The sequence below is a fragment of the Pongo pygmaeus genome, chromosome 19 (assembly GCF_028885625.2).
Source record: "Pongo pygmaeus isolate AG05252 chromosome 19, NHGRI_mPonPyg2-v2.0_pri, whole genome shotgun sequence".
In the NCBI taxonomy this organism is placed as follows: domain Eukaryota; kingdom Metazoa; phylum Chordata; class Mammalia; order Primates; family Hominidae; genus Pongo; species Pongo pygmaeus.
The window spans coordinates 19,774,964-19,918,836 of record NC_072392.2 but is presented as its reverse complement, the minus strand read 5'-3'; the positions used below and the strand labels follow the sequence as shown (position 1 = coordinate 19,918,836).

At 45.6% G+C, this 143,873-nt stretch overlaps 3 protein-coding genes and 3 pseudogenes across 5 annotated transcripts; 1 reads left to right on the top strand and 5 right to left on the bottom strand.

Moving 5' to 3' along the window:
* Positions 1-7,090, bottom strand: part of LOC129016788 (zinc finger SWIM domain-containing protein 5-like) — a 12,310-nt pseudogene extending 5,220 nt beyond the window's left edge.
* Positions 7,091-22,928: 15,838 nt separating this feature from the next.
* On the bottom strand, positions 22,929-30,653 carry LOC129017731 (envoplakin-like protein; annotated as a pseudogene).
* A 13,727-nt stretch (positions 30,654-44,380) lies between these two features.
* Positions 44,381-49,629, bottom strand: LOC129016787 (signal recognition particle subunit SRP68-like). Its single transcript, XM_063656030.1, has 5 exons — positions 49,624-49,629; positions 49,364-49,458; positions 47,896-48,025; positions 44,900-44,975; positions 44,381-44,661 (listed from the first exon to the last, which is right to left on the bottom strand). Exons 1-5 carry the CDS (start codon positions 49,627-49,629, stop codon positions 44,636-44,638), a joined length of 333 nt encoding a protein of 110 aa, XP_063512100.1. The 3' UTR covers positions 44,381-44,635.
* Positions 49,630-50,943: 1,314 nt separating this feature from the next.
* On the top strand, positions 50,944-51,545 carry LOC129016786 (protein FAM106C-like). Its single transcript, XM_063656029.1, has 2 exons — positions 50,944-50,950; positions 51,025-51,545. The coding sequence occupies exons 1-2, from the start codon at positions 50,944-50,946 to the stop codon at positions 51,543-51,545; spliced, it is 528 nt and encodes a 175-aa protein (XP_063512099.1).
* A 3,334-nt stretch (positions 51,546-54,879) lies between these two features.
* Positions 54,880-103,881, bottom strand: LOC129017730 (ubiquitin carboxyl-terminal hydrolase 6). Of its 3 annotated transcripts, XM_063656028.1 has the most exons (32): positions 103,729-103,881; positions 102,561-102,714; positions 102,211-102,283; positions 101,966-102,048; positions 100,208-100,247; positions 99,654-99,734; positions 99,094-99,201; positions 98,657-98,766; positions 97,362-97,410; positions 96,716-96,836; positions 95,931-96,025; positions 95,479-95,544; positions 94,916-95,015; positions 94,393-94,545; positions 92,993-93,414; positions 91,722-91,803; positions 90,162-90,236; positions 89,521-89,659; positions 89,158-89,263; positions 87,549-87,722; positions 86,833-87,007; positions 86,235-86,386; positions 85,205-85,316; positions 83,633-83,844; positions 76,504-76,688; positions 70,593-70,670; positions 68,303-68,423; positions 63,170-63,361; positions 60,895-61,183; positions 59,029-59,465; positions 58,268-58,360; positions 54,880-57,119 (listed from the first exon to the last, which is right to left on the bottom strand). In XM_063656028.1, exons 3-32 carry the CDS (start codon positions 102,280-102,282, stop codon positions 56,946-56,948), a joined length of 4,296 nt encoding a protein of 1,431 aa, XP_063512098.1. In that variant the 5' UTR covers position 102,283; positions 102,561-102,714; positions 103,729-103,881; the 3' UTR covers positions 54,880-56,945. The 3 variants fall into 3 exon arrangements, with proteins under 3 accessions (XP_063512098.1, XP_054314383.1, XP_054314384.1); XM_054458408.2 differs by lacking the exon at positions 90,162-90,236 and having other exon boundaries at positions 54,891-57,119; XM_054458409.2 differs by lacking the exons at positions 90,162-90,236; positions 99,094-99,201 and having other exon boundaries at positions 54,891-57,119.
* Positions 103,882-108,327: 4,446 nt separating this feature from the next.
* On the bottom strand, positions 108,328-143,487 carry LOC129017513 (HEAT repeat-containing protein 6-like; annotated as a pseudogene).
* Positions 143,488-143,873: the final 386 nt, after the last annotated feature.

The window sequence follows — 143,873 nt, the reverse complement described above, 5'->3', positions numbered from 1 at the left end:
GGCTGTACTGGAGATCATTTGCTTTCCAAATTACCATCTGATGGCAAAGAAGTACCACTGGTGGTGCCAAAGTTTAAGTTATTTTATATTCAACCCAGGACACAAAGGAACTCCTTCACCTCTGGAAGAACTTTAAGGCAAACAAAAAAAAGCATTTAAAAATCAATATGTAGCATTTAAATGCTGTTACTTTCTCTTTTATATCTTTTTTTTTTTTTTTTTTGAGACAGAGTCTTGTTCTGTCACCAGGCTGGAGTGCAGTGGGGCAAACTCGGCTCACTGCAACCTCCGCCTCCCAGGTTCAAGTGATTATCCTGCCTCAACCTCCCAAGTAGCTGGGACTACAGGCATGCACCACCAGGCCTAGCTAATTTTTATAGTTTCAGTAGAGATGGGGTTTCACCATGTTGGTCAGAATGGTCTCGATCTCTTGACCTCATGATCTGCCTGCCTTGGCCTTCCAAAGTGCTGGGATTACAGGTGTGAGCCACTGCACCCGGCCAATTTGGACTTTTTTAAAGAAATAATATATAATTGGCCATCCATATCCATGGGTTCCACATCTGTAGATTTAACCAACTGCAGATCAAAAATATTCAGAAAAAAATGATGGTTGTACTGTACATGTACAGCCTTTTTTCTTTGCATTTTTTCCTGAATGATACAATACAACAACTATCTCAATACGATTTACATTGTATTAGGTATTATAAGTAATCAAGAGATGATTTAAAGCATATGGGAGGATGTGTGTAGGTTATATGCAAATATTACACCATTTATATAAGGGACTTGAGTATTTATGGATTTTGGTATCCAAGGAGGGTCCTGGAACCAATCCCCCACATATACTGAGGGATAACTGTAATAATAATACCTCAGTTATCTTTCACATATCTAGAATGAAAGAGAAAGGAATTATTTTGTATTTCATTAGTAAACATAGAAAACATGTCTCTTATCTATTATTTTCTAATATTTGGTGCAATGAAAAATAGGGAAACAATCAAGTAGTCCTTTTCCTTCCCTGCTTTCTCCACCAGTCTATACTTCCCAGTCTAAATAGTTACTTGAATAAGGTAGATCCATTGGCTGAATTTGGCTGATGAAGCCAAAGGATTAATAGAGAGAAGATGAAACAACATGTAGTTCTTGTTTTTTAAAGAACAATTTGTCTTAGCCCATTGAAACACCATAAGCCACAATGGCTTTTTTCCCCTCAAAATTTTATTAGAAAAATTTCAGGTCAGGTGCGGTGGCTTACACCTGTAATCCCAACACTTTGGGAGGCTGAGGCAGGTGGATTATGAGGTCAGGGGTTTGAGACCAGCCTGACCAACATGGGGAAACCCCATCTCTACTAAAAATACAAAAATTAGCTGGGCGTGGTGGTGGGTGCCTATAATCCCAGCTACTCAGAAGGCTGAGGCAGGAGAATTGCATGAACCCAGGAGGTGGAGGTTGCAGTGAGCTGAGATCACGCCACTGCACTCCAGCCTGGGTGACAGAGTGAGAATGCGTCTCAAAAAAAAAAAAAAAAAAAAGGAAAAGAAATATTTCAAACATCCAGGAAAGTAAAACACTTAATAGCAAATACCCGTATGTCTTCCACATGGATTCTGCCATTAACATTACTTACTACACTTGCTTTATCAAATATCCATCCTCCAATGCATTCTTCTATCCATTATTAATCCTCCTTTTGGGGGGAATGAATTTCAGAGTAAATTGAAGACACCAATAAATATTTCCTTCTAAATACTTAAACATATACATCATTTACTGGACTTCAACAATCTCTTTACAGTTTTCTTCTGACATCAATTTTATGCACAATGAGCTCTGCAAGTGAATGTTTGTTGAATTTTGTGTATATTTGTGAATTTTAAGTGTATATTTATTAAATATTGACAAACGTATGGTGGTATAATACAAATCTCTATGAAGATCTACAGTATTTGTCCAAATATGTTTTGTCTTATCCCCTCTCTTTTCTTCTTCTGGGATTCCAATCAGGGAAATAGGTATATGTTGGACCTTTTGATATGGTTCTGTGGGTCTCTGAGACTGTTTTTTTCTAGTATCTTTTTTCTCTCTTCTTTAGAGTCAATAATATTGATCTTTTTTCAAGTTCACTGTCTCTTCTTCTGTTATCTTCATTCTGCAGTTAAGCCTATCGATGAATTTTTTATTTAGACATTGCATTTTTTTAGTTCTAGAGTTTACAGTTCGTTGTTATAGTTTTCCTCTACTGCAATTTCTGATTTTTACATTATTGTAAACCGATTTTCTTTCATGTATGTGAGCTTTAAAATCTTTTTCTGCTAATTTCAGCATCTGGGATCTGGGTTTGAATTCTGTGGATTGTCTTTCTTCTTGAAAAGGGATCACATTTTCTTGTTTCTTTGGAGTAATTTGGGGTTGGATTCTTGGTATCAGTATAAAAAATATTGAATGTTACGCTGTGGAGACTCTAGGTTCAGTTACATTCCTCTGAGAAGGTTCCTTCCTCCCTCCCTCTCTTCTTTCCTCCCTCCCTTCCTCCTTCCCTTTCTCCTTTCCTTCCTGATATGGTTTGGATGTTTGTCCCCTCTATATCTCATGTGATTCCCAATGTTGGAGGTGGGGCCTGATGGGAGGTGATTGGATCACGGGGCAGATCCCTCATGAATGGCTTAGCACCATCATCTTGATTCAAAGTGAGTTTCTCGCTCTGAGTTCCTGTGAGATCTGCTTGTTTAAAAGAGCATGGCACCTCTGCTGTGCATCTCTTGCTCCTGCTGTGACCAGGTGATGTGCCTGCTCCCCCTTTGACTCTGGCCATGAGTGTAAGCTTCCTGAGGCCCTTACGAGAAGCAGATGCTGGCACTATGCTTCCTGTGCACTCTGCAAAACTGTGAGCAAATGAAACCACATTTTTTTATAAATTACCCAGCTTCAAGTATTCATTTATAATAAGATGCAAACAGCCTAACACAACTCTCTCCCTTTCTTTCCTTTCTTTCTTCCTCCCTTCTGCCAGACAAGTAAGTTGGTTGGACTTAAACTACAAATTTTGTCTTGGGTGGTAGTTCAGAGATCAGCCAGATATTTGAACAGGCTTTATTTACAGAATTTGGGAATCTCTCCTTTCCAGGAATCCCCACCTTACTTTTCTGCAGCTCTGATTTCCCTGAACTCTACCCTGTGGTTCTTCAGGCCAGAAAGACTGAGTTTTCTATTGGAGCTTTACATAACCTGTGTGGTGCCAACTTTGATGTGTACTCAGGCTAAAAGTCATTAAAAACAGATAACTCACTTTGTGCCATTACCTTTTTCCCAAGAGTCAACTGCTGGCCGGATCTGTATTACTTTTCTTTACTCTTCCTTGCTTAAAGGATTTTTATTTGCTTGTTTTGTTTTAGTTTTGGTCTAGAGTTTATTGTTACCTGCAAGAGAGTTGGGTCTGGCAGGAGTGATTATTTTTTTAATTTTAATTTTAATTTTAATTTTTTTGTTTTGAGACAGAGTTTCACTTTGTCACTCAGGCTGGAGTGCAGTGGCGTGGTCTGGGCCCCCTGCAATTTCCACCTCCTGGGTTCAAAGAATTCTTGTGCCTCAGCCTCCAGAGTAGCTGGGACAACAGGCACACACCACCACGCCCAGCTAATTTTTGTAATTTTTAAGTGTAGAGATGGGGTTTCACCACGTTGGCCCGGCTAGTCTCCAATTTCTGTCCTCAAGCAGTTCACTCACCTTGGCTTCCCAAAGTGCTGGGATTACAGACGTGAACCACTGTTCCCCGCCAAATTTTCATTACTTAAAGAAAGAAGAAAATATGGACCCAGTGTCCTGCCTACCATCTTATTTTGTACATATCAATAGTACTTCTCAAAAAACAGTTTTTGAAAGTTCTGGCTCACAGATTGCCCAATCAATTGATCTCTGTCTTTTTTTCATACTTGTTAACAATGTTGGGATCAAGCCATGCAGCCTTGTAATCTGTTTTATCCACATAATATATTGTGACCATTTCATGTTTGTTGCTTTTTGATGACTTCATAGTATTTCTTCATATGGATTTACCATAATTCGTCCAAAAAATTTTCTATTTTTAGGTAATTTTGAGTTTTTAATGTATTATTGTTATCAGAAAAAAGGTAAGAAATATCTTCCTGGCAATATGTGATAGCTTTTCTTATGTTCTTCACGTCACACTCATCAAAAAGCATTGCCTTTTAAGTTGAATGAGGGAGAAATTGGTTAACTCTTAAATTATAGGCTATGTATTAGAGAGAAAATTACTTTTATTAGAGTCAAGAAAGTAAGGTGGTACCTCATTATAAAGAAGCTAAATATGTGTATATATGTATGCATACATATGTGAATAATGGGTTGAGATAGAGAAGATTTTGAGAGGATAGGGCAGACTGCTATCAATGACTAATATTGTCTTTCAAGAATAGTCATGAATCATTTAACAATGGGGATATGTTCTGAGAAATGTGTTGCTAAGCTATTCCATCATTGCATGGACAGTATAGAGGCACTTAACACAAACCTAGATGGTTTAGCCTACTAAACACTTAGGCTATATGGATATAGCCTAAGCTGTCACATATTGTAGCTCCTAGACTACAGACCTATATAGTATGTTACTATACTGAATACTGTAGGCAGTTATAACACAATGGAAAGTGTTAGTGTATCTAAATATATCTCAGCATAGAAAAGGTACAGTAAAAATATGGTATAAAAGATGATACACCTTCTATTAGTCCATTTTCACACTGCTGATAAAGACATGCCTGAGACTGGGTAATTTATGATGAAAAGAGGTTTAATGGGTTCACAATTCCATGTGGCTGGAGAGGTCTCACAACAATGGTGGAAGGCGAAAGGCACATCTTACATGGCAGCAGGTGAGAGAGAATGAGAGGGAAGCCAAAGGGGAAGCCTCTTATAAAACCATCAGATCTTGTGAGACTTATTCACTACTACAAGAACAGTATGGGGAAAACTGGCCCCATGACTCCATTATCTCCTACCACGTCCCTCCCACAACATGTGGGAATTCTGGGAGCAACAACTCAAGATGAGATTTGGGTGGGACACAGCCAAACCATATCATTCTTCCCCAGTCCCTCCCAAATCTCATGTCCTCACATTTGAAAACCAATCATACCTTCCCAACAGTCCCCCAAAGTCTTAACTCATTTCATCATTAACTTAAATGTCCACAGTCCAGTCTCATCTGAGACAAGGCAAGTCCCTTCCACCTATGAGCCTGCAAAATCAAAAGTGAGTTAGTTACTTCCTAGATACAGAGGGGGTAAAGGCATTGGATAAATACACCATTCCAAATGGGAGAAATTGGTCAAAATGAAGGCGCTAAAGGCCCCATGCAAGTCCGAAGTCCAGGGGGGGAGTAAAATCTTTTTTTTTTTTTTTTTTTTTTGTGAGATGGAGTCTCACTCTGTCACCCAGGCTGGAGTTCAGTGGTGCGATCTCGGCTCACTGCAAGCTCCATCTCCCAGGTTCATGCCATTCTCCTGCCTCAGCCTCCTGAGTAGCTGGGACTACAGGTGCCCACCACCACACCTGGCTAATTTTTTGTATTTTTAGTAGAGATGGGGTTTCACTGTGTTAGCCAGGATGGTCTCAATCTCCTGACCTCGTGATCCACCTGCCTCAGCCTCCCAAAGTCCTGGAATTACAGGTGTGAGCCACTGCACCCGGCCAGGGCAGTCAAATCTTAAAGCACCAAATCCATCTCCTTTGACTCCATGTCTTGCATCCAGGTCACACTGATGCAAGAGGTGCGTTCTCATGGTCTTGGGCAGCTCCACCCATGTAGCTTTGCTCCTGGCTGCTTTCATGGGCTGGTGTTGAGTCTCTGTGGCTTTTCTAGATGCACAGTGCAAGCTGTTGGTGAATCTACCATTCTGGAGTCTGGAAGATGGTGGCTCTCACAGCTCCACTAAGGCAGTGCCCCAGTGGGGACTCTGTGTTTGGTCTTCAACTTCACCTTTCCCTTCTGCACTGCCCTAGCAGAGGTTCTCTATGAGGCCCCTACCCCTACAGCAAACATCTGCCTGGACATCCAGGCATTTCTGCACATTCTCTGAAATCTAAGCAGAGGTTCCCAAACCTCAATTTTTGACTTCTGTGTACCCACAGGCTCAACACCACATGGAAGCTGCCAAGGCTTGGGGCTTGCACCCTCTGAAGCCATGGCCCAAGTCATACCTTGGTCTCTTTTGTCCATGGCTAGAGTGGCTGAGATGTCCCTAGGCCGCACACAGCAGGGGGGCCCTAGGCCCAGCCCACAGACCCATTTTTTCCTCCTAGGCCTCTGGGCCCATGATGGGAGGGGCTGCTGCAAAGGTCTTTGACATGCCCTGGAGACATTTTCCCCATTGTCTTGGTGATTAACATTTGGCTGCTTGTCATTTATGCAAATTTCTGCAGCTGGCTTGAATTTCTCCTCAGAAAATGGGTTTTTTTATTTTCTATTGCATTGTCAGGCTGCAAATTTTTTGGACTTCTGTCCCCTGTTTCTGTTTCAAAACTGAGTGCTTTTAACAGCACCCAAATTACCTCTTGAATGCTTTGTTGCTTAGAAATTTCTTCTGCCAGACACCCTCAATTATCTCCCTCAACTTCAAGGTTCCACAAATTTCTAGGGCAGGGACAAAATGCCACCAATCTCTTTGCTAAAACATAGCAAGAGTTGCTTTTACTTCATTTCCCAACAAATTCCTTATCTCCATCTAAGATCATCTCAGCCTGGATTTTATTGTCCACATGATTATCAGCATTTTGGTGAAAGCCATTCAGCCAGTCTCTAGGAAGTTCCAAACTTTCCCACATCTTCCTGTCTTCTTCTGAGCCCTACAAACAGTTCCAGACTCAGGCTGTTATCCAAGTCCAAAATCACTTTCACATTTTTGGGTATCTTTATAGCAGCACCCCACTCCTGGCACCAATTTACTGTATTACTCCTTTTTCATGATGCTGATAAAGACATACCCGGGACTGGGTAATTTATGATGCAAAAGATGTTTTATGGACTCACTGTTCCACTTGGCTGGTGAGGCCTCACAATCATGGTGGAAGGTGAAAGGCACATATTACATGGTGACAGGCAAGACAGAATGAGTGCCAAGTGAAAGGGGATACCCCTTATAAAACCATCAGATCATGTGAGACTTATTCATTACCACAAGAACAGTGTGGGGGAAACTGCCTCCCTGATTCAATTATCTCCCACTGGCTCCTCCCACAACACTTGGGAATTATGGCAGCCACAGTTGAAGATGAGATTTGGATAGAAACACAGTCAACCCATATCACACTTGTTTTGGGCATTTACCATGAATGGAGCTTGCAGGGCTGTAAGTTGTTTTGGGTGAGTCAGTGAGTAAGTAATGAATGAATGGGAAGCCTAGGACATTACTGTATGTATACTATTGTGGACTTTATAAACACTCTACACTTAGGACACACTAAATTTATTGAATATATTTTTGTTCCTTCAATAATAAATCTTAGCTTACTATAACTTTCTTACTTTATAATCCTTTAAATATTCTTAAACTTTTTGACTCTTTTGTAATAACACTTGGCTTAAAACACCAAACAACAGTGTGCAGCTATCCAAAAATACTTTCTGTATGTCCTGACTGTACAAGCTTTTTTTCTATTAAAAATTTCTTTTTTTTACTTTTTAAACATTTTTGTTAAAAACTAAGACCCAAACATACACATTAGCCTAGGCCTACATATCTTGATGACAACCATTGTGATGTCACTAGGCGATAGGAACTTTTCAGCTTCATTATATTCTTATGGCACCACTGTCGTATATGTGGTCCATAGTTAACCACAACATTGTTATATGGAGAATTATGATATTTAAACCTTTGAAGAATTTAGTTTTATGTCTATACTAGTCCCAATGTGATCACTAACCTTGAAAGGAATTTGAGCTATGTTTTATCCTTTTTAAATTATGAGATACAATACACATAGAAAAATCCACAAAACAGAAATATACAGCTCAGTGATTTATTACAAAGTGGAACACCTGTGTAGGTATCACCCAGGTAAAGAAAGAGTATTACTAGTAACCCAATAGCCTCTCTCTTTTTCTTTGCCTTTCAGTCATTCTAGAATAATCAGTATCACAATTATTATAATCATAACTCTTGCTTTTCTTCAACCACCAACTTGACTTCTGTTTCCATAAATGACTTTTGCCTGTTGTTGTTTTGTTTTGTTTTGTTTTTCTTTTTTTTTGAGGCAGAGTCTCGCTCTGTTGCCCAGGCTGGAGTGCAGAGGCACAATCTTGACTCACTACAAGCTCCGCCTCCTGGGTTCATGACATTCTCCCGCCTCAGCCTCCCGAGTAGCTGGGACTACTGGCACCTGCCATTGCACCCGGCTAATTTTTTGTATTTTTAGTAGAGGTGGGGTTTCACCATTCACAGGATGGTCTCGATCTCCTGACCTTAGGTGATACCACCTGCCTCGGCCTCCCAAAGTGCTGGGATTATAGGCAGAGCCACCACGCCCGCCCTGTTTCAGCCTATTTTTTATGTGTCTTTTTATTGAGGAATAATCAATATAAAATAAACCCCTGATATTTAAAGTGCCCAATATTGTGTATTTTAAGATGTTTATACACCCTTGGATAATCACCACAATGAATCAGTGATTCCATCAGAAGAAATCGGTGACTGGTTCTGGCAGAATCCAGGGAACTCTCTCTAATATCTCGTGAAATTCTACTTGGACTCAAGTAAGAAACTGGGCTCTGGGGCTCCCAGCCACATCTTGGGATCTAAAGATGCATCAGCCTTTGCAAGGATTTTGCACATCGCGGTGCTGCAGCCTGAGAATGGGTCTATCTCGGGGTCTGCACAGGGGCAGTGGATTTCACAGTGGCTCTGAGGCTTATGCAGTGCCCCAGGCCCATGGGAAAGTGAGATACAAATCTTCCCTCTGCTCTCTAGGCCTGGTGCAGTGATCCCGGTTGGTGGCTCTGACAAATCTAGCTCAGAATGTAACTTCTGTTGTGAACACCTGATTTTCCTTGGACAAATAGTTCTGACAATATCTTATTTCAGTTCAACTAGTATATTGATCCATTGCTCATAGTTCTCATTCCATTCTTGCTTTCACAATTGGTGGACCCTGTCTTGTGCCCACAGTTCTCTGCCTCTCTCCCTGCTAGTCCAGCCTCCTGCAAAGGTTCAGCTCCCAGAAGAGACTCCTACATCCACTGCCCTGGAAGAAGCAACACTATGAGTAGAATGGCAAGATTTTATCACATCAGCACTGGGGATATCTCATCACTACTCTGGGCCCATTGAAGCAATCACATACTCTCTGAACCTGAGTTTTCATTTTTGGCTCCATGTAACCCTACCTCAGCAGCTCTTGCTTTCAACATGGGGATGAGCTGAAGAAGAGGTTTGTAAATGACAAGTATCGGTCACTCTTCACCATGCAGGGGTGGCTGTGTCCTTCTGTGTCAGGCTTTGTGCCAGCAGGGCTGTGCCCCACAAGCTCTTCCAAGGTCCTCCATGTGGTCCATGTTCCCTCAGCTGGCCACATTGTCTGGAAGTTAAGGTCACCTCCTCATGCACTGGAAGAAGCAGCAGAGTCAAGTGGACAATGTGGCTTGGCACCACCAGCTCCTATGGGAGCCCTACATGGTAATGCCCGCTGGTCTCCAGCTTGCAGGTTTCTGATTTCGGGCTCTTGCTCTAGGGCTGGCCACTTGGGCTCCTGCAATACTCTGGGATCCTGTCTGAGGATACAGGTGATGATCACAGTCAGGATGTGGAAAGAGCTCAGTGTTAACCCAGGACACTGTCTTATGGGGACACGAGGCAAAAGCCTCCCATCTGATCCCACAGCCTGGCCTATAGACTCACTTTCATTTTGCATGACTGTCACCTGACTCAGGACATTCCTGCAGTCATTTTTTCCTCCAGGACTGATGGACTAAGGCCTTTCCATTTGTCTGTCACCTCATATCCAGTCAAACTATATACTGGGCTTTTAGGATAAAACATTCCCAGCCTGGGCATTGCCACACAGGCGGGTAGCTCAGAAGGAAAATACTCTTGGTGATTCCAGATCTCTGGGTACATGGACTTGGCATGTGTTTGTGTCCGTGACTAAGGTCAGGTTTGGGGTTAGGAGTGAGAGTGGTCACTACATGGTCCAGGAAAAATGTGCTGAGGTTTCTGTTGTCAAAGATAAAATTTATACACCTTCCTGCCCTTCCCTGTACCTGAGGCAGCCTCCTGAAGCCGGCAGGTTTCTGAGATTCTCCATAAATGGAGAGGAAACATCCCATAGAATGGATGACTGGGACAAAAAGACAAGACAGGATGAGGGTACAGATGTCAGCAAGGGCTAAACAGCAGGTGTGCACTTGATCATGCCAAAGAATACTGAAATAGCTTTGAGGGTAATTCAGTGTCCTTGAGGATTAAAAACAAATTGGAGATTGAGGGCTTCAAACCCCCATTAGGTCCTTGTGCAAACAGATGCTGAATTCCAACCCACATTAAGAAAGAGGCGAAAAAGATGAGGCAAAATCTCTGAAAGACAGGAGGAGGGGATTTCTGCAGTTTCTTGATGCTTAAGAGACAGGGACCTACCAGGCACTCACCTAAAAAATCCTGCAGGGTCACAGCACAGGGAAGGAAATGTGTTGGATACATAAGGTGACTTTGATGTTGAAAATACCACCTCCACCACCGATAATGGATTTCATCATTCATACTTAGGTGCATATACAACCTCTAGCAACCATAATTACCACAAAGAACAGGCATTGTGTAAACTTTTATGAGGTTCTGTGTTATAAAATAATTACACAAAATGTATAAATAATGTGGGCACTAATAAGGTGAGGTTATATGTTGCAATATCTAGGGTTCCTATTGAATTTATAGAATGTAAAACTAAATAGGTACCAATGTAAAATGATACAGTTAGTAACACTTGATTCCTGAAAAATAAAAAGTGAATGAAAAGAAATAAAGCAAAAAGCCCAAATAAGATAGAGAGAAAGGTGAACTCACACACAATATCAGCAATTATATTCAATGTAAATGTACTGATGAACCAGATAAAAATACATTTCCTTAAAATAAAGTTACTTGTATGTTAAATTTTAAAGGATGCTAAAAATACACTATGCAAACATTTACCTGCAGAAAGCTCTTGTGGTTGTCCTGTTATCAGACCAAATAATTTTAATGAACATTATTTACATCAGGAAATGTGGGACATTTTATGTGTATAAAATGAAATATTCAACAAGAACACATAACAATTATAAAATACACATGAGTCCATGTGTGGTGGCTCACGCCTGTAATCCCAGCACTTTGGGAGGCCAAGGCAGGTGGATTGCTTGAGCTCAGGAGCTCTAGACCAGCCTGGGTAGCATGGCAAAATTTCATCTCTAAAATGTACAGAGAAAAAAAATTAGCCAGGCACAGTGGCATATGTGTCTGTAGTCCGAGATACTTGGGAGCCTGAGGTAGGAGGATCCCTTGAGCCTGAGAGGTGGAGGTTGCAGTGAGCCAAGATAGTGCCACTGCACTCCTACCAGGGTGACAGAGTGAGATCCCATCTCAAAGAACAACAACAAACAAACAAACAAACAAACAAAACAAAAACACACACACACAAAAAAAACCAAAAAACATGTCCCTAATAATACAATCTATACAAAATATAAATTAGCAGGACTAGGGAAAAGAATCAATTCACAATTATAGTTATAAATAATGGCACACACTTTTATTAACTGAGTGAATCAGCAGAAAAAAATTGCACATAACAATATGTGAACAACCTGATAAACCAAATTCACCCACTGACACCAGGAGCCCAAACCTGAGGAGTAGTTGGCTAGTGACTATGTATTACTGAAACAATTGAATAAGTGCAAGAAGAAATAAATGAGGCATTCATTATTTCTGCCCGATTTGATGCTTCTCCTCTCTGTCCTGTGAGCAGGGGGCACTCCTGTGTCTATTCCTAATCCCGTTCTTATCCCCTCCTCTCTCTCCCCAAGACTGAGCTGCATTCTGCAGGGTGGCTCCCACACCCCGGAGTAAATGACTGACGTGAGGAGCCCTGTCTTCCACTGCTGCTGTTTTCATCCTGCTCTGGTTTGAATGTCTCCCTTCCAAAAGGATTTATACTTAATTGCCAGTGTGATAGTACTAAGAGGTGTGGGCCTTCAAAAGGTGATAATAGTCTTGAACATGGAGACCTCATGGTTGGGATCAGGGCTCTTATACAAAGGCTGGAGGTAGCAGTGTGCTCTGTCTCTCTTCTTTCCACCATCTGCCATGTGAGGACACAGAAAGAAGACTCTTATCAGATGACAGTGCCTTGATCCTGAACTTCCCAGCCTCAAAAACTGTGAGAAGGCCAGGCGCAGTGCCTCATGCCTGTAATCCTAGTATTTGGGGAGGCTGAGGCAGAGGAATCATGAGATCAGGAGTTTGAGACCAGCCTGACCAACATGATGAAACTCTGTCTCTACTAAAAATACAAAAAATTAGCCGGGCATGGTGGTGCACACCTGTAGTCCCAGCTACTCAGGAGGCTGAGGCAGGAGAATTGCTAGAACCTGGGAGTTGGAGGTTGCAGTGAGCCGAGATCATGCCACTGCACTCCAGCCTGGTGACAGAGCGAGACTCTGTAAAAAAAAAAAAAAAAAAAAGTAAACAAAACAAAACAAAAAAACCTGTGAGAAAATGAATATCTGTTCTCTATTAACTACCCAGTCTGTGGGATTTTGTTGTAGCAGCACAAAGTGGACTAAAACGTGTCTGTGTCCTACAGACCTGGATTTTACAAAAAGAATATAAAACAAATTTGCTTCTCTTCATATTGCACGTGCGCTCTCTCTCTCATCCTGCAATAACAGCAAATGAAGACAAAAACCAATCAACCCAACTGCAGCCATCAGCCTCATCCCCACTCCTCCCTCACTTTGTGTCAAGGGCCACAGTCACCCATGGGTTCTTCCTCCTGAGCCTCCTCCAGCTCCCAGGGACCAGCCCTCAGCCTCCTGACACATCCTCACCTGCTCTGCTGCTCTTTGTTGAAAATGACACCAATGATGTATTTCTAAAGTGTCTGTTTCATCCATCCTGTCTCCTGTCTACAACCCCAGAGAATGAACCAATCCATTCCCTGTGGAAGGAGCTGCTGAGGCCTCTGCTCCCAGAGCCCTCTGCATTCTCCCCACTGCAGCCTCCTCACATTGGACGGTCCTTGTATTACTTACATGCCGTTCTTCTAGTAACTAAGAAATCCTTATGGAAAAGCTCTTTGTTAATATCAGTAACTCAGGACAGAGCGAGTGTGTGACCCATGGATGCTGTGGACCGACGGGGACCAGGCTCTCAGGTGACTCCACTCACATGATTCCCACTGAGAGACTGCGATCTAACCAGTGAGCAGCAGGGGGCACTGTGAGTCTGCCTCAGGGTCTGCACAGACGGAACCCACAGCTGGGCCACCCCCCGACTCCCCAGGGCAGAGTCTCCTGCCCACAGAACCGTGGAAGGTCCCAGCAGCTTCTTCCTCCCTGGTCCTTCCCATGGGGCCAATTCTGAGTCTCACACATTAGTCGTCTCCGTACCAAGAACAAAGCTCAGACTGCAGCTGCTTCTCAGGGTGGGGCCGCGGTCACCAGGAAGAGAAACAAATGTGTAGGAACAGCCCCTCCTCTGTCAGGCCAGTGAAGAAGATAAAAGCAGCCTCAGGTGACAGAGCTGAGACTGGTGTGTCAGCTGTGCCCACCATGGCCTGGACATCTCTTCTCCTTGTGCTTCTCTCCCACTGCAGAGAGGCCAGTTTTCTGGGACCTGGGGCAGCCCCCAGCCTGTGTCAGCATCTCTGGCTTTGAGCCCCAAGGAGTTTAACACTTAACAGCTCCATCACCAAAGTGTGTCTGTGTTTGCAGGTTCCATCTCCCAGCCTGTGCTGACTCAGCCACCCTCCCTCTCCACATCCCCGGGAGCATCTGCCAGACTCACCTGCACCCTGAGCTGTGACCTCAATGTCAGTGGGAAAAAATTGTATACTGGTACCAGCAGAAGTCAGGGAGCAACCCCCAGTATCTCCTGAGCTCCTACTCAGACTCAGTTAAGCACCAGGGCTCTGGAGTCTCCAGATGCTTCTGTGGATCCAAAGATGCCTCAACTAATGACCAATGTCTCCATCTCTAGATTCTCATGTCTGAGGAGAGGTGAGAATCTATAGATGGAGACATTAGTCATTCCAGTCAATGAGAAAAGTGACTTTGGCCTGAACCTAAGGTCATCGGATCAGGGAAGGGGCCAGGAGGAGCTCCTTGAAGGGAGGCTGCAGAGCTTGAGAGGTAGGTTGAGGCAGATCAGCATGATGGCCCCCCAAGAAGGGCTCACAGAGTCACTGAAGGACTGTGACATGGCAGGGACAAGCTCACATGGGCCTTCGGTTAGTGACCCTCCAGTTGCAATGAGAATAAAATGGAGAAGATCTGGGACAGGGAGAGAGGCTGGGGGTGCTGATGCCATCCTGGCGAGATGGTGGTGGGTGGTTCTAGGTTGGTTAGAGTGGGGATGAAGAGCATAAAGCAGCTTTGTGATGTCTTTATGTTACAGGAAGACATAAGAGGACTTGGACTTTGTGCATGAACAATATAGATGCTTCCAGGCTGACTCCCATGTTTCTGGCTGAGAATTTGGATAGTGACTATAGTCCAAAGAAACAAAGAACATTGAAATCATACTTTATTTTATTTTTAACTCACCAATTAGGAAGGTAGATATTTGTATGTTTTTTCTTTATTTGCTCAATAATTTTTTTAATAGTTAAAAAAATTACTTAGAAACTACTAGGTGTCTATATTCTCTAGGGTTTTGTCTCCTGTCCTGATGATATCTTTTTTTCCTCTGGGTTCAGGAGTCACTTCCCAGGTTGTGGTTACACAGGAACTTCCACTGTCCACACCTCCTAGAGGGACAGTGACATTCACCTATGGCTCCAAAATTGGGGCTGTCATCAGGGCATCTCATGACAGCTGGGTCCAACAGAACATCTGTGAATGTCTTAGGGGTCAATGGTGGATACAAGCAATCAGGTCCTGGGACCCCTGCACAATCTACTGGTTCTCTGCATAAAGAAAAAACCACCCTGATTATAAAGGGGGACAGAACAAAAATGAAGCCCAGTATTACATGATCAGTGGCATCTGCAACATCAGCACAGGGACAAATACAGGTGGGAAGCTAGACTCTAACACCTTGGATCAAGCCTCAGTCCTGTGCTTCTGAAGCACATTTTTTGCTTTTGAAGGCTAGTTTCCAACTACTGCAGACTCAGGTTGTTAGTTCCTCAGGCCCCCAGTGGATCACCACAATCACTTTTTCTATCAATCATGGCAGTCATTTCAGATTAAAGGTACGCTTCCTCCTACTTAAGTTATAGGTAACACTGTGACATATTTGGTGACTTCGATTTAAAAGACTAAGGTAGAGGATGGGAGAGATATGAGGCTTCAGAAACATTTCAGCAGATGGAAAGCAGGCTACAGAGTGATTCATTTCCAATATGATTTGATTGATTAAAAAATCTGAAATTAAATACATACAAAGGGGAATGTATCTCATTTCTCCTGATGCTGACAAAGTTAAAAAATAAGGAAAAAACAAGAAAACAAAAGCAAGTACTATTTCAGATCTATTGACAAAACTCTAGAAAGTCTTATAATATCCAGAATATCTAGGATACAGTAAAAAATTAACTTTCCATATGAAGAACCAGAGGAACACAACTTAAATAAGAAAAGACAATCAACAGACACCAATACTGAAATAATTTAGGTGCTGACATTATGTAACTGAGATTATTTAAGCAGCAATTATACAATCCCTTCAGTGAGCAATTTTAGACATTATTTTTTGAAGTTTTATTTTAGGCTCAGGGGTACATGTGCAGGTATGTTACATAGGTAAACATGGGTCACAAGGAACATTCTTGAAACAAGTGGAAAAGAAGTAAATCCCAGAAAAGAAAAAGAGGTCACAAAAACAAACCAAATTAAAATTAGAGAACTGAAAAATACAATAAATTAAATTAAAAACAATAGTCTGGAGAGACTCTGGAACAGGTAACAGCAAAATTAAAAATCAAGCATTAGAGGAATTATTTACCATAGAGAAGTACAAACAATAGTCATCTAATCCCAGCAGGGGGCGCTGTGGATCTTCTCAGAGGTGAGTAAGGCCTGAAATTAACTCCCAGGGCTCTCATTTATGGCTCCCGGGCCCATACTCACTGGCTTGAGTTGGGGGTCAGGGCAGGTGCTTTCTACCAAAGGGCAAATTCAGAGCTCCCAGCAGCCCAGCCTCCTGACAGAGCGGCTGCTCCCTGGCTGAGCACTCAGAACCCATGGAGCTGGTGGTTTTGGTAAAGAACCCATAGTTGCGTAATGCTCCACCCAAACGCACATCTTCACCCAGGGAGCTGATGAAGAGCTAGAGGAACTGTCCAAGAGTCCAGCAGTGGCTGAGGGTCCTGGGGATCTTTGGAAAGTCCACACCATGGCCTGGATGCTTCTCCTCCACCTCTGCTTTCTCCTCACTCTATGTCTGGGTTCATGGAGATTTCAGAGACAGGCCTTTGGAGGTATCCCTCTGCTTCTCTTCCTCATTCCTAACATGTATCTGTGTTTGTTTCTTGGTTCAGTTCTCAGGCTGTGGTGACTCAGGAGCCCTCACTGACTGTGTCCCAAAGAGAGACACTCATTCTCATGTGTGGCTCTGGTCAGCCAGGAGGAAGGAGGAGGGAGCAGCTCCAGGTGCCCTGGAAGGAGGTGCTGCACTGTCCTTGCTGGGTTTTTTGCTCTGCTGCCCCCAGTGGAGGCTCCTCAGGGAGGAAGAGCTCCAGGACTGCCCTGTAAACCACACAGTGAGCTGGGCAGGTGAGTCCAGGGGGAGGAGGGCTGTGTGGAAACCTGAGACTCAGGTACTTAGTGGCATGGACACTGCCCAGCTCTGTCCTTTTTGGGGAGGACAAAATGGGCACTGGAAGGGACAGCATACATGGGTGCATCTGGGCCTTGGGCAGCAGGGGACACTGAGGCCTGTGCTGTGGATCTCAGCTGGGAGACCCGCCCCTGGCCCTGTGCTGGAGTTCACTGCCCCCACCCACTGGGGCCAGCAGCTGTGTCCTCACAGGTCCCTGTGGAGCCACAGAACAGCCCCACCTAAGTCCACACCCCCAGGGTCAGCTTTCCAGGCAGAGGTAAGAGTCAGGTCCCATGGTGGGGCTTAGACAGCCCAGAGGAGGAGACTTGTTTGCATGAAGTGTCCCCCCTTGCCCTGGGCTGCTGGAGGTAGTAGGAGGGACTTGGGCAGCTCAGGCCCAGCTGAGGATCCTCAGGATGCAGAGCTGTGTGGGGGTACCCACCACGGCCTGGGATTCTCCCCTTCTCCCTCTTCTTATTTACTACGCAGGTGGCTGGGGCCAGGCATCAGGGCTGTAGATAAAAGGACCAAGGATTGTGCATGTGTCTGTACCCACCGTCCTGCCTCTGTCACCCTGTGTTCGTCCTAATGTCCGGGACCCAGGGCCCAATCCGTGCTGACTTAGCCATCTGCAGCACCCGAGTCTGTGGGGAGACGAACACCAGCACCTGCACTGGAAGCAGCAGCAACGCTGGGCAAGGGCATGGTCCTGATACCAGAAGTTCCCAGTGGGGTCTCCAAACTCCTCATCTATGACAGCCGTCGTCGGCCCACAGCAGTGAACACTGCCTTCCTGAGCATTTCTGGGCTCCTCATCCCAAGGATGAAGCTGATTATCCCTGCTCAGCTTGGGACCGGGACATCAAGCTCATGCAGTGCTGCAGGCACTGTGAGACTAAAACATGTGGCACACGCAGTGAGATGTTCTCCCTGTGCAGCCCCCAGCCCTCGGCCAAGTCAGCGGCTTAGCCCCGGTGGGTTCTTTCTTTCTCTTTTTTGTTTTTTTGTTCAAAGTTTAGAGATTTAGACCCACCGCAGTGAATATGGTCTAGAAACTGTGTCTCCTTCCTCTCAATTCTACCCACACATCCAGCCCTGACAGGAACACATTGTCATATTGTCTCATATTAAGAAATATTTCTCAATACCAGGGTCAGGCTGCCCTGAGAATCTGATGGCTCAGGACAGAACCAAAGACAGAGTCCACTGTCCACAGAGTGACCCAGGATAGTTTATTCCCAGAGGTCTGAACACCTACTGTGTGCCAGCTTCAAGTCAAGGGGCTCAGGACACAAGATGAACAAAACAGGAAGGCTCATTGTTCTTCTTGGCCAAGCGTTAGCCAAGAAGCTTACATCATCTGGTAGAATAGATAAGACTAACAAGCATATATGTCAATGCAATTAGAGAAAATTACCTGTGAGGAGAGAAGCGCTCGGTGGGCAGGGGGTAGGGGAGAGGAGCCATTAGAGGGTTAGACTGGGATGACACAAGATCTGACTTCAGTTTGTGCAGAAAAGTTTAGATTTCTCAGAGAAGATGGACAAGGAATTGAGAAGTGTGAAGGCTGTGGGACCAGCTTGGGTCACTGGAGAGAATGGTGGGATTCAGCATGTGTTTGGGGGAGGAAGGAGGGACTGAAGCCTGGGTGAGGAGAGAGGGCTCAAGGCTGGCTGCCTTAGGACCAGGATGGGGCATACTGAGCCTCCTGCTGGGAAGCCTTCATGGGCAAGGGGAGTTGGGGAGGCCCTGAGCTCATCGCCACAATGGAAACATTGAAAACTGCCTCCTAGCATCATTCAAAGGTGTCACAGGAACTTTTCCTTTTAGATGGCAAAAGCAGAATCTCCCTCTGAGACTTAATCTGAGATGTCCCTTCTCCATGTCCTTTCCTGTCCCCTGGCTGAATTCCCATGGGAACAAAATACCTCTGCTGTCCTGGGAATCACATTTGGATACAAACCCTCCAGAATGATTAAGACCTGGAGTCCCTGACCTACTGATCAGGAATCCTGGCCTTCAGGACAACTTGTCTAGATCACTCACACCGTCTCCCCTGACACCATCATAGTGACTGGGAGTGGACAGTCAGATTGGTTGGATAGTGCATGGCCTGTCCCTGGAGCTGCAGCTGGCGTTAGTCATATGCTAACCATGTGGCTGGGTGATTTGTGGTCCTGACAGGAGAGGAAAACAACAGGTTTGCCTAAGTGGCCCAGTATGTGTATCACTGTGGCCCACACCTGCCCCCTTAGCTCATGATGAGTGTTGTCCTGTGGATGCTGGGACATGGGAAGGGACACAGGCCAGGCTGTTTCTATCACAGAAAGTTACAGTTCTGGCTTCACGACCTTTCCAATAGTCCTTCAACAGCAACCAGGTCAAGACACAGCCGCTCCCATGTATAAAACATCAATCTGAAATTCAGGCAGTCTTGTGAAACAAGGGAAAAAATACCCTTGTGATGGCCTTCTCATCCCAGAGGGGAAAGAAAGGAAAAGAAGTTCAAGGAGTTATGAGAGTGGCCACTGTCCACCATCGTCTGGGTACCTGTCCTCCACTTGCCCGTCCCTCAGGTGAAGACCAGGTTCACAGGCCAGCACCTGCACCTCTTCTTGTGTCCACGTGCTCCACATGGGGGCTCTTCCTCCTCCCATTCCAAGACGACTGCTCCCCCAGGTCACCTCTGTGTCGTTGCTGAGAGTCCCGGTCACAGGGATCTGGGTCAGTGTCAGCCTGACTCTGATTCAGCTGGGTGACCGCCCCTTCAGGACACAAAACCAATTACTGGAGCCCTGAGTGAACTCCCCTGGATTTCCCACACCCTGAACTCCCATTCTGTGTTCTCCTAGAATGTTCTGCCTCTACCCAATAATGTCATGTTACGTTCTCAGACCTGCAGCCATTTATGTCCCCAGTTTCTACACTGTCTCATGTTCTCACCCCATTTCACGGCTCATTTTCTAGTAATCATCCGATGACTCCAAACGTTCCTCTACAGCTCACTGTCCCATGAGCTGGGCAACATGGCAAAACCCCATCTCCACCAAAAAAATTAGCTGGGCTCAGTGTTGCACCTGTGGTCCCAACTACTTGGGAGGCTGAGGTGGGAGGATCACTCAAGCCTGGGAGGTGGAGGTTGCAGTGAGCTGAGATTATACCACTGCACACCACTGCACTCCAGCCTGGGTGACAAAGTGAGACCCCATCTCAAGAAACAGACCAGGCGCGTGGGTCACGCCTGTAATCCCAGCACTCAGGGAGGCCAAGATGGGTGGATCACTTGAGGTCAGGAGTTCGACATCAGCCTGGCCAACATGGTGAAACCCCGTCTCTACTAAAAATACAAAAATTAGTTGGGCATGGTGGTGTGCACCTGTAATCCCAGCTACTCCGGAGGTTAAGGCAGGAGAATTGCTTGAACCTGGGGGGCAGAAGTTGCAGTGAGCCGAGATCGCGCCACTGCACTCCAGCCTGGGTGATGCAGAGAGACTTTGTCTCAAGAAAATAAAACAAACTAGTTTGGAAAGATAACCCAGACTGTGGCCTGATGTGGGTTTCACTTTGAGCACTTTTGGGAGTGTTGAGTCCTCGTGGCAGAGAGCTTGCTGTTCTTGGGTAAGGAGTTTACACAATGCTGCAACCTCCCCAAGAAGGCTCCCCCTTGCAGCCAGGGGACATCTCTTCCTCAGATTCTCCAGGCTTCCTTGCTATTTCAGGAGCTTTGCCAGAATACCTCCTGGGGGTGTTGACATTGGGCCCTACTGGAACCTTCCTGAATGATCAGGTGAGCTGGGCATTATTACGTCTGCTTCAAGGATGAGGAAACCAAAGCCCAGAAAGTTATCTAGTCTAAGATCACAGAGCTGGTCAGTGGAGGAGCCAGGAGGGGAATAAGCTTGTCTGAGCCCGGGTCTGTCCACACCCTTCTCCACCTCTGTCCCAGCCACTGCTCCTGCACTTGCCTCACCTCCCTCAAGTGTGAGCACCAGGGCCGGGCCGCTTCTCATCCCAGCCGCCCCTTTCCGCTGCTTACCCACCTCGTGGCTGTGGATGTGGCCCCCCAGGTCCTCCTGGGGTGTGGTGCGGCTCAGCTGGGCCGGCGCCCAGGCCAGCACCTGCCTCTCTATCTGTCCCAGGTCTCCATCCAGCCGGGTCATCTGTGTCAGGAGCTTCTGGGCCTGTGGGTTGGCCAGGGCCGAGCCAGATGGAGCTGGGGGCAGAGGTGTTGGTGGAGGGCCCAGGGCCTATCTCCAGACTGCCAGATGCCCCCACCAGATGCCCACAGAGGGTCCTGTTGGGGTAGGGTGGAGGGGATGGGCAGGGCCACCCCAGAGATGAAATCCCCAGAGTGATGGTCCCTAACCCAAGGCGACCTCTGCCCATCACAGACCAGTCGGAAGTCAGAATCTACTCCTTCTAGCCCCACAGCCACCCCTCCCCGGGCCACCCTGGGTACCCTGCTGGCTGGGCCGAACAGACTCCGCAGCGCTGGCCTTCAGGCGGCTCTGGACTGTGGCCTGTTTCTGCTTCAGGGCCTGCAGCTCCGAGGCCAGCTTAGAACGAAGAGGGGATTGGAGAAAGAGGTCCTCACTCTGCCTCTCTCCCTCCCCAGCCCCAGTAGATGCAGCTTCAGGTGGAGGCCGGCCTTTCAGCAGGGGTCTGCCGGGCCATAGGCTTGGACAGCGCAGGGCCGGCCTGCTCTGCCCACAGCCTGCCCCTGAGTATCCCTCCACAGACCTACCGGGAGGCACTGGCCACGGCATCAGGGTCTGGTGCTGGGATGCAGAAGCAGGCGGTGGGAGCATACTTGTTCTCCCCACCAGGGCCTCGCATGACCCAGGTGTGCGGGTCAGTGTTATCTATCAGCTTATACCACTCACCCCGCAGCAGTGCACCTGGGGGCACAGAAAGGGAGCGGCTCCTGCAGGCTCAGGGGCAGGGGTCCAAGGCCAGGGCAGAGTAGGGGCTGCGGACAGAGACAGATGGGGACAGCAGCTGGAACAGGGACAAGAGTAGGGTGGGAGGTGCTGGGGTAGAAAAGAGGCAGGACAGGACTTGGAGAGAGGAGGGTCTGGGTCAAGGGAAGGAGTAGGGCAAAAGTGGGTGCAGGAGACAGCTGGGGATGGAGTAGGGATGGGCTTGGGCAGGGGCAGGGGATGGGCTGGGTGGGGCTGGATGGTGGCAGGGGTGAGGTGGGGGAGTTCGCACTTCTCCTGAGTCCCAGTCACAGATGCTGTCCACGTGCAGGGGCTGCTGAGGCAGGCTTCTTTGCTGTGGCAGAGGGACCACATCCTGGCTTCGCCGCTGCAGGTCCCCAGTGGCCCTCTCAGTGACGGCCAGCTGTTTCTCCTCTGCCTGCCGGGGGCCCAGGCAGAGGGGACTCAGGCCAGGCTGCATTGGAGGCTGGCCACACCATACCTGTCCTTCAAAAGGACTAGAGGCTGGCCTTCATGAAGGCAGGGGTCTCTAAATCAGCAAAGTAAAAGGAGCCCCTCTCTGGGGGCCTAGGATCCTGGGATCTGCTAGTTGCAGGGAGGGGGATGGCACAGCATCACCCAGGCCTCTGAGCAGAAGCTAGACAGGCCTCAGAGCTCTCCCAGGCTGCCCTTGTCCCACTGCAAATGAGGAAACTGATGTCCAGAGGTGGGAGGAGCTTGCTGGTACCTGGCCAGCCTCCTGCTAAAGCAGACCCCTCGCCAGCACCCAGGCCAGGGCTTGGGACAGGACTAGGTACCGAGGCAGAAGGGCTGAGGCCCAGAAAGATGGACAGGACCAATTCGCAGAAGTCGGGTGCAGATGGCCTGGTGGGGCTGTCTCACCTCCAGCTGTTGCAGCAGCTCTGTGGGGGTGCCAGGGGGGCCCCCAGGTGCAGGGCTGGACTTGGCATCCAAGTTGGAGTTGAGCTTCTCCAGGGTCTGGCTGACTCAGTCGGCCTCTTCCTGGAACTGATTTCACTGGGTGGTCGAGGGCAGAGCCTGGGGCAACCTGCTGCCCATTGACTCTACAAACCAGCTGAACTTAAGCCAGCTAAACCTAAGCCAGCTAAACACAAAGCAGCTAAACCTAAACCAGGTAAACCTAAACCAGCTAAACTTAAACCAGCTAAATCTAAACCTGCTAAACACAAACCACCTAAACCGAAACCAGCTAAACCTAAACCAGCCAAACACAAACCAGATAAACCGAAACCAGCTAAACCTAAACCAGCTAAACACAAAGCAGCTAAACCTAAACCAGAAAAACCTAAACCAGGTAAACCTAAACCAGCTAAACTTAAACCAGCTAAATCTAAACCTGCTAAACACAAACCACCTAAACCGAAACCAGCTAAACCTAAACCAGCCAAACACAAACCAGATAAACCTAAACCAGCTAAACACAAACCAGATAAACCTAAACCAGCTAAACTTAAACCAGCTAAACCTAAACTGTCACTCTCTGCTACTCTGGTCGGTCTTTCTTTTTCCTACACAGGCGGCAGGGCCTTTTATCACTGGTGTGCTCTTGCAAATGGGCTCTTATTCGTGCACTGAACTTAATTTTTTTAAGTGGGTCATAAAACACTTGGTCTTTGTCCTTCCTGCACAAATGAAGGGCACCGTCACCTGCCTCCCTCCAGCACCTGAAGTCTTTCTTGCTGGGACAGAGGGTATTGGAGCTGCACTTGTCCCAGCCCGGGAGAAGAAGCTGTGCTTTAAAGAAGCATTCCAGGTGCTTTTACGGAATTTTTGTCAGTGTGTGATCACAGTCTTGTGGTTCTATAGGAAAATGTATGAAACATTATCTGCCCCCAAATCCCAGTTGTATATTATATCAGGGTTTCTCAACCATTTTTTTCATTATTATTCTCCTAAAGAGCCTTTTAAGAAATCTTTTCTTTTTTCCCCCCACCTCATCCCCATAAAATTTTATTTATTTATTTATTTTGATAGAGATTTATCTGTTTGTATAGAGACAAGATCTTGCTATGTTGCCCAGGCTGGTCTGGAACTACTGGGGTCAAGCAATTCTCCTGGCTTGGCCTCCCAAAGTGCTGGAATTACAGGTGTGAGCCACCACACCTGGCCCCCATGAAATTTTTATACCACAGATATGCTGTATACAGCTTAGGTGCTGTATGTGGATCTGTACTTCATGCATAAAAAGAGTTATTTTTCTGCCATTAAGAACCGATTTTCACCCCCCCCGGGAACCGCTTCACCCTGTTGAGAATGTGCCCATGTCTTTCCTTCCCTCTGGGACCGAGTGGCTACCACACAGCTCTATTTTATTTTATTTTTGAGGTGGAGTCTCTCTTTGTCACCCAGGCTGGAATGCAGTGGACCAATCTCGGCCCACTGCAACCTCCACCTCCTGGGTTCAAGCGATTCTCCTGCCTCAGCCTCCTGAGTAGCTGGGATTACAGGCGTGCGCCACCACGTCTGGCTAATTTTGATATTTTTAGTAGAGACGGGGTTTCACCATGTTGGCCAGGCTGATCTCGAACTCCTGACCTCAAGTGATCCGCCAGCTTCGGCCTCCCAAAGTGCTGGGATTACAGGTGTGAGCCACCGCGCCCTGCCAGCTCTGTCTAGTTGAGAGGTGCAGTGCCTCTACTGTGGGCAGGTGTGCTGTGGGACCTCCCGCCCCTGCCGCCCCTGCCGCCCCTGCCGCCTGCCCCAGGGCTCACCTGGCTGTAGTCCTCCAGGTGCTGCAGCTGGGTCTCCTGGCAGATGCACAGGTTCAGGAAGTTCTGCCACTCCATCTTCAGGGCCTCCTGGTGGGCCTGGGTACGGCAGCACGGAGCCCTCCGACCACGCCCCGCTCCCCCCACGTCCACCCCACCTCCCCCTCTTCTCCACCCACCACGTCCCTTCTCACTCTTGCCCTGTCCCCAGCGCACCTGAATGGGCCCCACCGCGGGGTGCCGCAGCTCCACCATGCGCTCGCCGTCGTCCTCCAGCTGGTTTAAGCTCTGCTCCTGGCTCAGCAGCTCCTGCTGCTTGAAGTGCTGGGGGCGAGTCGGGTGGGGAGCGGCGGTGAGGACCAGGATGGCCCTGGCCGCCCCCGCCTGGCCCCAACCTCTGCCAGCCGACCTCGTATTTCCGCCGCACGCCCGCAGGGTCGGCCATGACGTCGCTCCAGTCCTGCTGCAGGATGCGGCGCTGCTGCTCCGCCAGGGCGCTCAGCTGCCGCGTGCAGCCCTGCAGGTGCGTGCACAGGCTGCCCAGGCTCTGCCCGCGCCACGACACCGCCTTCTGTGCTCAGGACCCGCCGCCAGCAGCAGGGTGGGGAGAGAGAAAGGGGGGCAAAAGGCGCCATTGGGCCGCGCTCAGGAACACTGGCCCCGGGCAGGGTCCAGGCAGGGTCCGGGCCGCCACCCAGGCCCACCCGCAGCCACCCTGCCCGACCCTCCCTCCTGCTCACCAGTAGGTCTCGGTATTGGCTCCGGATGGTGGCTGCATCCTGCCTCGACCAAGGGGAGAAACAAGCCCGTGAGAGGTGAGGTGCAGGGAGACGGCCCCCTAAGATCTGGGCCAGCCATCCCCAACCCACCCCTATCCCCAGGGCCCAGCCGATCTAGCTCCGGCTCTGACGGGAGAAACAGGTGCTGGGGCTGGCCCCGGATGTGACATCCTGCCGGCTCACCCACCGGCCCCACGAGGCTCCGCAGCTGCTGTCCATAGGCGTCGATCTCCTTCTGCAGGATGTTGAGCTCGGCGATCTGTTGCTCCAGCTCCGCCATGCCGGGCCCGTACTGGCCTGCGCAGACCTGCTTCTGCAGGAGAGCCGGCGGCTCAGTCACCACAGGACCGCGGTGGGGAGCCAGAGAACCCACGAGCCTCCCACTCGGAGAAGTGGACTTGGTCATTTGGGCAGAGCGTGGACGAGCCTGGGAGCAGCCCGGGTGCACGCCCTGAAGCTCACCCAGGGGCGAGGCCATTCTGCAGTGGCCCCTGAGTCCTACAGGTTCCCAGACGCTGGGCTCAGCCTCTGAGAAGTCTCCAGCTCCATCCTGCCTTGTCTGTGAGCCAGCCTCAGTGCTTCCTGCCTGGACACCTCCAGCCAAGCTCCAGGGCCCTCAGAACGCCCTGCTCCACCCGGGCCCTTCCCCACTGTCCCTCTGTTGTCATGATGACACCCCTTCTGTGTGGCATCAAAGCACAACTCCTCACCCAGGGATCAGAATGCCCCATGACCTGGCTCTGCCCACCTGCCCAGAAATCCCCATTTCCCGTCGAACCCTAGGCTTCCTCCTGGCAGGAACCTTTGCTCCTTCTTTCTGGAATTGTCCTCTCCTCACTACTTCACCCTGGCCCAACCGAGCCCTCTCACCCCTCTGAAGTCTCTTCATGTGCCTCCTCCTGCAGGAAGTCTTCCCTGACTGCACTGTCTGCTCTGCTGTCTCCCTGCCCAGACCCCTGAGCCACCCCTACACCCTGACTGTTCAAGCCTACAGTCAGGCCCTGGGTTAAATTCAGTTCCTTATCGCCCTCTGATCACACTGGGGTGTGACTTTGAGCTCCTGACCTGTTTCTGCTCCAGCACGTGTGCCCAGTCGATCCTGGGTCCCACGTCGGGGCGGCAGCACCATCTTCTCGTACAGGGCATGGTACTCGGCCCACTCCTGGGTCACCCGCTCGTGCAGCTGCTCGATGCTGTCAAGAAGGTGGCCGGCAGGTCAGGCTGGGCCTGGGTCTTACCCAGGGACCCCCAGCCCTGCCGCAGCCCCACTCACTCCTTCTCAATCTCCTCAGTCTGTGGGTGCTTGAGCCGCCGGGCCTTGTCCACGTCCAGGAAGAGGTCCTTGAGCAGCACCTCGGCCTCCTTCAGGCTGTGGCCTATCTCCTGCTGGTGCTGCAGGGCCTGGCTCTGCTCATTGTTCAGCTGGTCCTGTGGGCAGGGGATGGGCAGACTCGCCAGGGCCCAGAGCCCCCACACCCCTGATGCCCATCACTGTGGGCCTGAGCCCCACCTTTGGGACCACAGCTATGCTGGCCAACCTCAAGGCCCACGCCAGGCACAGGGTCAGGCCCAGGGCGTCCGTGGGGCAGGTGACAGGACACGGGAGCCCAGCAAAGAAGGAAGCTGAGCCCCCTCTCCCACCGTGTGTTAGGGGACGGGCGGTGCAGGACAAAGGTCATCTGTCCCATCTTCACCATCACCAGGGGGCACTCAGGGAGTGCCAGGCCTGATGATGGGCCTCCCATGCCACCCAGCCTGCCTACACCATGCCAACTGCTGCCGGGGCCTCACCTGCTGCAGCCTCTTCTGCGTCTCCAGGATGTCCCGCTCCACCTGGTCGGTGCTGGCTTGCATGTGGCAGATGAGCAGGGCCAGCTCCCGGGTGGCAGGCCTGGTGGGTGGAGGGGACAGTGGGCAGCTCGGTGGAAGAGGCCCCTCTGTGCCCCATCCAGGTGGCGTCCTCTGCCCTCCCTCCACCCCATCCTGCCCCCACAGCCTAGCTCACTGCCCTGACTTTGGGGTCTCTCTCTGCAGGAGGCTCTGTGAGCTAGAACTGGTTGGGGGTGTTAGCACTGCCCCGCCACATGAGGGGTCAAAAGGTGAGGGTCTCAGTTCTCTCTGGTGCTGCGGGGGGGGGAAGGCGGCCTCGGTGTCCCAGCCTCAGCCAGCTGTGCTGGCAGTGAGTTCCTGACCCCACCCAGCTGCCTGCCACCTCCCCCCCGAGAGCCAGTGAATCAGCAGCTCAGCCACTAGTACCTGAGCCAGCCTGGCTGGGCCCTGGGAGGGGCAGTTGGGTTGGCTGGGGCAGGGAGGCAGCAGCATGTCCCCCACCCCCACCTCCTCCCACTCCGGCCCTGTGTTCCCCTATACCTCCTCCACCCCGGGGAGCTTTGCCAGGGTGCTGGCTTCAGTAGCCGTCTAGAGGAGCCTCACAATGTCGGAGCCGGGGAGCGGGGGCAGGCGCAAGAGACTGCTGGGCACCCTAACATTCTCCAGAGTTGAGGGTTCAAAGCCCAGATTGGGCCCTGACTTGCTCTGAGTCACATGGTCAGGGACGGAGGGGAAACCTTGCTTCCACCCCAGGGCTTTTTCTGTGCATTCGCCCTGCAGCCTCCATAGAGCACCTGCTGTGTGCATGCAGTCACTCTGTGGAGGTCACGAGGTCAAGCAGACCTAAAAGAGGGCAGATTGGTCCAAGCCTCATGAGCACAGTGCCTTATGGGGGATCATTATCCTGGGGCAGGGGAAGCCTTGAACTGGGTCAAAGGATGCCCCCCCACTCCCCCCAAGCAAAGGGACAGTGCTGGTGAAGGCACAGCAGTCTGGAAGAACTCTGTGGCCAGGACAGCCTGGTTTCATCTTTCTCCATCATTAATGCTGTGTGACCTTGGACAAGTTACTCAACCTCTCTGTGCCTGAGGTTCCTCGCTCGTAAAGCGGGATTTTAATAAAAATATCTATGCCTTAGGGCTATTGTGAGCATTAATTGAATTTATCCGTCTGAAACATCCAGTGCAGGCCTGGTGCAGGGTCGGCACCCAGCACGTGTTAGTTTTTATCCCACTAGAGGGCTAGTGCCTTGAAGGCAGGGGCCTGTTGGTTCTGTCTACAGCAACATCTCCAGTGCCTAGAACAGTCCTGGCATGCAGTAAGTGCTCAGCAAGTTCATGTCAAACGAGTGGATCGCCCGTGAGGTGATGCAGAGCCAACAGGGCCCTGAGGACCGAGCTGCCCCAGGCCAGGAGCGCACTGCTGGGGAACCTGCTTGGACAGTGGGAGATGCAGGTGCTGGGCCCCAGGTGCTCCTGCTCAGGTCCCGCCTCCTGGGATGGCTGCTCCCACCGGGAGCTGCATGCTCCACCCTGGGTGGGGCTCAGGTGCCCCAGGGAGGACAGGTCACTCAGCGAGAGTGTTAGCTGAGAGTCTTAACCACTGTCTTTCCCATCCGCCCAGACGCCCAGCCTCGGTGTCTGTTGGTGCCTTGATCCCTATCGGGGTAATGGGCACCCCCACTCCCACACCAGCCTTTCATCCCTGAGCTTATCTCGACACCCTGGACCCAGGCGGGCTGCCGCCTCCTCTGCAGACGAGCTGAAGCCAGTGAGTGGGAAGAGCACCACCCAGTCCATCCACAGAGAGCTGGGGCTGGGTGCCAGAGAACCGGGTGGTCCAAGGGAGGCCCAGTGCCCCCTGCACCACACCCACTGGAAAAGAAGCCCCAGCTCTATTTTATTTTGTTTTAACAGACAGGGTCTTGCTCTGTCACCCAGGCTAGAGTGCAGTGGAGTGATCACAGCTCACTGCAGCCTCGACTTCCCGGGCTCAAGTGATCCTCTCACCTCAGCCTCCCAAGTAGCTCTGACTACAGGCATGCACCACTACATCCAGATAATTTTTGTATATTTTTTGTGGAGACGGGATTTCGTCATGTTGCCCAGGCTGGTCTCCAACTCCTGGGCTCAAGTGATCCACCCGCCTCGGCCTCCCAAAGTGGTAGGATTGCAGGCGTGAGGTATTGCACCAGGATTTTTTTTTTTTTTTTAAAGACAGAGTCTCAGTCTGTCACCCAGGTGGGAGCACAGTGGTGTGATCATGGCTCACTGCAGCCTCAAACTCCTGGGCTCAAGCAATAGGCACGAGCCACCATGCCTGGCTAGTTTTTACTTTTATTTTTTTATAGAAACAAGATCTCCCTATGTTGCCCAGGCTGGTCTCGAACTCCTGGGCTCAAGGAATCCTCCCACATTGGCCTCCTGAAGTTCGGGGATTATAGGCATGAGCTACCGTGCCCGGCCATGAACCCCTAACTCTTCGATACAACGAGGCCCTGGGTGAGAATTCTGGGGAGGGCTCTGGCTTAGGCAGGAGGCAGCACAGCCCCTGCGTCCCTACCCCAGGGATCCCACCCCGCCCCCTCAGTCCTCATGCCCTGCACCCAGGCTCCAGGGGTCATCCCAGCCAAGTAGAGCCTTGGGACAGAGCTGCAGTCAGGCAGCCAGGCTCTCCTGTCTCCCAGCCTCTGGCAGAGGAGGGCATCGGTGCAGGCTCCTGTCCAGCCCTTCTCCCGCTGAGTGGCCTCAATCCATGGCCCGCAGGCCCCCTTAGAGGATGTAGGGAGCCCCAGGCCACCCCCTGCCTCCTGCCAGGGCTGAAGTTCGGCCTGGGCCTGCGGCTCCCAAGGCAGGGAGAGAGTCCACCCCTGGGCCCTTTGGCCTCGGGACACCAAATGCCAGCACGGGGCTGGTCCTGGGCTCTGGGCCGCCGCCAGGTGGCTCAAGGACCTGGGCCTGGCACCACCCCCACCCCAGCTCCCCGGCTCCCCATCCCCCAGTCCCACTCACCGGCTATGCTTGCTGGGAGAGCCTTTGGGGGACCCCTTGGCTGGGAAGCCCCTGGGGGACCCCTTCCCCTGGGAGCCTTTTCTCAGTCCCTTGAACATGGTCGTAAAGGCAGGTGCTGGCTCAGGCTGGGCTTGGATGGCGAAGGAGGGCAGGAGGGCAGGTGGGAGGCAGTGGGCGTCTTTGCTGGCTGGTCAGCTAAGTCTGGCAAGGTAGGGCGGCTGGGCACTGGGGAAGGGAGTTTCTGGGAGGCCCCTCCTTGCAGGTGAGGCAGCAGGCAGCCAGGCCTCAGGCTTGCCGTGCATGCACCCACAACGACCACACTCATGCCTGCTCTTGCATAACTAGTCTGGGAGGAAAGGGCACACAGCCTTGAGGGCAGGGCCGAGCCTGCCTGACTCCCACAGAAGGTTTGGACTTGTTACACCCACATGCCCAGGGGAGCGCGGCGGCGATCACACCCAGATAGGGAAGGAGCTGGGCCAGGACAGACAGGGCTGGAGACAGACATGCACATGCAGGCGCAGGCTCGGCGGAGAGGCCCCAGCCCCGGAGCTCAGGATTAATAAACACCTCCAGCCAGCTCAGAGGCCCTGCTGCCAGGCAGGCCCCCACTCACAGCTCTCAATCCCCCAGGAGAGGAGGGGGTGTACTGCCAGCCCAGGGCCTGGCTCTCTGTTCTCCACTGACGTGATGGGGCAGCCAGGGGACATTCACTCCAGACAACTGGCACAAGGTCCATTTTTTTTTTTTTTAAGAGACAAAGTCTCGCTCTGTCACCCAGGCTGGAGCGCAATGGCATGATCTTGGCTCACTGCAACCTCTGCCTCCCGGGTTCAAGCGATTCTCCCGCCTCAGCCTCCCGAGTAGCTGGGATTATAGGTGCCCATCACCACGCCCAGAAAATTTTTGTATTTTTAGCAGAGAAGGGGATTCACCATGTTGGCCAGGCTGGTCTCGAACTCCTGACCTCAAGTGATCCACCCGCCTTGGCCTCCCAAAGTGCTGGGATTACAGGCATAAGCCACCGCACCCGGCCCCATTTTATAAAGTGTGCACAGTGCAGCAGCACCAGGGCTGGCTTCAGGTGCCACTAAGCCTGGGCTCTGGCTGAGGCCCGGGAGCCTGATGCACTTGGCTTTTCCTACCTGCCTCTTGCCCCACCCAGAAATGGCCCCTGGTGGCTTTTATGAAGTCAGATTGAGTGGCAGACAGTGATGCCAGCTTATTAGTCTTTTCCTCACACTGGGGACCAGGGCTGCTGCCTTTTCCTTCTGTGGTGACCCTGAGCATCTTCAAGAAAGGGGTGATGGCATCTCCCTTTCCAGGCGCTCATTTCACTGTCCCAGCGTAACAGGCCCCTTCTGCGGAGGTGGCGTCGCTTTCCAGGTCATTCCTGAAATCCCCGTGGTTTTAGTGGAAGGAGGGCTTGAGGGGGAGCCAGGGGATGGAACAGGCTGACTGGGTGACATCACCTGGTCATCCTGGCAGGCCTCGCTGAGGACAAAACACAGCCTGGCAGGAGAGAAAGGTCCCAGCAGACGGGGGAGACCAGGGACCGACGCCTGATACTGGCCTCAGGCCCCCATGAGATAGAAAAGGCCTGCGCCCTTTTTGGCTGAATCTCGTGGGAAGCCCCTGAACTTGGCTGTGGAGAGGGGATGCAGGAAACCCCCATTCCTAGAGGTGGAGGAGCTGACAGGGGCAGTGGGGGTGGGGAGGGCAGCGGTGGCCCCTGACAGCAATGAGGAAAAGTGGCCTCCAGTGTCCTCAGCTCCCGGCCCATGTCTTCAGTGAGATGTCACCAGAGATGACTGGCCACTCAGCCTCTGCCCCAGCCTGCTCCCACTTTATTCCTGGTGACACTTGTCTTCTAACCACTCGTCGTACGCCTGCAATCAATTGTCTTCAGAAAGGAGCCGTTTGTGTGAATGACTACGGGGGCCAACGCCAGCCTCACCCCTGGCCTCCATGACTCACCTTTTCTTTTCTTTTCTTTTTTTTTTTTTTTGAGATGGAGTCTCGCTTTATCACCCAGGCTGGAGTGCAGTGGCACCATCTCGGCTTACTGCAACCCCTGCCTCCCAGGTTCAAGCGATTCTTTTGTCTCAGCCTCCCGAGTAGCTGGGACTACAGGTGCATGCCACCACACCCAGTTAATTTTTGTATTTTTAGTATAGATGGGGTTTCACCATGTTGGCCAGGCTGGTCTCAAACTCCTGACCTGAGGTGATTCGCCCACCTCAGCCTCTCAAAGTGCTGGGATTACAGGCATCAGCCACCGAGCCCGGCTGCTTCACCTTTGAGCTTGGCCCCTCCCTGGGAGGTGGCAGTCATTGGAAGTGGGGCCCTGGGGAGAGGTGTCCAGACTCCAGACAGAGAGCAGCCAGGCAAAGCCTCTGAGCTGTGCAGTGGGAGGTGCCCTGGGCGGAGGGCAGCGAGTCTGAGGTCTGGAACACTGGAGCTTCGACCCCTCTGCAGAAGCCCTCCAGGAAGGAAATGAGCACTGTAGGGGGCCCTCACACGCCCCGGAGATTAAGGGCTAACTCATTTACTGCAAGAAATTGTGGAAGTCAGTGTGGCGATTCCTCAGGGATCTAGAACTAGAAATACCATTTGACCCAGCCATCCCATTACTGGGTATATACCCAAAGGACTATAAATCATGCTGCTATAAAGACACATGCACACGTATGTTTATTGCAGCATTATTCACAATAGCAAAGACTTGGAACCAACCCAAATGTCCAACAATGACAGACTGAATTAAGAAAATGTGGCACATATACACCATGGAATACTATGCAGCCATAACAAATGATGAGTTCATATCCTTTGTAGGGACATGGATGAAATTGGAAATCATCATTCTCAGTAAACTATCGCAAGGACAAAAAACCAAACACCGCATGTTCTCACTCATAGATGGGAATTGAACAATGAGAACACATGGACACAGGAAGGGGAACATCACACTCTGGGGACGGTTGTGGGGTGAGGGGAGGGGGGAGGGATAGCATTAGGAGATATACCTAATGCTAAATGGCGAGTTAATGGGTGCAGCACACCAGCATGGCACATGTATACTTATGTAACTAACCTGCACATTGTGCACAGGTACCCTAAAATTTAAAGTATAATAATAATAATAATAATGATAATAATAATAATAATAATAATAATAAAAAGAAAAACAAGAGCTGACTTCCTGGAGTGATCTTCTCATGCCAGATCAAATCAGGCCCAGCATCTCTGATAAGGGCTGCCAGGCGGCAGGCAGGAACACCCCGAGCCCTGAGGCAGTCTCTCACGTGGGATGCTCCTGTCTGATGGCAGCAACCCTGGCCCCAGAAGAAAACAGGAGAAAGGACAGGGACACAGAGTGGGGCATGGCTGTCTTTGTGCTTCACCTCTGGCCTCACACTTTGGAGAGAAAGGAGCCCTTTATCTAAAAGGTCAAGATGGGGCTGACTGCCTGGATCAAGACCCTCAGCGTCCGTTTCTGTAACCACAAGTCCTGCTGTGTGTGGCTACAGTGCATTCGAAGGTGCCCGGACCAAAGTGAGATGTGTTATACATGCAAAATTCACACCAGATTTCAGAGACGTACTATGGAAAAAGAATGTAAAACAGCCGGCTGCGGTGGCTCATGCCTGTAATCCCAGCACTTTGGGAGGCCGAGGTGGGCAGATCATGAGGTCAGGAGTTCAAGACCAGCCTGACCAACATGGTGAAACCTCGTCTCTACTAAAAAAAATTAGCTGGGCATGGTGGCACTTGCCTGTAGTCCCAGCTACTCGGGAGGCTGAGGAAGAAGAATCACTTGAATCTGGGAGGCGGAGGTTGCAGTGAGCTGAGATTGTGTCACGGCACTCCAGCCTAGGAGACAGAGCAAAACTCAGTCTCAAAAAAAAAAAAAAAAAAAAAAAAGTAAAGCATCTCATTAATTTTTCTATTGATTACATATTGAAATATTTTGGATATGTTGAATTAAATGAAATGTATTTTTAGTTTTATTTGTTTTTTTTTTGAGACAGAGTCTTGCTCTGTTGCCTAGGCTGGAGTGCAGTGGCACAATCTCAGCTCACTGCAACCTCCACCTCCCGGGTTCAGGTGATTCTCCTACCTCAGCCTCCCGAGTAGCTGGGACTACAGGCTCGTGCCACCACGACTGGCTAATTTTTGTATTTTTAGTGGAGACGAGGGTTCACCATATTGGTCAGGCTGGTCTCGAATTCCCGACCTCATGATACGGGATTACAGGCATATTTTAAATTTTGACCTGTTGCTTTTTACTCTTTAAAATGTGGCTACCGATAAATCTAAAGTGACAAATGAGGCTTGCATTTGGGGCTTATTGGGATTCCTTCAGACAGCTCTGGCCTGGAAGTTAGATAGGATGCCCCGACCTTCAACCCTCCTAAGCCCTGGCTTCTGCCATGTCTCTTTGCTTGCAGTTAAAAAAAATTTATTTTTGGCCAGGTGGGGTGGCTCACACCTGTAATCCCAGCACTTTGGGAGGCCAAGGCGGGCAGATCACCTGAGGTCAGGAGTTTGAGACCAGCCTGACCAACATGGAGAAACCCCGTCTCTACTAAAAATACAAAATAACAAAACCAGGCATGTGCGTGGTGGTGCATGCCTGTAATCCCAGCTACTTGTGAGGCTGAGGCAGGAGAATCGCTTGAACCCAGGAGGTGGAGGTTGCGGTGAGCCGAGATCACACCATTGCACTCCAGCCTGGGCAACAGGAGCGAAACTCCATCTCAAAAAAAAAAAAAAAAAAAAAATATATATATATATATATATATATATATATGTTTTGGCCAGGCACAGTGGCTCACGCTTGTAATCCCAGCACTTTGGGAGGCCAAGGAGGGCGGATCACTTGAAGTCAGGAGTTCGAGAACAGCCTGGCCAACAAGAGTGAAACTCCATCTCAAAAAAATATATATATGTATATATATATTTTTTGGCCGGGCACAGTGGCTCATGCCTGTAATCCCAGCACTTTGGGAGGCTGAGGAGGGTGGATCACTTGAAGTCAGGAGTTCAAGACCAGCCTGGCCAACATGGTGAAACCCCATTTCTACTAAAAATACAAAAATTAGCCAGGCATTGTGGTGGGTGCATGTAATCCCAGCTACCTGGGAGGCTGAGGCAGTAGAATCACTTGAACCCAGTAGGTGGAGGTTGCAGTGAGTCAAAATTGTGCCACTACACTCCAGCCTGGGTGACGTGGGTGCCAGAGTGAGACTTCGTCTCAAAAAAAAAAAAAAAAAAAAGCAAAATCCTGTCTCTACTAAAAATACAAAACAACAAAATTAGCCAGGCGTTGTGGTGGGTGCCTATAGTCCCAGCTACTCGGGAGGCTGAGGCAGGAGGATCGCTTGAACCCAGGAGGTGGAGGGAGGTTGCAGTGAGCCGAGATTGAGTCACTGCATTCCAGCCTGGATGACAGAAGTGAGACTCCATCTAAAAAAAAAAAAAAAAAAAATTCTTTTGGCCAGGCACGGTGGCTCATGCTTATAACCCCAGCACTTTGGGAGGCCAAGGTGGGTGGATCATGAGGTCAAGAGTTCAAGACCAGCCTGACCAACATGGTGAAACCTCGTCTCTACTGAAAATACAAAAATTAGCTGGGCTTGGTGGCACACACTTGTAATCCCAGCTACTCAGGAGGCTGAGGCAGGAGAATCACTTGAACCCGGGAGGTGGAAGTTGCAGTGAACCGAGATCTCATCACTGAACTCCAGCCTGGGTGACAGAGCGAGACTCCGGCTCAAAAAAAAAAAAAAAACAAAAAACAAAAATTTTTAAAGGCATTCATACAAGGATAGCATCTCCCCACTTAAGGGCCTGGTGAGTCCTTCCCCTCGCCTGGCCCTGGCTTGTTCCTTGGTGGATTGAGAGGTTAGAGATGAAACGATCCCTGGGGCTGCTCAACCCTCTGCCAGCCATGACTTTGCCTGGCAGCTTACTCACTCCTTGCTCCTGGAGCTCCACGCTGATGTGGGCAGCTGGCAGCTCACCTGGCCTGGGACCTAAGCAAGAGGCCTGATCAGACCAAAAACAGTGAGACTCTCGGCTCCAAGACTGCCAGACACAGCTGGACACATGTGCAGCCCAGCCACAGGGTGGCCACTTGGCAAGTGTGCCAGCAGCTAAGCCCTCTGGTGCCCACTATCTCCTCCAGCTCTGGGGCTCCTGTGGGGAGGCATCCTTCTCCCTGCTGAGGCTGATGGTGGTGATTGCCTCCTTTGCCCCGGGAGCCGTAAGCTACCAGGCGCCCATGTGTTCCTGATGAGGTAAGGCTTTGCTGTCTCAGGAAATTACCCTGTTTGTACAAAAGCTCCGCTGCCAGACCCTTGGACCAAAGTTGAGTGATGACCTCTTTCCTTCACTCCTCTGGCCCGCTGAGCAAAGCAGAGGTGCCCTCCTCCAGCTGGGCCTAGAGGAGCACAGTCAGGCGGACTGGGGGTTCAAGGGACCAGCCTCCTTCCATTGTCTGCAGGTATAGGGTTAAGGGGTAGAGGCTGTGGCCCAGGAATCTGCAGGGCCACCAGGAGGAGGCTCTTTTGGCTGTGAGTCTGCCTAGCAAGTCCGATAAAAAGAACTGAAATGCCAAGGTCAGCCTAGAGAGAAGCAAAAGGTGGCACAGCTTGCTTAACCAGACAAGAGTAGAGAGGAACAGATGCTAGTGATTCCTTTTGGGACTTTTACGGGGAAGACTTAGAGGAAGCAACTACAAAAACTCCAAAAAACAGAAAACAACCAAATCTTGTGTGTGTTAAGAGAGCAGGCAGGATTCCTCATACTAAATGGCAAGAAAGAGAACATAGAGGGAACCCCTGGAATCCTCAAAACCAAGGCTGCCTTAGGGTATCTCTACCTCCCTCTGAACCATCCCCTTTCCCTGGAAGAAAGGGGACCCACCGCACCAGCCCCAGTTCAGCTGTAGGACTGGTGCTGATGCAGCCCACTCCCCAGCCCCTGCAGCCACCTGGTGCATGAGCCATCCCTGCATTCCAGAAGTCTGCAGCCCAGCCAGTTTTACTCAGGAACTGGTAGGCCCAAGAGCTCTGGGCCTCTCTGCCACCTTTAAGTTAATAGCTGTTCTTACTAGCTAGGTCTGGGGACCTGCAGCCCTATTTTGGAGAAGTGCAGATGTGACAGAGGCAGCCAGCTAACTGTGCATGCCAAGATAACGACCCGTGTGGCCACTTGAGAAAATGTTCCACCGGCTGCACCACAGCAGCAGGGGTCTGGTGGCATCTGGCACTGTTCACTGGTCAGAGGGAGAAAAAGGTTTATAAAACAGACAAACATGAAAACGAAGGAACAAGCAGTTCTTATAGCTGCCTGATTTGTCTCTATTGTCAGGAAGCTGGAAAGGGGAGGTTAAACCGCCCAGCACAGACAGCGGCTCGTCAGACCCAAACTATTGTCTGAATGGCATTGCATAGACTTAGGAGGACTTCCTGGGAAGGGGAAGACAAGGACACAGGCTGGCTGAGTGGAAGGCTCTGTCAGCTATGTGTGCCCATCGACTCAGGGTGCAGCAGCCCATGCTGTCTTGGGGTCTGGGCTCAGAACATTTTGGGGGAACCTCCTCACTGTCTCCTCCCAGTAACTTTGAGACACAGCCGCCCCTGTTGTACAGGAGCTGGAGAGTGCTCAGCTAGACTAGTAATGGACTAGTAAGTGCGGGGCAGGGATCCACCAGCTCAGAGGACCCTGGGCACGTGCTGTCTCTCTGCCTCACACCTCTTCTTAGGCAGCATGGGTGGCACTGCCTGCCGAGGCCTTTGCACAGCCACACCCATCTCCATTCCACAGATGAGCTGCAGCTAACGTTACTCAGCTTTCACTGGCCCAGGTACCTGCCCGCCATAGCTGGATTGCTAGGTCAGAAGATCCCTGGGGAAGCACTTTGGGAGGCCGAGGCTGCAGATCACCTGAGGTCAGGAGTTCAAGACCAGCCTATTCAACATGGTGAAACCTCATCTCTACTAAAAATAGAAAAATTAGCTGGGCTTGGTGGCGCATGCCTGTAATCCCAGCTACTCAGGAGGCTGAGGCAGGAGAATCACTTGAACCCAGGAGGCGGAGGTTGTGGTGAGCTGAGATTGTGCCATTGCACTCTAGCCTGGGCAACAAGAGTGAAACCTCATCTCGGAATAATAATAATACCTCTAGTGGACGCTTGTAGAGCCCCTCACTCTGTGCCAGATGGTGCTTAGAGCAGAGGGTGGACCCAGAGGCCAGGAGCTATCTAATGTGTGCAACCTGCACAGCCTGCCACCCCAGCTGGCCCTGGGCAGTGCCCCCAACCATGGCCCCTCCCAGGTCCTGCTCCCAAGTGTCTAACATTATAACAGGTCGGATTCTTTCAGTTGGTGTTGTCAGGATGCAGACAATTTCCAATTTATCCTCTTTGCTTTGGAGCATCGATAAATTTTACAGCTAAATCTGCCTTCCATCTCCTCTGTAGCAACAAGTGTCTTCAAACAAAAAATTAGAACCAACACATATTTTTACTATCTTTGGATATTTTCCTAGACCTCTAAATGTCCCAGGCTTTTCAAGGCTGCAGACAGAATTGTGCTGTTTAGAATTCTGTGATCAGTTAGCTTTTTTGTGTGTGACTAACGACACCTCGTATGTGAAAAATTAGCGCTGCCACAGCAATGACAGTGAACAGAGCACGGTCCCACCCTCAAAGCCCCTGGTGTTGGCCTTCCTCTCCTAGGGGGGTGAAGCCTCTGCCTTGGCTTTTGGGAGGAAACGCCCAGCTCTGGCCCAGGGCTGCTATGGGTTGAGGGTGCCCTGTCATCACAGGCTGTCACCTTGTGGTCGTGGTGACAGGCTCAGGTTGCCACCAGGGGAAGGGGTCAGAACCAAGCCTGGCACCATTTCATTTCAAGGAGGGAATCCAAGAGTTCTCACTGATTTAATGTAAAACCAGAGAGGAGACAGCACATCCAAACAACATTTGGGAAGAGAGGAACAGGCCCGGAGACCCAGCAGCGAAGGCCAGTGCCATCCTCAGCCACCTCACGCTCCTGACCCTCACCCAGCAGGCCTGGTGGGGCTTGCCTGGAACAGAGAATAGAAACCACGGTCACATAGGCCGGGCGTGGTGGCTCACACCTGTAACCCCAGCACTTTGGGAGGCCGAGGCGGGTGGATCACGAGGTCAGGCATTTGAGACCAACCTGGCCAACATAGTAAAACCCCATCTCTACTAAAAATACAAAAAATTAGCTAGGCGTGGTGGTGTATGCCTGTAATCCCAGCTACTCGGAAGTCTGAGGCAGGAGAATCACTTGAATGGGAGGCAGAGGTTGCAGTCAGCAGAGATCACACCACTGAGCTCCAGCCCATGCGACAGTGTCAGATTCCATCTCAAAAAAAAAAAAAAAGGCCAGGTGCGGTGGCTCATGCCTGTAATCCCAGCACTTTGGGAGGCCAAGGTGGGTAGATCATGAGGTCAGGAGTTTGAGACCAGCCTGGCCAAGATGGTGAAACCCCATCTCTACTAAAAATACAAAAATTAGCTGGGCATGGTGGTGGCCACCTGTAATCCCAGCTTCTTGGGAGGCAGAGGCAGGAGAATTGCTTGAACCTGGGAGGTGGAGTGAGCCAAGATTGCACCACTGCACTCCAGCCTGGGTGACAGAGGGAGACTCTGCTCAAAAAAAAAAAAAAAAAGGAAAGAAACCACGATCACAGCCACAACAGACCAACAGACCTCGGGCAGGCTTTAAAAGTATGAGACTGGGCCAGGCATGGTGACTCACGCCTGTAATCCCAGCACTTTGGGAGGTTGAGGCAGGTGGATCACTTGAGGCCAGGAGTTTGAGACCAGCCTGCCCAACACGGTGAAACTCCGCCTCTACTAAAAATACAAATATTAGCTGGGCATAATGGCACACACCTGTAGTCCCAGCTACTTGGGAGATTGAGGCAGGAGAATCGCTTGAACCTGGGAGGCAGAGGCTGCAGTGAGCTGAGATCATGCCACTGCACTCCAGCCTGGGTGACAGAGTGAGACTCTGTCTCTAAATAAATAAATAAATAAATAAAACTATAAGGGACTGAGTGGAGCTCTCTTCGTCCTCTCTTGCTGTTGGAGACAGAAGCCTCCTCCAGGGTCAGAGCTTGCTGACAGCACCAGAGTCCATCCTGGAGGAGGGACCGGAGCCAGCACAACACGGGAACACCCACTTGGAACAGACCCATTCGCGGCCCCCGGGGCCTCATCTGCATGTCATGCTCCGTGGGAAGGCAGGACTGTGTGGCCTCTGAAGTATCTTTCTGTGAAAACCCCCGGCGAACAGCCTGCAGGGCCCAGGGGCAGTGAGGGCCTGATTTGAAACCTGCTCCCTTCAGAGGCAGAGCCGCTTCCCAGGAGGACAGGAGGGGGTCCTGCATCTGGCGCTCTGTCTCCCACGACACAGCCTGCTTAATGTCCAGGAATCCCATGTGAAGGGATGTGAGAGCTTGCCAGAGACCTTGGCCCTGCCAGATCTGTCTTCTTATGTAAACACCTGCTTTTAATACTAAACAGCATCACTGGCCGTTAACAGCCAATGCTGCTCAGAGCGCCTGGCAGGAGCACCGGGAGGAATGGAATTTGTAGTGTGGCTGTGAGACAAAGCATTAGGCAACCTGAGAAGGAAAAGGTGCAGTTGGGATTCGCCTCCATCTCTAGTTTATAGGTCCTGGGTCCCCACTGAGGCCAGCACTCTAGAGTGGGAGGGGCTGGGAGGGCTGTGGGCAGGACAAAGGGACATCTTCCAGGAGGATGAGCAGTTCCCCATGCCCGTCCCCCTCACGATGCTGCAGACAACGGCCTGAGGCAGGTTTGAGACTGCAGCACAGCAGGGCCTGCAATTGGATTCTTGGAGCTGGAGGACAGCGCGGCTGTCAGCACAGAGACGAGACAAGGGAGGTGCAGAATCTTGGCCCATGGCCCTGGGAGGAGGATGAGGACATGGATGAAGACCCCCTAACCCCCAAACTGTGGTTCCTCAGCCCGCAGGGACACTGACCTGATCAAAACCCAGGACCTCAACCTGAGACCAGTCATCTGTGCTATATATATTTTTCTTTTAAAAAAGTTTTTTTGGTAGAGACAAGGTCTTGCCATGTTGCCCAGGCTGGTCTCGAACTTCTGGCCTCAAGTGATCTGCCTGCCTCGGCCTCCCAAAGTGCTGGGATTACAGGCGTGAGCCACTGTGTCCAGCCTATCTGTGCTATATTTTCAGAAGTAGGGGTGAGGTTAGTCCTAAATTTATATGGCATAGATGATGAAACTTTCAATTAAAAAAAAAACCCAGCTTCCTGAGGCTCTCCAACCCAAAACAAACCCCAGGGGATCAGGGCCCCTCTGCGAGCATCTCAAGGTTCTAAGCCACCACACCATTCTAACAAGAAGTCTGATTTGTGTCTCACCATCCTTTCTAGCTCTTAGCCTTCCCTCCCTGCAACTTACTGGGAAAACAAAAGGCACAGCCAAGCCCACAGTGGCATTCTAAAACCACCTTTACAAAAATTCTAATGGTGAGATTATTAGAGTGAAAAAGGTCTAGCCTAACCCACTCCACCTTGCTTCTAACCTCCAAGCTGTCCTTGTTCATTCCTGGGAATAAGCCGAACTAACTTTGGGAGAAGTTTACAGTTTAACTGTTTAACTTTGAAACAAAGATGGTAACGGCACTTTCTGGAAATAAACCCCCTTCTTGCCTGGGGACCAGACTGCCTTTGTAGGACTAACAAATTAGCCACAAGAATTGAAATTATGGTTTAGGAGTCATGCAGCCAGAGGCCCAAGATTCTGAGCCTTCCCAGTTGCTCCTAGGGATGACATCGCTATTGTAAAACCTAAGAATGGTGCTCGAGATATTTCTCAGACCCTGCACTTTATGGATCAGCTGGCACCATCCATCCAAACTGGCTCATCTGGTCTTGTGGCCCCCACCCAGGAAACCGACTCAGCACAAGAGGCCAGCTTCAACTCCCTATGACTTCATCTCCAACTCCCTATGACTTCATCTCCAACCTGACCAATCAGCACTCCCCACTTCCTGACCCCCTACCCACCAAATTATCCTTAAAATTCCCAGTCTCTGAATTTTCAGGGAGACCAATTTGAGTAACAAACTCCAGTCTCCTGTTTAGCTGGCTCTGTGTTAATTAAACTTTCCCTCTATTGCAATTCCTCTGTTTTGATGAATCAGCTCCATCTGGGCAGTGGGCAAGAAGTCTCAGGGGGTTACAATGCCATCCTGAAACAATGCTCTTGGATTTTTAACCAGTTGGCCTTTTCTTCAAGCCACTGGGTTTGCTCAAAAACTGAAAACATCTAAGCCAACATTTCTCATGGTGAATTTTCTATCCTATGTGACAGGTGAGTTTTGATTTCCAAAGGGAATCATAAGTGTCAGGTACATGTTTAAATCACTTTTATTCCTTGCTTTCTTACATTGTTTGTGTGACTTCTATTACTGATGTTATAATAGAAGTGAAAAGGGATGACTAAGAAAAAATGGGGGGTAACGAAGGGGATTAAAATGTAATAGCATCTAAAAATTACACATTGGGAAGTCCTGATAAATAGTGCCTCTAACATGTGTATCCAGCATCAGCCTCACCTAGTTGCTGGTAAGTCAGGTTACACTAGACCTCACCAGCTTCACACAACCAGGCTCCCAAGGAGAGAACGGGGACTGGACATGAGGGAGAGCACATAAGAAATGGGCACAGTCTCCATCATCTTTGCCTTTTAATATAAGATTTGGTTTCATTATTTCTGAGTGTAACATATTTCTTCTAAAAATAGAGCTCTCTGCTTGTCTGAAACTTTTTAGCATTCACTGGGAGGTGAAAGGGAATAAGGCTGACCGTAATTCTGGGGTGACATTGCCAGTTTCATAGTCACAGATAAACTTTTCAAGGGATCCTGGATGCTCACAGCAAGGATGAGTTCATTTCAAATCATGACATGACATGACATGAAGCATGACAAAGCGTTTCAAGGCCCCATCTGTGCCTGGTGTGGACTCCTGAACGCATTACTGACCAAAGGCAATCAATCACAGCTCACAGGGCACCAGACAGCAGCGGCCCCTCTCCCAGGAGGTACAGGAGACAGGATGACCCCGCACACATTTACCAGAAGACAACAGGGTGCTCTCCTAACACACTGCTTAAGACTGTGTGTACAGACACAAGCTGTAGGAATGCAGGGCCAAAGATGTTAAACTCTTGCCCCGGGCCAATGCAGACCTGGATTTAATATCATGGAACTTGCTGGGATTTTCTCACAATACAGATTAAGAGTCAGGATCTCCCCTGCCCCCGAGGAAGAGCCTGGTTAGCTCCTGAATCCAAAGATGCCCTTGATGTATCCAGTGAGGCCACTCTTGGTCTTCTGTTCCAACTTGTCCTCGAGGGGTGGGAAAGCCACATGGCTGAGGGCCAGGTCAAAGGACAAAGGCTTGCAGGGGACGGGCTGGAAGCCTGGTGGGAAGTGCACAAGGTTGGCTTGCCTGGTGACAAGGGAAGGGTCCAGGCAGAATGTCTCAAACCGTTCAACCAGAGGCTGGAAGTCAAATCAAACAGACGTACGTAGCATCGGTCACAGAACAACACCCTTGGTGAACATTCCTGAGTGCCGACTGCTTGGTTCAGAGCTTTACAGGGGCCATCTCCCTCAATCACTCAATCCCGACAGCCTCCTACGAGGAGGGGCTACCACATCCCTGCCTTGTAGTCAGAGTCACTGAAACCCAGAGAGGCTAAGAGAGGGCCAGGCTAAGACTGGAGTGCAGGTCTGTTGGCCATGTTACAAGTTAGAGCTCTTACCCACGGGTGCTACTCTGCACAGCAACAGGTTCCTCAACCCTCTTCCCAGGGATGATCTGACATCTTGGAAGATTTATGCAAGAAGCTTTGAGGTTGGGTAAGAGAAGGGAGGGAGGTGGGGGGTTTCCTTAGAAATTTAGGGTCCACTGCTCTACAATGAGCATGCATTCCTAGTTTGTGACTAATCCTGCTTTGTATTCCTCAAAAACCATGGCCCAGACTTCCCTTATTGTCCTTGACTTGGGAGGAGGAGGTCTCTGTTTGATGAGTGTCATTTGCATCTGAAAGTTTGTAAGAACAAGGACTTATAATAGCACACTAGTCACAAATGAGACCTATCACACAGGTGGCCCCTACATCCCAAAAGCAAAAGAGCCAGCACGTGGGGAAGCCAGTCCTGTCTCGTGCTGAGAAGTGGTGGAGATAAACAGATCAATCCCACATCCAACGCCGTCGGCCTGTGAAGCCAGTACAGTTGCATGAGAACAGTAACAGGGAGAAGGACGAGTGTAACAGCACATCTCAAAATGCTTCTACGTGATCTGATGCCCAGCTGGTGCAAGTAAAGGCCAGGAACATCTTACAGATGAACCGAGACAACCCTTTCAACCTTAAAACAGTAGTGTGGGGTGTGAGACAGAAGGGGAGTGGCAGGAAGGGAAGTCTGGGAATACAAAGGCCAGGCAGGGGGCTCACCAAGGATGGCTGCGGCCTGCAGGGAGCACTTCTCTGACCACACTTGAGTGATGAGCTCTTGCATGTCAGGCAGGCCCTGTAAGATTCAGAAAACCTGTACTCCTGAGCCAGGGCCAGGTCAGAGAAGCACACCAAGCTAACCTGAGTTAAGCGAACCCACTGGTATTTTCACAGGACTTTAGACTTTCTAAATGGTTCTCCATATTAGAACAAAACAAAACACTAGTCTGTTTCAAATGGGAAAAGCTATGCCACGGCTTTAGTAACAATGCCTGGAAATAAAGATGATGTTGATAATATTAATAAATTCATCATACACTAAACAGTGTGCCAGGCATTGTTCTAAGCTGGTTACATAATCACTAGCTTAACCTTCTCAATAATCCTGAGGCAGTTTGCACTCCCATTTTACAGATGAGAAAATGGAAGCATGGAGAGGTTAAGCAATGTGCGGGCCATGCCCCCAAGTGGCAGTGGGCTGGGGTAAGGGTCTGGGCCATCTGGCTCAAGGGCATAAGCCCTTAGTCATTACATCCCACTGCTTCATCGAGGGTGATGAATTTTCCTGGCCTCGGTCTCTTGCTTGGCGTATTGGGAATGACCCGAGAAGGTCTGGAAGCCACAGAATCCATCATGCCTCCATTCTCTGACACTTCCCCCACAAAACAAGTCAGCACATGAAATCAGGTCCACACTGGTTTGCACCGCGTCCCAAGATGATATCCCATGGTGGTGATGCTGCCACGTCCATCACCCCCACCTGCCCACATCCCTCTGCTCTTTCCTAGCTCTGCCTTTGCTGGGGGTCTCTCTTACTTCTTCTGCATCCATAGGTGGGCTCCTGCATGCCAGTCTGTGGCTACAACAAAACTACAAGCTCTCTGAAGGCAGAGAGCTGCTTCTCTACTCTGAGCTTGCACGGGATCCAGCAGCTCCTACACTGGTGTGACTCCATCAACAACAGGAACCTTTGCTTGCTTTTCTTTTTTTCTTTTCTTTTTTTTTTTTTTTTTGAGATAGAGCCTTGCTCTGTCACCCAGGCTGGGGTGCAGTGGCACTCTTGGCTCACTGCAAGCTCCGCCTCCCGGGTTCACACCATTCTCCTGCCTCAGCCTCCTGAGTAACTGGGACCACAGGTGCCCGCCACCACGCCCGGCTAATTTTTTTGTATTTTTAGTAGAGACGGGGTTTCACCATGTTAGCCAGGATGGTCTTGATCTCTTGACCTTGTGATTCGCCCACCTCAGCCTCCCACAGTGCTGGGATTACAGGCGTGAGCCACGGTGCCCGGCCCCTGCTTGCTTTTCTAAGTGGTCTCTACTTGTCAAATATACATGGATTCCTTAGACCAGCTGATGTTGCAACAAGTTCTATATCATCACAGCAGGCCACAAGCTGAAGAAGCTAGTTATCTGTCAATAATCAGTAAAGCGCCGGGCGTGGTGGCTCACACCTGTAATCCTAGCACTTTGGGAGGCTGAGGTCAGCGGATCAAGAGGCTTGATCACTTGAAGTCAGGAGTCCAAGATCAGCCTGGCCAACGTGGTGAAACCCTGTCTCTACTAAAAATACCAACATTAGCCGGGCTTCGTGGCACATGCCTGTAGTCCCAGCTACTTGGGAGGCTGAGATAGAACAATCGCTTGAACCTGGGAGGCAGAGGTTGCAGTGAGCCGAGATTGTGCCACTGCGCTCTAGCCTGGGAGACGGAGACTCCATCTTAAAAAAAAAAAAAGTAAAGCAAAGCAAGCCTTCCATGGCTGCACTTTATTTATTTATTTTGAGATGGAGTCTCACTCTGTCACTCAGGCTGGAGTGCAGTGGTGTGATCTTGGCTCACTGCAACCTCTGCATCCCAGGTTCAAGTGAGTCTCCTGCCTCAGCTTCCCAAGTAGCTGGGATTACAGGTGTGCACCACCACGCCTGGCTAATTTTTTTTTATTTTTGTAGAGACAGGGTTTCGCCATGTTGCCCAACCTGGTCTTGAACTCCTTACCTCAAGTGATCTGCCCACCTCAGCTTCCCAAAGTGCTGGGATTACAGGCATGAGCCACTGCATCCAGTCCTGTGGCTGTACTTTAGATCAAGCATTTCCTTAGCTTTAATGGACCCCCAAATGGCCTGGGGATCTTGTTAAAATGCAGATACTGGCCAGCATGGTGGCTCATGCCTCCAATCTCAAGGTTTTGGGAGGCAGAGGCAGGAGGACTGCTTGAGGCCAGGAGTTCAAGACCAGCCTGGGCAACATAGTGAGATCCCCATCTCTACAAAAAAATAAAAATTGGCCAGGCATGGTGGCTCATGCCCGTAGTCTCAGCTACTCAGGAGGCTGAGGTGGGAGGGTCACTTGAGCCCAGGAGTTCAAGGCTGCAGTGGACTATGATGGTGCCACTTGCATTCCAGCCTGAGTGACAGAGTGAGACCCTGTCTCAAGAAAGAAAGAAAGAAAAAAAACAAGCAGAAGGTTCCGGGTGGGAGCTGAGAGGCTGCATTCCTAGCCAGGCCCCCGCCGCTGCTGCTGGTCTTGCACATGCCCTGCAGGATGGCTGCACCAGTGCTTCTCACTTTGTTGCATGTCAAAATCATTAAGGGGCCTTTCAAAGTCCCAGTGCCCACTTCAGATCCCTCACACTGATTAGAACCACAATCTCTGGGGGTGCCACCCAGACATCTACCTTGAAAAAAATCTTCCTAAGAGATTTCAATGTGTAGTCAAGTCTGAGAGCAGTACTTCAGGTTTTCCTGTGGAGGTTTTTGTTTCTTTGAAATCAGAAAAACGCCTTCCCTTCTTCAAACTTAAATCCTCCTCAGGCCTGGAGCACAGCCATGAGTGACACAGCCTGCAGCTCCTGGGCAGTCAGGGCCACACCAGGTCCCATGCACAGCCAGGGAGGACCAGCCTGAGGTGGAGCCCAGCTGTTGTACCCTCACGGCTCCTCCACAGCCAACTCCATAACGTGCCAGGGCTTACAAACAAGGAGAGGCCAACCTCTCACCTTTAGGCTGTTCTTGAAGGTGCCAGCATCAGAATTTACTTCATCTGCATATTTCAGGATGCTATCATGCAGGACAAGTGCTTCGCTCCACTTCTTCACCAGCGCATAGGACTGAGCAATGAAAAAACACCTGATGGGGAGGGGAAAACAGCCACAAAATTCTAAAGCTGCAATTACCCAAGACCAAGGCTTTCCTTGCAGTTTAGGCAAAATTTCACATTTGGAAACAGATTTCTTAATGTGGGGTCACCGCATGGGAACCCGCTTCATGGGAAGCTTTCAGATTTGTAGGCTACCCTGCAGAGATGCTTCCCAGCAATCAGAGATGCCCAGGTAGGCCCAACACTGAGCCATGGTTTTTTACTGACTGGCTGACTCTGCAGAGGAGGAACAGTTCCCAGAAGGAGCATGGTGAGACCAGGGACAGGACAGAAGGAAGAACGCTGCCCAACTCAAACAGAAATCCCACCCCCATCCACACACCCAAGTCACAATCATTCATCTCTGCTCATCGCTTTCCAACAACAAAACTCACAGAAGGTTCTTCCTGAGTCAAATTCCTCTCCTGGGCTCAGCAGAGCCTGAGCACTGTGGGTCCCTGACAGGACAAAAGGGGCCATGCAGTGAAGACAGGCCACGCTGGAGCGCCAGAGCACACTGGCGTGTGAGGGCCAGATGAGGAAGGGCAAGAATGCATGGGGCTCTGCCTTCCATCCCGGCTGGGCCCCATCGTGCTACCCAGCCCACTTCCGAGTTCCAAATGATACAAGTCATTTAAGAAACTGAGTTTAGCTTTATCCCGAGTTAGTTCAAGTTCCTTGAACTGGCCACACTGGTTCTGCTAATTAACACCCTTTCAAGGCGTGCCCCTTTTCCCCTGGGAGGGAGGAGGCAAGTAGAGGAAGACAAGTTTTTTGTTTTTTGTCTTTTTTTTGAGATGGAGTTTCACTCTTGTCACCCAGGCTGGAGTGCAATGGTGTGATCTTGGCTCACTGCAACCTCTGCCTCCCAGGTTCAAGCTATTCTTCTGCCTCAGCCTCCTGAGTAGCTGGGTTTACAGGCATGCACCACCATGCCCGGCTAATTTTGTATTTTTAATACAGACAGAGTTTCTCCATGTCAGTCAGGCTGGTCTCAAACTCCCGACCTCAGGTGATCCACCTGCCTTTGCCTCCCAAAGTGCTGGGATTACAAGCATGAGCCACCACACCCAGTGAGGAAGCCAAGTTTAACGTGTGTGCTCCACTCCTCCAACATGGCCAAAGGGCAGTCATCATCACTGGCCACTACTGACCACAGCCTTTAGAAACTCCCCTTGAACATGCTGGGCTGACCTTCCTCTGATCACAGGCAAGGTAACCATACACTCAAGGCCAATGATCCCATCTGCTATGGGCTGGGTCATGCTCCCAATGCTTACAGAACCTGGGAGGCAGAGGAAAACTCTGCCCATCCCATGGGACATTACCTGTAAGCTTTGAACACCAGAATCTTGAGGCCTATCTCTTTCTGGAAGACTTTGTCTTCCTCTAAACCAGGAAGCTGGAGCAATTCCAAAAGATTCTGTACAACAGATGCAACAAGAAAATTCATGAAGAGTAGATCTTAGGTTGAATTTTTCACAGAAGACCTTGTAAGAACAGACAATGGTGAGAAAAAAAAGCCCGAGATCAATACAATGGGGAAAAGCCTGTGAAGTGACCTGGCAGCAGCCACACCTGCTGTCACCTCCATTCCCCTCTCATCTTGGAAACATATTTGCCCTTTTCAACTCAACTCATAGCTCACCCGCCTTCAGAGACTTCTTGGCCCATCTTAGCTGGAAGGGATCTGTTCCAGCTCTGAGCTTTTATTTTGCTTAGCATCTACTCAGATGCCTTGACTGTGTGTGTCTCACAGTCCTACTGACTGACAAACTCCCTGGGGGCCGAGATGGCATGGATTCAGGTCTCAGATGCTCTATGGCAGCTGGGAGCATCTTACATAGGTGAAGTGCTCAGTGATGATCTGGGGTCACTATTCTCTGAAGATCAGCATGTCTGAGAGGTAGGGGCTCACAGACTGTGGAACTGGTGTAAGACATTTGTCTTTTCCCAGCTACTAATAGGTTCTGCTTGTCATAGCCCTTCCATGATACAAAGTTAAGTCATTTTGTGTCTGACACAGGCAAAGGAAAACGACAGGCCCTTGCCTTCCCGGTCCTCAAGGATCAGCTGTAAGATGATGTCATAAAGCCGGATCAGGTCCTGGGGCCGGGGGGAGCACTTGCTGTCATCCTCTGGATGCTGCTGCAGCAGAGCCCTGTGCAGACCTTTGGCCATGCTCTCATTATGCTTGATTGCCATTGACAGCTTGATGTAAGTCAAATAGCTGGAATGCATCACAAGTCAGCTCAAGTTATACTCAGAGAAGCAGAGGAACTGGGAGGACTGGACTACAAGCTGGGGCCGACCCAGAGGAAGTGCGGGGGTGAGTTGGGGCAAGGCCACAACAGGGCCATTTGGCCTGGGCTTCAAGGGACCCTGTAATCCCAACTACTTGGCAGGCTGAGGCAGGAGAATCACTTGAATCTGGGAGGTGGAGGTTTCAGTGAGGCGAGATAGTGCCACTTCACTGCAGCCTCGGCGACAAGAGTGAAACTCCGTCTCAAAAAAAAACTAAAATAGGCCGGGTGCAGTGACTCATGCCTGTAATCCCAGCACTTTGGGAGGCCCAGATGGGAGGATCACCTGAGGCTGGGAGTTCAAGATGAGCCTGACCAACATGGAGAAACCCCATCTCTACTAAAAATACAAAATTAGCTGGGCACGATGGCTCATGCCTGTAATCCTAGCTACTCAGGAGGCTGAGGCAGGAGAATTGCTTGAACCTGAGAGGCGGAGGTTGTAGTGAGCCGGGATCGCTCCATTGCACTCCAGCCTGGGCAACAAGAGCGAAACTCCGTCTCAAAATAAATAAATAAATAAATAAATAAATAAATAAAATAAATACATAAAATAAATAAATACATAAATAAAATAGATATGTATTTATGCAAACCATAGAAAAATGTTTGGCAACCATCCCAAGATACCTGACGATGTGAAATACTTTTATTACAACTGGCCTGACCTTCAAAGGCCTTCGCAGCTCCTGCCTTCCTGTTACCGTCTACTATGTTCCTCATGCACCTTCCACTCGGCACAAGCAGGATGCACTGCCTCCGAAATGCATCACTTGAATCCTGCCTCTGCTCCTTTGTCCATCTGAATCACCCTCTCCACATTTCTGACCCTGTAATCGTGATCTCACTTCATGAGGCCGTTTGCTTCCCTTTTGCATTTAGCTTTCCCCGGGGTACACTGTCAATAGCCTACTGTCTGATGTCATCAGTCAGCACTTCATCAGAGGCAATTATGTCTACAGAGCTTTTGGCTCATTACTGTCACTCCTCCTTACATGTGTGCATATGCATATCATCTTTCCCTAATGAGATGGGAAATAATGATTCATTCCCTGGAGCAGTGGTTTCCATAAATGACCAACCCACAGACCAGTGCAAACGGGCTGCAAAAGAGCTTCCTCTGAGGAACTTATTAGAATGCAGATTCTCGGACTGCGTGGGAGAGGAGGATCTCATAAATCTGGGTGTAATAGGCACAGAACATTAAGTGTAATATGGGCAGGACTCTGGACTCAGCATATCCAACAAGCTGCTGGCTGATTCCGATGACGCCGATGAATTGCCAGGTTGGAAACTGCTGCCCTCAGAGAACCTAGCAGAGAGTTCTGTACGTGATAGGTGCTCACTCCCCTATTGTTTGGGTGTATGCCTCCTGATGATCAACTTGATCATAACATTATTGTTGTATTATGCCTGTATTGTTTCCTTAAGTGAAGGAAGAATGCTTTTGAGTACCTAATAGGTGGCAAGCTCTGTGCCTGCTTACATACATGAACTATTCCTTTTAATAACCTTTGGAAATAAAGTGGTATTTTCATTGGGCATTAGAAATCTGAAAACTTTGGTTTACAGCTGTTGCAACAGCAGAACTAGAATTTGACCTCCGACATAATGGGCTCAAAATCTATGACCTTTCTGCTCACCAGAGGGCGTGAACTGCTGGTTTGTACCTGGCTTGCAGATACCTTCTTTGGGCAGCACAATGTTCAATATTAAAAAAATTTACCAACACTTCTAAACTGGATACTTTGTATTAATATCTGGGTTTCTGGCTTCTCTTCATGGGGGAAAAAAAAAAGGTTTGGTGAACACTGGGGCCCACATTCCTGCAGGGCAACAGTCACATGGAGCCTTTAGATGGGCATGTGCCTAGAACACGCTAGAGTCCCCATCGCTCCCCATTCTCTTACATTCTATTCCCAACTAGGTTCTTATAGGCCCGGGTTTGTGACTGTTGCACACTTATCTCCTCTCTTGCTTCCCACTGGTCAGGAAGTCTGGCAAACTTAAAAGGCCTCTTTTTGTTGCTCTCTCCTGTATGGATCTCTGATCACAGAGGTGTGTGCATTTCTGACTTTGTGATTTCAATACTAAGGAAGCTGTTGGCACATTATCAAGGGAAACTGGGATCGCTGCTCCCCAACTTACACATTCTGGTGTGTCCCAGTAAAATTCTATATTCAGCCTCCAAACTAGCTGGGAAAAACATGGCAAATCATTTACTTGCTCCAGTTCAATGGTGTTTAGAAGTAAAAAGTCACTGTGAGCAGTGCCACCAAGTGGTGGAGAGACTCCATGCAGAATCGCCACCTTCAGCCAGAGAGGCTGGGAGGCCGAAGACCTCTCTCAATGCACAGGGCCGTTCAGAAACTAGAAACGAAATGCTTGCCCATCTCCCTAGGCCACTCCTTCTGAGGCTTTTTGAGACAAGGTCTCACTGTCACCCAGGCTGGAGTGCAGTGGCACAATCGAGGCTCACTGCAACCTCAACCTTCTGGGTTCAAGCGATCCTCCCACCTCAGCCTCCTGAGTAGCTGGGGTGACTACAGGCACGGGCCATCACACCCAGCTGATTTTTTTTTTTTTTTTAGTAGAAATGAGGTCTCGCCATATTGCTCAGACTGATCTTGAACCAGCCCATTTTTAGCTTTTTAAAAGACAGCCGTGGCCAGCCATGGCAGCTCACACTTGTAATCACTGCACTTTGGGAAGCTGAGGTGGGCAGATAGCTTGAGCCGAGGAGTTCAAGACCAGCCTGGGCAACATGGTGAAACCCCATCTCTACAAAAAATACACAAATTAGCTGGGTGTGATTGGGCACATCTGTGGTCCCAGCTACTGGGGAGGCTGAGGTGGGAGGATTGTTTGAGCCTGGGAAGTCAAGGCTGCAGTGAGCCATGATTCCCTCACTGCATTCCAGCCTGGGCAACAGAGACCCTGTCTCTATTTAAAAAAAAAAAAAGAAAGAAACCTAAAAACAGACTGGCACTTAAAAGAGTTGTGCTTCATTTTTTGACTTTCTGTACTCATTTTCTGTTTGTTCCTTTCCTTAAACAAGCTGCCACTGCTGCTGATTCAATGTTTCATTTTATATATTTATATATATATATATATATATATATATATATATATATTTTTTTTTTTGAGACAGAGTTTCGCTCTTGTTGCCCAGGCTGGAGTGCAATGGTGTGATCTCGGCTCACTGCAACCTCTGTCTCCCGGGTTCAAGCAATTCTCCTGCCTCAGCCTCCCAAGTAGCTGGGTTTACAGGCATGCACCACCATGCCCGGCTAATTTTGTATTTTTAGTAGAGACGGGGTTTCTCCATGTTGGTCAGGCTGGTCTGGAACTCTCAGCCTTAGGTGATCTGCCTGCCTTGGCCTTCCAAAGTGCTGGGATTACAGGCATAAGCCGCTGGGCCTGGCCCATTTTATACATTTTTAATGTGTATTCTTGTTTTTGGAAAATGTGAACAGAGGACTATTAAACTCTTTTAGCATCAGTATAGCAAGGAGGTAAAACAACAAACAACAAAACAAACAAAAAAAACCCTTTTTGTAAAATAGGATTGAGTATCGTTGGATTGAGCACTTATCAAGCAAATGTGCCAGGCATTTGTGTCCTTCATTTAATTCTTACAAGCCTGAGTGTTCAGTATTTTAATTTTATAGGTGAACAAATAGAAGCTGAGGGTGAAGGACCTACAGCTGTCACGTTCATCTCTTCTCAACACTGCCAACTGTCCCCTTGGATCTCCCAGACAGACAAGGGACATCTCTGGTTTCTCAGTGCCCCCTAGAAACCTAGGGTCATTTCAAGGCATTATGCAAATGAGAAGCTTTCCTTCTCTTCACCTCATCTCCTGATCTGCACAAAAATGACTGTAGGACCCACTGCAGGTACCGATGTAGTCACCAATCCTCAGTTTACCACCTGCTCTCTACTTGCTTCCCTGCCATAACTTTCTAAAAGGGATGTGAACCATGTTTAAAGTCACCTGGTCACTGGAGGGATCTTGTTCTACCCTCTGTAGTAGTACCTCTGTAGGGTAGTACCCACTGTAGGGATCTTGTTCTACATCAGTGGTTGCCAACGTTTTTGGCTCCAGGGACTGGTATTGTGGAAGACAATTTTTCCACGGACTGGGGGGATGGGGGAATGGTTTCAGGATAAAACTGTTCCACCTCAAGTCATCAGGCATTAGATTCTCATAAGGAGCACACAACCTAGATTGCTAGCATGTGCAGTTCACAATAGGGTTCATTCTCCTGTGAGAATGACATGCTGCTGCTGATCTAACAGGAGGCAGAGCTCAGGTGGTAATGAGAGCAAGGGGGAGTGGCTATAAATACAGCTCACGGCTCACCTCCTGCTGTGCAGCCCGGTTCCTAACAGGCCATGGACGGTACTGGTCTGTAGCCCAGGAGTTGGGGAATCCTGCTCTACAGTTTCCAACCTCAGAGATGAAGCATCCCCTCTGTAAGTCAGAAAGAAACTATTCAAGTAGGAGAATTAAAACAGGATCACAGAGAGGGAGGCTGAAGAATTTGACATTCTGTGTTTACTTGTATGAGGAAAAACAGCACATAGAGGCATCCACAGTATTTAATTCGTTTGGATAACAGTTACAGATAAACAGGTACACCCATATACAATTACCAATACTTTTTATACAGTTCATATTTCAGTACATCAACACTATTTTATTTACACTCTATTTATGTACATTAACATCTTTCTAAAGCCAGTGCATTGTCAACAAGTTTTATACAGTAATTTACAAGATGAGTGTAGTTAATAGTTAATTTAATAAATTTTCAGCTAGTTCATGAATTAAAAAAATTAATTACAACCAGTATAACAAACACAGAGCAAACAACATTAGTAGATTGTGCTACCTGCTTAAATAAAACATCTGTAAAGAAAGTATTTAAAATCTTCCACTTTTTAATGGGATATGTCCAGGTAGGAATGGACAGATTTTATATACTGAAAATCTTGAAACTATAAAGTATGCATTTTGTCTGACTTTATTACATTAGACAATTTAGGCCACTCCTACCTACTTGCAATTATATTTTTTCTGAAAAGGATTTCACTTTAGGTAGCCATTTCAGATAACCTTTCCAAATGCTCTGAGAACTAGATATTCATAGTTACTGGCCTCAGATATCAGAACGCAAATGCTTAGTTACACTGGTAATTACTACCTATGAGGAAGAAAGGCTAGTGGAATCTGACAGTTAATGAGAATCAACTTGCAAGGTCTAAATGAATAAACAAAGGCCAAAAATAAGGTGAAACATTTCCTTCAAGTATGTATTAAAAAACTACATGAAAAAAACTCTACCTGAAATAAATAATATTTATACTTTTGTTCCAGTCTTGAATAATTAGAGCAAAAATGAAGTAAACAAAGAAACATAACTTTCAATGACTACTGTAAAATTTAAAAAAAAGGCAAATATCAAAATAAAAAAGTTAGTGAACATGCAAACAAAGCAAAACTAAAGTTGACTTCCTAAAACCACCAATTTCATTAAATATACTTATGAACTCCTAATGTCTGGGACATGTTTTGTTTGTAATTTATAGCCCTTAGAGCCACCAAATACACACAAGCAAGTTCATTTGCATGTGTTCTCTCTTTTTTAAAATGCAAAATAAACACAGAAAAGAACAACCACTAATTGCGAAACGTGATCTAGCTCTGATGCCGCTTACTTTCCCAGAAGCTCTTGTTGCAACATGTGCATGTGAAGATGCTGCAAATATTGGCAACTGCTCCCCTTCCCTCAGCATGGGCAGGGCCAGGGGTGCAGAATACATTTCTGAGGATACTTGAAGTATCCTAAATGTAAGATGCCTCCACTGGGAGGGCCATGGTAGCTGGATTTCCCAGGATGTTTTTCTTTCTACTGGGTCTCCCTCTGGGTGGAAGGCACATAGCTCTTAAGAGAGCCTCCCTTTCAGACTGACCACTCTATGCCCCTGCCACCAATGACTGGTTGTGCCTCAAACATAAACACAACGGCAAAAACAAAAAGCAAGAAAGACAAAGAAAGGGTATGGAAACTTTAAAAAATAAATTGAAAAATCCTCGCCCATGCCGTAAGAATCATTTGCACACCTTCATGATCTGGCTTTCTCCATCTTGTCAATATAATGGAATAAACTTCGGGAAGAAGGAGGTAGCATATCATGTCATCCCTAGACAACATTACAATTTTTTGTTTTTTACTTTGACTCCAAGGAAATCTTTAATATTTGTTATGATTATTGGTAAACTCTATACTCACTACATATTTGTTCATATCTGGACAAGCACAATTGAATTCTTATTTGGTCCCAGGTGGCTGGTGCCAAACCTTTTGTTTGCAGGCTGATGGTGGGATCTGCCTGAAAGTTCTCTATCGAACAACTTGTATGAGAGTTTAAAATAAAATTATTGCTACTCTTAAAGTTAACTATTTTAATTAGAATTTGTATTCTAACAGGATAAAATAACTACATTTAGCTTGCCTTTCAGTGACACTTTTGCCAAGTACAGCTTGGCAAGGAGTCATCTCCCTCACCACCAAGCTGTCTAGCAGCCAGAGTGGTAGCTTTACTGTAACATACAGTACTTTTTGTAATCAGACTCAAAGTCTTCATCCATACTGCTTGTGTCTGCCATCTTTTTGCCATCAATCTTTGGCAGAAATTGTGCATAGTCTATCCCCTGCTGCTCATAGAAAAGAATGTAGGCAGAGTCGGTGTCAATTTCATCAGGGTGACATTCCTGAAAGGGCAAGAAAAACCTTTAACAAAAAGCCATCGCTATTATGGCTCTAAATCCTTGCCAGGAAAGGGAAGACCAACCCTCTGTAATTACTAAACCTGATTGCTTCCAATAAGCTCACTAGTTTGGCTGTCTCACACCTGCCCCTTTAAAATGAGCCCCATTATTTCCAATGTTTTCTTTGGGGAAAATATTTTGACCACAGACAAGTCAAAACAGAATGACCTAAAACCCCATCAAATTCTATTTATTTATTTTGTATGTATGTATTTATTTTTTTGAGATGGAGTCTCACTCTGTCACCAGGCTGGTGTGCACTGGTGTGATCTCAGCTCACTGCAATCTCTGCCTCCTGGGTTCAAGGGATTCTCCTGCCTCAGCCTCCTGAGTAGCTGGGACTACAGGCATGTGCCACCACGCCTGGCTAATTTTTTGTATTTTTAGTAGAGACAGGGTTTCACCATATTAGCCAGGATGGTCTCGATCTCCTGACCTCATGATCCACCCTCCTTGGCCTCCCAAAGTGCTGGGATTACAGGCATGAGCCACCGCACTCAGCCCAACCCCATCGAATTCTAACAGTCTAGAAGATAGGAGCTTTTTGCATTAACTAACTCCTTTTTTTTTTTTTTTTTTTTTTTTTTTTTGAGACAGAGTCTTGCTCTGTTGCCCAGGCTGGAGTGCAGTGCTATAGTCTTGGCTCACTGCAACCTCCACCTCCCAGGTTCAAGCCATTCTCCTGCCTCAGCCTCCCGAGTAGCTGGGATTACAGGCATGCGCCAACATGCCCAACTAATTTTTGTATTTTTAGTAGAGATGGGGTTTCACCATTTTGGCCAGTCTGGTCTCGAACTCCTGACATCAAGTGATCTACCTCCTAAGCCTACCTCAGCCTCCCAAAGTGCTGGGATTACAGGCATGAGCCACTGTGCCCGGTCAACTAACTCTTTATTTTTCCTCACTACTCATGTTTTCATTCCCTACTCTGCATATCACTTTTGTTCCTTTAATACTGACAGCATCTATATATTGATTCTAAAAGAAATATCTATTTCCTATTTAAGAGATAGTCCATTATTTCAACAAATGTTCCCCAGTTCTGTTGATATTCTGTTTCTAACTTTCATTCAAAGATTGAGAATGTTTACCTCACAGATGCTGTCATTGTAGCAGTACCACTTGCAGTTTGGATTTTTGGCATAAGTGACGTAATGGCCCCCACTCAGAATTCCTGAATGGCACTGTAAGAGATAAGAGAATGGAGGTATGTTAGTAGTTAACTGTACTATGGCCAGGATATAGCACTAGGATCTAAGCAGAAGAACACTGATCATGTAAAGGATCAGTAGGTGAGAAAATATTTTAGAACCCTCTAACTTTCTCTAAAACCAAAATAAGCAAAAAGCAAAATACAAAAGTCATAAGCTCCAAGTCTTGTGTGGATAAACAATCATTTTATAATGTAATTACTATTATTATTATTATTATTTTGAGACAGGGGCATGCTCTATCACCCAGTCTGGGGTGCAGTCAAGTGATCACAACTCTCTAAAGACTTGACCTCCTGGGCTCAGGTGATCCTCCTGCCTCAGCCTTCCAAGTAGCTGGGACCACAGGCACATGCCACCATACGTCGCTCCATTTTAAAATTATTTGTAGAGATGGGGCCCAGGCTGGCCTCAAACTCCTGGGCTCAAGCGATCCTCCTGCCTCAGCCTTCTAAAGTGCTGGGATTACAGGTGTGAGCCACTACACCTGGGCAAACCCAGATTTCTATGTTAACTTTGACTATCGCTAAGCTCAATGCTAGGAAATAAGCAGGACCTGAAAAATACTTGCTCATGAATACATGAAGACAAGTGAACAAAACACGGACCACTCTCTGAAAACCGTACAATAAACCACTTACTGAAATTGCATATAGATTATAAATAGGCTTAATATGAGTGTCTTCTCTTTGGTCATCAGTGCTGTCTTCTTCACTGTGGTTACCAAGCTGACCATTGCTGTAGCCATTGCCACAGCCATTGCCACATGCTTCATGCTCATAAAAGAATCCATTGGCCAAAGCTACCTCGTGGTCCTGAGGAGTGACCAGCTCTGGTTGGCTGTCCCCCTGCATATGCCCTTGGCTCAAGGCATCAGCCAGCTCACAGATCTGCCCAGCCCCATTCTCTTGGCTGGCATCCAAGTTCTTCTTACTACTTGACAGTTTATTTTTGCTGCCAATCTGGGGCAGCCGGAGCCTCCCTTTGCTCCTCCCCAAAGTCTGTGGGCTGCTATTAGGGCTGCTGTTTTTGCTGGAGGGACAGCTGGTTCCACTTTTTCTTGATGAAGAAGGAGAACCTGTGAACAGGACAGAAGAAAAGATTCACAAATCCAAATGCCACAAAGTAAGCCAGCCCCAAATGCTAACTCTGAGGTTAGCTTCACAACTGTACACACAAAGGTAAAGACAGGGGAGTCGTGACTGGCTACCCTTTAGTTCCTATTATGTAGCCAGTAAGTTAGCCAGTAAGTTACATTTTTGTCTTCTTCAATGCCGAGTCCCTATAAGCAACAATGTCCTGAAAATGTAAAGTACATTATGGGGACTCAGAAAATAGCAGAAAGATGATTTATGTCAGATTCAGTTGAAAAAAATCTAACTATTAGAGTAAGGAGTTCTCCAAATACATATTCCTCCCCTTTGTAAAATTAGACAAAAAATGTGACCACCATTTACTGAGAACTTCCTATTGTTAGGCATGGTACTGGGAATTTCTTGCTGTCCATTGTTACCTCTATGACTCACAAAAATCCTGTAAGGCTTTAAACTTTTTGGTTATAGCCTCTTACCCCTACCCCCTTTTATACATTTAAAAATTATTGAGAATCTTTAGAACTTTTATGTGAATTTTATCTATCAATATTTTCTGTATTAGAAACTAAACTGAGGCATGAAAAAGTACAATACATTAGCACAGACTTCACTGTCAAAGTGACGATATTCTTCCATGTCATGTTGTCTCTTACACCATTGTACATCTGTGAGAGAATGAAAGTGAAAAGGCACATATTGTCTTAGTATTTTTATGAAAATAGTTTTGGGCCAGGCACAGTGGGTCACACCTGTAATCCCAGCACTTTAGGAGGCTGAAGCAGGAGGTTCACTTGGGCGCAGGAGTTCGAGCCCAGCCTGGGAAACATGGTGAAGCACCGTCTCTACAAAAAATGCAAAAATTAGCCAGGTGCAGTGGTGCGTGCCTGTAGTCCCAGCTACTCAGGAGGCTGAGGTGGGAGGATTGATTGACCTCAGGAGGTCGAGGCTGCAGTGAGCGGTCATCTGTGTTGCACCACTTCACTCCAGCCTGGGTGACAGAGTGAGACCCTGTCTCAAAAAAATAAAAAATAAAATAAATAAATAAAAAAAGAGTTTTGATCCTCTAGACCCCCTGAAAGATGGGGAACCTCAGAACTTTCACTATAAGGGGACAAGACAGCAGCTACCATTTCTGTTTACCATACATCAGGCACTGTGTGAAGTGCTTTACTCTCCATGTGTCAAACTCTCAACTCTGTAAACCTGGCATTATCTCCATTTTACAGATGAGAAAATAGATTCAGGGAGGCTGAATCTCTTGCTAAAATTTACATAGCTTAAATACAGATAGGTCTGATTCCAGATAGGTTCCTTCCACCCAACCAACCTGATGTTCCAGAACAGAAGACAGAGAAACATATGTAGCCTACAGGAGTCCCAAGAAAGCAACTGCATAAGGCCCCCAGGCCTCACCTTTTGGGCTGCTGCTGATGTTAGCGCTGAGTGAGGATGGGCTTTTGCTCAGGAGCATGTCCTCTTCCCCAGCCGAACTCTGTGCATCCACTTTCTTCACCCCTCTTGCCAGAATCCTGGGCTTGGAGAGCTCATCCCCCTGGTGTGTGAATGGTTTATGCTGGCAGAGAGCTGGGTCTCGTGATACCAAAAAAGCACTCGGATCAAAACTTTCCCGAGGAAATTTGACAATTTTCTGTGATTTTATCCACTGATCATTTACAAATTGAAATCGCTTAAGGTGAATAATCTGGAGAAGCAAAGGTAGAAAACATCGCATTAAAGCATTCTGAAGATACAAAATTTACATGGAAAAAACAAGTCAAATACATGTGAATGTTTGGGAGTATATAACAGAACATTTACTCTTCATTATTTTTTAAAGACTTCAAAAATATGGTTTCATAAAGGCGTCTACAGAGGCCCCAGTGCACTGGTGTGCTTGTGCACACACACTCAACTCAGCAGTGTGGCACAGCCACATGACTGCACAGTGGGTATTGCCTCCAGGCTCAGTTGCTCTTCTAGAGTCCACAAAGGGCTAGCCTAAGCTTCCACTCTCCACAGAGCCAGAAGTTCAACCTCTCCTGAAGTTCAAATTCACCATGTTGTACCCCTTGTGGCAGTTCTCACATCACACTGAATTGCAGTTACTGGGCTACATGACTGCTCTGCTTGTTTTATTTGATGATTATATGAAAATATATACTTGTTAAAATTCATCAAACTGGATATTAAAAATCTATGCTTTTAATTGTATGTTAATTATACCTCAGTTTTTTTAAAAGGTCTCCCCCTCGGCCAGGTGTGGTGGCTCACCCCTGTAATCCCCACACTTTGGGAGGCCGAGGCGGGTGGATCACGAGGTCAGGAGATCGAGACCATCCTGGCTAACACAGTGAATCCTCATCTCTACCAAAAAATAAAAATAAAAAACACCTAAAAAATTAGCCAGGCGTGGTGGTAGGCACCTGTAGTCCCAGCTACTCCAGAGGCTAAGGCAGGAGAATGGTGTGAACCCGGGAGGTGGGGCTTGCAGTGAACTGAGATCTTGCCACTGCACTCCAGCCTGGGTGACAGAGCGAGACTCCATCTCAGAAAAAAAGGTCTCCCCCTCCCCGTCACCCACCTTGTCCCCAAGCCTGCCCCTTCCCTCTAGTTCCTATCTGTGGAGCTAGCTGACAACCAGTGTTATTAATTTCTTGTGCATCATTCCCTAGGAAGCTGTTCTGGTCTAAGAAAAACCTACATTCAGCTTCACAGAGTAGTGTGACAGAGACATGAATGGAATAAGAAAATACAGCTGGGCACGGTGGCTCATGCCTGTAATTCCAGCACTTTGGGAGGCCAAGGTGGGTGGATCACCTGAGGTCAGGAATTCGAGACCAGCCTGGCCAACATGGTGAAACCCCATCTCTACCAAAAGTACAAAAATTAGCCGGGTGGTAGTGGTGCGCGCCTGTAATCTCAGCTACTCAGGAGACTGAGGCAAGAGAATCACTTGAGCCCGAGAGGTGGAGGTTGTGGTGAGCTGAGATTACAACACTGCACTACAGCCTGGGTGACACAGTGAGACCCTGTCTCAAAAAAACAAAAAAAGAAAATACATATAAATATCTGATTAAAATATGCCAGTACCTTACAGTTACACTGATCTTAATGAATAGGAAGATTTGTCACTTCAAACTCTCCTGACAAACAAAAGGACAGTCTCCTAATCCATGATGGGAGAAGGCAGAAGTAAATTAAATCTAAAAGAACACACAGGCCCTAGTGCACTGGTGTGCTTGTGCACACACACTCAACTCAGCAGCGTGCCACAGCCACATGACTATGTGCAGTGGGTGTTGGGGGCTCCGGGCTCAGTTGCTCTTCTAGAGTCCACAAAGGGCTAGCTTAAGCTTCCTCTCTCCACAGAGCCAGAAGTTCAACCTCTCCTGAAGTTCAAATTCACCACGTTGTACCCCTTGTGGCAGTTCTCACATCGCACTGAATTGCAGTTACTGGTCTACATGATCTCTTCTTCTAGGTTATAAGATTTTTAGGAAAAGGAACTACCAAATATTTGTAGAAAGATTCATCTCTGTATTCAACATAAAAACCTTGTACAGAAAGTGTTTTAAACGCTGCTGCAGGAAAAGTCTTATTCTCAAAAATAACAAAACCTCCTGTTTGTTCATGTCTTCTTTCTTTTATGCTAGATTCCTGCTCTCTCAGAGGCAGGACTGTAACATACCAGGAAGGGTGGAAGCCTCCAGAGATCCAGCTTCTGTGTTGCTAAGCAGTGGGTCTTACACTTGGAACAGTAGTACATGTCATTTTCCCCTAGCTCTTCCTCACTGGTGAAAGCACGGAGACAGCTGTCCAGGTTGATGGGCTTGGCTTGCACTCGCCGACTCTGCTGCACACTTTCATGCTTATCTACAACCTGTAGGTAGAGGGAACAGGAGGAAAAGGGTATGTGGGAAGGCATTTAAACTGGTGATATAGCTATGCATCAACCTCTCGGTCACTCACCCTTATTTTACTCTATATAAGGAAAAAGAAAATACAACTGGCTGGGTATGGTGGCTCAGGCCTGTAATCCCAGCACTTTAGGAGGCCGAGGTGGGTGGAATTGCTTGAGTCCAGGAGTTGGAAACCAGCCTGGCCAACAGAGTGAGACCCTGTCTCTGTAAAAGAAAAATCTGAAAATTAGCTGGGCATTGTGGTGCACGTCTGTAGTCCCAGCTACTCAGGAGGATTGCTTGAGCCTGGGAGCAGAAGTTGCAGTGAGCTGTGATTATGCCACTGCACTCCAGCCCAGATGACAGAGAGAGACCCTGTCTCAAAACAAAAAGGGAAAAGAAAACACAACCCAAACTAGAGTCTGAGCAAATACAGCACCTACACATTTATTCACAAATGTTAGTTACATCGTAACATTCTGGATAAAATTTTTATTTATATGACCATAGCTTTTCTTGAAAAATTTTTGAATGCTTCAAAATGACAAAAACAAAACGAATTGCATTTATTTAACAACTTTGGAATCTTATAAGGGATTACATGTGAGTTGGCCCTCAAGCCAGGGGTGCTGATAGTAAGCCATTTATTTTTAATCAGAAAGCCAGAGAATTATTAGTATGCTGCAGAGTTTACAGAGGCTAGGAGAAATAATGTGAAACACAGAAACCAGAGCCGGATGAAATAAGGGCACAGAAAAGCTCACCGTGAGAAGACAACACAGCAGAGCATGAAACACCACAGGGTACAACTCATTTGCATCTGATCCCATGTATCACAGAGTTATCAGAATACCAAGTCTATAATTATCTGTCTCCTCCCTCATGGGGCCTTTTTATCTGAGATGGCAACAAAAGGAAGAACAAGCTCAAGAGTGTGCTGCTTTTGTTGAGAAGGCCTCTAATACCCACCCAAACCTTTGGGGTCCTGTTAATCAGCATGTTAGGCTGTGGAGCAAGAAGGAGTTAAGTGTAAGAAAGGAGAGAGAGCAAAGAATGGGCGGGGTGCATGGATGTATGTTGGGGGTGGTGTAGAATGAAGAAGAAGGAGAGAAGGAAGGATCTAGAGTACAGCAAAAAAGAAAGAATTTTTCCCTCTCCATGCCTGGCTGCTACCTGACAAACAATCAAGAACCATAGAGCTGGGATCCTTCTGTTTGTCCCTCTAATGTGTGGGAAGGTGGGTGAAGCATCAGGGTTATGAATGCTACCATAAGACTTCACACAGTATATATTTGTGTCCCAAAGCAGAGCCCGGACCACAAGGCCCACGCTGACTGCCTCTCTGTGGCAAACGTCACATATGTCCATCACCCACCCTATTTATTGCTCCTCCCTTCCAGAGGTGAACTTCCTCCATGAATTTCCCTTCCTGAAACTCATGATGGGAACCTCAGGCTGCCTGGAATACAAATTGGCACAGCTCAGGACATTCAGCTTAGCATGGGTTTTTCAGGCGAGACTTTTTCCCTATATGAGAGTCACGAGGCTGTCAAATGCTGTTATAAACTAGCAAGGTTGGGTTTGATCATGCAGTTAAGGTTCTAGCACTGCATAACTATCCAGGCTAAAGAGCTCACTTAAAAAGGGGAACTTAGAGGAAAATTCTTTTTTTAGAAAGGGAAATCTGGCTTGGACTTGGGTTATAGACTTCTTTTTTGAGTACAAATTCTGTAGTAACAAGATATTAACTGTCATCATCTTTTGAACTGGTCACTCAAGGAAAAAACTGACGTGCTTCAAAAGCAAACATGCTGTATCATAGTTGTTGCAATGAGTAGAAAAAGGGGTGTATCATATACGATAGTGTTTCCTTTCTCATAGCCAGTTAAATATTATCTCTATTATCTCTACCAGGAATACTTTATGGCCAACCACAAATTAGAGTAAGCTAGTAAAGAATGTTGATTTTTATTGACTATATTTTCTGTGGAACACAGGCTACAGTGCTAGATGAAGACAGGGAGGAAAGAAGGCTGATAAAAAACATGTTTGTGGACTGTACTGACAATAATTTCTATTTATCAGTAAAATTTCCCAAAGTGATAAAGATTCCCTTTACCTCTTGGGATCCATGCTTAGATCCTCTACTATTGTTTAAACACTCAATAAATTACTTATAGGCACCCTCTTCTTTTCAGAGTTGCTTTAAAGCTCATCTTAACACAAAACACAGGAAATGAAGTAATAGTTTTCATATAAGACTATTAAAAAAAAGAGAGAGGCCTAAGAATTTGTCTAGTTTAATTTTCTTTTTTTCTTTCTTTCTTTCTTTCTTTTTTTTTTTTTTTGAGACAGGGTCTTGCTTTGTTACCCAGGCTGGAGTGCACTGGTGAGATCACAGCTCACTGCAGCCTTGATCTCTTGGGCTCAAACAATCCTCCAACCTCAGCCTCCCAAGCAGCTGGGACTATAGGTGCACACCACCACACCTGGCTAATTTGTGCATTTTTTGTAAAGACAGGGTGACATCATATTGCCCAGGCTGGCATCTAGTTTAATTTTCTACTGAGGAATCTGAGGTCCAAACAGGAGAGAAATAAAAAGGATAAGAGTGATTTTCCCTCTATTTTTTTCTGATTACTAGTATAATATTCATGTGGAAATTTTGGAAAGCAAAGAAAAATGTAAAAAGGCAGGGGATCCTTTTATATTCTTAATACAAAGGCAACCACTGTCAAAATATTGGCAGATTTTCTTCTGTCCTTTTTCCCAAATAGTATTATTTTCAATATTGAAGGTATTATTTCCAGTATATGCAACTTTATGTCTTGTTTTTAAAAAAATGTTCACATATCATAAGCATGTTCCCATAAATGTTAGCAAAAACCCCAGGTAATCATTTTCAACAACGGCATTATATTTTATCCAATGAATACACCATGCTTTATTTAACCATTCCTGTAATGTGAGACAAATTTAAGTTGTTAATAACTTTTTACTCTCCTAAAAAATGCTATGATGATATTTGCCTGCAAATTATGGAGTAATTACAGAGTATTCTCCCCTCAGATAAATTCCTAAAAGGGAAATCACTGGAATAAAAAATATAAAGCATATGGGCAATAATCCCAATTTAAACCACGGTATCTCTTTTGTCTACATGACTTTCTAAGCACATGCAGAAACTCTACGTGTAGTGGAGCCCAGATTAGGCATATGGCCCCACTCCCTAGCAAGGCATCAATAGCCCTTCATTTCCATGGTATCCTAAGTGCATCACTGAAAGTGGAAGTAGGGTGAGATTTAACAGGTCATGTAGGCCATTTCCTATAAGCAGGATGTCCTAAAGAGCTTTTCAGATTGCACACTGGATTTGTTAAAAAGGGGAAGAGATTTATAGAGCCAAATAATTTATCATCATTGACAGTAATGTCTTGTCAGAATAATGCCCTGTCAGATTTTGTGCTGACAAAGATTTATCAATCTATCAACTGGTAAAATTTTCCCTCCTTGCTAGTGAGCATGATCTAGAACATTAGTTTCTCTTCAGCTTTCTTTAGCTTTAGCCTAGTGATCTTTCATTTGACAAGTATCCACAAATTATACTTATTCCTGGCTAGAAAGGGCTCCCAGGAGCCTTGGTGTGTGGGGCATATTTTGGGATCTAAATAGGAAACTAGGTCTAGAATTGGTAATTTCCCCAGTCCTCCATAGAATAACAAGACAGAAAAGTCAGTTACCATTACTAACTTATCCAAAGGGAATGCTTTAAAAAATAGTAAAGGAAATTTCTGCCTATCAAGAGCCATAAAAATGCAAAAACCACTACAATTCCTCATGTGACTTAAGGAACCCCTTTGACTCTGTGGCTTTTACCTCTCTATCAGATTCTTAATGTCTTTACCTTTCAAATAATATTTGGTTGATTAAAAACTGCCCGAGGTGAACATTTTTAGGTATGGAGTTAAAATTATTTCTGAAGCAACATTTTCAAAATTTAAAAATTGCTCTGGCCAGACAGTGACAATAGAAGAATGTGAAGTGTGAAGAGTAGCCATTGAGATGTGCTCTTAGGTACCCAAAATTGAAACATTTCAATCCTTTCTCTAACTTTTCTGATCACTATGCCTATTAAAGGTAGCAGCTATAGCCCTGGGACACATTTGAACTAAGTAACTGTGATTATCAAATGCTGCAACTTCAATAATATTTAACAGAGAGATGCTTATTGATATGCCATGGCCAGACACAGTTTGGTTTCAAGGTTCACTGATTAATATTTTTGAAATTTCATGCCTGCTCTAGTTTGGATATGGTTTATTTGTCTCCACCAAAATGCATGTTGAAATCTGATTCCCAATGTGGTGTTTTTAGGAGGTGGGGCCTAGTAGGAGGTGTTTGGGTCATAGGGGTGAAACTTTCATAAATGGTTGGTGCCATTCTTGCAGTAGTGAGTTCTCTTCTGAGAACTTAGTTTCCAAGAGAGCGGGCTGTTAGAAAGCGAGGATCTTCCTCCTGTTTGGTCCTCCCTCTTGCCTGTGTCTGTTCTCCTTTGATCTTCTCTGCCATGTTATGATGCAGCACAGAAGCCTTTGCCAGAAGCCAGGACCATGTCCTTGAACCTCCCAGGCTGCGGAACTGTAAGCTAAGTAAACCTCCTTTCTTTATAAGTTACCAGCCTCATGTACTCTGTTATAGCAACACAAAATGGACAAAGACAATGCCCCAATACAATGAACTTCAGAAGCTGGAAAATGAAAAAGCTCAAGCAAACATGTCAATATATTAGGTGCCATAGAGGATGCCAATGAAGGCTTTTCTGGTTGTTTTTAAATTGTCTAGAACAGAAATGGCCTAAGAGTTACACTGGGGGAAATTTCCCATATAAAAACCACCATTTTATGGCGGCCCTAAACACTTACCCTTTCCTGGGACATTTCACAGTGGAGGTGAAGGGCTGTGGGGTCCCAATCCACAGCAATATAGGCATTTCCAATGAAAGCTCTGTCTTCCCCACAATCAATTTTACACCCTCTGCAAAATCTAAAAAGGGGGGAAAGATCCACAGAGGAAGAAATAATTATGAAGGAATTTAAATTTTCTTAATAAAAAATATTCTCCCTTCCTACTTTTCTGCTTTCCTCTTGGGCCTCACAATTTGTCATGGGCTTCTAACTTCAGACTCTGATAAATGTAGGGATACCTACTAATAATTATTATCATTTCAGGGAATCATGCTTTTCACTTTTCAAGTCTTTATTTTTACAAAGTACTTGATAACCATCTGTTAATCACAGGAAGTTGTGAACTTTATGGCAAATAAATGACATGGGAATTGACTGTTTGAGATACTACAGCATGCAAGAAATTCCAAATTCAGTTATTTAATGCTCTGAGGTAGGACAATTTATCTGGTATAACACCTAGCTCCTTGTTTGTAAAATGGCAGTTTAAATAAATGCATATAAAAGTTTACAGAGGCTGGGCATGGTGGTTCATGCCTGTAATCCCAGCACTTTGGGAGGCCAAGGTGGGTGGATCACCTGAGGTCAGGAGTTCGAGACCAGTCTGACCAACATGGTGAAACCCCGTCTCTACTAAAACTACAAAAATTAGCGAGGCACGGTGGTGGGCACCTATAATCCCAGCTCCTTGGGAGGCTGAGGCAGGAGAATTGCTTGAACCTGGGAGGTGGGGGTTGCAGTGAGCCGAGGTCATACCACTGCACTCCAGCCTGGGCGACAGAGTGAGACTATGTTTCAAAAAAAAAAAAAAGTTTATAGAGTTGCAATGGTAGGGTGGGAGATGGGGTAGGGGAGGAGGATATAATAAAGTCATGGTTCCAATGCCTACTTTATTAATATTATTATTATTTTTCTTGAGATGGAGCCTCGCTCTGTCACCTGGGCTGGAGTGCAGTGGCACGATCTGGGCTCACTGCCAGCTCTGCCTCCCGGGTTCAAGCAATTCTCCAGCCTCAGCCTTCCAAGTAGCTGGGACTACAGGTGCCTGCCACCATGCCTGTCTAATTTTTTGTATTTTTAGTAGAGACGGGGTTTCACCGTGTTAGCCAGGATGGTCTCGATCTCCTGACCTTATGATCTGCCCACCTCCGCCTCCCAAAGTGCTGGGATTACATGCGTGAGCCACCACGCCCGACCAACGCCTACTTTAGACTCAGTTTACTAAGTCTATTGCAGTTCTCTAAAGGTGGACTTTAGTATCATTAGGCACTTTCCCTGCTGTAACAGCAATGACCAATCAATCTCTGTAACTCTTTAAAAACCAAGAACAGATTTCCAGCGAAGTCTAGTAAAGACTAAGATCTACTGTGCTCAGAACTGGCAAACTTATTTATATTTAAGGAGAGGCTTGGCATGGTGGCTCACACCTATACTCTCAGCACTTTGGGAGGCTGAGGTGGGTGGATCACCTGAGGTCAGGAGTTCGAGACCAGTCTAACATGGCGAAACCCCATTCCTACTAAAAATGCAAAAATTAGCTGGGTACAGTGGTGTGCACCTGTAGTCCCAGCTACTCGGGAGGCTAAGGCAGGAGAATTGCTTGAACCTGGGAGGCGGAGGTTGCAGTGAGCCAAGATTGAGCCACTGCACCCCAGCCTGGGCAACAGAGTGAGACTCCATCTCAGAACAAAACAAAACAAAACAAAACAAAAAAGGAGAGGTGAAGTTATAGAGTAATAAATGTTTATCACAAGCTATGAATTTGGTATGGACTGTAGTTTATAAAACCAGCTAAGTCTCAAAAGCAAAACTTATCTATTGACCTCAAAAGGAAGTGAAAAACATTTTTTGAGACAGAGTTTCACTCTTGTTGCCCAGGCTGGAGTGCAATGGCACAACCTTGGCTCACTGCAACTTCCGCCTCCTGGGTTCAAGTGATTCTCCCGCCTCAGTCTCCCAAGTAGCTGGGATTACAGGCATGTATCACCATGCCCCACTAATTTTTGTATTTTTAGTAGAGATGGGGTGTTACCAGGTTAGGCTGGTCTCAAACTCCTGATCTCAGGTGATCCACCTGCCTCGGCTTCCCAAAGTGATGGGATTACAGGCGTGAGCCACCGTGCCCAGCCACAGTTCTTAAGTTTCTCATTATTCACTATTTACTTCTCAAAATTGGAAATCTTAGGAAAACTGTATCATATCTAAAGCTGAAATTCTACTAATGTAATTCTTTTGCAGGTCACTTTACCTATACTCTGGGCACCAAGCACAGGAGTTCCCATCTTTCTGCACAACTCGTAGAGTGAATGGATATTGACAGCCGATACTGTCATCATGGAAAGAGAAGAGAACAAAAAGAGTGTAAGAAGCATTTCTGGTTCGAGGTCCAACTCCTTTTCATCTTCTCTTGAAGTAATCCTAGGAAGGGGCATTTGCCACAGCAGTATGCTCATGTTGACAGCTCAACGTTACTTACCCTAATCCATTAGCTGCAGCCCAGTACCAAATACACTCTGGCTTCCCATCCTCTATCTGGGCTTACAGAAGGGTAGACATACGACTGCCAGATGTCTCTAAGGGAGCCATGTGGCCCATGAAAATTTTACAAGATACGCTAATCATGAAATCAAATACCAATTATCCTTCAGCCTTAATTCTATCAGAGGATTTAATTCACATTAAACTAAAATAATTAGATCTTTCCATGACAAGAACACTGACACATTGCAGAAAGCTGTATATTTAGAAGTCTTCTTGAATCAGAATCGCTGATGTGGTACATGCTAAGTACTGCCTTAACTACTCAGAGTTATAAGCTACATACCATTTTTGGAGTAACTTCTTTTTTTTTTAGTATACTTTAAGTTTTAGGGTACATGTGCACAACGTGCAGGTTAGTTACATTTGTATACATGTGCCATGTTGGTGTGCTGCACCCATCTCATACCAATTAGAATGGCGATCATTAAAAAGTCAGGAAACAACAGGTGCTGGAGAGGATGTGGAGAAATAGGAACACTTTTACACTGTTGGTGGGACTGTAAACTAGTTCAACCATTGTGGAAGTCAGTGTGGCGATTCCTCAGGGATCTAGAACTAGAAATACCATTTGACCCAGCAATCCCATTACTGGGTATATACCCAAAGGATTATAAATCATGCTGCTCTAAAGACACATGCACACGTATGTTTATCGCGGCACTATTCACAATAACAAAGACTTGGAACCAAGCCAAATGTCCAACAACGATAGGCTGGATTGAGAAAATGTGGCATATATACACCATGGAGTAACTTCTTTTAACTGCCAATGATTAAGTCAAGATGGCCCTGTGGATTTTCCAACTTTTAAAAAAATTTACTCATCCTTGCCCTAACAAGGAGCAGTGCAACAATTTATACATATTGTTGAAACATAAGCTGTACACCTTGGATGCATATAAAATTCCTCCTTGTCAATTATAGTTCAATAAAGCTGGGGGTGGGGAGAAGGAAGCAATGCAAGGAATATAACATAAGAGTGGCATACTTTACAGCTCATCTGGCAACTGATAGGAGTTATTACATGGGCTATTAAAGGTAATGAAACCATGATAAAGAGTCACTGTAAGGGCAAAAGTGAGAATCACATCTGGCATAGGAGTTCCCATCTTTCTGCATAACTCATTCAGTGAATGATCACTGATAGACTGTACTGTCTAGTACCATGTCCAACTTAGGCCAGCAATAAATGAGGAATCAAAAGAAAGATAACAGGATAAAACAACCGAGTAGCACTCTCACAGAAAGCTGTGCAGCACTTCTCTTCTGAAAATTTCTTTTACGTTTTGCTCTAACTGAATGAAGCCTGGCTTTCTTGAGAATCCTGCTCCCCCTGCAGACTTTTTCCATTTTTCTTTTTGAGACGGGGTATCACTCTTGTTGCCCAGGCTGGAGTGCAATGGCATGGTTATGGCTCACAGCAGCCTCCACCTTTCTGGGCTCAGGTGATCCTCCCACATCAGCCTCCCAAGTAGCTAGGATTACAGGCATGCACCACCATACCTGGCTAATGTTTACATTTTTTGTAAAGATGGCATTTTGCCATGTTGTCCAGCCTGGACTTGAACTCCTGGGCTCAAGTGATCCTCCTGCCTCAGCCTCCTAAAGTGCTGGGATTACAGGCTTGAGTCACCACACCCTACTCTCTGCACTTTTTTTTCTAATACATTCCAGAACCTGGAGGTAAAATAGATCTCTTCCTTATTCCTATGCCACTTGTACATGATCTCTTCTTCCTTCCTTTTCTAAAACATTCCAGCTTTTTTTGTAGCATGTGCTACTGAATTATGCCACCGGCTATTCCTCCTTGGAAGGTACATATCTTCTTTACTCACTAAAGATTGTAGCACCCAGTTCACTGTGTTTTTTCTCCACCACTTCTCCTGTTATTATTCTTGGTGACATCAACATCGATGCAATTAATACAACAGTAACTTGGTCTTCTCTCTTCCAACAATAACTTCCCCCACCCCATATGTAAACCCTCTCCAAATGTCATATTCTAGGCCTTGTGAATACAAACTTTTCTACCTCCAAAATCTCAATTCCCAGTATCCTACTTTGCAACCACAACCTCCTATCTTTTTGGGTTACTTACTTATTCAAACATCCCTATTCTAATGATTCTTTCACCCAAGAGAAACCTCCAGTCACTGCCCTGAAATCCTCACTTGCCTCTTTACCCACTGTCCCTGAAAATAATCACTCTTCTACATAGACCCTTAATTCCAGGATTTTGTCCATTTCATCTAAAATTTCCAATTTATTGACATAAACACTCAAGAAGTCGAGAACTATACAATGAACACCCCATGTATTCATTACCCAACTCTAAAAATCATCAACTCCAGGCCACTCTTATTTCATCCATAACTTTACCAAGTACCACTAGAATCAGGTGAGAGCTACCATGCCTGGCTATCTTTTTTAATGTCCGAAGGACCATTCTCTCTTTAACCCACTCCAATCTCTGCTCCTTTACCTATACTAAAATAGCTTTCACAAAGATCACCAAAGACCATGTTATCAAATCCAGTGGGCAATTCCCAGTCCTCTGTAGCATTTGAAACAACTATCACTCCTTTCTTCAAATACTTCCTTCACTTAACTCCTGGTTTTCTTCTTACATTATGGGCTGCTCCTTCTCACTCTCTCTCTCTCTCTCTCTCTCTCTCTCTCTCAACAGCGTCTTGCTCTGTCACCCAGGCTGGAGTACAGTGGTGTGATCTCAGCTCACTGCAACTTCCACCTCCAGGGTTGAAGCGATTCTCATGCCTCAGCCACCCAAGTAGCTGGGATTACAGGCATGTACCACCATGCCTGGCTAATTTTTTGCATTTTTAATAGAGACAGGGTTTTGCCATGTTGGGCAGGTTGGTCTTCAACTCCTGGCCTCAACTGATCCTCCCACCTCGGCCTCCCGAAGTGCTGGGATTACAGGCATGAGCCACTGCACCCAGCCTCGATCTCTTTTGATGCTTTTTTTTCCCCTTTTCAGTCTCTAAATGTTGGAATGCATATGAACTCAGTTCAGAGTTCATGTATAGATCATGGGAATCTTCTCTATTTAAATCTCACTCTCTAAATGTCAATCATCTGGTCTCAGGGCCTTAAATACCACCTATTTGTTGATGACATTTATATTTATATCTCCAGCAGAGGACATTCAAGTGAATTTCCCACTTGAATATATAATAGACTTATTGAATTTAACTTCATTCCTGACTTTTCTTGCCAAAATCTGCTCCTTCCCCAGTTTTCCTTTTTCCATTAAATGGTACCACCATTCACAAACAATTGTTCAGGGTAAAAAGGCAGCCTGGGCCAGGTGCAGTGGCTCAGGCCTGTAATCCCACCACTTTGGGAGGCTGAGGTGGGATCATGAGGTCAGGAGATTGAAACCATCCTGGACAACATGGTGAAACCCTGTCTCTACTAAAAATACAAAAATTAGCCGAGTGTGGTGGCGTGCACCTGTACTCCCAGCTACTCGGGAGGCTGAGGCAGAAGAATTGCTTGAACCTGGGAGGCAGAGGTGCAGTGAGCCGAGATCATGCCACTGCACTTCAGCCTGGTGACAGGGCAAGACTCCATTCCCCACCCCCCCACAAAAAAAAGAAGTCAGCCTGGATTCCTCTTTCCCTATACTCCACATCCAATTCATTAGCAAGTCCTGGGAAAAGCCCTCATCTAGAAGCTCTTTCATTCAATTACTTGACTTCAAATTTAATCTTGTCCAACTTTCATCTTTACTAAACACAACATTTGTTAACTAAACTGCTTATCTATTATTTGCAGTTTTCCTTTAGGATTTATTTAAATCTTAAAATAAATATTCTAAATAATTATTTATTTAAATAACTTATTTTGGCCGGGTGCGATGGCTCATTCCTGTAATCCCAGCACTTTGGGAGGCTGAGGTGGGCAGATCACTGGAGGTCAGGAGTTTGAGACCAGCCTGGCCAACCTGGTGAAACCCTGCCTGTACTAAAAATACAAAAACTAGGCAGGCATGGTGGTGGGCACTTGTAATCTCAGTGACTCAGGAGGCTGAGGCAGGAGAATCACTTGAACCCGGGAGGTGGAGGTTGCATTGAGCCAAGATCATGCCACTGCACTCCAGCCTGGGTGACACAATGAGACTCCGTCTCAAAAAAATACAAAATAAAAATAAATATTTATTTAAATAAAGATTTATTTAAATCTTTAAATTTAAATCTGCCCAGGTGTGGTGGCTCACACCTATAATACCAGTACTTTGGGAGGCCGAGGTACTGGTATTGATCACTTGAGGCCAGGAGTTCGAGATCAGCCTGGCCAACATGGTGAAACCCTGCCTCTACCAAAAATACAAAAATTAGCTGGGTGTGGTTGGAAGCATCTGTAATTCCAGCTACTCAGGTGTCTGAGGTGTAAGAATCACTTGAACCTGGAGGCAGAGTCTGCAGTGAACCAAAATCACACCACTGCATTCCAGCCCGGGTGACAAATTAAGAATCTGTCTCAAAAAAAAAAAAAAAAAAGATGTATTTATCCTAAGCCCTACCCTAATCATCAAAAGACCCCATATCATAACAAATAAGTAAAGAACTTTTTTTAGTTACCATAAAACAGAACTCTCATTTGTACCGTGATGGTAAGAAAATGATCTACAGGCTGGGTGCGGTGGCTCATGCCTGTAATCCCAGCACTTTGGGAGGCTGAGGCAGGCGGATCACCTGAGGTTGGGAATTTGAGACCAGCCTGACCAACATGGAGAAACCCCATCTCTACCAAAAAAAACAAAATTAGCCAGGCATGGTGGTGCATGCCTGTAATCCCAGCTACTCAGGAGGCTGAGGCAGGAGAATCATTTGAACCCGGGAGGTGGAGGTTGCAGTGAGCCAGGATCATGCCATTGCACTCCAACCTGGGCAACAAGAGGAGAACTCTGTCATAAAGAAAAGAAAAGAAAAGAAAAGAAAAGAAAAGAAAAGAAAAGAAAAGAAAATGATCTACAATTTGATTGAGATAAAAATAAGACATCATCACAATCCCAAAAATTATTCAGAGTAAATGCATTTACTCATCAAATAGAACAGTGGTAGGAAAAAGGGAAAGAAAACAGAAAATGTTAATTATTTTAATCTAGATTTATGAAATTACTTCACGTTAAAATGACATGCTAAGGGAAAAAGAAAAAAGAATGACATGGTATGGAAATAATCCAACAGAATTATTTTTTGTATCATGAGACTTTTTCAGAGTTCATTTATGCAGTTACTCTCATCCTGAATTTCAGAGGACTGAGATTATACAAATTTTCTGGTGAATTCATACTCTCTACTTTTGCAACACAGAAGACAAGGATATTACTTGAAGCATTAGCAGGACGAATCCAGGCAAAAGATTAGAGAATGGAAGGATTATTAGACACTAGAATGTTTGGCAAAAGGAAGCTGTATCATCTCTCCTACTCCAAATATCAAACCAAATGGTTGAATTGTATGCTCTCTGAGTGGTTCTTCCAAGAGTGATTAAGTTGCCATAGGCTGGGTCCTATCAGTCATGTAGAATTCATATAAATTATTTTTCTAGAGTTTGGAAACCACAGGTTAAGATGGATCCCCTCAACTCACCGATCCTGGGCATGATTACTAGCTTCCTGAGGTGGGAGTGGCCTCGCTAACCAGGATACTTGCATCCAAACTGCATCATATAGGTCTTTCTTCCGGGTATGTACAGTACATGGAACAATCAATGGCATTCCAAAGAGGCTGGGGCTATTCTCCTGAGGTGACAGGAAATACAGTTCTGTCCTCATCTGTATGTATAAATGAGAATAGAGAGTTGAGAAGACAGGCCTCTGATTCCTCCCTTTAGTTCTTCTAACCCTGCCAATGACAGGCATTATCACCGTTTCAGATTAGTCACTATCACATTCTTCTCTATGTTTATAAAACCATCTTTATTGACACAAAGAGAACAGTTACGGTGGAGTCATTAAAAGCGCTGAGGTATTGCCAGTTTTAGAATTGTTGTCTATTCTAACAAACTTGGGTTTCAGCAATTAATATATTCAAACCACAGTTTTCTCTGATAAACATTTCTCACGTACACTGAATCACATGTAAAAACTAGTAATAGCTTCATAGCTAAAGGCTTTTAAACAATTAAGACTCTTTCTTTCTCCAGAAAATATGCCAGTAAGCTTGGTGTGGTGGCTCATGCCTGTAATCCCAGCACTTTGGGAGGCTGAGGCAAGAGGATCCCTTGAGCCCAGGAGTTTGAGATCAGAATGGGCAATGTAGGGAGACCCCATCTCTATAAAGAAATAAATACAATTAGCTGGGCATGGCGGCATGTGTCTGTAGTCTCAGCTATACAGGAGGCTGAGGTGAGAGGATTGCTTGAGACTGGCAAGTTGAGGGTACAGTGAGCTGTGATTGTGCCACTACACTCCAGCCTGGAAGGTAGAGTGAGACCTGTCTCAAAAAAGAAAAAGAAATGAAAAGATGCCAGTGGAAAAAAAAAAAGACTCTCTCAACTATAGTTTTCTAGGGATAAGCTGTTGATAGTGGTTGTTGCAGTGGCAATTCCCAAAGTTTTGGAGATTTGTGAAACCTAGTAATCCTATTTTGTAACAAGCTTATCCACCTTCCTAAAAGCAGTTAAGTGATTTTAATCTTTTTTTGTTTCTGTTTTTTAAATACAGGATAGGATAAAAGTAAGGTAAAGTTTTTAAAATTTTGCTTTGAGTATGTTAAAGAGATATTTATGATATTCCTTAATATAGAGATACTGCACAGAATTATCCTGGAAATGGCTGTTTAATAAACATTTAGTATAATGGAATGGTTGGTGGGAGTGGCAGGTTATCCAAAGCTGCTGAACCTTTGAACATTTAATTCCCTAAGAAGTTTGGTATTTATTGAGTAGTTAGAAAAGCTAAATCAACAACTTGTCAACTCACTAGGGGTTAAGTTAGCTAGTTTCTAAGTAAAAAGACCCTTCTTTATTCAGATTATCAAGCATTTTATTTTGTCATTTTCATTTAAGCTTAAATACATAATTTTAAGACCGTATTTCATATGCTACTATTATTATAAGACCCAGAGAAATCCAGACAGAGTTCAGTACAAATATTTTATAAAATTTAAAAACATAGCTAAACCCACACAATTTTCATCCTCTCATTAAGGAACTTCTCCTAGTGCCCTAGGGCCCATAGTTTTTCAGTTACTACTGAGATAAATTCTACTCCCAGTTATTAACATGGTTAGAAACTTCCAGCCAGGGCCAGGTGCAGTGGCTCATGCCTGTAATTCCAGCACTTCGGGAGGCCGAGGCAGGCAGATCATGAGGTCAGGAGTTCGAGACCAGCCTGGTCAATATGGTGAAACCCTGTCTCTACTAAAAATACAAAAATTATCTGGGCATGGTGGCAGGTGCCTGTGGTCCCAGCTACTTGGGAGGCTGAGGCAGGAGAATCACTTGAACCCAGGAGGCAGAGAGTACAGTGAGCCAAAATCGTGACATTGCACTCCAGCCTGGGCTGGGTGACAATAGCAAGACTCTCCCCCCCACCAAAAAAAAAGAAAAGAAAAAAAGAAACCTTAAACCAAGGGCTACTAATTCAGAGAAAAATAAAAATCAGAGGTAAAAGCGTACATTTCTGGCTGGACGTGGTGCCTCATGCCTGTAATTTCAGCACTTTGGGAGGCCAAGGTGGGTGGATCACCTGAGGTCAGGAGTTCGAGATCAGCCTAACCAACATAGAGAGACCCTGTCTCTACTGAAAATACAAAATTAGCCGGGCGTGGTGGCGCATGCCTCTAATCCCAGCTACTCGGGAAGCTGAGGCAGGAGAATCACTTGAACACAGGAGGCGGAGGTTGCGGTGAGTTGAGATCGTGTCACTGCACTCCAGCCTGGGCAACAAGAGTGAAACTCCATTGCAAAAAAAAAAAAAAAAAAAGTACATTTCAAATAATTATCACAAAGCAACTAGCTTTCCATTATCACTGAGTTTAAGAAACAGAATATAGTGAGCACTCAAAAGCCTCCCATTTGCTTCCTCCAAATCACAAATTCTCCCTTCCTCACAAAGGTAACCATTATTCTAAATGTTACAGTAATCACTTTCTTGCTTTTCTTTACAGTTTTATATCCTATGCAGAAGTCAATAAACACTAGATTTCATTTTCCCTGTTTTAAAAGTTTTTATATTTATAAATAGAATTACTTAATTCGTTTTTTTTGTTTGTTTTTTGAAACAGGGTCTAGCTCTGTCATCCAGGCTGGAGCACAGTGGTGTGATCTCAGCTTGCTGCAACCTCCACTTTCTGGGCTTGAGAGATTCTCTTGCCTGAGCCTCCCAAGTAGCTGGGACTACAGGTGTGTGGTACCACACCAGCTAATTTCTGTATTTTCTGTAGAGATGGGGTTTCACCATGTTGCCCAGGCTGGTCTTAAACTCCTGGGCTCAAGCAATCGGCCCACCTCAGCCTCCCAAAATGCTGAGATTACAGGTGTGAGCCACTGTGCCTAGCCTAATTCTTTTTTGTCTGGCTTCTTTCCATCAACATTAGGTTTATGAGATTCATTTATACTGGATATAACTACAAGTCCATTCATTTTCATTCCTGTATAATGTTCTATTATCTTAATATATCTCAACTTCCCAATCCCTTCTACAACTAATGGACATGTAATGTGTTCATTTTGGGGCTACTATAGATAACGCTGCTATGAATATTCTTGTACATATCTCCTGGTACACATATCTTTTGGGTGGATACCTACAGGTAGAACTGCTTATCTTTAACTAGAAAATTGTATTCCAAAGTAGTTGTATTAATTTATATTCTCATCAGCATGAGAGTTCCTGTTGCTCTACTTAGCAACCCTGCCAGTCTGTTTAATTTTACCTGTTCAGGTGAGTGCACTGATATCATAATATTGTTTTAATTTACATTACACTGATTACTAGTGTCATTGATCGCTTTTTTTTTTTTTTTTTGAGATGGAGTCTCGCTCTGTTGCCCAGCCTGGAATGCAATGGCATAATCTCGGCCCACTGCAACCTCTACCTCTGGGGTTCAAGCGATTCTCCTGCCTCAGCCTAGCGAGTAGCTGGGACTATATTCGCCCACCACCACACCCAGTTAATTTTTGTATTTTTAGTAGAGACGGAGTTTCACCATATTGGCCAGGCTGGTCTTGAACTCCTGACCTTGTGACCCATCCATCTCAGCCTCTCAAAGTGCTGGGATTATAGGCCTGAGCCACCACACCCGGCCAGGTTATCAATTTTAATGAAGTCCAATTTAATCTTTTCTTTTATACGAGTAGTGTCAGGAATGTATTCACCATTATTATCTTCCAAGGGCTGTTTCATTGTTTTGCTTTCAAATTTAGCTCTGTAGACCACCTGGAATTGTGGTGAAAGGAAGGTGCCAAGTTTCATATGGATATCTAATTGTCCCAGCACCACCTGCTGAGAAAACTGTCTTTCTCTCACCACCCTGCAATGTTATCTTTGTTATAAATCAGGTGTTCATACATTTGTGAACTGGTTTCTGGACTCTCTATTCTATCCCAATGGTCTATTTGTCTTTTCTTGTACCAATATGACATTAAGTATCATATCTTTGTGAAATAAATCTTGATATCTGGATGATATCTAATCTTGATGATATCCTCATACCTTATTCTTTTTCAAGAGTATCTTGGTTATTCCTGATGCTTTGTATTTCCACATGTGAGAATCAGCTTACAAACTCACACACCACACACACACACACACACACACACACGAACACATGCAGACTTTGCATTTTTATTGGGATGGTGCAATATGTCATCTGTAGATTAGTTTGTAGAGAACTGATATCTTAAAATATTGAGCCTTCTAATCCATGAACATGGTTTACTCCTTCCAATATTTAAGTTTTCTTTAACGCCTATCAATATTTTATTTTCTATATAGATGTCTTATGTGTCATTTTTAAAGTTTATTCCTAGGTACTTAATTTTTCTCAGCATTTAATTTTTTTGATACTAAGATAAATAGTATCTGTAGTTGAGTTGAATGGTAGCCTCTAAAACAGTATATCCATGTTCTAACCCCTGGAACCAGTAAATGTGACCTAGTTTGGTAAAAGGATGTTTGTAGATATAATTAAGTTGAGGATGTCAAGATGAGATCATCCTGGATTATCTGGGTGGGCCCTAAATTCAATGATAAGTATCCTTATCAGAGAAAGACAGAGAGAAGGCCATATGAAGAGGCAGGGATTGCAGTTATGCAGTCACAAGCCAAAGAATGCCTGAAGCCACCAGAGGTTAGAAGAGACAAGAAAGCATTCTCTCCTAGAGCATTTGGAGGAAGCCCCCACCCTACCGAAACCTTGGTTTCAGACTTCTGGCCTCCAGAAGGTGAAAGAATAAATTTCTGGGCCGGGTGCAGTGGCTCACACCTGTAAACCCAGCACTCTGGGAGGGCGAGGCAGGCAGATCACGAGGTCAGGTCAAGACCATCCTGGCCAAAATGGTGAAACCCCATCTCTACTAAAAATACAAAAATTAGCCAGGCATGGTAGCATGTGCCTGTAGTCCCAGCTACTTGGGAAGCTGAGGCAGGAGAATTGCTTGAACCCAGAAGACAGAGGCTACAGTGAGCCGAGATTGTGCCACTGCACTCCAGCCTGGGTGACACAGCGAGATTCCATCAAAAAAAAAAAAAAAAGAATGTATTTCTGTTGTTTAAAGCCACCAAATTTATGGTAATTTGCTATAACAGTCCTAAGAAACCAATACAGTACCTTTTTTACAATTTCATTTTCTCTTGTTGCTGCTATACAATCAATTTACTTGATCTAGAAACCCTGCTTTCCTTTACTTTATTTTATTTACTTATTTTATTTATTTATTTATTTTTTTAGATGGAGTGTCACTCTTATCACCCACACTGGAGTTCAATGGCATGATCTTGGCTCACAGCAACCTCCACCTCCCAGGTTCAAGCAATTCTCCTGCCTCAGCCTCCTGAGTAGCTGGGACTACAGGTGTGTGACACCATGCCTGGCTGATTGTTTTATTTTTAATAGAGATGGAGTTTCACCATATTGGCCAGGCTGGTCTCAAACTCCTGACCTCATGATCCACCCACCTCGGCCTCCCAAAGTGCTGGGATTACAGGCATGAGCCACTGTGCCTGGCCTTTCCTTTCCTTTACAAAATTAGGACACTAAAGTCCAAAGAGCTCAATCAGCTATCTAGTGGCAGAATTAGAACTAAAACCTAGGTGGCTAAATTCCTAGTTCAGCGCCCTTTCTACTCTACCAAGTTGCCACTATACCCAAAGACTACCTCTTTAACAATTATCCACTGACCACAGTTTTCAAACCTTCCTTTTTCTTTTTTACCAAAGAGTGAACCTTTAATGCAATAGTTATATATTAGACTATCAAGAGAGGAATCATGCACAACTTGATTTTGCCCAAGAACATTCTTGTGTCCTCTAAGAAAAAAAAAAAACCCAAAACAAAAAACTTTTCCAAAGCCATCCGCATTTATGTGGCAGTGAAGATGTACATACCTACATAAACACACAGGAAACATAAATTTTGTGTGTGTTGGTTTTTGTTTTTTTCTAATTTTTTAGAGACAAGGTCTCACTTATTGCCCAAGTTGGAGTGGAGTGGTTATTTACAGGTGTGAGCATTGTAGCATATTATAGCTTCAAAATCCTGTCCTCAAGGGTTCCTCCTAAACATGTCTGGCTTAGGAGATACTTTTTTTTTTTTTTGAGACAAAGTCTCGCTTTACCACCCAGGCTGGAGTGCTGTGGCACGATCTTCGCTCACTGCAACCTCCGCCTCCTGGGTTCAAGTAATTCTCCTGCCTCAGCCTCTCGAGTAGCTGAAACTACAGGCACACGCCACCATGCCCAGCTAATTTTTGTATTTTTAGTAGAGATGGGGTTTCACCATGTTGGCCAGGCTGTTCTTGAAATCCTGACCTCAGGTGATCCACCTGCTTCAGCCTCCCAAAGTGCTGGGATTACAGGTGTGAGCCACTGCACCCAGCCATTTTCTTTCTTTCTTTTCTTTTTCTTTTTTTGAGACAGGGTCTTGCCCAGGCTGGAATGCAGTGGTGCAAGCAAGCATGGCTCACTGCAGCTTTGACCTCCTAGTCTCAAGTGATCCTCCTGCCTCAGCCTCCAGAGTAGTTGAGACTATAGGCCCACACCATCATGGCTGCTTAGTTTAAAAAAAATTTTTTTTTTTTGGTAGAGACGAGGTCTCACTATGTTGCCCAGGCTAGCCTTGAACTCCTGAGCTAAGGTGATCCCCCTGCTTCAGCCTCCCAAAGTGTTGGGATTACAGGTGTGAGCCACTGCACCTGGCCAGGAGACACAAATTTTTCAAGAAAGTAGTACTCAGATGCACTGACTATCCTGTTGCCTCTTAATATATGGATGAGGAATGTCATTTCATACATTAGCCATCATGAGTAATACTAAATCCTGGCTCTGATCACTTATATTAGCATATATAATACATTGAAAATGCATTCATAGCAACAGATTTTGAGGACAGGATAAAAAAGTAAAAAAATAAAATTTGTAAATGTATTAAATTTTAAAAAATTAAAGAAAAAAAGAGAAGAAAATGCATTCAATGATGTTGCAAAGACAGAAAATGGCTATTTCACAAATGACACTAGCAAGACTGGCAGTGAGTTGCCTAACATTTAACTAACCATTTTTCGGTGGACTGCAATGAGGTAACCTGTAAAGGGGCCATCAGGAAGAGATGGCATGTGACCATTAACCATTCCATTTGTGAAGTTCTTCTCAGTTCCACATGGCACAACAGCGTTTGGCATTCCACTGGGGATGAATATTGGTCGGGGTAGGTCCCCATTGGTAGTTAGGGTGGATGTTCCATTTGTAGATGGCGAAGAGAAGAAATCTACAAATTCAAAGATAAGTACAGCATCGTAAGCTTGTGGTATTTTCATCTTTGCTCTTTTCTCAAGTGTCCTGAGGACCAGAGACAGTGTAGTCTCTTAACACAGGGCAGGGAGAAATCATAGTATAAATAACTCTAGATTTATTGGAAGATTTTAATTTCCAGTTTTACTTCCTTAACTCACACTTTTGACCAAATGAAAAGGAAAGAGTAACTGCTGGAAACTCTTAAGCAGAATTTTTGCAGAAACCTGTATCAGCACCATGTTGTAGCACACAAACAGTTCTACCACTTGTTTTCTTTTCCTTCTCTTCACCTTTGAAGACACTGTCCAATACGGTAAACTCTACCCAGATGTTACATGTAAAATTTAAATCAGGCTGGATGAGGCAGCTCACATTTGTAATCCTAGCACTTTGGGAGGCTGAGGTAGCAGATCCCTTGAGCCCAGGAGCTAGTGACCAGCCCAGGCAACATGGTGAAAACCCATCTCTACAAAAGATACACCACAGCTGGGCATGGTGGTACACATTTGTAGTTCCAGCTTCTTGGGAGGCTGAGGTGGGAGGATTGCTCCAGCCCATAAGGCAGAGGCTGCAGTGAGCCAAGATGATGCCACTGCACTCCAGGCTGGGTGACAGTGAGACCCTTTCTCAAAATAAATAAATAAAATAAAATAAAAATTAAAAATGCATCATTCTCAGTCACACTAGCCACATCTCGAGTGCTTAACAGTCCACGTGACTGGTGGATACTATATTGGATGGCAAAGATCACAGAAGTTCCCACCACTGCAGAATTCTATTGGACAGTGATGCTCTAAATTAAAACTAAAATTAGATCATCCACCAACTCACCGTCAGGACTATCTACCTACTACACATCAATAAGGGGAGCCTCATAAAGCCCTTTGTAGTTGGGGAATTAGCCTAATTGACCTAATTGTAGGTAACATAAAGAATAGACAAAGCATACTAGTGGTTAAAAGGACTCAGTGAGTGACCACATTAAATTACATATAATATTGGATTTCTTTCTAGCTATATCTATTGTTTATATTTTCTGGTAGTATGTTCCTCTCATACTAGCTGTTGCCATGTTAGTATTAGATAAAAGTTCAAAGAGATCTGAATTCCAAGAGTATGTTAGCTAACAACTACCTATCTAACTGAAGTCACTTGGGTTCTCTAAATTTTAGGTTTCTCATCTAAAAAATATGGAATAATCAGTAAGGTTTCCCTTGGGTTCCAAAACTCTTCTGCTATAATATCCTCTGCATGAACAAATATAACAAAGATGACAACTCTTAGACAAATATTTAAAGGTGCAATCATGAGAAGGAGTTCTAGTTCTATCTTACCTGTCTGTGTTGGACTAGAAGCTGAAATTGGAGATGCAGGGACAGGAATTTCAAATGCACACAAAAATCCACTCACTGAGAGTCCTACTTTTTGGTTGTCCTGAGGAAAGTTCTACAGAAACAGCAGCAAGATGAGAAGGGGGGGATGTTTCAGATAAAAAGGAAAAGTTCTCTCTCTAATGTGTTTCAAAAGAATGTCTTAGGTGCTTTCATCCGTAAAACCAACGAGATGATTGAATAATTTTTCAACTACATAAAGGATGAATGCTTGATAAAAATAACTGAAAACTAACCTCAATTGTTGAACTATTATCTCTTTTCACAGGAAGAAGTGTGTTGTATATGACTGACTTCTTCAGTTTTGTCCTTTGTTTCAGGGATCTAAATTCCAACCCTCAGACACCCCATTTTTGCATTTCATATGAAGAAAATGTCAATGAGGTGAGAGTGTGTTCAGAAATCCCAAAGATGAATATAAATAATACCAGTTGCAGGAGCTTAATTTAGAGTAGGCAATATATTTATTAGATTATTTGTTTCCCCAGCTGGTATGTAGAAAGACATGATTGGTGTCAATTTGTCTTTACTCTTAATTTCTTAGTGTGTTAAAAGACCAAGTATATATATTCATAAATACTAAAAACACACATTCATAAATACATAAAATACTTTAACCTAGGAAGAATTCTAGTAACAGTGGTAATATAGAAGAGCTGTGAAGTGTGATAGCAGCAGTCTTTGGAGGAAACCTATACTATAGTGACACAGCTAGAACACTCCATACAGGCAGCCTTACATATTTCCCTTCTTCAAAAATACCACCATCAGTATTATCCTTTTATTCTAGTAGAAAACTCTTTTAAGTTTCTGGGTTGGAAAACTTGGCATTTTTTGTTGTTGTTGTTGTTCAGTTTTCACTATGTTTTAGTATCTCTCTTGGTCACATAACCTAACAACTGATCATAATAATCGAGGAAAATGTCATCTTTGAAGGATAGAATCAAAAGTTTCTTAGAGTAGTTAACATTACCTTTATGTTGGAATCATGCACTTCTGCTAGAAGGATTTGTTCTGAATTAAGTGCACAGAGATCACTCAGCTGTTTTTTTAAACCTGTGTACTTTTCATCCGTATTCAGTCTTAGTCCATACCGTACAGGGGTAGTACCATCTAACTTAATCACTAGTAAAGAGAAAAGATCTTTTATCAGTAAAATGCAGGTTTCATTGAAAGCCTTAAATGCTGTGTACAGATATATCTGACCTGTAAATATAATAGCAAATATTTCAGCCTAGAATTTTTATTTTATGTGTAAACACTAAAACAGATGGTACTTAGGGATAATATTAAGTGAAATCCGTATTTTTTTTGGTGTTCATCTGACATAAAAGTATGAGTGGCTTTGCGGGGTTTTAAAGAGAGTTGCTGGCATATTTGAAACCAAAAAAAAAAATGCCCCAATCTACATCTTTCAAACCTCAAGTCATGCCTAAAATTAGCTTGCTCAGTTATAATATGCTGACTACCAGTCTTTATTTGTAAACAAATAACTATGCTTACAAATTCAGGCTATTTAAATAAAGTAAATTTAATGGAGTCAAGTAATTTTTCAGAACTTTATGACCTACCTGTTATTTCTAAGTGCATATCACTATCCATTGGTAGTGGCAAAGACAAAAAATTGAAAGGGTCAAATCGGACACTTATATGCCCACATGTCTTGCATTTGACTTGAGATCTTAGCTGCCCATGGAACAAATCCACAACAATTGATCTATTTCTTTCTAGATGGTTGTCCCAGGCCTAGCAATAAAAAAGATGAGAATTTTCTCTCAAAATCCATAAGAGAGGCATTTCTATATAAATTCACAGAAACTGGTTAAATATATTGCATTTAAATGTAAAGAATATAATCCTTACTCTTCATTTAACATAAAATATTAAATTGAGATGGAAAATCCTGTTTTTCATTTGTTCTTATCAAGGTAACCATGGTAAATATTAAAGTTATTTGTCCATTAACAATTATAAAGCATGCCTATAGGTCACTGTATACATTACTTTAACAATTAGGGGGACTCTTTAAATTCCACTGGATAATTATTCCTACATCCAGTCCCATCAAGTTTACAATGTGAACTGGCAACAGTTTTCTATATTCATTAAAGGTATTTTTGTTTTGGCATTATCGCATAACAATTAACCACAGGAACAGAAATTCCTTCATTTTCGCAGTAAAATTCTGATCTCAGGATAGTTTAGTTTGCATTTAAGTTGTGCTACATGTATTTGTGGCCAGAACATTTTGTCTATTGCTTACATTAGAAACTCAAAACTGACAAACCTCTGCAGCTACTTCCCAGTCTGGTCGGCCATCACTGTCCTTCAGTTCCACATACGGCTTTTCATGGACTCGGTTGAGATCTTCATGAAGACCATCCAAGAGAAAAGCCAGAAGTTCTTGGGAGTCTTGTTGCTGAAATCCATTAAACCTGGGAGCATATTTTGCTATGGTCCACTATAAATATAAGAGAAGTATCAGTCATTATTTCCTACCCATAAAATTTGGAATGAACATGTCGTATAATCCAATCAGAGCCACTGTAAGAAAATAAATAGTATAGTACTTAGTCTGCCTCCATTTCAACAAATGTATTTTGGATAATCATGAAATCTTTTGAATCTTAACATCAAATGACCAAAAAAAAAAAAAAAAAAGAGAACTATTTTGGCCAATACTGTGTCCTCTGTCAGTATCACGTAAGCAAACTGTTCTTCAGGCACACAGATGTTATTTAAGACAGAAATACTAAAACAGCATTTGCTCACATTGAAAGACATCCTGTTCTATAATGTTTTACACATTTTTATATGCATATAAAATATGTATATTTTATAGGTACATAATATATACATAACATGCATAAAATAATGTGTATATAATAATACATAGCATGTATAAAATAATATGTGTATATATTATTTTATATAATGTAATGTTGTCTTCAACAATTACATTTTCTGGTCTGGTTGCATCCTAACTTTTATTAACTGCATTAGAATTATTTAGAGGGTACAAATTAATTAGAATAGTGCCTGGCAAGAAGTAAGTAGTCAAATGTGTAGCTGTTATAGTTAATAATTTGTAATATAAAAAGCTTTTGCTTTGTATTTAAATAAAAATAATGAATAATCCTAACTTCACTAAAATCTACTACATCTGATATTAATATAAAACTTATATTCATTAGTTTCATTCATTCATTCTTCTACTTTTTTTTTCTTTTTGGAGACAGAGTCTTACTCTGTTGCCCAGGCTGGAGTGCAGTGGTGTGATCTTGGCTCATTGCAAACACCACCTCCCAGGTTCAAGCATTTCTCGTGCCTCAGCTTCCCAAGTAGCTGGGATTACAAGCATGCACCACTATGCCTGGCTAATTTTTTTTAGTAGAGACAGGGTTTTGCCATGTTGCCCAAGTTGGTCTTGAGCTCCTGGCCTCAAGTGATCCACCCACCTCGGCCTCCCAAAGTGCTGAGATTACAGGCATGAGCCCCTGCTCCCAGCCTCCTTCTTTGTATTCTACAGATAGAACTATCTTAGTTATGTTGAAAATGGATTGGATTGGATGTAATTAAGAAGACTCTGAGGTCCACCTTGCAGTTAGAACACTGCTAATAGTGAAGTGTTACCAAAAAGGTTTACTCTTCATATAAGATGTTTGACAAATTAGGAAAATGAATGACATCCCCAATTTAGAGTGTACCTTTGGTCTTTATCCTACCCACTACATATACAGTAGTATTTTGCAAATATTTAAACAAGCAAAAGAATTTGGCCTCTTGTTTATACCAAGTGAAGGATCCAAAAGGCTAAACACAAAAAACAAGTGCAGAAAAATGATTAAACAACTATTTAGGAATTAAATACTTTTATATCATTTTAACCTGCTTACCTGAAGCTTTAATGGGGCAACACTCTTCTGAGTTCCACTCCAAAGTTCCTGTACTAAATCACCATAGCATTTAGCCATATGCCCCTTCATACCAATGGGATTTGTCCTAGAAGTTTGAGAGGAAAATTTGTTGCCAAAGATTCTCATAAATTACAATCATGTGGGCACAAAAATGCCTAGCATCTCACATCAAAATATCTTTTCTTTTTGAAATAAGAGATGTATTCCTTGGCCTATTTCATATTAAATAGGGCAAATAAGATAAAATCTTTTTCCCGCAGGGTGAAAAAAGAGGAAATTTAGGTGATATTGGGTTTATATCAAAGTCACAGGTTAAGAGGCCAGTGACTCAAGAAAGATTACCTGTTGAGTTCATAAAGATGTCTCCCTGAGATAAAGTACTGTGTCAGTGGCTGTGTGTTACTAACGCACTGGATGCTTGAGTTCATGAAGCATGTGTTTCCCAGGTTGCTTAGACCTGTGGCTCCCTTTTCTATGGGAACTGGAACAAACAATAAGAGAACCAAAGCTTAGCTGTAGTAATATGCCATGGCACGAACAGTTACTTATATTCAATCAAAAGATTTTTTATAACTCTCATAATCAGCTAAATGGTGCTAATAATTCTCTAGCAGGTCTTTGAAATGCTAGAGAAGGTTTTTCATAGAGTGTCTGGCAACAGTGATGATCCATGCTCACTTGTAACCCAGAAGCAGCAATTATTCTTTTTAACTGCTATGATTTTTCAAAATAATTCAAACAATTCTTCTTCTAGTATGTCTTTTAAAACATATAAATTATTTAATTGCAGAGTTAGAAAGAAATTTAGAAAATAATTTGATGGTGGGTTTGCCAACATCAAATGCTGCTTCAGGAAAAAAGAAAAAGAAGGGCCCTAATTACTTTTGAACTAGAAAACCAAAAGTTGTTAGCACTTTAGTAGTTGAGAGAAGAAAAAAAATCATTTAAAATAATCTCCTTAAAAAATAATACTGGAGACCTACCCTTGTGTCTATCTATTTTACTACTATTTGCTATAAAAGACATCTCCTCAGGCCAACTCATATCTTTGTTGTGAACTGGAAGGACAGATAGGAATGTGTTAATTTCTTATCTATCTAATTTACACCCACTCGATTGCTTCTGTTTTTTTTTTTTTAAAGACATCTTATTCCTAAATCAGAAGTTTTAAAATCTAGTTAATTTTAGTACATGCATTGCTTACCGATGAGGTTACATTCTGAGAAATGCATCATTAGGTGATTTTGTCTTTGTGTGAATATCACGGTGTGTACCTACACAAACCTAGGCTATGTATGGTATAGGCTGTTGCTCCTTGGCTACAAACCTGTACAGTATGTTACTGTATTGAACACTGTAGGCAACTGTAACACAATGGTAAGTATTTGTGTATCTAAACATGTTAGAACACAGAAAAGGTACAACTAAAAATACAGTATTATAATCTTATGGGACCACTGCTATATACAGGTCTTTTGTTGTCAAACATCTTTATGCAGCACATGCCTGTAATTGGCTCTAAAACCATTCCTATTCTTCATATTGAGGACTTTAAAGTCACTTGGTTTGAATAATCTTTTCCCTCAATTACCTACTTGAAGTAAAATTATACTTAACCATCTACAGAAGTAATTAAAGTTCAGAAACAATGGAATTTCTTATACTTAAAACATTAGAAATATTACAATTGTTTCTTAAATTGTAACAACTGTCAGAGTAATTTATTCCTTTTTTTTTTTTTTTTCAGACAGTCTGGCTTTGTCCTCCAGGTTGGAGTGCAGTGACGTGATCTTGAGTCACTGCAACCTCCACCTCCTGGGCTTGACTGATTCTCGTGCCTCAGCTTCCTGAGTAGCTGGGACCACAGGCACGTGCCACCACACCCAGCTAATTTTTGTATTTTTAGCAGAGACAGATTTCTCCATGTTGGCCAGGCTGGTCTTGAACTCCCGACCTCAAGTGATCCACCCGTCTTGTCCTCCCAAAGTGCTGGGATTACAGATGTGAGTCACTGTGCCCGGCCTATTCATTTGAATACAAAGGCAGCTAACAACGTTGCCACAAAACTTGATGGGAAAAGACACACTTAAAAAGTTTTAATGGCATGTGTATGCCAGTGTGTAAATCTATGAATATACAAGTAGCTCTGTCAGTGAGTAGCCAGTGTTGATGACTAATGAAAGCCTGTGCTACTAACTATGCAAGAAAGTTGCTCTCTACTCAAACTCAAAGCAGCAACTTGAAAATTTTAAGGAAGTATAAATTTGTAAACTGAATTCACTTGTTTTTATCTACCATTCCCATCCTTTGTCAATGACTAAAAACAGAATATTTTCCCTTTAAAGCAATCTAAATCATATGGTAGGATTACATAAGAGTTCAAAGGGTTTTCTTTTTCTTTTTTTTCCAAAGGGTTTCTTTGTCATAAAAACATAATGATCAAATAATAGTTGTCTTGGAGAAAATTATAAAATGGGTTATTAGTAACTCTTTAAATTCTTCCCCTTGAAAATTTAATATAGATGCATGCTTCCATCTTGTACCTTCAATTACCAGGTGTTGTTCATCCTGGATTTTCAAATATTCCAATCTATGATCCTCATCATCCAGAAGAGTAAGGCAGTTCTGTGTAAGGAGGAGGAAATGTTTCTATTATTTGGTTAGTAAACTTCAAACAAATACAGAGATAAAAATGAGTAACAATTAAAAAAAAACTTCTTTGTAGTTACATAACTTATATCACAAATATCTGGCCTACTATAGTTGTTCGTAAACATAACTTAGGTGGCAGTATGAGAGAAAGACAATGTGTACTTCACAAGCATTATCTTTCTCTTTTTAAAAATTTCAATAGGTTTTTGGGGAACAGGTGGTGTTTGGTTACATGAATAAGTTTTGTTTGTTTGTTTGTTTGTTTGAAGATGGAGTCTGGCTCTGTTGCCCAGGCTGGAGTGTAGTGGTGCAATCATGGCTCACTGCTTCCTGGAACTCATGGGCTCCAGCAATCCTCCTGCCTCAGCCTCTTGACTAGGTGGCACATGCCACCATGCCTGGCTAATTTCTTTGACTTTTCTCTAGAGACAGGGTCCACCTATGTTTCCCAGGCTGGTCTCAGACTTCTAGACTCAAGTGAACCTGAACCTCCCACCTCGACCTGTCAAATTGCTGGGATTACAGTTGTGAGCCACCACACCTGGCCTAAATTTCTTATGTGCCATGCTACTACAAAACATCATTATTAGGGGCAGCTAGATGGAAGGTGTAGGACACTATAGTGCCTTTTCAATATTTCTGTATATCTAAAATCATTTCAACAGGAAGAAACATTTATTTTAAAACATGAAGGTGGTTACCCTTCCATGAGTTTCAAGTACAAAGGCAGGCTCATGGTGTCATTAGAATTCAGAATGCTGGTCGCAGGGCTGGGGGTGCTGGGAGGGGCTGGGCATGGTTGGCTTTGTGATCTGGGTGCTGGTGTGTTCCATCTGTGCATGTGTTTCGAGCTGCACACTTTCTTAATAAATTTTCATAAGTTTAACAAAAAATAAAATGAGGATGCGAAACCTGCTTGGGTTGTTAAGCCTCGGGAAATTACTTCTGCCATGAGCCCTGGCCCAGATGCTTCTAGAAGCCTAGAGGGAACTGAACACTTTCCAAGTAGAGGTGGCAGAGGCAAGGCCCTGAGGTGGGAGCGCATGGCTGTTTGTCCCTAGCTCTGAAGGGGGTGTCCTGGTTGGAATCAGTGCTGGGTGCACTGCAGGGCCCGGAAGTCTATGTCCACATTGGGGCTCAGTGCAGTGAAAGCCAATCTCACCCCCTCCGCAGAGTGCTCAGCCTGCCAGCAGGTGGCCAGCTGGTCCTCCTGGGATATGGCAGGGACCCAGCAGCTCTGTTCGAAATCATAATGAGGGAACCAAGGGCCCCCTACATCCAGGTCTGTCGGGAGGCGGGGCATCGAGTTCCACTCCAGGAATCTCCAGGAACCCTGAGGTCCTCCCTGAGCCAGGGCCAGGCTGGGCACACCCTGAGTGCCCACAGGGTAGGTGTCTTCCCAGACAGCGTCACCAGGACAGGGTGTGGAAGAACGAGGTGCCCATGGCAGAGAAGCTGGCCAAATGGGCCGCTGGAACCGGGCTGGTGGGCCTGGAGGGGCCTGCCTGTCCCCCTTGCAGATGGTCTTCCTGCCACGTGAAGCTGGCACAGGACTGGGTGCTGAGGACCCTTGCTCGGGCTTGGCTGAAAGGAAAACAGACGTGGTCAGTGTCTCCAGTGAGCCCTTTCCGGGCTGGGCCCCACCTGCCTGCATCTCTGGAGTCTTTGGGGTCTCTGTGTGGCCCCCGTGGTCTGACACTGAGGACACGCCTGTAGTCTGCTGATCCCAGAGGGAGGGGTGCGTGCTGCCTGGCATGGGGAAGCCGTTGGGGCATGGCGGGTGGCTCCTGGGACTGCCCCCAGGGTTCAGACTGGCTGGGGGTGTCCTGCCACACACCTTCGTCCCAGGGCTGTTGGGCTTGGGATATGGCCCCCAGTCAGAACTCAGGTGGGAGGGGCCTTGGATGTCACCCAGCCCTTTACCACCTCACATGGGGACCTGTCTCCGCAGTAGGTGATTGGGCCCGGACGTGGGCCACCCTCTGCCTCCCTGGGCTGCCCAGTCCATGCCAGGACTGACCCTTCCCACATCTGGCTGAACTCTTGGCTCTGGCTCTGGCTCTGGGCCCGGGGCCCCACCTGTGCCCTCTCCCTGAATGCGCTGTGGGTCAGGGACACCCAATTCCCTTGTCTCCCTTGCTCAAGTCTTATTGTCCTGGCAACCCTGGAGGAGCGTGCAGGAGTGAGGGGCCTCTGCTGCTCTCTGAGGCTGTGGGTGATTGCAGGGAGGGGCAGGGTCTCCCACAAATGGGTCTGGCTCCTCTAGTAACTTTGAGGGCCCTGTGAGGGGGAGAGCAAGACACCATGGAAAGTGGGAGGGGGCTTGTTGGAGGGTCTTGCCCACATCCCCCTCCTGCGTGCACAACACGTCCAGTACACACGCACTGAGCGCCTGCCCCGAGGGCCGGTGGGCCTCTTATACTTTCTTAGAGTCCAGGAGGAAGAGGAGGAAGAAAAGGTGAAGAGGAAGGCCCAGGTAGTAGGGTTGCTGGTCCGGGGCACTCGCCCACTACTGACTGCCCAAGAGGGTGACATGGGAGGGGACATGGCACTGGAGCCCACCTGGGGGTGGCAGGTCCCCTTGCTTCCTTGTTAGTTTCTTCGTAGAGGCCCTAAGACGCTTGAGCACAGTGTCATCGTCCATGGCCCACGTATCAAAGAACTGGTTCCGAAAACGTGCCCACCGGCCAGACCTGGATGTCTTCATGAGGCGCTCTAGGGACAGGGTGGATATCAGGCCAAGAGAGTTACCTGGGAATGGTCACAGCTCATACCCTGTGGCCACTTCAGTCTCCCACTGGGCGGTGCCAGATCCTTTTGTGGCCACCCCAGGCGTCCACATGTACACAGGAGACTGTGGCTGGGGGGTGATCTGGGCAGGGAAGTGTTCACCACACTCCCGACTTTCATCTGGGTCATGTGGGGGATGGGCTCGGCGTCACAGTGCCCTGCCCAGCCCACCTGGCCAGACCTCCCTCTGGGCCATAACAGAGGATCATGAGGACAGGGTGAGGAAGCTGCCCTCGGGCCAGTCGGGGTCTGACCACAGGGCTCCCCAGGCCCCACTGGGCACACGTAGACTTACTTTTCTGAACCTTAAAGGCAATGCTTGTTATCGGCATCAACACCTGTCCTCCTTCCAGCAAATACACGTCCCACAGGCGCAGGGTGAGCCCGAGAGAGATCTGTGGGGACAGCAGGTGTGAGAGAACCTGGCCCTTCCAGGCTGGGGCTGGTGGCTCGAGCTGCGCACATTGGGGCTTCAGTCTCCAGAGTCAGTGACCTTCCCCATGAGGGCCGCCTGAGCCATCCAGAATGCTGGGTCAGACAAGGTCTTGCAGCTCCTCATAGGGGGCACTCATTTGAGTGGGGATGTGGCTCCTGGAGAGAGGGGCTTGCCCAGGGCTTGAGGCTTCCCTGAGCCCTCTCAAGTTGGGTCCTGGCCCAGTCAGCCCATGAAGCTGGGCCTGAGCCCCAGCCATTGCCCTGGGATGACCCCTCTTGGGCAGAGGGTTTTGCTTGTGTGACTTTTGGGGACCCGCCTGAGCCTCCTGTGGGCTGGGAGTGAGCCAGACCCCCGGGATGGGGAAGCAGGGCACTGCAGGGCAAGGAGGGTCCCTGAGCCAGGATCTCCCTATGCCTCCTTACCCCTTGAATCAACATCCGGAGAAGGCAGCCTAACGAGGAACACTGCCCGCATAGACCTTCCTTGTCCTGATGGGAGGAACAGAGGTGCTCAGGGCCCCCTGGGCTGCCCTAAAAACCTCCATCTTCCAGGGCCTCTGAAGACCCTTCCCCTAGTGCAGAACACTGGGCAGTGTCCAGAGCTCCCCACAACACTGTCCCCTTCCCACACTCCTGGTGGACACACTGCCCTTTGCCCTGCTCTGCAGGAGCTGGGCCCCCATCCCTGTGCCTCTGTCTCCTCCAGGGCAGGAAAGGAAACCAACTCCCAGCCCATGGAGAACCCAACGTCCCAGGTCAGGCCCTGGCTGAGACTCCGCCAGTCACCAGTCCCACGAGGGGCTCCAGTCCCCCTGCTCCTACAGCCCCACGGGAGGCAGGGCCTCTGAGAAGAGCCCAGGGGACCATAAACTCACCTGATGCCACATGGTCTTGGGTTGTGACTTGGGTACCACATGCTCCTGTTGGTCTTGGAGCCCCTGGACTGTCCCACCATTTGGGGTGTGGAATCCTGAGAAGCCCCAAGCCCATCATGAAGTCAGAGCCTTCCCCCAAGATGTGGAGCCATCAGCTGCAAGAGCTGGGCAGCTGCAGAGGCCCCCAAACCCGAAGGCCTCCCACCCTCCCATCTGGTGACCCCACCATGTGGCCTTTGCCCTGGGGAGGTGGGACAGGAACATCCCCTGGAGCCTGGCTGGAGGTTCCCCTGGAGGCCTCCCGGGCTAGGGTGCAAAAAGGGCAAGCCTGACTTTGAGGCCACAACAGAGCGGCCAGAATAGGGTGGGGGCTGGGCTTCCTGGTCATCTCCTGGAAGTGGGGTCATGCCAGGGGACACGGGATGGGGAGATGCTGCCACCTGGGCTTGGTCAGCCCATTCATGGGCACCAAGGGCAGCAGGAGCCCAGGCAGCTGGAGGGCAGGAGGACTCTCAGGGAGGGGAGAGTCAGCTGCACATAATCAGAGCCGGAGGGCGTGGCTCCAGGACACAGAGGGTGGCCACGGGGAGGATGAGATGCCCTCTGCTGATGGGGATGAAAGGCATCTGTGGACTCCTGTGGGACCCTCAGCAGAGATGTCCTAAAGTCTCCCAACAAGCTGGCGACACAAGGATGGTGCCTTGGCTGAAAGCCGAGATCATCTGGCCACGGTGGCCGTCCCCGGGTCTGGCTGCATGAGGCCCCAGGGGCAGCTGTTCACCTACCTGGCAGGGAGTGCCTCTCACTGGCCAGCAGCTGCACCAGTGCCCAGAATGCATCCTCCTCAGGCAGGTAAAGGAGGAACAAGGCGGCGATGTGGCTCAGGTCCCTGCAGTAGCCCACTTCCTGCAAGAGCCAGAGTCACCATGGAAGGACATCACCTGGGAGGGCTGAGGTCACCTGGGAGGACTCATGTCATTGGAGAGGGCAGAGGTGACTGGGGAGGCTTCCTATGAAGAAGAGGCTTCCTCAGGATGCAAATTCATTTCATGACAAGAGCCAAGTCCATCAGGCACTTCAGCACCTTGTCCAAAATGTCTCCTGAGAGCACTGTCCTGCGTGTGACACTGCCAAACTCCCGGGCTTTGGGGCAGCCCCAGGAGGAGGGCGTCATTTCTTGTTCTGAGAAGTGGTGGTCAGGCCCAGGTGACACCAGGAGTCCAGGCCCCAACTCCTTTGTGTCTCAGCTTGACCCCTTGAGACCACTGCCTTGCTTGGAGGTTTATGCCAGCAGTGAGCTGGACTCCTGCCTCCTATATCCTGGTGGGTCACAAATACTAACTTTAAAAGAAGCAACAACACCCCCACCAGACACCCACTCCTGTGAATATGGAAATACGGCCCGGGAACCTCACTGCCGGGAATACTCACCAGGTTATACTCCGAATATGCCAGGAGGATGTAGAATAGTTCCCGCTGCCTAGGAAACAGAGAAAGGGGGCTATGGTTTGGTTTGTGCAGATGCTGTTAGTTTCACTTTGTCTACAAATCCTAACAACAAATCCCATTTCAGGTTCAGATGATTCACAAGATAAGCAGTGAGCTCTTCAGGGCCTGAGACTGTTGAAGAAATGTTTCAGTAAAATCCACATCTGTGACATGCAAATAGCCCAGTTCTACAGTGAGTTGACCGATCCTTTTCACGCTGAATGATTTTTTTTTTTCCAGTTTGCACACACACCAGTTCAGTCTTTGGGTGTACAGTTCCTCCATGGTTCCAAACCAATGTGCAGTCTCCTGGCCACTGCTCCAGCCCCTCCTGGAGAGACTCCTTCATCTTCCAAATCTCCAGGGTTTCCCCTATGCACCCAGCCTCTCCCCGATCCGTTAGCCCCTGGCCACCCAGACTGCTTCTCAGTCCCTATGGTTTGGCCTTTTCAAGAATGGCCTAGGAATGGGAATCCTACTGTGGTAGCTTATTGGGTCTGGCTTCTTTCCCTTAGCAAAATGCATCTAGGATCCACCCACATTCGTGCAGCCATCACTGGTTTGTTCCCTTTTCTCACCAGGTCTTCCCGTTTGAACGGAGGAACAGCCTGTCTCTCCCCATTCCCGTGTTGAAGGCCATCCCCGAAGGCTCCGTGTGTGAGTGACAATGAATCAAGCAGTGAACGTGGCATGCAGGTTTCATGTGGATGTCAGTTTTCAAATCAGTGGGTTCAATATCTGTGACACCTTGGGGATGCGTGGTTCAAGTCCATTGAGCTTTGTGAGCCACTGCCCAACTGGCTGCCAACGTGGCTGTGCCATGTCATGTTCCCAGCAGACCTGGATGAGAGTTTCCAGGACCCCTAATTCTCCCAGCATTTGGTGCTGTCAGTGTTGCCTGGGGAGGCTTATGGGCCCTCCATCCTGCCACCCTCCCGTGGGTCCTACCATGCGTCCCCATGGGTCAGGGAGAGCACCTTTCACCATTGTGCGTGATTTTCTTTGCTGTTTTCTGTCTCCTCAGGATCCTCCTGGGTTCTGGCCCCACATGTTCCAGCCTGGCCCAGGGCTTGGAACCAGGGAGGTGCTCGGTTCATGGTGCCGGCTGCTCCCTGGGCCAGGAGAGCTCTTGGCAGCTGTCATCCCTGCTGGGTGACCCTGGCTTCTGCTGCGGGGAAGTCTCCATCCCTCTTGTTCACCCCATCTCCACTGGGACCCTGCGGCTCCCGTAGGCTTACTTGGCTCCATATCGATCCTTGAAGAAGATATGATTCCGGAGAGTCCTGCTCACGTCCAGGTTGATCTGGTGGATGTGTTCAGATGACCTCTTGCCCTTCTCCTTCATGATCTGCAGGGCCAAGAGGAGGAAGCAGCCTCAGAACAGATGGAAGCCTCCCTGCCCCAAATGGCAGTCAGCCCACAGTCAGCACTTTGGGAAGGAAGGAAAGAAGGAAGGTTTCCTTCTGCACAAAGCTGCTTTTTGGCTTGTTACTGAAGCCAGGGAGGGTCACCAGAGCTGAGTTTGTCTCTGGTGACTATGCCACTGTCCATGCCCAGGATGTGCATCTGACCATCCCCCTCCACCCCCAACAGGGTGGGCTTGACGTTCCCTCCAGCTGGAGACCTGGGCCCCTGACACGGCCTGTCCTGTTTGTTGTGCTCTGGCTGACAGTACCTTATATTTTCTGGGGTTTTTCGACTTGATTTCCTGAATGTTCAGGAGGACTGACCACACTGGGCCCCTGATGTTCATGGGAACGCCCCTATAGATGTGATCTATGAGCTGTGGGCAGAAAACAATCTGGTGTCACAGGCCATGGGGTGACCCCAGCAAGGACCAGAGCCTGGGGATTCTGGAAATTGTCGGTTTTGGCCCCATGATTCCTCAGTAGAGGTGAGATCAAGCTGGGACAGGGTCTGCCTTCCCAGGACTGAAAGAGTGGATGGACACTCAGAGTCGAAACTCTGATCTGCACCTTTTTTTTCCTTCAGGTCACTAGGGCATCCCTAGCCTTGAACTCCAGGTGGTCCCAGCCCTAGATTCAGATTCCCTCCCAGCAAGGTGACACTTGCATGAATAGGCAGGCAATCTGGCGACCAGGCCTGCAGTCCTCTGGGCAAGGACAGTGTGCCACCCCCGCTCTGAGAGGCTGATGGTGCCAGGCCAAAGCCATGGGTGCCTGACCCCTGTCTCTGCAGAGAGTACTTCCAGGGGCCTCTCCCTCCACACATTACCTTTTTGCTGTTTTTATATGTCTCCCATTCACCCAGCATCTCCAGCCACTTGTTCTTTCTTTTTCTCTCCTGCCGAATTTGCTGCCAAATGAGACATGTTGGAGTTAGCGGAGCTGCCAGGCTTCCCAGAGCCGCCCGTGGATGCTGGGTCTTGGGCTCTGGATCCCTGGTGGGACCCAGCTGGAAGGAGCCAGGGAAGGGCAGACCCTAAGGGCTGAGAGCCTTTGAGCAAATGAGCACCAGTGGGCTGGCTTTGGGACCCCAGGATGTGCCATCCTCAGGCCACAGATACACCAGTCTTAGGTCCCAGCTTCTAGGTGGGTTCCTGATACAAGCAGGCAGCCACTTCCAAGCCAGGACTGTGGTTCTCACTTTGGAATCTTAACAAACTGCCAAAGTTACGGCAACTTGGGGTCAGGTCTCTGCTGCCCCTCCCAATGACAGCGTGTTGCCCTCACCCGCCACCACCTAGGCCAGCTGCTTCCTCTGCCTCACTGACCACCCGCCCAGTCCCTACATCCCTGGACCAGCCCCTCCATGCATCAGGCTCTTACCTTTGCCTCCCGGGCAGTCACAGGAGGGAGCTCCGTCTCACTGTAAGGCAACCCAGGCAGAGCTGAGGACCTGCACAAGGCCTGGAGCCGCCCAAGCCTGGGAGCCGACCCCCAGAAAGGACTGGCTCTGTCCCTATCCAGCTCAGGACTCAGCCCAGGAGAAGGCACAGGGAAGGGAGGACAAGGGCCTTCCTGTGGGGCTGACTCCCAGGAGGGGCAGGACCTGGGAGAAGAAGGAGTACAGGGACTCCCAGTACAGCCTGGCTGGGGTTACTGGGACCCTGGCATGGGGGGTGGTCAGGCTGCACAATGGGGCTGCCCGTCCTGGACTCGAGGTGGTGCTTTCTGCTGGAGCTGAGAAAGGTTAGCCCTGAGATGGGATGGGGGCCACCTAGGGTGGGCGACCGGGCCCTGACAGGAGTCCCTCAGGGAGTGACCACATCACCCCACCTGGGTCAAGGGAGCCTGCCCTGAGACCTGCCCAGTGTACTCTGGGTGCACCAGGGACCCATCCCACTTGACAGCCCCAAGGCTCTTGCAGGTTCTGACCTCCCAGCATCCACCTGCCTCTCCCTGTATCTGAGCCACACACCCTGCATTTCAGAAGTGGCATGGCTCATCAGCTCCCTCCCACCGTACCTCCCCTGGGATGCTCTCTCTCTCCATCCTATGATGCCCAAAGGATGGGCTCCTGGCTGGGCTCCTCTTACCTGGCCCCAGATCCCTTCCTGGCACCAGACACAGGGTCTTTAGTCACAAGCCCTGCTGCCTCCCTGGCCTCACTGTGACATGCCCAGAATGGGGCCCTGCCCATCTTCTCCCCCATTCCCCTAGGGCCACAACCCCCACTGTCCCCATGCCTTTCCCCCTTCCCCATGGGGACAGTGAGGGCTGTAGATCTAAGGACATGGGGGAGAACAGGCGCAGGTGGGCCCTCAGAGACCTGCTGGACAACAGCTCCAAGGCTGGCCAAGCATCCACCTGCCTCTCCCTATACCTGAGCCACACACCCTGCGTTTCAGAAGTGGCACGCCTCATAAGCTCCCTCCCACCTTATCTTGCCCGGCATCCGCTCTCTCTCCATCCTATGATCCCTGAGGGATGGGCTCCAGGCTGGGCTCCTCTTACCTGGCCCCAGATCCCTTCCCAGCACCAGACCCAGGGTCTTTAACCACAAACCCTGCTGCCTCCCTAGTCTCACCGTGAGATGCCCAGAGCGGGGCCCTTCCCGTCTTCTCCCCCATTCTCTTCGGGCCAAAGCCCCCACTGTCCCCACACCTTTCCCCCTTCCCCATGGGGACAGGGAGGGCTGTAGTTCTAGGGAAATGGGGGAGGACAGGGGCAGGTGGGCTCTGAGAGACCTGCTGGACAACAGCCCTGAGGCTGGGCCAGGTGTCTCCTCACCCTGTGGCCACAACCCTTGGATCTCACCAGGGTTGTCTCCTGGTACACAGGGCCAGAACCTCAGGCTGCCCCGCTCCTCTTGTGCTAACTTGCCGACAGAACTGCTGAGAGCCCAGGGGCCTGGCCTAGCCCAGTCTCCATTCCCACCCGCTCCCTACATGGGCCTTGCACCTCTGGCCCAACCACAACCTCAGGCTGGACCTCCAGGGGAGCCAGGGAGGAGTTCTGACCCTGGAAAAGAGGTTGGCCAGACCTGGCGAGACATGTCCTGTGTCAGAAAGGCTTTTCTAGAAGCAAACCCATCCCTGAGCTGAGACAGCTGCTTTAGGGGTGAGGGGAGCACAGAGGACTCACTGCAGAATCCCAAAGCGATCAATGCTGCTGTAGATTTCAACAGGCTCAGGCCCCTTGTCCTCTGGCAGCCCAGCTCGGTGTCCCTGTAACCCAGAGGGAGCCTTAGTGAGGGGTCCAAGGTAAACGGTGCAAGGGCCTGGGGGTATTGGCCACCCGTCCCTGCCCTGTGCTCCTAGGGAACCCAGGACCCTTTGACTAGGGTGCACTGGAAGAGACCTCCCTCCAAGGAGCAGACCCAACTGTACCTTCTGATACTTCATAATTATGTCCTCCCGCTCCTGTGCCTGCAAACTATCTGCGTCCTCTATCATGTCCATCCTGTGAGACAAAATTGTCTAAAGGTTACACTGTACCCGACAGCTTCAGAGAACCCCTGAACCGCTCCCGTCGGGCTCCCAGATGCTGGCTGGTTGTATAACCTTCATTCCACCACTGCACTCCGGTAAAAAGGGGCCAAACCCCGTGGCCCACACCTCCATGGGTCTCTGCAGTCTGAAGCCCCAAGCAGGGGTGGGCATCTTCCCAAGGACTCAAGAAGAGTGGGACCTGGACAGAGAATCCCATTGTCCCCTTATGCCAGGAAATGCACACACACCTGCCCCGGCAGGGTGAATGGTGTCCACTTGCCAAGGGTGAAAAGCCTGTGATGGGCTATTCCAGGGATGTGGATGCGAACTGCGGTCGGGCACCAGAGGTCTCTGTACGATCGGCCTCCTTGAATGCTCAGGGCCACAGAGATGCCCAGTTTCCTACGGGGAACAAGATCTCTCCTGACTGCTCCGTTCTACCCTGCTCATCACTTGGGCTACCGTGGCCCTTCAGTCTAACCAGTGAAGCTGCTTTAGGAATAACGCCATTTGAGCAGGAGTGTGTTTGGTTTTGGGGATGAAAATGATCTACTGTCTCCAAAGCAGCCACTGTGCTCATGGAAACCACATCTCTCAGGGAGGGACTGTGGACTCCACCATTCTGAGCTGTCCCTACAGGAGGGGGCTTCATTTTCCTGGGTGACTGATGAAGAACAGTGGGTCCTCGTTCCTGGAGAACATCTAGATGGACCATCCTTCCTGAGAATACTCGGGGCAAAAGGAAAGCAAGGCCAGACAGAATAAGAAATACTTGGGGAGAACCCCAGTGCCTGGACCCCTTTGAACACAAGAGAAGATAGTCTCCCCTCAGCCAGCCCTCCAGGGCTCCTTCACTTTCCACAACTCCCCAAGGGCAGAAGGCTCCCCATGCCACTCCCAGACAAGGGACTGTGTGTGTCCAGTGGGTCCCACAGTGACCATCAGGACCCAGCTTAGGCCCCAGGTGTGTTCTGAGGACCCTTCCCTCCTCCCCACCCACAGTGGATCCATCCCAGTGTCTCTTCCACGGCCAGGCTCTGCCCCATCGGGATCGGAAATCTGGGCAGATTTGGGATCTAGAGCAGGGAGGTCTCAGGGTTGAGGCCTGAAGTCTAGCACGGCACACAGCAGGGCTGAGAGCAAAACCCAGGGTCATGTCTGGATTCTCGGGCCGGTTACCGCCTCTCTGACCCCAGATGTCTCACCTGTGGAATGGGTACATTCGGGAACAGCACCCACTCTACGAAGCCACCATGAGGACGAAAGAGAAAATTGTCTACACAGGCAGTGTAGAACGGGCGCCCGGTGACTGCTCAGGGATGACCCTCCTCTGTAGCTGCCCAGAGGCCAACACCGCCCATACCATAGCCACTGTCCCCAAGTCAGCCTGGAGGGAAGAGAGCAGGTGACACTCACCTGATTCTGATGAATCAGTTGGCCTGGGTTATGCCTCTCAGGGAGAAAACCTTTGAGTCCACAAGCTGCTCACCAACACCACTGTGTGTTAGTAACTGCTGTAGAACACAGACACAGGCTGGAGAGCGGATAGGTGCTAAGCACCAGTGACATTCTGATGTCATGGCACGCATCACAATGGGGCCTTGCCCGGGTCAGCAGGGCCCAGAGTCAGGTCCTCCGCTGCCTGAGGCATCAACATGCCTGCCTGCATTGTGTTTGTGCACATGTGTGCACACGTGTATGTGGGTAAACATGTCTGTGCACATGTGTGTTACTTCTCTGGCCAGGCCTGGCTCCCCCACTCATGTGTGCACCCAGTTCCTCATCACTGTCATCCCCGGAGCCCAGGACCAGCATCAGACCTCCCTGAACTCAGCCCTCCCTACCCAGGGTGGTCCTGGGATACACATAGGGGTGGAGGGAAGTGACTGTTTCTGTTGAATCTCAGAATACAAAAGCTAATACTATTAACTAATGGTTATTTAGTATCTCTAATGGTCTTTTTTAGTGTCTCTAATGGTATCACTTCTTCATTTCTGGTATTTTAACTGGGTATTTCTCTCCATGACCCTTGTATATTTTAGCTAGAGGATCCTGTGGGGAAAGTGCTGGGCACACAGTAGGGGCTCACTCCTCTAGACATATTATCTAACACGTGGCTCAGCTGTCCTTCCACCCACGGCCTAAGGGATGCCAAATTCCAGGGTCCAGAAAGAGCTTGGGATAAAATGAACATCCAAGGGGAGGGCTTTGACTTGGGCTTAGTCTGCCTGTGCCATCCAAACGGAGTCTCAAGTCCTGAGACAGGGCGTCCAGATACCCCAGTGCAGGGCCCTCCTGATCAACACCTGCTCCCCTGTACTCATTAGCAACCTCACCCACCCTACTCTCAAAGGATACTTGGCACTCGTATCTAGGAGCTCTGTATCTGTGGATTCAGCCAACAGCGGATGGAAAATATTCAGAAAATAAATTGGATGGTTGTGTCTCTACTGAACATGTGCAGACTTTGTTCTTGTCATCATTCCCTAAACAATACAGTATCACAACCATTTATATAGCATCTGCATTGTATTACACATCATGAATAATCTAGAGATGGTCTAATGTATATGGGAGGATGTGCATAGCTTATATGTAAATACTAGGCCATGTTATGTCAGAGACTTGAGTATCCATGGATTTTGGCATCCCTGGGGACCCTAGAACTAATCCTCCATGGATACCAAGGGATGACTGTATAAACTCACTCAGGAAGGCTTCTCACTGGAGGAAGGGCCCAGTTCAGGACTCACAGGGACATCTCCCTGGACTACTGTCCATTCATCCATTGTCTCCCCCGACTCCACATCTCGGACTGTACCAATGACAGGCCTAGCAAGAAGAGACAAGAAACAAGACAAGTTCACGCTGTCCAGTTTTGAGGTCTTGAAAGAAGTTGCACCAGTATGAGAAGAGTGGATCAGTTTTCTCCAGGATCCAGAAAGCATATCAGGCAGCCTTGGGGTAAGGAAAGGAGCCCAGCCTCTCCAGCAGCCACATGGGCCAGCAGTAGGATGGGGCTGGGGCTGGCCATGTGGATCACTTGGGCCTCATGAGGCGAAAGGAAATACCAGGGGGCAGAGGAGGAGCATGGGGGCAGCTGGTTGCCTAAGGAGAAGGCACCTCAGGGAAGGAGATTATATTCGTTTGTTTTCACACTGCTCTAAAGAAATACGTGAGACTGGGTAATTTATAAAGGAAACAGGCTTAACTGACTTGCAGTTCAGGAAACTTGCAATCATGGCAGAAGGTGAAGGGGAAGCAGGCACCTTCTTCACAAGATGGCAGGAGGGAGTGAGTGGAGAACCAGTAAGTGCCACACTTTGAAACCATCAGCTCTCCTGAGAACTACCTCACTATCTGGGGAGCAGCACGGGGGAAACTGTCCCCAAATCCAATCCCCTCCCACCAGGTTCCTCCCTTGACACAGGAGAATTACAATTCCAGATGAGATTTGGGTGGGGACACAGAGCCAAACCTGTGAGGGTATCAGTCTATCTTGCAGCTCCCCTGGGGCTGAAGCTGAGTACAGATCTGCTGGCCTTGCCCTATAGCACACGAGGTCTCTGCCAGTGCGCCCCCATCTGCTGCTTCCTAGGGATGGTGGTGACTTCCTCAAGAGGAGGGTGGATTTGCTCTCCTGCTGCCCCTGCAGGGCCTTGTGGAGCCCCGGCCAAGTTCTCCCAGGGTAAGGGCAGGAAACAGGGCTCCTTGCCCTTCTTGCTACTTGAGTGACAACCCTGGGGTCATCCCTAGGCCCCGTCACTGCCCCTGCTTCTAAACTGAGAACATTTTGGCAAATCTTCCTGGCAGAGGCTGGGGACTCATCCCTGCTATCTGTTCTAGCTTGATAAAGCCGGGTTAAGACATCTGGGCAAGCAGACAGTAGAGTGGACCCCAGGAAGGGTGGGTGGAGGGTGATGGCCTTTGGGCTTCCCTGGACCAGGGTGGGAAGGGGGAAGTTTACCAGGAAATAGAGCTCTCAGGACTATGTTTAGGAGGAGGTGGTAATGCTGGTGGGGGGAAGTCCATTCATACATCCATTCATCCATTGTCTCCCCCCACCCCCCAATCTTGTACTGTCCCAACGACAGACCTACCAAGAAGAGACAAGAAACAAGACAAGTTCACGTTGTCCAGTTTTGAGGTCTTGGAAGAAGCTGCACCAGTATGAGAATAGTGGGTCAGTTTTCTTCAGGATCCAGAAAGCGTATCAGGCAGCCTCGGGGTGAGGAAAGGAGCCCAGCTTCTCCAGCAGCCACACAGGCCTGCAGTAGGATGGGGCTGAGGCTGGTTTGGGGTGGAGGATAAGTGACAGCCAAGGTTTGTCAGCATGCAGAGGGGTGGCTGACTCATGGACTAGGGGCTGCAGAGCCCAGTGGTTGCCCTTAGTTCTTGGATCCTGGGAGACTTCTGGAGCCTGGATCTGGACAGCCTAGGGGTGGAGGTGGTGAGGGGCAGGGGTGGGGAGGGAGGAGAGGCCTTGCATGACAGGGTGCAGGGCAGGAAGCCAGCCAGGGACTGCTTTGGAGTGGCTGCTCCCATCCCCATTCCCACCCCCAAACCTACCCCTCCCCCCACCCTGGTGCGGGGTCGGTCGTGGGCAGGTGTCCTCTGCTTTGGCCTCAGCAGATCCCAAGATGGAAGCTGGCAGCCATGTGGGCATGTCACTTGCGCCAGCTTTGTCCTGCAGTTTCTGCTTCCTGGAGAGTGGGGTGCCCACCCAGGAGAGCACGGGCACACCCCACACCTCTCATTTTGAGGGTGCTGGGAGGTGGGGGACCTAGGTCCTGCAGCCCTGTGCTTGTCCCGTGAAAATTAGCCTAGGAGTCCCATGTCCGCCCATCCACGTGGAGCCCCGGGAGCCTGAACAGTAGCATGCAGTGAGATGAGGAGGGAGAGAGAACTGGAAAAGGAGAAAGAGAGATGAGGAGAAGGGAATGAGAGAGAGGACGAGAGACTGGGAGAGAGACAGAGGAGACTGAGAGGATAAGGAGGGCGAGAGATGGAGAGAGAGACACAAAACGCAAAGAGACAGAGAGAGACGTGCATGAGTAGGAGGTTGAGTTACTCTGGATCCCAGTTCCCAGTGAAAACTGTAGGTCGCCATCACCTAACCACACGTGCAATAAAGTCTTCTGCCTGCTGCTCAGAGCCCTGAGAACCCCTTCTCGTGGAGCATAAAACCTTTGACTACTGCCCTTCCTCACTGCATTTTTGTTTTCTCTTCTGGTGAACTGTGATGTCTTGTCTATTGCCGTCCTGGGCTCAAGGATCCATCAAAAACTGATGCCGCTTTTGGGGAGGATCTGCAGTGCCTTCCACTCACCAGGCTCCCCAGGAAACTTGTGTACTTGGCTTGGGCCCTAAGCAGCTGGGTACATGCTGGGGCTCTGCTTCTCTCTTTCAGTAAGAAGGAGAACTAAGAAAGAGACTGAAGCATGGTCTGCGGAGAAGGCACTTGTGCAAACACCAGGAGAATGAGGGGCCTGAGTTGTCTTCATTTCTCCTAAAAGCATGCATTCCCGGCTGGGCGCGGTGACTCACGCCTGTAATCCCGGCACTTTAGAAGGCTGAGGTGGGCGGATCACCTGAGATCAGGAGTTCGAGACCGGCCTGACCAACATGGAGAAACCCCATCTCTACTAAAAATACAAAATTACCCAGGCATGGTGGCACATGCCTGTAATCCCAGCTACTCGGGAGGCTGAGGCAGGAGAATTGCTTGAACCCAGGAGGCAGAAGTTGCAGAGAGCCGAGATTGCACCATTGCACTCCAGCCTGGGCAACAAGAGTGAAACTCCAACTCAAAAAGAAAAAAAAAAAAACCACATGCATTCTCTCCCAGGCCACTCTAGTGAGGGCATGAAGCACAGCATGTGTGTGCGTGTGTGTGCGTGTTTGTGTGTTGCAGGGGTTACAGTGGACAGGATGTGGGAGGGCAGCTGCAGCTCCAAGCTGCAAGTCTTTCTGATAGAATGCTTAAGATTCCTTGGACCACAGCAAGAGTGTTTTCATTTGCACCCATTTTTATTAGCATTTAAACCTGTATTTTTTGTAGCATGTAAACCTGAAGCTGCTTAACTATTCCTTGAAGCATTTACACCAGTGGTTCCCAACCTTTTTGCTACCTGAGACCAGTTTTCTTGAAGACGACTCTTCCACGGACCCAGGAGAAGGGGAAGGGATGATGCGGAGATGATTCAAGCCCATTACATTTATTGTGTGCTTTATTTCTATTATTATTTAACTGTAATATATAATGAAATAATTACACAACTCACCATAATGTAGAATCAATTGAATCAGTGGGAGCCCTGAACTTGTTTTCCTGCAACTACATGGTTCCATCCGGGGGTGATGGGTGACAGTCACAGATCATCAGGCATTAGGTTCTCATAAGGAGCACGCAATCCAGATCCCTGGCATGCGTAGTTCACAGTAGGGTTCGTGCTTCTATGAGAATCTAATGGCACCGCTCATCTCACAGGAGGCAGAGCTCATGCGGTAATGCGAGGGATGGGAAGTGGCTGTTTCTACAGATGAAGCTTTGCTCACTGGCTGGCTGCTCACCTCCTGCTGTGTAGCCTGGTTCCTAACAGTTGGGGATCCCTCATTTACCCAGCAAGATAAATACATTGTTATGTCAATTGAAATTATTCACCTTGAACCACCCAAAATTACCCTGCGTACCTACACCCACCCAAGGGTCCCGTAGCACACTTTAGGAGCTGCAGACAGTGAGCCTGGAGCTCCATGGAGCATTCCATCCCTTCACCATCTGTGGGCTAACAGGCTGCGTTCGTTTCCTAGGGCTGTTTTATAGTACCACAGACTGCACACCTTCAACAACAGAATGTTACTGTCTCACAGTACTGGAGGCCATGAGTCCAAGATCAAGGTGTCAGCAGGGTGGGTCCCTTCTGAGGCTGTGCAGGAAGGCTCTGTTCCAGGCCTGTCTCCTGATGCGTGGGTGGACGTCTTCTCCCTGTGACTTTTCATTAAGGGTGATTCTGGTGAGGGCTCAGAAGAGGAGACTTGGACAGAATGTTGGTAGATAAATGTGCCAGTGGAAACCAGAGGGTAGACGGGACTCCATCCATACCCGGGGCTTTCTGGGGACAGACCTGTCTAAGCAGCTGCCATTCCCAACCGAATTCTGTTTCTGAAAAGCCAGGCAACAGCTGGGGCTGGGCCCTCTGGGATTTGTTTAGTGACCTGGTTATGTGGGAGGCCTGGAGTGGGTGGTTGGGTGGGGGGTTTATACCCTGAGCACACCCACAGTCTCCTTTGAACAAGAGTATATTTGGTGGGATAGTCTGAGGAACATCAAGCCACACTAAACTACCACAATGCAGCTATAATACATTAAGTATCTGTTTGGGAGATACTGGGTTTTGTTGTGAGTCTACCTTGTCTTTATCCTTGGATGCTTCTATAGCTGATCATAACATTTTCAAGAGCAGGAGACCAGAGAACTCCTCCTGGAAACTTGGGTCTGGTGTTTCCCTGTTCCACCCAAAGCAGGCAACACATGTTAAAAGGTAAATACACTTAAATATATACATATAGAAATATATTCACTTAGCATAAGCATAAAAGTTTAGGAAAACAGTTTAACAAATCTGCTTAGGTTATATCAAGAAACTTACAGTATACATCTTTTGACTCAATAGTTCCCCACCTAGGAATGTTTCCAAAAAAAAATCTCAAAATGCAGATTTCATGCACAAAAATATTCACTGAATAGAAAAGCCTACAAGCCTAAAGCCTAAAACAAATGTTCAGTAATAGAAAAATGGTTAAATAATCATCACACAGTGTTCATTATGTAATCATAAATAAGGATTTCTAACAAGTCAATAATAGAATGCTTACACATTTTACATGTCGCTTATACGGTGAAGTGACAAAAAGCAGGACACTTGCACGTGAATAACCAGCTACCTCTGGGGAGGGGAACTAAGGTGTCAGGGTAGAAGAAAGGCTTCACACTGAATGCTGCTTTGTACTATCTGGATTTTTTTTAGCCTGTGAATATACTACTTTAAGAAATTTTTTTAAATGCATTTTAAAAGTACAGTAACCATTACTAAGGATTTGCTTTTATGTTTTCTATAATGTGGACATATTACTTATATCGGCATACAGTATTTTTAATACATATATGTCTTAACATATTCCTAATATATATTAAGAACAGCTTATTAATTTTATTTTCTGAAGGAATAACAAACAAAACAAAGCAGGAAGACTGACTGCGTAATATGCGGGAACTACTGCTGATTCTTTCATGGTAGAGATCGAGGACATTCTCTTGGGCCCTCAATCTCAGAAGTCAGCAGGGGAAAGCAAGCTCAGTCACCTACATGTTGACAATCAGAGTGTCTGTCAGGTTGCCCAGGGACCAGGCTGCTTTGGCTCGAACATTCAGAGACTTGTCTTCAAGTGACATCAATATTGTATTTGTTGCATCTGAAACAAATATGACATCCTATAAGACAAAACAAAACACTGAAGTTACTTTAGCAGGTCATGCTGCCACCTGTGAAATTCTCAAACTTATTTTCAGATAAAGCTAGAAGCCTTCATGCACATTTCTACTTGGAAATAAAAATTCATCTACTCAATCAATTTACTGTTCTTCTGATATTTTACAATTTGGACACTCAAAAAAATCCCAGGGGAAGCTCCCATGATTTTGGTATGTGCCATGGACACCCGAGAAGCCTATGGATTTTGCTCTTATGAACATCGAATATATAACCTGGCCTAGGACACCAAGCAAAGAGTTATCTGTGAACTCTTTGCTTGATTGATTTCCATCTTGGGAAATGATGTTCTGAAAAAGAAATCCATTTCCAAAACACATCCTATGTACTACACACCACTCAGTGAGATAAATGTCACCAGTAAGAGTGAAAGAGGACATTATTTCCTTCTTAGTAAAAACTATGTCAGCTTTCTAAATGATGACTATCACCTGGTAATGTCCCATTTCATTTTTATTAGATCATTCATTAATTTAAGCATTTATTGGGTGCCTAAGGTCCCAGGCAGTGTGCTAAGTAATTAAAAATTAAAAATAAATAAATACCATATATATACATGGTAATGCCTTAGTTCATTTATATATATGGTATATATATGGTAATATCTGCAGTTACATATATATAACTGTATGTATAACACTATATATATATATGGAGAGAGAGAAAGAGAGTGTGAGAGAGAGTGTGTGTGTGTGTCTGGCTCTGCCACCCAGGCTGGAGTGCAGTGGTGTGATCTCTGCTCATTACAACCTTCACCTCCCAGGCTCAAGTGAGCTTCCCATCTCAGCCTCCCAAGTAGCTGGGACTACAGGTGCATACCACCATGCCTGGCTAATTTTTAAAATTTTTTGTAGAGACAGAGTTTTGCCAAGTTGCCCAGGCTGGTCTCAAACTCCTGAGCTCAAGCAATCCACCCGCCTCAGCCTCCCATGGTGGCATGAGCCACCACGCCTAGCCCATGACCATATTTTAGTAGCAATTAAAGAAATCAGATTACAAAGCAATTTAGTTTCCTTTACCATCCAATGCAGGAGCTCTATATCCACAAAATAGGGGTGTCATGGACTACAAAAGGGGCACAGAAGAGCTAAATAGGCTCACTCTGACCTGTCTGAGACAGGGAAAAGGCACACAGACTCCCAGGGCCCGTGAAGTTGCAGCTTTCACTAAGCGATTCTTGCTGTCATTCAGCCCAAGCAGCACTGTGGTGCACAGGATCTGCCTGTCATTCTGCAATGAGAAGGCTGACAAGGGAAAAATGAGAATGAAATAACTACGAGCCAAAGGCTTCCATAAAAGATGTGAAATATCTGTGTCTGAGAGCATATTCAGGAGTTGAACGCCATTGCGACCTTGAGGCTACCGTGGCAAAGAGCACGTTCAATTCAGATTCCATGATTATCTGAGTACCCACTTTTGTGCAAGACACACGCGGCATCTCATCACATTTAACCTTTATTAAAGTTGCCTTCTTTATAGAAGCTCATTTATATAAATAAGAATGGATGCAAATGTCATTGAGGACTAAGGAAAAAAGCAGTCTGAATACTGCTATTCTGAATAGCAGTATTCTGAATGTTTGTGCTCCCCCAAAATTCCTATGTTGAAATCTTCACTCCCAGGGTGATGGTATCAGGAGGTGGGGCTTTGGGGAGGAGATTAAGTCATGGGAACAGAGCCCTCATGAAAGAGATTAGTGCCTTTATGATTCAGGCCCCAGAAAGCTGCCTGCCCCTTCTACCACTTGAGGACACAGCTCACATGGTGCCATCTGTGAGCCAGAAAGCGAACCCTCCCGAGGCACCAAATCTGTGTCTGTCAGTGACTTGATCTTAATTCCAGCCTCCAGAACTATGAGAAAGACATTTCTGTCGTTTAGAAGACACCCAATTTATGGTATTTTATTATAACAGCTCAAACAGACTAAGACAAATACCATATGTGTTGGACAACAAATCTAAGTATTTTCACATACTTGTTATTTTTCACATGACTATCATCTTACTGATGACAACACCAAGTTTTAGAGAGGTTAAGAGTCAAAGAGCTAGCAAGTCGAAGAGCTGGGCTTCAACTCAGGCCTTTTAAAGTTTGGATATGAAATCTTCCTGAAATCTCTCTGCCTTCCAAGCTTCTGCTACCCTTGCCTCTACCACCTACATTCTAACGCACAGGGGGAAACAGCTTTCCTGATATATTAAGGCTTCAAATTTTCCTATTTGCTGTTCCCCAGTGCCCTCATCCCCAACTCAAGTGAACTAGCACCTTTTCATAAGAGATGCTGCTGAATACTGGTTCAAAATGCAAAAGCACCAAATTCTAGCTCTGGTGCTCCAGCCATGATGTAAGGGTGACAAAACACTCTTACGTCACCGGCAGATTGCTGAAGGCCTCTGGCAAGATGGAAGACAGGACATCACAGGCACTCGCCTGGAGAGTTGGGTGCTCCAAATTCTGCAGGGCTCTGGGTAAAGGACCGTTCAGCATCATAGTCCAGAACATCACCACCTGGAACGGAGGCAAAGGAAAAGCTGCAGCCCAAGACATAACAGGGGAACCAACTTGGAGCTAAGCCTACCAGAAATGGCCTTAGTAGTGAAACATTTTTCCTCAAAGCAGCAGCTTTCTGTAAATGTTTTCATTGGTTCTTCTTCCACAGTGATGAAAGGACTTCAGAAAACAACTGCAGTGTTTAAGTCTCCCATTCAACTCCTGTTGATTAGGAGATTGCAGTCTGATAAAGTTACGCAGCAACAGTGATAATAATCAAGAGGAGACTGAAGATGGTGATGACAGTAACAGCAACAGCAGCGGCAGCTAATGTTCTTCAGAGAGCTCATCCCATGCCAGGCATTGTTCTAAGTATTTTACACGTATCAACTCATTTTATTCCTTGGCACAAATAAATGGGGTCTGTAGCATTATCCCTACTTTTTCACACAAGGAAACTGAGGCACAGACAATACAACTTGCTAATCAGCAGCAGGGGTGAACTAGAATCCAGATCAGTTGACGCTCAGCTAGGGCTTTTTCAACTACTTTGCAGAGTCCGTGTGATAATAAAATGTAATACCCTGTGTAAGGTTTCTAGCGCAGGGCCTGGTACACCTTGGACACTCTTAAATTGGGCAGTAGGTTCTGTTATCAGCACTTTGAAGAACTACCTCACTTCACAGCCTCTAAAGTAGCCATGTCAACAGTTTCTTTTCCATGCTTTATACATATCCTGCGATCTCATGTTCATTTGTGAATCTCTGTGGTTTAGCTTTGTTTTGGTTCTGTCCCATGGACCTAGTCCTAGGTTTTGCTGTGTATTTCACGCACCAGTTCTGTCTTTCTTCTACTTCAGCTCCTGGAAACCCAGTCTGGGTCCTCCCTGCCCCACTCCAGAAGAATGTGGACAAAAAGTGGTTGTCAGTCTCCAGGATGGCACACAATTACACTCACCTACTAATATTTACACCTGTGTAGTCCCCTCCCATACTGAACAGGCTGACCTGTGTAACCAATAGGATGTTGTGGAAATGACAGCATGACACCTCCAAAGCTAGGTCATAAAAAGCACCACAGCTCTGTCTTGCTTTCTTTCCCTTGGATCACTTGCTGTGAAGGAAGCTGGCTGCCATGTCAAGAGGATACTCAAGCAGCCCTCTGGAGATGTCCTCACGGGGAGGAAATGAGTTGAGGCCGTCTGCCAGCAGCCACACTAATTTGCTGGGTCTATGGGTGAGCCACCCTGGAAGAAGATCCTCCAACCCCATCAAGTCTTGCAACCTGTCAGTTGACTGCAACCCTGGGGGCATCTTGATCCCAACCTCGTGTGAGAACTAAGCCAGAATCACTCAGCCAAGCCACTCCTAATTCCTGACCCACAGAAACTGAGAAAATAAATGTACATTGCTTTAAGCTGCTAAAAGTTTAATTTGTTACTCACTAATAGACAAGCAATACAGAAAACATGTCTTTTTTTTTCACAGATGAACAATACCTGAGTGTGAACAGTTAAGAGGCTTGCCCCAAGTCATTTATCTAGCAAAGGGAGAAGTTTGAATTCAAACCTAGTTCTGTCTGATAACAAAGCTCAACTCATTTTCCCACACATGTTATATGAAAGCTTTAGTGGCAGTCTAAGGCAGGGATGAGGGTTAGAGTCTTTAATTCACTGCAAGGATGACAGAAATTGTGAAGGGAAAAGAACAGGCAGAATGTGGAGGGCAGAGGGAGCAAAGACCACCAACACTGAGCTGATTTTGCTTTTAGCACTAAGTAGAAGCCTTTTTTGGTGTGATCACATGCCCTTCATCCATCTTTGGAACTGGCACAGTGTAGGGGTAGCAGAAACAACCTGAAATCACAGGAATTGAATAGAGTCATGGTGGGGCTGGTGGGGGGTTGGGGGGACGCAGGTAACGGAATTACCTCCTATGTGTTAGCATCTTTACATGTCATTCGATTTTTCAGCAGCCTTGTGACTGAAGGGTTATGGTTTATTATTCCTTTTTACAACTAGGAAACCATGCCTATAACCACATATCCATTAAGTGGCTGATATGGTTTGGATGTGTGTCCCCTCCAAACCTCATGTTGACATGTGACCTCCAATGTTGGAGGTGGGCCTAGAGGAAGGTTTTTGGGTGATGCAGGCAGATCCCTACTGAATGGCTTGGTGCTATCCTTGTGGTAATAAGTGAGTTCTTACTCTGTTATTCACACGAGAGCTAATTGTTTAAAAGAGCCTGGCATCTCTCTCTTGTTTCCTCTCTCACCACGTGACATGCCTACTCCCCCTTCACCTTCCACCATGACTGGAAGCTTCTCGAGGCCTCACCAGAAGTAGATGCTGGCACCATGCTTCTTGTATAGCCTGCAGAACAGTAAGCCAGACAAACCTCTTTGAAAAATAAATTGTCCAGTCTGAGGTGTTTCTTTACAGCAGCAGAAAAGAGACTAATACAGAAAATTGGTGCCAAGGAACGGGGTGTTGTTATAAAGATACCTAAAAATGTGGAAGCAGCTTTGGAACTTGGTACTGGGCAGAGGTTGAAAGAGTTTGGAAGGCTCAGAAGACAGGAAGACAAAGGAAAGTTTGGAACTTCTTAGAGACTGATTAAATGGCTGTGACCAAAATGCTGATAGAAATACGGAGAGTGAAAGCCAGGCTGAGGAGGTCTCAGATAGAAATAAAAAAGTATGGAGAACTGGAGGAAAGGTCGCCTTTGTTACACCTTAGCAAACAACTTGGCTGCATTATGCCCATGTCCTAGGGATTTGCATAAGGTTGAACTTAAGAGTAATGACTTAGGGTATCTGGTGAAAGAAATTCTAAGCATCATTCAACAGGTGACGTGGCAGCTTCTCACAACCCTTAGTCAGATGTAGGAGCAAAGGAATGACTTAAAGTTGGAACTTATCATTAAAAGGTTAGCAGAGCATAAAAATGTGGAAAATTTGCACCCTGCCCCTGTACTAGAGAAGGAATCCAAGCTCAGAGCAACTACTTGCTAGACAGATTAGCATGACTAAAAGGGACCCAGATGCTAATAGCCAAGACTATGAGAAAACAGCCTTGAGGGCATTCCAGAAATCTTTGAGGCAACCCCTCCCATCACACACCCAGAGGCCTAAGAGGAAAGCGGTTTTGGGGGCCAGGCCCAGGGCCCCACTGCCCTGCACAGCCTAGGGACACTGCTCCCAGCATCCCCAGCCGTGGCTCAAAGGGCCCCAGACACTGCCTGGTTTTCTGCTTAGCGGGTACAAGCTGTAAGCCTTAGTGGTTTCCATGTGGTGGTAAGCCTGCAGATGCACAGAATGCAAATGTGAAGAAGGCTTGGGAGCTTCTGCCTAGATTTCAGAGGATTCCCTAAGTCTGGGTGCCCATGCAGAAGCCTGCCACAGGGACAGAGCCCCCACTGAGAGACTCTACTAAGGCAGTGCCAAAGAGAGACGTGGGGTTGGAGCCCCCACACACAGTCTCCACTGAGCACTGCCTAGTGGAACTCTGGGAATGGGACACGGCCTACACCCAGCAAAGCCAGAAGGGCAAGGCTGCCAGAAGCCTTGGAGGCCCACCCCTTGCACCAGTGTGCACTGGATGTGGGACATGGAGTCAAGGACTATTTTGGAGCTTTAAGGTTTAATGTCTGTCCTGCTGGGTTTCAGATTTGTGTGGGGCTTGTTGCCCCTTTCTTTTGGCTGATTTCTCCCTGTTGGAATGGGACTGTTTACCCAATGCCTGTACCACCACTGTATCTTAAAAATGAATAACTTGTTTTTGACCTTACAGGCTCCTACGTGGAAGGAACTTGCCTTGAGTCACAGCTGAGATTTTGGACTTTTTAGTTGATGCTGGAAAGAGTTAAGACTTCAGGGAACTATTGGGAATAGGTGACTGACTGTATTTTACAATGAGAGGAACATGAGATTTGTGGGGGCCAGAGGCAGAATGACATGGTTTGGATGTGTGCCTCCTCCAAACCTCATGCTGAAATGTGACCTCCATCACTGGAGGTGGGCCTAACAGGAAGTGTTTGGGTCGTGGGGGCAGATCCCTCTTGAATGGCTTGGTGCTGTCCTTGTGGTAATGAGTGAACTCTCACTCTATGAGCTCACATGAGAGCTGGTTATTTAAAAGAGCCTGGCATCTCCCTCTTGCTTACTCCCTTGCCATATGACATACCTGCTCCCCCTTTGCCTTCCACCAGGATTAAAAGCTTCCTGAGGTTTCCTCAGAGGTAGATGCTGGCACCATGCTTTTTGTACAGCCTGCAGAACTGTGAGCCAGATAAACCTCTTTTCTTGATAAATTGCCCAGCCTCAGGTATTCCTTTATAGCAACATAAAATGGACTAATACAATCATGTTCCCTAAATTTGATCCCATGGCTTTGGATATAAAATCCCTGGCTCTTTGTCTCTTGGGCAGGCTGAGTAACCAGACTAGATTTTATGCAAAAGAAATATTAGTTTTACGATTGCTGGTTATATGTTATACATAAGCCTACCACACACTAAATTGCAAATAAACTGAAATGTAAAATAAAACCTATTTATACTAGTTTCATGTTTTCCTGGATTATAAAACATAATTTTTGACACTGGAAGAAACCATATCATCTACTCCACTTATCACTGAACTTCAAAATAAAACTGCAACTGAAGCACTAATTAAAGAAAAGTATGAATTGACATTTATTTACCAAGAAGACTGGTACTCTCTGATCAGGTGCTGCAGTGGAATCCGGTTTATGCTGCTGTGTTAAGCCTGTGCCCAGTTCTTCCAGAAGCTGCCAAGAAAAAAGTATTACTGAAGCAGAGCATTAGAACTAACGAACGACTTCATTTTAGTCTGGAGATCACCTCAAATCAAGGGGAAACATAATTTGCAACTAATTTTCTTTCTTTTTTCAATCACTCTTAACAGAGGCATTCTTTCAAGGACTGAAATCAACAGCTATATCTTATTAATTTATTACCGAATCAATTCATGGGGTTTACACGTAAGAGCTGAAAACAGAAGAATGTATGTTTTCCTTACCTGAAATCTCTTTAAGCAATCTCAGAATTGAAAGACATGTGGCAGAAGAATATAAAGTGAAGAAAAGGAAGGATATAAAGTGAAGAGAAGGAAAAAGCACTGTGGTTTTGATGAAAATTACCTTTGCTCCATGAAGCTGAATGGATGGATCTGCTTCCCCCATGCACTTGCAAATCACCTCTCCAAGCTCCATCAAGTAGGCTTGAGTCATTGAAAAGTAGCCCCTTGCCAGAAGAGCCAATAGCTGCAAAGAGAGCATGGAATTAACCCTCTAAGACCTGACTGCAAGGCTGCAATATCCAGAAAAGTGTTATATTTCAGAAATCGCTTATAATTTAACAGGGGCTGAAATCTGTTGAATGAAATTAAGAAGCATAATCTTTATTTCATGACTAATATCAATTAACTGTATCATAGTTTTATGGTGCTTTAGTATATGATTGCTTTTCATTAATGTAATCTCATGTAAGTCTTGCAACTATTCTTTAAGGTAGGTATTAATTGAATTTTACAGCTAAAGAAACCAAGCCTGACAAGATTAAAGGACATGTTTCACGTGGCCCAGTTAATTAGCAGCAGACCCCAGGACCAGGCCTAGTCTCAGATCATTTTTGTAGAGAAAAAGTAAACTCTTTTATCTAGGATTGTTTTCTTCCTTTGAAGGAACAATTATTTTGTTACTCTAAGCAGGTACAAGACCAAGGAGAAGCTTATAGAAAATTAAACACTTAAGTTGCAAAAATCAAAAATTAACTCTACAATTTCACTCAGAATTATTCTACAATCTATTACATCCACCTGTCATATAATACCTGAAGTGACTAAAATAATTTGCAATCAAAGAACAAAAAGGAATGAATCTGCTATTTTACAACCAAGGAACACCTCCCCAAAACAAAACAACAACAAAAATACACCACCCATACCTAAAATACAACTCCCGCGAACTGATACATGGCTTGGTTTTACCTGCTCGCTCCTCACGGTCACTCTGAAGGAAGAATGGTTACTTCCATTTCAGAGATGAGGAAATGAAACCTCCTACCTGTAAGGCCTCCAGTTGCATAGGGGATGGTTCGTAGGTGCTTCCTACTGCAGAGCCAGCATCGCTACCTGAACAGGAATCCTCCTTGGGCAGTACGACAATGGAAATGCAGAGTGGAATGAGCCAGCAGGGCTCTGAAGACCCCTTAGGTGAGCTAACTGATGTTTCTTCCAGAGAGGGTCCTGCAGGGGCTTTCTTCCACCAATCAGGAGGGCTGAGGTGAGGGGTTGCTGAATTGCTATTACTGAGTCCAGAAGAACACGGCTGTTGCAGAAGTAGCTGGACTTCAGGTAAAGGTGTGTGGGTGGACCCTATAGCTCCCAAGAGTGTGAGACTTCACACAGGAACATTAACATCTGTCAAAGGAAGCAGTAAGAACTTATTATCATGGGAACAGCTACCGTAAATATGGTAGTTATCCCTGCAGGCAATTAAGAATTAGTAGTTCCTTGTGTAACCTGAATCTAATCAAACTTCTAAACCTCATTTCCAGTTTCAAAATACATGGGACAGGAGAGTAAGTTAACACCATAAAGAAACAATCTGACAAATTGAGAATGTGATTTATTTTGTTATCTTTGGTGACAGAGTTTAGAGTTCACATTCTATAAGACAATTGGGTTGGATTCTTTCCTAAGTCAGTTTGATATAAGAAAGATGGGTGGGGGGACTCTAGATTTAAAAAGACTACAGTGACATAATAATTAAATGCAACGCACATACCTTGAATGAACCCCGGATTTTAACAAGAAATATTTTTAAAAAGCTAAAAGGTCTGTGTCTAGACTCATTTTTTTTTGCATGTGATGTCCAGCTGTTCCAGCACCAACTGTTGAAAAGTATCTGCTCCTTTGTTGTAGATCAGTTGACTATATTTATGTGTGTCTATTTCTGGGCTCTCTATTCTGTTCCATTGATCTGTTTCTCTCTTCCTTGGCCAATATCACATTGTCTTAATTACTGTAGGTTTATAGTAGATTTTGAAGTCAGGGAATGTCAGTCCTTCAGTTTTGTTCTCCTCTAAAAATACTGTGTTGGCTATTCTGGGTCTTTTGCATATCTATATACATTTCAGAATCAGTTCATTGATATCTGCAAAATAACTTGTTGGAATTTTGATTGAGACTGCACTGAATCTATAGATCAAGTTGGGAAGAGGTAACATCTTTACAATATTGAGCCTTCCTATCCATGAACATGGAATCTCTGGTCCATTCATTTAGTTGTTTGATTTCATCAGAGTTTCACAGTTTTCTTCATATAGATCTTGTACATATTTTGTTAGGCTCATACCTAAGAATTTTGGGTTTTGAACATTTTAATGAAAAAAAGTTACTTGAGGATAAAGTCAGATACTTGAAAGGAACCTTTGAGACATGGTGCACTCTCCTCAGCTGAAGATGCAGATAATGAAAAGTTGGTGCAGTGGAATGAGCAGGGCTTGTTTTCAACTTATTTCTGCCATGAATGTGATGGGAAACCTTAGGGGAAGACTTAACTTTCTGGGTTCCTCTTTTACACATTAGTGTAAGTAGTGAACTGGACTTAGTTACACCTCATTATCTCATTTGAGCCTCATAAAAATCTTATGATGGAGTTATAATTCTTGCTGTTAGGAAGAAATTAGGGTTCAGAGAGGGCCACGGCCATGAGATGGCAAAAATGGGAGTGGGCCCCAGACTCTTGGATTGACTTCAGGTCCCATACTCTTCCCACTATGTCACAGAAAACATCCACTGTTCCTTCCTTGTTACAATTCTGCCTGAAAAACTGAACTCATCAGAATGTGGTCTGATCTGAAAGCTTGCAAACAAAAGAAAGGCAAATCTACAAAAGGCAAGTGTTTATAGCACACATACATTATGTGTGGGAGGAAATAATAAGACTGCACTTAGTAAAGATTTGAAGTTCTGGGATTTTATCTGAACTTCATAGGAAATAACGTTAAAGAAGTTAAATTTTGTATTCCAGTTTTTCTTTCCAAAAAGTAGGTAATCTCTACCTGTACATCTGTCTGTCTAACCATCCATCCCTCCTCTACCTATGCATAAGGGATATAAACTAACATACTCCTGAGGGGGGCTGCTTGCACCTGGCTCAATCTTAATTCTAAAGGGATACTCTGGTCACTGCCCTGGGCATTAAACAGGCATTAAACTTTACAATTAATTCTCTAGCTCACTTCCACTGGGACTTGAGGGGTCAATTCTTGCAACAGCTTATACCCCTGAAAAGCTGAGAAGAATAAGCAGAGATCTCTTAAGAGTTATATAAATGCTTTGAATATATACATATATCTATATCTATATATATTTACTAATAGTCTGCATCTGACTGATATAAAGAAGCCATCAGTTTTAAGCCACTACAAACCTTTGTGGCAAATATAAGGCTTTATCTGGTTCCAGACTTTGGTCAGCAGGCTGTTTTAGATGATTATAAGGTGCATTTGATACTAAACTTGCAAGGCACTGTAAAACACAAAAAGTAGTTCATCAAAAGGCTTGATTAAACCACAGCATAGAAACAAATTTTGCAGCATTTAATTAAAAAAGAAAAGTTTTCACACAACTAAAAATTAGCCCTTTTAAAAAAAAATAACACTTGTATTCTCATTGGTACAACTAAAGATAAAGAAGTATTTTTAGCAAATAATTTATTAGGACATACAGAGATTATAGGTAAGATCAGTCAAGTAGGTACAGACTTCCAAACAGTGTATTTTTAATAAAACTATTACATAGTTATATTCTTAAGTCAAGTTACTTTTGGGCTATGTAAAACAGTATACAAAGTTAAAACAGAGAAGGCCCCTCTGGAACCCACAGTTGATACATTACCTTAATTATCTGAGTAAGGATCTGTGAGAATGATTCCAACCACCAAAGCTAACAAAAGACATCTGTGCGACTCTCTAATGCTGGAAGCGATCATGACGGAGAAGGGGATAAAAGCCCTCCTGTGTCACTGGTATCTTCAGCAACAGAAAGAAACTGCTTTGAGCCTTCCAAGATGGCAGATAAAACTTGCAGAGCACAGGCACATGTCTGAAATTTTGGGATGATTCACACTGATTAGTTGAAAATTAGGAATCAGATTCCCTTCTTCCTATACATATTTAATGTTCAAAGTATTTACAATCATTTCAATTGGAAGAATAAAGGCAATGGGATTATCTGTTAGTTCCTAAAAACTAGGTCACTTGCATCCCACACCTAAAAAAAAATCTTTATTTTATTCTTATTTTAGAGACACAGTCTCGCTCTGTCACCTAGGCTGCAGTGCACTGGCGCAATCATAACTCACTGCAGCCTCAAACTCCTGGGCTCAAGCAATCCTCCCACGTCAGCCTCCCAAGTAGCTAGGATTACAGGTGTGTGCCACCACACCTGGCTAAAAAAAAAAATCTAGAAACCCATTGCTGTTAGGTTTTTTACAGTAAGAAATAAACCTAAGCTATACCACAGCACAAAAATCTGAAATCCTAAGCATGAGAATAAGGATTAGAGGCCTGGTTTATTCAAGCAGAATGCCAACTGAAAAGTTAGAACTAAACAGCCCATGGGGTAGAAAAAATACATGTGCCTAGAGTCTGTTTCCTATCAAAGTTCCTGAGAACATTATGCCTCATATTCCACTCTGAAGTATGTGTGTTCAATGTTAACTTAAATAGGACTTTAGGAACTTTGTGTACATACAACTTGGCAGACATCACTAGTGATCCAACTTTTAGAAACATTCTTAGGTACAGGAAATAACATTGCCTGCAGTGACAATATTTGACAATTCAAAAAAGGAATACCATTAAGTACAATCTTATGAATGGAAAGGACAAAAAGTACATCTTTGTCATGGACTGCTGTATTTGTCAGCAAAGGTGTCATTGGCACCAAGATTTTCTTTATAAGGTTGAAAGATTACTTTCAATTGGTACTCTGACAATTTTGTAGTATTAAAAATCAGAAAGGAAAAGAAAGCCCAACTTTACAAAAACGGGATATAGGTAATAAGCATAGGACTATTAATACGGAATAATATTGTACTCTCTTTGGCCAGCTCATCCAAAAATGACAATTAACATTTCCAGTCAAAAAATTTAAAAGCAAGGAATCAACATTACAATTCTAGAATCTAACCTAAATAGTTACTCAATGTGAAGCATATCTGAGTTTGGAGCAAAAAAGGTTTTCCCAAAAGCCTTCAATTATATTATCTCCAAACAACTAGGTAATAAATCACCAGGCAGGCCTTTTATAGAGTGGAGTTGTAGAAATCTAGACTTACTGCTATGAAGAGAAATTTGAAGTACAGTAGCATCAGACTTCAGAATTAAGCATAATCCCCTAAGGTGGGAAATTGACAATGTATTAGGAAACCGTGTGTATATGTGTGAAAAAACGAGAGAGCGAGAGCATGAACACAAGTCAGCTGATCCAAAAAGGACTGAGACCAGGGGCTGGCAAACTTTTCTGTAAAGAGCCAGTGTCCACATTTTATATTTTAGACTTTGCAGGCCAGTTTCTGTCACAACCACCCAACTCTGTGATTGTAGCACAGATGCGTAAAGGAATAAATGTGGTTGCGTTCCAAAAAGACTTGATTTACGGACAATGAAATCTGAATTCCATAACAATTTTCACATATCATGAGATACTATTGTTTTATTTTAAAACCATTTAAAAGTGTGAAACCGTTCTTAGCTCACAGGCCATACAAAAGCAGGTGTTGGGCCAGATTTGCCTTACAGGCCACAGTTGGCCAATCCCTACCAGAGGCTGGTCCAAACTCAACAAGATAGATCTTACGCTAAACCTTCATTTCTTTAGAAGACAATTAAAAATCACAATTCCAACAGCTCACAAACTGAATGAAATTAAGAATCGAATGGAAAGAATTGAACTAATGTTCCAAAAGTCAAACATTTTAGCATAATTTTGGCATCTTCAGGGGAAAATCATGACTATCACAGATGAAAACAAATGTCATTGAAATTGGTTATTTTTTTCCACTAAGTTATAAAATCTATATAAAAATTTGATACTATATCAAATTGTACTTCTCACAGTTCTGAGTTAATTTCCTTTAAACTCTGTTTAACATATCTTTGTTGTTATAATTGTTACTTAAGATACTGAATCTGGTACAAGTTTTGCTTCATTTGTTCTTGTATCAGTATTTAGTATCTTGTTTTCCAGTTCTAATCAGCACTTTCCGCGGAAATTACTAATGTACAAGCAAATCGTAACAGGTGGAGTCTCCAGAGAGCTCATCTTGTTAAGTTTCTATTGTCTGAATATTTAAAACGATGAATGAAAGGCTTTTCAGTCTTACAAAAGTTAGTGTGCTTGGTCTTACTAGTGTATAGTTTCGTCTCCTTGGACATGAAGGCTTGTCTAAAGCTAATAAAACAGAAAAGTACTTTTCCTTTTTTGCTACTTAAGAACGTAGCAGAAATGCTTGCTGAGGTAGCTTAGTCAATCCTAATTTTTTTCTCTTTATGTGTGTTTGGTCTCACAATATTTCTGGAAGGGTGACAAAGAAGTCCCTGCTGGGAGTGGGTACCACTGAAGTTTCCATGCAGGGCACATGACTGTTCACATGTTCTTTTATTGGATCTCACTTCCAAAGTCAGTTGTCTTTTACATAACGGCATTTCAACACTGTGTCAGGGACTCTGGGTCGGGAGGTATCTAAGTGATATGGTTTAGCTGTGTCCCCACCCAAATCTCAACTTGAATCATATCTCCCAAAATTCTCCTGTGTTGTAGGAGGGACTCGTGAGAGGTAACTGAATCATCGGGGCTGGTCTTTCCCCTGCTATTCTCATGATAGTCTCACAAGATCTGATGGGTTTACCAGGGGTTTCTGCTTTTACTTCTTCCTCATTTTCTCTTGCTGCCGCCATGTAAAGAAGTGCCTTTTGCCTCCTGCCATGATTCTGAAGCCTCCCCAGCCATGTGGAGCTGTAAGTCCAATTAAACCTCTTTTTCTTTCCAGTCTCGGGTATGTCTTTATCAGAAGTGTGAATACAGATACACTAATTAAAGACTGCCTGTTCTTTGCTAATACACTAAGCAAAGATTGCCTGTTCTTGCCTGGCCATATGAGAGAAAATCTACCATTCCGTAACAGTTAACAATTCCAACCTTTTCATTCTCTTTTCTAGTTATACCATCTATTATCTAGATTTCGATTTGTTTTCACTTTTTATAGTTATCTAAAAGAGCAATAAATCATCATCATGAAATTTGTAAATCGGGATAATTCTCAAGGTACCAAGACAAAGGTTTGCCCTGTAGTTTGTTTAAGACAAGTCTTGATGATATTCTCCATAATATGCCTTTATAACACCTAAGGAAATCATATACAAGAAATTCTTAAATTAGTCTTGTTATTTTTATTGATAATTTGCTCTGTCCCTTTTGGAAGCATATAAGATGTGCTCTCTGAAGCACATTTCCAACATGGAAACGTGATCATTTCCCAAGTATCACGGCACTGCCAAATCCTAATGGACATTTCTAAGTTTTCTTCTCCCCAATTAACCATTCTAGCATATTCTGTTTCAATTTCCTAAAAAGTAGCCGCTGTTTATTGTTGGCATTCTGACTGGAAGAGTCTAATCACCTTTTCTTCCATCCATTTGTCTTTAGAAAATTTCTTAGTACACCAGTTAAAATTGTGCTTCCAGCTGAGTATGCCATGGGTCATATCAGACCTGCCATAAAGTCAAAACTAATCACTAAGCACTTCAATGACAAGATAAACTACAGTTGTCTTATTTAATCCTGGCTAAGAGGAACTCCAGCCATCTAACTCTATGCACAAGGAGCACCTGACATGACCACTTGGCCTGGAGTCATAGCAGCTCTTTTAACCTGGTCAATCCAGAATGCTGTTCCATTCTAATTACATTATCTGTTATTTTTAATTTTAACGCACATAACTTTTTAGAAGTCTTTATTTTAAAAGCCCGTCCCACTGGGCCGGGTGCAGTGGGCTCACGCCTGTAATCCCAGCCCTTTGGGAGGCTGAGGCAGGCACATCACCTGGGGTCAGGAATTGCAGACCAGCCTGACCAACATGGAGAAATCCCATCTTTACTAAAAATACAGAATTAGCTGGGCATGGTGGCGCATGCCTGTAGTCCCAGCTCCTCGGGAGGCTGAGACAGAATTGCTTGAACCCGGGAGGCAGAGGTTGTGGTGAGCTGAGATCTCACCATTGCACTTCAGCCTGGGCAACAAGAGCAAAACTCCATCTCAAACAAACAAACAAACAAACAAAAAGAACAAACAAAAAAAAAGCCTGTCCCATGACATCACCTGCCACAACACTTTTTTCTAGCATATGTCTTGGTGCACAGTTAATTATACTATGGACAGACTGCAGAGGTATGCTCCAAGCTTTGTTGTAAACAATAATCACCACACTTATTTAAACCCTTCCAACCTAACACTTGATTAAAAGAATCTCTTAAGTACCATCATTTCACTTGCCATTACACTGAACTAATTTAATTTCTTTCATCTTTTAAAATCCACTTTAAGTAAGATGACTTTTTTTTTTTTAATTTCTCTAGAATTTTCTTGTGGCTTTTTGTACTGGATCTATGACATCTCTAGAAGGAAGTTCTGTATCTTTTTTCCTCAGCACATCTCTTGCATTCACCAAAGTTAAACAGCAAGAACAAGTCTAAAAGGTACCTAAATCAAGGAGATGGATAAGACCACTTTGCTATATGTGAAATTTCTCATGGCACTTTAAGTGAAATGTAAACATTTAAAAACCTATGAAGATATAAACATCATGAAAATTATTCCAATTCATTTTCATCAGCTATGACCTCATCACCTTTTTGTATTCATGTTCTAAACCCCCATGTCTCACATCCCCTTGGCTGGGCAGCTGTGATACAGGTGATGAAGCTGGGCTGCTTCTTGCTCCACAGCACCATCTCCTTGGCCACTGCTGGCAGCTCCCCTACCTAGCTGGAGGGTCTTCATATATATATTTTCAATATTTTTAGTAGCTTTTATTTCAATTACTCTAATGGCTTCATTACTGATTTATTCACCACCACTCATTTTTCCATTTTTCTCCCAGGTTCTCCTTCACTATCGATTTAATTAATTTGTAAAATTTCTGCCAGTTTAATTTCCTAGGATAAGGAGTATTCGAAATACCCCACAAGTCATTTTTTTGTGTGTATATAAAATTGAGGTTAACTTATTTTTCTTTACCTTGTAAAAGCTTCTGATGGGTCATCCAGAAATTTTTTTATATCGTAAGTTACTCAAGGAGATGACTCATATGGAATTCCAACGTATTATGGTTACCACCCCTGACCCTTTAAGGAGTAATCTTAAAAATAGAAAAGGAACAATATGCTGTTGGCCTAATTAAAACTTCTCTCTTTGTGGGCAGTTGGTTACCTGAGGACACCCAGATGCCATTCAGCATGACTTTTTAATGTTCACTATTGTAAACAGCAGGCTATTTTCCTTATTTGGTTAAGTGGTTAAATTCTGGAGAGGAATTAACATATTCACGCAGAGGCGAATATTTGATCAGCCATGAGATATCTTGCTATAGGTATCCATACCTGCCATTTTTTTCTTCTTTTTTAAAAATAAGTTTTTCTCATTAAAATATGTAAATATTTATTACATGATTTGAAAACTGGAAAAGTTGCAAGGTAAGAAACACGTTTGGGATTCTACTGTATATATAATTCTATATCCTGTGTTTTCACAGAACATTTTGAGCATTTTTCAAAGCCTTATGCATCCTTCATAGCCATTATGTACCAGGATATTCTACTGAGTTGTTTAAGCCATTTCTGATGTTTTCTTATTATAAATACCACAGCAATCAACATTTTCATAAAAGGAAGAGAAGCACAGCTGCTTCAGTGCAGTTCAAGGGAGACACCAAAGTTAGAATTCAGTGTGCTCGGGCTTCAAGCAAGCCCTGGGGCAGGAAGCGATCCTACATGACCAGCCTCAATGTATTCTTCACATAAGCCCACTTCCCATTTTCCTGTCTGTCCAGTGGATCTCAGGTCAGAACTTGGGTCAGTGTTACTAACAGCTGTATTCAGATCAGAAAGGATAAGGCAGAGAAAACAGTAAGGATCTGTAAATTTTTTCTTCCTATTATAAAGCTTCGAGTTTAAATTCTCTTACCTCTGGAGAAGGGTCTTTCAATGTAAGAGTCATCAAGGACACTGACTGTGGGCTGCCAAGTTCAGGCATATCAGGAATAAAGGCTGACCAGTAGCCATAAAGAACTTTTTTTTAAATCGATTTCATAGTAGAAAGAAAACAAACTAAGCCTCCTTGGCGAACTTTAGCTTGGTAAGACCTTTCATAACCAAGAGAAAAAAGGAAAAAGACTTAAAAAATCGTTTTTTTTTTCAAAATGCAAACATGAAATGGTATTTATTTCCACCAATTCAAATGATACATTCAAAAATTAAACATTCTAAATAATCCCTAAAGATGTCAATGTGTTATTAAAAATTTCTTTCAAACCACAATCAAAACATGTTAAGACAATTTGTTTCTATAACAAGTTATTAAGGCTGACAATTAAAAAACACAACTGGAGAACAAAAGGACAACATACTGATATCAGGAAACTAGTGTTAGACAGGAAACACTGCCAAGTATCCATCCATCCATTCAACGAATATCTACTGAATGACCTATGTATGTGCCAGGCATCATGCTGAGGCTGCCAGACATAAACAAAGACCCAGCCTTGACAAGCTAGGCAGCAAGGGACAGTTAAGGAGATAACTATAATATATTATCAATAACACTAAGGCAGAAAAGGCTTCCCGGGGAACATGATTTCTGAGCCCATATCAAAGATGAGTAGTGGTTAGCAAGACGAAAAGGCAAAGAAGAATATTCTAAGGAGAGGAATGACATGTGCAATGGCAGATCAAGAGAGCAAGTGGTGTTCTGAATAACACCACAGCCCCCAGAAATCAGGCTCTTCAAGTTAAACACATGCAGCAGTCAAGTTAAGTTACAAACTTACATGCAACTTAGAATACAAGGTATAAAATGTAACAAAATACTACTACCTCATTTTACTCTGCATGCCTCCTTCAGCATCAGAATAGTCTGACTCACTACTGCTGACCCTTTTCCAACTGGAAGAACTGAAGGGTAAGGAGACTCCATCTTTTCCTGCAGCTCCACTTCCACCTAAAGGCAAACTCTGGACACCCAGGGAGGAGGGACACCAAGTGTTCCCTTCATGCAGATTCACTCTGCCTGTGCCAGTGACTGGGGCCACCTCTACTTCACCACTGGATTCCTTTTCCTCCTCCTCTCCTTGCTGGATTTTCTTTGGTTTTACTTTGGATTTTTTTCTTTTTATTCTGATTTTAGGAGCAAATGAAGACACATATAATAGCTACTTCAGAATGGCTTTTCACTGAATCGTTACTTCTTCATTTTAAAGTGATTAAATATGTCCCCAACATGTAGTATAAAGAAAGAAGAAAAGAGAAAAGAAAAAAGTGGAACTTCTTTAATACCCTAAGCATCAGGCACGATGCTAAGTGCTTACTGTCTACTATAAGAAAGAAGGAATGAAATACACAAGACACAGTAAAACACGTGGCCTGGGTTTAAATTGTACCTCTGTGCCTTGGGGCAAATCATTTAGCCTCTCTTGAGCTTGACCTTGCTTATCTGTAAGTATGTGGCTAATACCTTCTACCTTGCACAGGTGTTGTGAAGGTATTCAGCCTTCTCAACCGGAATTTCTCAAGAGCATTAAAGCCTATAGAAAATGACTTGAGTGTCTATTTTATCAGTTCTTGGAGAAAGATACATAGCTAGTACCACTCCACATGCCTGCACAGAAGAGATAGTTGTCCATTACATACAATGCTCATTTCAGGGCTTTGGGTCTCTGTAGAAGTAGATACTAAGTAGAAGCCAATTTCTTTCTTTCTTTCTCCCTGTTACTTTCTTTCTGATATACAAGTTGTCTGGAAACTGTGTCTTCCTCCACATTCTCAAAGTCTGTGGCCTTGAGGCAGGAAGTTCCCATTACTTGTATCTTGAACTACTTATTGTGGCCCCCAGACCCATACTCTTTTATTTGCTACCACAGTGATTTTTCTAAGACACAGATCTGATCACATCATTCCCCTATGTAAGATTCTTTGATGAATCTCTATTGCCTATGAGATAAAAACCCAAACTCCTCAGCCTCCTGTACAAGAATCTTATCATTCGGCCTCTGCTACACAACGGCTCCACTCTTTCTCTCCCCGCACTGAAACTCTAGTCCTACTAGTTAACAAATGGGCAATGTATACTCTTATTCTCTATATCTATGCACCTTTTGTTTTATCTGCATGAAACACTCATTCCTCCTTGTCTGTACTGCTACTCACTCTGAAATCTCTGTTTAGCTATACCTTTAAAAAGCCTCCTCTTCCTCCTGCATTTAGACTGGGTGCCCTCAATGTGTTCCCAGAATACTCTGTGAATATTCTAATGAGAGAAACAATAATATTGCATTGTAGTTGTTTATTTATCCATCTTTGCCTTCTCCCTCAAAATCCTAAAAGCAGCCAGAGTCTATATACTTAGTGCTTAGCACAGCATCTGGAACACACCAGATGTTGGGTAAATGCTGAGTGAGTGAATGAGTGACATAATTTCTAATAAGAAGCATTTTGATCAGGTATGACATTTCTGGAAGTGAATCCTTGGCCACACATCTGTATGCTCCAGGTTCTCCAACCGAAGCAAGAGGGAGATGGCAGCTATCTGGAAAGGCTGGGAAATCAGGTGAATGTAAGGTGTGGAGATGGTGCACTGACTGATAGGTGGGCTTCTAACGGTCTGGAGACGGGTTGGCAAATTATGGCCCAAAAGCCAAATCCAGCCCAGCACACAGCCTGCTTCTGCAAATAAAATTTTAGTGAAACACAGTCATGCCCATTCATTTACATAGTGTCTATGGCTGCTTTTGCACTGTTAAAATAGAGTTGGTAGTTATGACAGACACCTGAAGTATTTACTAGCCTAGTAGAGAAAGTTTAGAGAACATTTGTTGACTCCTGGTCTTCAGCATCATGGGGATGAGAATGCTTGGTTTGAGGTATAAAGTGAATGCTCATTTTTATAGCTGTTATACTGACTACACCTCTAAGAAGTATAAGATGCTTTAACTGGTACTTTGAGCATCAGATGAGTTTAAATTTACTATGCTAACAACCCTAAACTGAAATAAAATTCAAGGTAGGCTTTTAGGGTAGTAGTGATGCAAATCATAGAAAACACACACAGCAATCTATTAAAAATAAGCCACAACTTAAATCTAAATAAACATAAATGTACCAAAGTTGGTCAAGAAGCACTGGATTCTGATTGCTGTGGTTTGATAGGTGTTCACCCATCATACTGAGGAAGTGGAGTTGGGTATAACACCGTGGGCATCTCTATGTTTAGTCCAGGGAGTCTGTGAAACATGAATTTCTAGTAATGATGAATAAGGACACACACACACACACACACACACACACACACACACACACACACACACACACACACACACACACACAAACCATTAATCATAAACCATTAATCATAAAACAGAACTATTTACCATGTCTGGATCAGAACACTCACAGATTAATGTTCAAAAGCCTACTAAGGAAATATAAATGAGACAGAAAATAGATACCTTGAAGGCATAGGGCTTAAAGAAGAGCTGAAGTTTATCTGGCCTCCAGCTGGATCTGGTTTGGTCAGATCAAATCAAGTCTGGTTTTAGTTTCCTTATTTATTTATAAAATTTATCCAATTACTTTATCTGTCTGTAATTTTTTAAACCAATTTGTCATTTTTATTTACCTATCTCCACCTATAGCTACCTCTCTATTTGATGTGGGAGCAAGAGAATGCCACAAGGAAAGAATTACTTCTTACTTTGCTGGCTGAAGAAGCTGGGTCCCTGGAGATGCTGGCCTGACTTTCCCACTGACTGGCACGCTCGGAAGCTGCCCACTGACACACGTCTTGGTTGGCCTGCCTACTACTTGGAGGAGAAAGCCAAGGAGAAGCACTGGCTCTTCTTCTAAGTACAAACAGGTACAACACAGTCTGTAATTAAATCTTCTACAGGTCATACCCCCCTACCTATTCCCTTCCCAAGACTCATAGATAATTTTAAAATTTTGATGCATTTATTAAATGGAGATTTATTATTTTCTGTTAATATTAAGTGTCTTTGAATATGAACATTTTTGTCTACTCTCTCAAAATATATGTAAAAACTTTTAATACCTCAAAGTTAGCCTTAGAATAAGGATGTGAAGTGGTGCTTGTACCATGGGTTGAAACAGGAAAGACAATGATCATATGAAGACTTGCCTTACCTTTAGCACAGCTAAAAGTGCTCCAAGTTCATCAGTCTGTGTTAGTTTCATTCTCCCACCATTTAGAAATGACTGTATATCTTTTAATGCATTTTGCAATAACTAGGGGGAAAAGGGAGACCCAGTTAGAAGGCAGAATAAAATCTGGTTGTCCAGGAATCAATTTACTAGCACCACTTAGGATGGAAGAGGGACAGTCTCTAGATGATGAAAAAAACCTTTAGACACACACATACACACACAAAGCAGAGATGCAGATCCAAGGAGATGGGATAAACTACCATGAATTCTTTTCTAGAAGAAAAGAATAATGAAGTGGTCTTATTGTACATGTTTACAAACCACTATGTACAAATGGTGAGCAAGAAAAAAGACAGAAGATGTTTAGCAAGAAAAATGTGATAATGGATAAAAAAGATAGCACAGATCAGAATTGCGGAAGCTCTGTAATATGGCAAACCCAGCCCTCTTAAAAGCAAGGCCATGTATGTGGGAACAGATGATACATTATAAAAACTTGGTTTCTGGAGGGCAATTCTGACCAAGATTGATTTCTTGACTCAGTAATCTCATTTCTAGAACTCTCTCCTTAAGAAACACTTCCTACATTGGGATGATGTGAACTGTAGCCTTGTTTGAAATAGTGGGAAAATTTTAAAAACTTCAATTTTGATGATTATGATATGATTATAAAAGAAGCTAACCCTCTGCTAAATGTAAAGCTCAACAACAATAACAACAGGCCCTTTGAATGCTTTATTTCATATACTTCTCATAAGAACCCCACAATGTGCTTATATCAGTCCCTTTTCAGGGAGGGACATGGAAGCTCCAAGAAGTTAATTTGTCCAAGGTCTCCCAGCCATAGCAGTTAGAAAGTATGAGGTATATTAACAGGAACCGAATAGATGTCCCAGAGATATTCAGTTTTAACAAAACAAGAAAGTTACAAAACAGCATGTTAAGTATGATCCCATTTAAAGTTGTAATTCTCATTTACATATAGAAAAAAATCTGAGGGCACGTAGCACAAATTGTCTTCAGTGGCTATATCTGAGCAGGAGACTAGAAGGAAGTTTATCTTAGATATAGAACATTTGAAATGTGTTACTCTAAATTTAAAAGATGTTAACAAACTGTCATTTGCATCATATTTTTAAAAAAGAAATAAAATACTGCAGATATATTTGGTGAAATCTCTCTTCACTTTCATCTTAAAGACAGTCACCAGCCCGCAACTATTGCTTTTATATTCAGAAGGAAAAAGAACAGTTTCCTCTAAAAACCTAGAATTGCAAAATATAACAAATAAAAAGCTTCTTATAATTTAAACCAAAATGGTATGATTTTTGTCTTTTTAGGTTACAAACATTTCATATATGTGTATTTCTCTAGACAAAGCTAATAATGCAAATTAAACTCATTAGTAACACTTTTCCAATCTGCTTCTAGACACATCTGCAACATTCACTATATCAATGATAGTCCACTTACCATGCAAAATGTGATATCATTCATATCAGATGATTTTGGAGATTGTAAAATAGTCAGGAAAGCTTAGAAACAGACATTTTGGTAGGGCTCCTCCAAATATGGCTGTCCTGGCACACTAAATGCATACAGAGAAAACAACTCAAACTCAGTCTCCTTTAAAATGAGGCTTGCAAAAGACTAATTAAAAATAGCAGTCATATAGACTATTGGAGTGGGAACATACCTTTGAATTCAACTATGCTATGGAAAATTATTATTTTGGTTAATTAGTTACTGCTGGGGGACAGGCACAGGGCTAGAATGAATATAGAAGAAGGGTGGTTTCCATATGGAAAGGTTACAAAAGTTTGTGGTAGAAAAAGTATGGAGAAAGAAAAATCTTGTTTTAGTTCTGCTGTTCAGTCCTAGGAGGGAAATAATCCAGACAGGTCCTGTCAAGCTAGAATCACACATCTGTGCCTGCCTTCCTACTCGCTGGACAGCGCTGTGCTCTGCAGAGATGAGTTCACATTTGTGCTGCTCGTTGTCTACTGCCTACTGTGAGAATCGAGGGTGAGCAGCTGGGGCTGTTTCCATCTTCTTCAAAGAAAAGAAATTGCCCTTTACAGATACATCTCACCAGCACTTAAATCTGCATGAATATATCCTTCTAAAAACTTAATATGCTTAGACTTTATACCAATAGAAAACAAAATTTTGACATACTGCACATTAAGTCACTATTACCACATTTTAGGAATATGGTCTTAGTCTATTTTTTCCTTCTTTACAAGCAATATTAACATTAACAAACAACCTAAGATGATTTTATTAGTAAAGTACACGGGAAATGCAAAGTTAGTTATTTGTCTAAGTTGGTTCTGGCTTCAGGCAGAGGGAACTACCTACAAAGGGCCCAATAGAGGCACTATCTTATTACCATTGAGAAACTTGACTGGAGCCACATACCTGAGACGCAAGTTTGCCATACAAGGTACTGTAGCTCTCCTGACTTCAGGATCAGACTCAGCCAAGTCACTCAACTTCATTAAGAGTCCGGTCTTGCCTAGCAGCTGTGGGAGGTACTAAGAAAAATAAGAGTCAATGTAGGTCAAAGAAAAGCTTCTAGGAAAATATTACATTTTAGACAGATTTCTTCTTTCTCTTTCTTTTTTTTTTTTTTTTAACTAAATGGCAGTTAAGCACCAAAAGACTAGCTGTTAGATGAATGTCAGATGGATATGCAAAGATATGCCAAAAAGCATCAGTAACAATCATTACTCCCAGCCTGGGTAGCTGCTGATGCTCTTTAGTGTGGCCGCATGGCTGATGGGTAATGATAATATTAAGAATAATGCTTACTATTTACCGAGGGCCATGAACTTGACAAGTATTGTCTCACTTCATCCTCAGAGTAACTATTTTTTTTTTTTTTTTGAGATGGAGTCTTGCTCTTTTGCCCAGGCCTGACTGCAGTGGTGCTATCTCAGCTCCCTGCAAGCTCTGCCTCCCGGGTTCATGCCATTCTCCTGCCTCAGCCTCCCGAGTAGCTGGGACTACAGGTGCCTGCCACCGCGCCTGGCTAATTTTTTGTATTTTTAGTAGAGACGGGGTTTCACCGTGTTAGCCAAGATGGTCTCGATCTCCTGACCTCATGATCCGCCCACCTAGGCCTCCCAAAGTGCTGGGATTACAGGCGTGAGCCACTGTGCTTGGCCCAGAGTAACTATTTTATACACAAGGAAACAAGGCCCAGAGTGGTTGAATAAGAATTGCTAGAGATTAGCGGCAAGATAGAAACCTGAACACAGTGTTGGCACCAGAGCCTGTGCTCCTGGCCTTTCAAAGGAAGGATAAAGCACTTTAAACTATCTTTTGACATTTTGAGCCATTGCAGTACACCAGAGCTGCCAGGGCTTGAAGAATTTCCATGTGTGTCCAGGAACTACACTGATGAATAGCCGAAATAGTATATGCCAACAGGAAATCCAAGTGCTGTTCATCAACAATTACCTAACAGCACAGGAAAAGATATATTCTGATGCAACTTTTAAAAAATATTATTCTTTTATGGACATGTATGCGCCCTTGAATCAAGCTGTATAAAAGAGTGTCTGTCATTTATGTGTCAAAAGGATCACCTCTAAAGGGCCTAAAAGTTTGATCAATGTAGGGGCCTTTTCCCCGCCCCGCACTCTTGCTCACTTCTTCCTCTTTAGTAAAGTAGAACTTGATGAAGTCCTTGTAATTTTTCCTTGAACTAACCAGACATTGGCAGCTGTGAATACACAGATATGAGTATTTCAATGCACTGAAATTTAATTAAACTGCCTTATACATAATAAACACTCAACGAATACACAGTGAACCAATATAACTGCTAAATACCTACTGCATCTCTAACATGACATGAGGAATACACCATGAAGAGATGGCATATCCCTCCTGTCAAGGAGCTGATAAAGTTGTTGGGACAGACCAGGCTAATCCAAGTGTCAATTCATGGACAATTGAGACAAACTGTCACCAAGTGCTGGAAAGCTGGTAAGGTGCTATAGGTGCCACTGGTGATCCGGAACATCTCCAATTGCCAGTGTTACAAAGATGATACACCTAAGACTAGTAAACAGACAGAAGCTACCCCATGTTAGTTTCAAAGATTCTAAACTGAAAACAGCCTTACTCCATGCAGCAGACACTGTTGGTTACCTACTAGCATCCATTTCTTCCTTCCCTACTGGCAGAGTACTAATTTAATTGCATGTCCACCTCTCCCACGTGAGACCTAAGGGTAAACACTAATTAGTTTAAGAGAGTGGGGCAACCTGGGGCAACCTTAACCCCCAAGGAACATTTGGCAATGGCTGTATACATTTTTGACTGTCACAATTGGAGAGGTGCTACTGGAGTCTAGTGGGTAGCGGCCAAGGATGCTGCTAAACATTGCATGATGTGCAAGACAGCCCCTAAAACAATCATCTGAGCCAAAATACCAATAGTTCTGATGTAGGCTAATTGTGGCTGCACATTTTAAGCATCGAGGGAGCTTAAGCCCTCCTCCAGGTGATTCTAATGTGTAGTGAATGTTGAAACTACCAGCTGGAGCCATTCTCCTGCTTAAAGACTGGTTTAGAGAGGTATTTACATGACCTAAGTCTCTCCAGCAAGATACTGGGGAGTCTGCTAGAGAGTTTATAGGACATGTTTCCTTACCCTTAAGTACAAGAGACACAACATAAAATAAAGTTATTTAGCTTCTGCTGAACATTAATCATTTCTTTGGCATGGGATGTCCAGAACTGGCACAGTCATCTTACGACTGTGAGAGATGCTAGCTGAGGATAACCCACATGCTAAGGATGGTGAAGGGAAAGATGAGCCTCTTATTATCAAGGAGCTACAGATGCCTCCCTTGGCACTTGGGACATGGAGTGATTCCTTTTTCTTTATTTTTTAAAAAATTGTTTAGTGACTCTGGGATGGTTTTTCTGTTTTTTGCAGCCAAAAGCATCCTAATTCACATAATGCTAGTTGATATGTTTTGTGCTCTTAAATATACTCACATACTCATGTGGTAACAGTCTTAAATAAATAACTGGAGTCTTTTTATCCTGCTGTCCCCTTGGCCCCAAGCTACTTCTTACATTTTAGAAGCATCAAAAGTAGACCACAAAAATTGTAGCTTCAGGAAAGGGGAAAAATATTGGTGGGAGAGAGGCAGGGGATTATTTCAATTTATTCTCAGATATATTTTGTTCAAGTGTATCTTTCATAAGAAATTATAAATTACCTGGGCGTGGTGACGGGCGCCTGTAGTCCCAGCTACCTGGGAGGCTGAGGCAGGAGAATGGTGTGAACCCGGGAGGCGGAGCTTACAGTGAGCTGAGATCGTGCCACTGCACTACAGCCTGGGCAACGGTGTGAGACTCCATCTCAAAAAAAAAAAAAGGAAATTATAAGCTTGGGGGGCCTGAATGATACTGGTTTACTGAACCAAACAGAAAGGCATACAACTAATAGACAAACTTCTAGAATTCTACAGAATAATTTTTTTTGGATCAGAGTTATATTTGCTTTGAAAGCATTCTTATAGCATCTCTAACAACAGCCTATCATACCTACTACAGATGTAGTATTTCAAAGGTATCTACTTACTCTCAAAGTTCATGATATGAATTCTAGAGTTACCCACATGATTACCTGTAATCTGTTAAGTAAGTGGTGGATAAGCTGGGACACTTTGCTGACAAGATGATTCTGATTAAGAGGTACCAGTCGGCAAGCCTGGACAAGAAGAGCGCTAACGTCCTACCAAAAAACAAAAAAGGGTAAAGAAGAGGTAAAATACTTATTAGTCAAGTGAGGATCCTCAAAACACAGCCAAATGGGAAAATAAAAGTAAATATTCACATTCAAAATGGGGAAAGAAAATATGAGGCAGGAAGGAAAAAAATGAAGTGATAGCACAAAAATAGGATGTGCTAAAAAAGAAGGAAAAAGCCAGGCACAGTGGCTCACACCTAATCCCAGTTCTTTGGGAGGTCAAAGCGGGAGGACTGCTTGAGCCCAGGAGTCCAAGACCAGCTTGGGCAACACAGGGAGACTCCATCTCTACAGAAAAAATTTTTCAAAAAAATTAGCTGGATATGGTAGTGTGTAGTCCTAGCTTCTTGGGAGGCTGAGGTGGGAGGATGGCTTGAGCCCAGGAGTTCAAGGTCACAGCGAGCTATGATCTTGCTGCTGCACTCCAGTCTGGATGACAGATTTGAGACCTTGTCTCTTAAAAAAAAGAAAACAGAAAAAAAAAAAGGAAAACAATCAGTATGGTTTTGGTCAGGCTGAAGACTCTGTTCTCTACATATGTAGAGACAGTATAATTAAATAACCAAAGAAAGGCTTCTAGGGTATAAAAGCACAAACTGAAGTTAAAAATATCAAAAGGTAAGTGAACCAGATTTTCAATGCCGTTGGGAAAAATCAGTCCTAACTCCTAACACTTCTACGGATTTTATGAATAATTAGGGAATTCTTAAAAAAAAAAAAAAAAAGAGGGACCTATTTGCAAGTCCCACTCTTCATTCATCCTTCGATGTTTATAGAATGACAAGGTTCTGAGCACCTACTATGTGCCATAGTGTGCTAGGTTTTTGGGCTCCAAAGGTCAAACATGTTCCTGAACCTCAAAGAGCTCACAAACTGGTGAGAGAGAAAGAAACACAAATAATTAAAATAAGGTGAATTAAGTGCTGAAAGAATAACGTACAAACTCTGTCCAGGAACAGTAATTAGGGAGGCCTTGTGGAGGTGATTGTAAAGCAGAATCTGGAATGATTTGAAGGATGAGGAGAAATTTTCCAGATAGGGCATCAAAAAACACTGCAAGCAAAGTGGACAGAGTATGCAAAAACCTGGAGGTGTGAAACACCAGTAGGTGCCCGAAGAACAGCAAGTTTTAAATGACTGCACACAGGAACAAACGGGGGAGTAAAAGGAGAGAATGGAAAGGCACGAAGTTTTGTTGCAAAAGTATCAAATTATACAAATACAGCTAAAGTCCTCGACTACTTCCTTAATCTCAGTCTGCTTCCTAATGACATACACTATTATTCTGTTGTCAATTCTTTCAGACCTTTTACTTTGCACATATAAACACACATATTTTAAAATCCCTCCTCCAGCTTCATACTGATCTCATTCTGTATGAATTGTTCTGTAACTTGCTCCAACCATTTACCAATACGTATTGAAGACTTTTCCAAAGCACATTTTAAATTTTATGATCAATTATTTTTTTTCCTCCTAAAGAAAAGATCATTCTGGCAGCAGAGGAATGACTGGCTTGGAGAGGAGAGAGACAGCAGGCAGGAGATCAGTCAGAGGAGACCAGCGGAACAGTCCAGGATAAGTCGCCTTGCCTGAGGTCTAAGACACTCGCTATGGGAACAGACAGGAGGGGATGAACTGAGAAATATATATGAGACACATTCTGAAATATCTGAATTGGACAGGATCTGGGATGAAGGAGGGAACAACCAGTGTTTGTGTCTTGTGTGACTTGGTGGATGGTGCATGTGTGTTGGAAGGTGGGATGGGCTGGGGACGGGAATGTGTGTTTGGAGCTAATGAATTTCATCTTTAGGAACTGTCTAGTTTAAGATGCCTGTGTAAGCAGGCAGCTTGCACCACTTCCCTCTTTCCTACATAGGGCCAGAAGGCCATGGTGTCAACAGTTGAGAGAATTCATTAATTTAAGGCCTGATGTGTGTAAGATTACTCAGAAAGATGGCAGAGGGGAAGAGCTAATGTGTAGGAACAGAAAACGTAGGGGCTTTGTGGCGGAGTTTTGTATAGTGTATTTTTATAAGCTTCAGTATTTTCATAAGCAAAAAAGACCTAAAACTACCCAAGTTCTAAGATTCCCACGTGGTCCATGTACCATGTAGGCAATAAACAGTAGTAATGCATTTTGTCAACAAAGTGTTCTGGGTGCATAGAGAGAGAGTCAAGGAGGGTGCGGGCCGACGGAAAGATGGTATCAGAGAGGAAACCTGACGCATTATCAGAGCAGGAGTCTCAAGTTGCATTTTGAATGACTCCAGCATGCCAAGCACTGCAGGGTCTTCCAAATGGAGAACTAAGAATGCGCCAAGGTAGGAGGGGGCACGCCAGCCTGTAACTAAATCATCAGGCATGAGAGTGGGAAAAGCAGGGAAAGGAAGGCGGAGGCCACCAGCTGAGTTCACCGAGGGGTGATGCCGGGACCAGCAGGGACCGCACCGGCTCTCTCCGGAGCGCGCCGACTACTTCCGGGGCCACGCCACTGCCCTCGCTGTAGTTCTCGGAGATGAGCCGATCGAAGAGCAGGTGGATCTCGGTGCAGGCGGAGCTGCTGTCATCAGGGCGCAGGGCGCAGAGCCTGGCGGACAAGCGGCGAAACCCACTGCCTCACTCAGGGATTGATTCTCGCGGTGCCTCCCGCGGGTGCCCGGAAAGCAACCAGCAAGCAAGTTGCACAGCAGCCATCTTTTCTAGGTGGTTCGGGTTGGGGGGGAGTGGGGGAGGAAAGAGTCCCAGGGAAATACTTCGGGGGCATCATCCCGCTCCGCGCGCTAGTTCCGGAAGTACCTTTTTTAGACCGGACTGGGACGCAGAGGGGTTTCCATGACTACGGGACCCTTCTGACTAGTACCCTGCAAATGCTTGTCACAAATTAGCTTGGAGGCCGGGCGCGGTGGCTCACACCTGTAATCCCAGCACTCTGGGAGGCCGAGGCCGGCGGATCACAAGGTCAGGAGATCGAGACCATCCTGGCTAACACGGTGAAACCCCGTCTCTACTAATAATACAAAAAACTTAGCATGGCGTGGTGGCGGACGCCTGTGGTCCCAGCTACTCAGGAGGCTGAGGCAGCAGAATGGCGTGAACCCGGAAGGCGGAGCTTCTAGTGAGCCCAGGTCCTGCCACTGCACTCCAGCCTGGGTGACACAGCAAGACTCTTTCTCAAAAAAAAAAAAGGCCGGGCGCGGTGGCTCACGCCTGTAATCCCAGCACTTTGGGAGGCCGAGGCGGGCGGATCACGAGGTCAGGAGATCGAGACCATCCTGGCTAACACGGTGAAACCCCGTCTCTACTAAAAATACAAAATATTAGCCGGGAGAGGTGGCGGGCGCCTGTAGTCCCAGCTACTCGGGAGGCTGAGGCAGGAGAATGGCCTGAACCCCGGGGGGCGGAGCCTGCAGTGCCGAGATTGCACCACTGCACTCCAACCTGGGTGACAGCGAGACTCCGTCTCAAAAAAAAAGAAGCAAAACTGGGTATGTGCGTTTTAGAGGTGTACCTTTTCAGCATTACAAATGAATAGAGATGAGTAGCAAGTTACTTTGGTCCACAGATTTTTGGTATCTTAACTAGTTTTGGATCTCTTCCACTAAAGGGATTGCCTGTTGAACGTTGTTAGGAATGTAAACTGAAGGCAAACTGCCTGGGTTTGAATTTTGTTCTGTCCCTTGCACCCTGCCTGGCTTCAAATCCTAGCTCTGCTTATTACCTTCTTTTAAGGGGATGATCTTTGAGCAAATGTCTTAGCTTCTGTTTTCCCAAGTAAATGGACACAATAGTTGCTACCTTGTGAAAGATTCGTGTAATTGACCAGCGTTTACCCAGCAGCATCAGTGTTCAGTTTCAGTCATTGGTGATTCTGCAGTTGGACTGTGAGGGGGTGCTGGGATGGAGGAAAAGATACTTTTGATAACCGAGAGGCCGCTTTTCTCTGCTTTTGTGTCAAAAGGGGAGAAGGGAGTTTGGAGAGGGAAACGAATTCTGTTCAATACTAAGCTCTCTTCCTCAAAATCAGAGGTGCATAGAATGTGTATTAATTTACAGAATTTCTAGACTTCAACAATCTGATTTTTTTTAAATTTACTTTTATTTTTTCAGGTTGAGACTGAGCTAAAAATCTGTGGCAACGTTCTGGATGTACTGGACAAACATCTCATTCCAGCAGCTACCACTGGCAAGTCCAAGGTTTTCTATTATGAAATGTAGGTTCTATACTAACAATTAACAAGTGTACTTCAATAATTTTAAGTGCTCTCAGGAATAATTGGCTTTGTTTCTTTTTTTTTCTTAGACATTTCATATTATTTTCCTTATTAAATATAACCAAAATCCCACAGAAATTCACTGAGGAGCCTCTAAATATCAACAAAATTATCACTTGAAAGACTAGAATTAAACAAGCAAATGGTTCCAAGAAATGACATGAGTGTATTAATCATAAAATTTCTGCATGAAACATTCAGCCAGCACTGTTCAATGTGTGGCCGTTTGGGGGAGGGGAATGAGATAAGTCCCATGAAAGCAGAAGAATATAAATAAGTAAAACAAAGGCTAATACATTTTTATAATAGCCTGACCATCTTTTTATTCCAACATTAACTATCCTTCTAACATTAAACAATTATTTTAAAATAAAAGTTGGAAACCTACATAGAAGAAAGTCATGATTCTAAAAAGGCCACCTTTTAATCTTACATTTTTCCTTTCTAGTATAGAACCTACATTTCATAATAGAAAACCCTGGACTTGCCAGTGGTAGCTGCTGGGATGAGGTGTTTGTCCAGTGCATCCAGAACGTCGCCACAGATTAACTTCATAGCTCAGTCTCAACCTGAAAAAATAAAAATATATTTTAAAAAATCAGATTGTTGAAGTCTAGAAATTCTGTAAATTATTGAACATCCTATCTACCTCTGGTTTTGTGGAAGAGAGCTTAGTATTAAAGAGAATTCATTTCCCTCTCCAAACTCCCTTCTTCCCTTTTGACACAAAAGCAGAGAAAAGCTGCCTCTCAGTTTTCAAAAGTATCTTTTCCTTTCTGCATGCAATTAAGTACTACACACACACACCACCCCCACCCCAGCACCCCCTCACAGTCCAGCTGCAGAATCACCAATGACTAAAACTAAACACTGATGCTACTTGGTAAACGCTGGTCAATTACATGAATCTTTCACAAGGTAGCAACTACTGTGTCCATTTA

What these genes read in the sequence shown, in the direction of transcription:
- LOC129016787 (XM_063656030.1), bottom strand. An exon ending in CTGGTGTTCAAAGCTTACAG is followed by an intron (nt 48,026 to 49,363) that starts GTAATGTCCCAT and finishes CCTCCCCATCAG; the next exon opens with GTGTTTTTTCATTGCTCAGT. An exon ending in CCTTCAAGAACAGCCTAAAG is followed by an intron (nt 44,976 to 47,895) that starts GTGAGAGGTTGG and finishes TGAATCTTACAG; the next exon opens with GGCCTGCCTGACATGCAAGA.
- LOC129017730 (XM_063656028.1), bottom strand. Translation starts at nt 102,282, where the DNA reads ATGGACATGATAGAGGACGCAGATAGTTTGCAGGCACAGGAGCGGGAG. An exon ending in TAATTATGAAGTATCAGAAG is followed by an intron (nt 102,049 to 102,210) that starts GTACAGTTGGGT and finishes TCTGGGTTACAG; the next exon opens with GGACACCGAGCTGGGCTGCC. An exon ending in CCAAGACCATGTGGCATCAG is followed by an intron (nt 95,545 to 95,930) that starts GTGAGTTTATGG and finishes TCCTCCCATCAG; the next exon opens with GACAAGGAAGGTCTATGCGG.